The sequence below is a fragment of the Protopterus annectens genome, chromosome 1.part0, assembly GCF_019279795.1.
Source record: "Protopterus annectens isolate FY-2018-M chromosome 1.part0, PAN1.0, whole genome shotgun sequence".
In the NCBI taxonomy this organism is placed as follows: domain Eukaryota; kingdom Metazoa; phylum Chordata; order Ceratodontiformes; family Protopteridae; genus Protopterus; species Protopterus annectens.
The window spans coordinates 247,451,436-247,595,614 of record NC_056725.1 but is presented as its reverse complement, the minus strand read 5'-3'; positions in this window follow the sequence as shown (position 1 = coordinate 247,595,614).

Sequence of the window (144,179 nt, the reverse complement as noted above, 5' to 3'; positions counted from 1 at the left end):
CTTCACAGGAAGCCATGTCTTGTAGATGGGTATGGGGCATTCTGTCCACAGTCATGTGGTATCCTATACAGCACTGAGACAGTCTGTAAAACAGTAACACTAGATATTATCAGGTAAACTGTTGTCAGTGTCATTAAATAGGGTAACATCAGACAGTAGCAAGAAATTGCACCTGTAAAAACAAGCAAAATAAATAGTTAACAGTTAACTCTGCAATCAATGTCATGTTTTACAGATCCAAAAGCAGCACAGAGGAGGCAAGAGTTATGATAACGTCTACAGTGCTGGCTGGGATATCCGAATGGTAAGTAAAGCACTAAGTGTGCAATAATAAAAATAGCTTTGTACACAACTAATGGAAGTGACAGACTATATAATGCAATGGTTTTGTCAATGCATATGTGTGCATTTCAGTTATGCAACACATACCTCAGACATCTGGCACAAGTGTGTGTCCTTTTGTGCATAAATTCTTCTAATAAAATATGAAGAGTCTACAACAACAGAGGTCTTATTTTACACACAATCCTGATGTTTGCACTCTGTAGCAGTCACAATAAGCTTAGTGTTTTTGTCTACGGATGAAACAATTGGTCTGAAATGGGGAGGATTCCAAGTAAAACTGCCAACTTTGAGTATTAACAATTTACCTGATAATCTTGAACATAGATGTGTATGCATGTTAGTTAAGGTCAGAATTAATTATAGACACTGATGTTACTAAAGATCATCTCACTTTACAAAAATAAAGTGTTGGTGCAGTTTTATTCTCCAAGGCATAGGAGTTGATCGGATAAGGGGAGTGAAACGGCAAGTAAAGAAACTGCATCAAGCTAAGCTCCATGGTGCATGCAGTAACTATGTAACAATATAGTAGAAACAACTAGATAGGCAGGGGTTCTGTTCTCAGTTCTGGCAAATGTGTGTGTGTGTGTGTGTGTGTGTGTGTGTGTGTGTGTGTGTGTGTGTGTGTGTGTGTGTGTGTGTGTGTGTGTGTGTGTGTGTGTGTGTGTGTGTGTGTGTGTGTGTGTGTGTGTGTGTATTAGTGTGTGAGAAGGTTGTTGTAGGGTAATGTACTTTTGTGTCATCATCCCCTTTGGTAAAAACTCAGTTCCCACTAATTAGCACATTGATGGTAGCCCACTGAACACTGAAGACGCTAAAAGAGGTCTGGGAATGCAGGTTGACAGCAACCTCTCCTTCGACCACCACATTGCCACTGTGGTCAGAAAGTCCTTCTATGTGGCACATCTCATTACCAAGGGTTTTGCATCCAGGAAGAAAGAGGTCATCATCTCTCTCTACTCTTCCCTCATTAGACCAATAGAATTTGGAAGAATGATTGTGAAAATGAAAGTTAACCCCACAAACAGTACCTACATTACTAAGAACCTTGACACACATCCTTGTAGATTGTGTAAAGTTTTCAGTAAATTTCAGATTTTTTTTTTTTATTTTGGTGGGAGTAATGGAAAAGTATGAATTGCTCAAGGATAACTTACATGTGGATCTAAAACTGTGTGTTTTTTGTATTATGGGCTGTACATCCTGTGAGACATTTTTGTCTTGGAAAAAATTTACAAAGCTGAAGAAAGGTTTATGTATCAAAATAGCAAGTGCATGATGTTTTGTTCAAATACATTCACAGGCAAGTAGAAAGTCAGCATGTTGCTTCACAGTTGGTCAGTTAGCTTTTTCAATAGTTTTGTAAAGGTGCTCATTCCTTGTGGAGAGCATGATGAATCTCCAAATTGCATTTTAAATGGACTGAATGGAGGACACATTTCTTTTAGAAGATGTAGCCATTAGCGAGAGACAATGTTATTGCTGAGCCGGTAAGATATCTCTATTATTAGCCTAGAATCAGGGAGACTTGATTTTTTTTGTGTGTGCAGTTCATGTGGAGTTTGAAATTTAGGAAGAGGTGTTTTTTATTTATTTTGAATTTGTTGAATTGTTTAAAATGCACATCAATCCCTGGTTCCACGGTGTTGATGGATGAAACCCAGACTGTGATCAAGAAGACTCAAGATGGATTAAGAGCCTGGTCACTGCAGAAACTAGAGTTGTTGGAATGAAATGGAGCAGCATTTTGCCAGCTTTCCTCTATTGGAAGGAGGGTGGGACTTATGTCTGTGATTAGACCCTCTGCTGGTGTTGTTACAGCATGACAGATTATCATTAATGATTTAGCATTAAATAGTAGGACTAGAGCTGACTAATGTTATATTTGTTGATGTGCATGTCATCAGAAGCTCCAGCCAGTTAGTGCATTCCAAAAAATAAAAAAATCTCCCACATATACATGGCAGTGTGTCTGATACTCCTAGGGCCACCTGCCTGTGCTTCCCATCCTTTTTCAAAACTACATATGAACATGGTAGCCCCAGCCCCAGGAGATAGCAGTAGGAATACAAAAGTTAGCAGCATTTGGAGCAGAAAATAACAGGTAGTGAGTTGGATAAAAATGCAATGGGGATATATATATATATATATATATATATATATATATATATATATATATATGTGTGTGTGTGTGTGTGTGTGTGTGTGTATGTATATACATACATATATATATATATGTGTGTGTGTGTATGTGTGTATATATATATATATATATATATATATATATATATATATATATATGAAAACACTTACTTATCAGTCAGAAACATTTCATGTTCAGAAAGAAAACATTTAATGATATTTTAAAATTATGATGGTGGAAGAAGGTGGTGTTAGCTTGTTATTTCATAAAAACTGGTCAAATTCACTGCTGCTAGTTGTACTGAGCTTGCAATGTGATTGTTATTTACTATTGATATTTTATGTACTATTAATTAGATAACCTGCATTATATTACATGTACCTTTTTAAATTAGCTTTAGAGTTGCACTGAAGATGTTATACGTTTTTTACATTAAATAATGCTTTTCTATGAGCTCTCTTTTCTGCTCTACATGGCAGGATTCTTCTCTCTGAACATTTATCTTCCTTTTAAGATAGTTCTTGCAGTAGTACGTTTTTCTTTTGATTTCAAGTTCATGACTTTCTCTCTCTCCCCCTCACTAAAAGTTTTGACTATTGCAGTTGTTACAATATCTGATTTAATGCATAGTGGTTTCACACCTCTGTTTTTACTTCTACCATAGATTTCAACATACTTATGTTATACAAATGCCTGTGATTCTTCATGTACACCTTTCTACATTCCACATTCCACATGAAAAATATAGAATCTTCATTCAAGTACTTAAATAATTACTATACATTTATTCTGCATATTTACCTATTGGTGTTGTATACTTATTTAGTTTTCAGCTTGGGAATCTGACAGCCTTTAACTCCTTCTATTATAGTCTTTTTGTCTCTTTTGATTGCTAACAGTTCCTTCACTTTGTATTGCTTTCCAGCCATTAGTAATTAAACGTATAGATAATTTACCTTTCAGCTTTCTACCTACTAACAACTAAGCTGATAAGAGACTGAAACCCTGCAGTAGAGTATACCTCCATTTCAAATAATATTCCAGAAAATAGGAAATAATCCCCAGTTTTTGTTGCAATTATTTTTTGAGCAATTTCACTTTGTGGTTAGTACTTCTTACTTGTTCATTTGGTTGCATATAATAAGGAATGTTTTCTACATGCCTGAATCTGAAGTCCCACTCATCTAAAGCTCTACTGAATTCCCAACCTTCTTATTGTGGACCATAGTGTCAAATACTATGGGATCAGATTTCACATGTCCTGTGAATATAGAATTTTACACACTAGTCACACTTGTGCTTGTGTTTGTCAGGCTGCTTGTTTAGGGTACTTGGTATAGTAATATACATGTATGCGATGTATAATAAATTACTGCGAAAACACCTATAAGTGCCCAATGAAGTAGTTCAATGCATTAACCAAGCGAAAACCGACCAAAGTAAAAATAAGAATACTGTTTTTATTTTATAAACGAAAGCACGAACAAAACAAAAATTAAAATAGAGTTAAGCCCTTTCACCCAATGTCACAGGGTTTCATCAGAACTCTCTAAGCAATTACCTTCAGATGCTTAAAAACCTTTTTTGGCACCAACATGTTTTCAAATCTTTAAAGTCATACCACAATGTTGTCACATAAAACGTGACATTATAAGTGTGTCAGTCTTTGTAAAATACATATATACAATAAAAATATATGCATGTACTAAGTATAAAAAATGTTTGCAGTAAAAGATACCCTGAAAATATGAAAATAATATACAATAAAGATACCAATAGTATACAACCTACATCTCTACAGCTAACACTACCATAATACATATTACTTCCTATGTACAATTCTGTAAGTAAATGCATATGAAATGTTGACAATCAAATCATGTTGATTCCTATGAATACTAATGAATAAATAGATAATTAAATAATTAAATAAGTAAATAAATAAATAAATAAATACTGTTCTATAAAAACAAGGTGTATATAACTTAATAAACAACAATAAGTACATTAGATATAGAAACTAATTAAATTGTAACATTGGTACACTGTGTCTCTACATACACAAAATTGAATGAGAATGTAAATATGTGTAAAAGTGAAAATAAAATAAAAATAAAATATATGAAGTGTTGCGTTTAAAATGTATATGAGTATTATATTAATATTAGTCCCCATATTTAAAAATGTTAAAAAAAATTAAAAAAAATTTTGAGTCATATATAAATAGTCTATATAAAATCTTAATTAAAATCTTTGTGATGTCTGTGTAAGATCAATATAAAATCTGTATAAAATCTATATAATCTTTGTAAAATCTACATTTCAAGGGGGAGCTATGACACTAATAGGTGAACCTAATAATGTAGTGATATTACTATTGTAATGTTGTTACTAATAGTTTGTGGGATACAATAGAGGCTTAATTGATATATGGTCATTTAAACCTGGGGGGTGGTGGCATCCAAATAAATTTGCCACCATACTTCTCTGTAGCTTAACAAACTTTTAATATCTCCTCCCATAGGGCTAGGTTTTAATACTTCTAAAATAATGAATTTGAAATAATGATCTTCTCCTTCGTAAAAAATGTGCTTATATAGTGCATTGTTCATATCTTTAGTTTTAATACTATAAGTATGGTCATAAATTCTTTTTCTTAAATTTCTCTCGGTCTTACCAACATAAAAACTAGAACATTTTTGACATATACTTAAATAAATGACCCATTTACTGTTGCAATTTCCTAACTTACTGTACACACAACTTTTTAATTCATTGTTTAAATTGATTATAAGTTTATCTGACATGTGTTTACATTGTTTGCATGAACCACATTTTAAACTTCTATTTGTCACATTGTTTTTGTCCATCTTTCCTACTTTCTTATATTCCACCATATTTTTAATGTTGCTTCCCATCTTAAAAATAAAATTGGGTTTCGTACCTATTACTACACTATTTGTATCTTTATTGTATATTATTTTTGTATTTTCAGGGTATCTTTTACTGCAAACACTTTTTATACTTAGTACATGTATATATTTTTATTGTACATATGTATTTTACGAAGACTGACACACTTATAATGTCACGTTTTATGTGACAACATTGTGGTATGACTTTAAAGATTTGAAAATATGTTGGCGCCAAAAAAGGTATTTAAGCGTATGAAGGTAATTGCTTAGAGAGTTCTGATGAAGCCCTGTGACATTGGGTGAAAGCGCTTAACTCTATTTTAATTTTTGTTTTGTTCGTGCTTTCGTTTATAAAATAAAAACAGTATTCTTATTTTTACTTTGGTCGGTGTTCGCTTGGTTAATGTATTGAACTACTTCATTGGACACTTATAGGTGTTTTCGCAGTAATTTATTTTACGTAGTAATTTTTTTGCGTGTATTACAAGTTGCGACTTTGGCTGCTATGGAACACACCGGTGCATTGTCTACAAGTGATGAATTATTGGTACAATCACAACCTACGAACACTGACGAGCTGAGTAAAATACAAGATGAGATTTCTGGACTAAAAGACAAATTGAAACATCTTACATTTCTAGTGAAACAACTACTACAAAGTGGTGTAGTAGCGCAAGCTTCTGATAAAACTGTTTCAAGTAAGACAACTGTAACGCGACCCCAGCGTGCCAATATGGACAGTTTGGACACTTTTAATTCATCCATTGGGAATTTAAGAACAGTTTCCAAATGTTTAATAGACAAGGACAACAATATTCATAATGAAACATCCAGAATGGATGAACAGGCTGTCAATGTTTCATCAGACAGCTTGGACATACCTAACGGGCAAATGGGGAAAAGTATTAACGCTTTAGACATAAATGACTTGCAGAATCGCAGTAAAATTAACCTCTCTAATTTTACTTTTGACTTTTCTCTGTATGATATAAATGATGAGGTTACAAGACTAGGAACGAAACCAAAAAGAACTTTACCTACTAAAACATACTCTACAGCTGCTGGACAATCTATTCAAAATAAAGGTACTGACAAAATTGTTATTGGATCAGAAATGTTAACTGAACAAAGAAATGGACTTGACAAGGAAAATAGATTTAACAATTTTTTACAGTTTAATTATAAAATGAATGATGGTAATGAAAATGATAATGATTTTGTGTTTGAAAATTATGAGAATGACAATTTAAAGACACTGATTTATAAGCTTGGTAAAAAACTGAAAAATATTAATGATTTGAGAGTGGACAATGTTTACCTGTCTAAAAATATAGATTTGAAAATGGTTCCTAAAGGTTTGAGATTTTTTAAGTTACCTTTAGGTTCTGAATATTCTGAAAATTTAAAGAAGGAATTTAACAATTTTTTTGATGGTTGTGGATTCAAATTCATGGAGCTATTAATGAAATACAATGATGAAAAACTTAGTAAATATATATTAGAAGCTGAGACATTAAACAACAACATATTAAATGATTTATTATTCCCTCAATGGGAGAACTTATACAATAAGCAATTCAATGAAGCAAACAAACATATTAGTAACACCAACAAATGTAAAACTAATAAATTGAAAAGGGACAGTGAACATTATAACACCAACAAAGCCTATATATGGCCAAGCAATAAAGGTAGAAGTAATGACCATCAGCATACACATTACAGCACACAACTATGGGAAGAAAATAGAGATTTTGAACAAGGGGGAAATAATACTGTGTACAAATACAACAAAGGATATATCAATAGGAAGGTTTTTCAGAGAGAAAGGAAACAATCGATACAACTGTATCAGAATCGCAATCATGGTTATGTAAGAGACACAAGAAATCTACAGTATTGAATACTAACCAGGACTTGGTGTCAAGTAAGGAAGACAGTAATAAGAATAAAGTCATTAAAGTTGAAGGCAATGTATACACATTAGATAATTTCAATATTTTTGAATTATACAGATTGTGTTATCGAAAAGGAACATTTTAATCTATTCAGCAAAGGTATGAAATATATACCTAACCCGAAATTCAATTTAGTACATACTATTATTGATTTTAAAAAATATATTAGAAAAATCAATTTAGACCTGTTTTTCAACAACACACAGACCAACGAAAATAAAACAAGATCACAAGATGACAATCAAATTTCTGTTTTAAAAAAAGCGAGTGTATTTATTCCACCCACTCATCCGAAAGTTGATTTATATGATAAAATGACATCAAGGAAAATTTATCACGAATATAAGAATTTGAAAGGAATGACTAAACATAGTAACTTGAGTACAGAAGATAGCAATTTATTAAATACAGTTATGAATGACAATAATATAAGAGTGATGAAGCCTGACAAAGGGGGTGGTATAGTCTTATATGACAATTTCCGGTACATTATGAAAATGTATGACATCTTACACCATTCTGGCAATTATATTCCCATCTCTATTAATGAGCTTAATATAGCTTATTGTAGAATAGATTCATATATAGAAGAATATTACATAGAAGCAAGGATCACTAGAGATGAATATGAATTTTTGAGGGTGGAATTTCCACAACTGGCCACATTTATATGTATCCCTAAGATACACAAAGACACCTCTGACCCCCCTTTTAGACCGATTGTGTCAGGCAGTCATTCTAAAACTTTCCCAATAGGTAGATATATTGACTCAAAATTGAAATTCATTCATGAAAATGTGCCTCATATGATCAAAGATTCATGGATATTTCTAATGAACTTTCAAAAAAATATTAACCTAGACAATGTAATATTTTTAACCATTGATGTGGTAGATTTGTTTTCCTGTATTCCGAAGGATGAAGGACTCATAGCCTTCAGTAACAGTATAAGGAGACACACTAGTATAGAATGGAATAAAATATGTTTATTACAGGAAATGATGTCCATAGTTCTTGATAATAATTACATATATTTTGAGGGGGAACTTTTTAAACAGATTAGAGGTGTTGCTATGGGTGCTGCATGTGCCCCAATATATGCCAATTTGGTAATGCTCAACTGGGAAGAAAATATCTTATTCACAATTGAATTCTTTAAACATGTCAAGTATTACTCAAGGTTTTTAGATGACATTTATATATTATGGGGAGCGGATGAGACATTATTAGACACATTTATCCATTTTTTAAACTCAAGTAGTAATTATTTGAAATTTACACATTCTTACAATAATATTGGTGTACCCTATTTAGACACTTTAATAAAATATGAGACACAACAAGTATCTTCGTCTATTTACAGAAAAGACACATTTTCCAATAGTTATCTTTACTACACCAGCTGCCATCCAGAAAAATTGAAAAATAATATTTTTAAGGGTCAATGTATTCGTTCAGCACGCATGACCTCCAATGACGAAGATCTAAGAATGGAATTAGAGTATATAAAGAAATTATTCTCACAAAGAGGATACCCTAGTCATATGATGGATTCCACCATCAAATATATCTTGGAATTTAGGGAAACCAGATATCAACCTTTACTAAGTAATGATTTTAGAAGACAAGTAACAGATTCAAAAATGGGAGAAACAGATTCGACAACTAGTAATAGATACAAAAAATCATGCGTGATTCAGTACAACATGGCAGCTAGTTACATTAAAAATATTATAAGTGACTCATGGCATCTAATATTTAATGATGTTCAAATCACAAAAGTAATAAGTACGAAACCCAATTTTATTTTTAAGATGGGAAGCAACATTAAAAATATGGTGGAATATAAGAAAGTAGGAAAGATGGACAAAAACAATGTGACAAATAGAAGTTTAAAATGTGGTTCATGCAAACAATGTAAACACATGTCAGATAAACTTATAATCAATTTAAACAATGAATTAAAAAGTTGTGTGTACAGTAAGTTAGGAAATTGCAACAGTAAATTGGTAATTTATTTAAGTATATGTCAAAAATGTTCTAGTTTTTATGTTGGTAAGACCGAGAGAAATTTAAGAAAAAGAATTTATGACCATACTTATAGTATTAAAACTAAAGATATGAACAATGCACTATATAAGCACATTTTTTTATGAAGGAGAAGATCATTATTTCAAATTCATTATTTTAGAAGTATTAAAACCTAGCCCTATGGGAGGAGATATTAAAAGTTTGTTAAGCTACAGAGAAGTATGGTGGCAAATTTATTTAGATGCCACCACCCCTCCAGGTTTAAATGACCATATATCAATTAAGCCTCTATTGTATCCCACAAACTATTAGTAACAACATTACAATAGTAATATCACTACATTATTAGGTTCACCTATTAGTGTCATAGCTCCCCCTTGAAATGTAGATTTTACACAGATTATATAGATTTTATACAGATTTTATATTGATCTTACACAGACATCACAAAGATTTTAATTAAGATTTTATATAGACTATTTATATATGACTCAAAAATGTTTTTAATTTTTTTAACATTTTTGAATATGGGGACTAATATTAATATAATACTCATATACATTTTAAACGCAACACTTCATATATTTTATTTTTATTTTATTTTCACTTTTACACTTATATTTACATTCTCATTCAATTTTGTGTACGTACAGACACAGTGTACCAATGTTACAATTTAATTAGTTTCCATATCTAATGTACTTATTGTTGTTTATTAAGTTATATACACCTTGTTCTTATAGAACAGTATTTATTTATTTATTTACTTATTTAATTATTTAATTATCTATTTATTCATTAGTATTCATAGGAATCAACATGATTTGATTGTCAACATTTCATATGCATTTACTTACAGAATTGTACATAGGAAGTAATATGCATTATGGTAGTGTTAGCTGTAGAGATGTAGGTTGTATACTATTGGTATCTTTATTGTATATTATTTTCGTATTTTCAGGGTATCTTTTACTGCAAACATTTTTTATACTTAGTACATGTATATATTTTTATTGTATATATGTATTTTACGAAGACTGACACACTTATAATGTCACGTTTTATGTGACAACATTGTGGTATGACTTTAAAGATTTGAAAATATGTTGGCGCCAAAAAAGGTATTTAAGCATCTGAAGGTAATTGCTTAGAGAGTTCTGATGAAACCCTGTGACATTGGGTGAAAGCGCTTAACTCTATTTTAATTTTTGTTTTGTTCATGCTTTCGTTTATAAAATAAAAACAGTATTCTTATTTTTACTTTGGTCGGTGTTCGCTTGGTTAATGTATTGAACTACTTCATTGGGCACTTATAGGTGTTTTCGCAGTAATTTATTTTACGTAGTAATTTTTTTGCGTGTATTACATGTATGCGATGTATGGCTGTTATGAATTAAAGCATGTTTATGCAAATTTTGTTTCATAAACAAAGATTCTTTTTACACCAAGGATGACCAAAGAACATATCAGCTAACATCCCTTATTCTGATGTTTAGATATAACTGCACACAATACACATTTATACTCTGCTGGTTCTATCTGAGTCAGAATTAATTGATAATACATGATATCTCTTACTGTTTCCTTGTACTTTATTATTCTCATGTTTTATTTGTCATCCAGATGTTAGCCTGCTCACTGGGTTAAGACCTTGTATTTCACCAGTTTTGTAAACTAAGCCCTAGACACAGCTTATTTCTTTCTTGAAAGAAAATGAGGCAGAATTTGACTTTCCATACTGATGATTTTTGCTAAGTTCAGCTTCTTACTGTAACTTCCATCAGTAGGTAGATATTTTAACAGTGTCAGTACACTACTGGAATTTGTGTACCCTTTTCACTGGTAACTGTGATACTACTGAAATATGTCTAGTTCTTCTTCTTCTAACAGATCTCTAACAATTGATGCTGTTCTGACTGATATGCTCTATCTCATGTATCTGCTGTGTGTAGTTCCATGCCTATTTAGTATTTATTTTCACATCATAGCTCATTAGATTTAATAACCTCAGCAACCTCAGAGTTTATCTGTACAAAGACTTTCTGCACATGCTTTGTAAGGATCTGTGGTCCATTTCCATCTGCATTTCTTTACTTTTTGCATTTTCCCATCCCTTTTTGTTTAATACTCTGAGAGGTGTGAGACATAAGCTTTTCGTCAAAATAGGAGAAAAAATGTTTTTTATTTATATTCTGCTAAAATGCTTTATGTTTATAGGATAGTTCTAGGCCAACTGCTCTTGTGGGCCATTTTTAAGCCTCACCAGTTACCCCATGTGAGAATCAAACCCTGTAAGGTAAACATCTTAACCATTATGCCAACCTCCCACCACTTGCACTTATAGTAATCTGTATGGTGATACTTGTATGTGCTTCTCTGCTTTTTGTTAATTTTTCTGTTTGTTTGTTTTTTTTTTACTTTGTTCTGGGACCTTAATCTTGTAGATTGATTTGTAGTTGTGTGAAGATTATGTCTTATTGCAAGTTTTTAGAGCTGTTTATGAATTTCTATTTCCATAATTAGAATTACATGTAAAATGTAGCTTTTTGTAGTTTGAGTCCAGTATGGACAATCTTGTATTTTCTTTCATACTTGTGGCAGAACTGTGATCTGCTGCCAGATTTGAGCCTCATTTAGTCTTTTATTACAGTATACTAGTAAATTCCTGCATGGTCTAGTGCCTTAGTCAATGGTAGATTTGTAGTAGTGGAAGTATTGTGAATTCTTCTTCAGGGTTTGTACTTCGGTTATTTTTATAGCTGTATATATGTGCTTAAAGTTGTATTCCAGTAATCTTGTGCCTTAATCTGTAGTGGTATTGCAGTAGTGGCAGTATTGTGAATTCTGCACCATGATCTGGTCTTCAGTACATTCTATATCTGTATATACCTGCTTATACTTGCATTGCATCCCCTTCATGTTTACAGTGCTACTATTCTCCCCCTTTTTCTGAGTCTACCCCACCCCCTACTGAGGCATTAATCTAAAAGTTTCTGAAATTCTAGCCACAGGACTTGATCTCCAATTTATTTTTTTTCTCCTTCTTCCTCTCCCTTTTCTTGTGGTTTTAAAAGTTTGTGTCTCTGGCATCCACCCCTTATGGTAATCTGACTTCCACAGTCCCATTGTTATTGTCTGTTATATAACCTGTTTAAGTACTTTACTACAAATTGTTTTCCATATATCCATAATGCTAAGTACCCACCCAGAAAACCAGTACTGAACTTGAATAAATCTCCCTTACTACAAATTGTCTCCTCCTCATTATATCAGAGCTCCCATCTGCCTGGCACACTAGCCACCCTTTGAGGGGATCCTGATTTATTCATACTTCATTCTTGGCAGAAAAGAGATGTATTTTATTGTTTTGCACTTCAGTTAACTGTTTAGAGTGCTACAGCTTTATTTTTTCTTTATTTGCTGCTTCTGCCTTTTATTTATTTATTTATTTTTTATTTTACATTTGTTGACCGGGCTAGTCCAGCTGGATATATGTCCATTTTCAGTGGAGGCTCCACAAATTACAACAACATAAAAGGTCAAGACAAAGACAATAACAGTATAATTTGGTACATAAGTTTTAACAATTATAGTACAAGCCTAAGATTATATATTTTATATTTCAGTAGGAAAAAGGAAAATTTATCTAAGAATAGATGAATAAGGCTAATACAATTGTATTAGAAATGGTGTAGTACAAATCTTTATAACATATTACAAAATTAGATACACCTAGTAATTTATGATAAGAGATACTAAGGTCTCACAAAAACCTAAGAAAGAAAAACACTAGAGATCAATAGATAGAGTATAGAAGAACAGCAAACAAGGATGGATTTCTAGTGTTATTTAACACATAGGTTGTGATACTATATGAAGGTGTTTGATCATTCCACAGTATATACTTATTTACATGAGAAAAAATCCTAAGGAAGGTTAAGCTCACTAAAAATTAGTGAGACAACACAAGATCATGATAGGCTAGGAATTGTGGGAGTCTAGTTAATAGTTAGGTACTTAGTCTGGGTTAACACAGGGGCATAGCCAGTGTGATTTGAGGTAGGGTTTAAGCTTGCTTTTAAATAAGCTGACAGAGGATATTGAGGTTACCTGGCTTGGGAGGATGTTCCAGGCTTTACCTACTGTATTGGAGAACAAGGTGTCACCAACTAAGTTGTTGGATTTTGATATTTGTACAAGTAGGTTATTAGCTGAGCGTAAGGTCTTGAGGTTATTATAGGGGATGACTAGGGATGTAAGTATGGGTCTATTTTGAGGTAAATACAGGATCTTATGGGCTACTATTAATTGATTGAAAAGTATTAAATTTGGCAGCTCTAACCATCCTAACTGATTCAGATTGATACAGTGATGAGTTCTATAGGAGGACCCAGCTGCAAATCTGGCAATATTGTTGTAGGAGGATGTAAGTTTACTCAGATTACTTCTACATATTTTGGTATAGATAGGGGAGGCATAGAGCAAGTTAGAGATGAGGTGAGTACGAGCAATAGTAACCCTGGCTGGAGGTGTAAGAAAGGGTTTTATTTTATAGAGGGAACCTAGTTTCTTGTTTACTATTTTTATGGTGTTATTAATGTGAGGTTCAAAGGACAAGTTGTTATCTATTAGTATCCCGAGTAGTTTGGTGGTTGGTTCCGGAGATATTATAGTTCCATCATTTGAAGTAATAGTAAAGTTAAGTGGGAGGTTCTGGGGTAAATAGTAGCATTTTTGTTTTTTTGGGGTTAAGGATAAGACGTCTTTGTAGGAGCCAGTTTTCAACTGTACTAAAGGTCATTTGGGTTAGTGACTGAAGTTCTGATTGAGAAGCAGCAGCGCATATGAGTGTGGAGTCGTCAGCGTATTGGATACAGTCAGCTTGAGGAATTACAGAATGAAGGTCATTTGTAAAGATGGAGAAGAGTAATGGGCCTTTAAATCATTCTAACTGTTCCCAACACTTGAAATTGCAGTTCCAATATAGTTTAAGTTTTATTGTAGCATTAAACTTGCAGGCAGTCTTTCTTGGGGCATTACATTGAGGTTAGCAATGCCCTGTACAGACATAAATGCCCAGAAAGTAAATTTTATCTATAGAACTCCCCTTACAATTGAAATGTGTAACTTAGTGTGGCTAAAACAAAGCCACTGTGCAGTGACAAGCTTAGACCAGCTAGTTTGCACATTAAAAAGCAATAGAATGTCAGAGATGCACATACACAATTTCATTGGAGGCAAAAATGCTACCTGCAAACAAGGTTGTTGAGAACACATGCACTCTACATCCATCACACATAGTGTCCACCACATATACAGACCAATATATGCTGAGGCACTAAAAAGCAATCTTCCCAAACCACAAGGATCTCCTAATCCTATACAAGTTAACACATATCATCAGCAATTTGTAAGGGACTCACCAGAAGCAACACCGAACACCACACATACTCCTACACCTAGTTGAGCACCAAAGGCAAAGCCCATAAGGCAAGCTAATACATTACCCAGGATGCTTGTCATAGGGGACTCCATTGTACAACACATAGATACCCCCACTCACCAGACTGAACAAGGAGAAAATAACAGTTAGTTGCTTATCTAGGGCCAGGATCTGACAAGTTACCTATGCACTCAAGTCTCTACACCACAGGTACCAGTATGATTCTGTCATAATCCATGTGTGAGGAAATGACCTGAGACATACTTACTTGGACTATATGAAGAGAAACATTGTTGATCTCTATGAATGTGTGTCTCTGACAGGTATGTGCCTTGCATTGAGCAGCATTCTACCTTCACCAAAGATGATGCCACAGTATGAACAAAAAATGACTGACTTCAATAATTGGCTTAGTTTCTGCTGCCTTTTCAGGGATATTTAGTATTTGTTAGCATGGCAAGACATGATTAACAGACCACATTGCTTTGCAAAGGACAGTCTGAACCTGCTTCCCCTAGGCTTTCAAATTAGGCAATGCTAACTTGACAAACCTACCAACATAACAAATAAAACCCAAAGAAACTTAAAAGTGTTACTGATGAATGCTAAGAGCCTAAACAAGAAACTCCACACTTTAACATTTCTCCTCACTCTGGACAATGTAGACATCTGTGCTGTCACTGAGACAAAGTGTTTACCATGACTTAAACATAAGGCACATCTCCTAGCTTTAGACAAGGTTTGCTATGGCTGATGTTCCACAAGGCCATCTACTGGGTGATGCAGGTTATGGACTGGAACTGTGGCTCATGGCACCTTTTAGAAATGTACACACACACCACACACACACACACACACACACACACACACACACACACACACACACATGTGCATGCCCCTGCCATGGCTAAGAAGTAGAGAATAGCACACACTCACCACCTAAGAGGCAAAGGATAGCACACACACTCACCAGCTAAGGTGCAAATGACAGCAAACACACACTCACCAGTGAAGGAATAAACATAACATCCTAAGCACATACAAATATTAAAAACGATACCAGCCAATGTCCACAAAGTTTACTTCCCAATCTATGTCTTTGTATGGACACCATCAGACAGATACAGCCTTAAAGCTCAGAGATCATACCTGCAGTAATGTAAAGGTAAGTGTGGAGCCTGTAGTATATGAACAAATATGTAAGGAAATAAATGTAACTGATATACCTGCATACTATTAACCATGAATGTACTCAAGCAGAACCTGGGTGAGGTATCCATTAATGGCATTATTTGGTTTATAGTGATCATATCTGAAATATACAGCTATGCATTATACACAATCACACACATCAAGCTAGTCACCTAACCACTGTACACAAATAGTCAACAAGATGATTATATCAACAGGAATGCAATATCAGTAATATGAATGCATAACTTATACTACTGACTGAAACAAAATCCTTCTGAAATGAGCATGTACAAAAACATCCCCAATATTCTCATCTAATACATATGCATAAAATCAACATACTGAGAAAGACTCACATAGCTCGCCACTTTGAGCATTAGACATATATGCAACTCTGAGTCAAACCACTAACAGATGTATCCCAATCAACATAAAGATTTGCTTAGCTTTCATGTGTATAAGTTGGTATGGGAAGCTTTTTGTGGAATGTGTGTGTGTGTCTGTGTCAGCATAAACACTACATACTGGTGTGTTGGACAGGAGTGAGTTGTGCATGGTAGAGTTGTCAGTGCAGTGTTGCTGCTCCTGACCATGTGAACTGCCTCTGCTAAGAATTGCACTGCCACTTCAACGTCTCTAGTCCAAAGTGGGAGTGCTACATGAATGTGAGTGATGTCTGTTGGATGAGCTCTTTTTAAAACTATGTCCAGGACCACAGCCCTGTGGCTTACCACATCTGGGTGTGGATACCTCAATCACTAACAGAGCAGTGGAAGCAGTGCAGCTATGGGACTGGGATCTGCACAGACACATCAGCTAACACCAGAAGATGCTGCAGCTCTACAGACACATGGATGCCAACACTCTCCCAGTAGACATTCCATCACAGGCACTGTCTGATCCAGTGTGTCACTCATCCTAGCAAAGGACTCAGCCATATAGTTGATGCAGTCATGCACATTAGAATGTACCATGTTTAGAACTTGCACTATCTCTTCCAAGGCCCTGGTGGAACCTGCCTGTGCCTCCTTGACTGCCAGCACAGCTAGCTGGAATTTTATAATTATATGTCATTGGTGAATATCAAAATGATTTATACAAGATGTTTGTGTTACAAATGTATTAGAACTGTATATTATGTGTATATCAAACTGCTTGTACAGACAGGTCTATTGAAAAGGCATTTTCAAAGTGCTTTTTGAAATGTAACCACAGTGTGCCCTACTGGAATAGAACAGAAATGTACATGCACTATCGTAACTGTTTAAATGCATAAATTTGTACAGTGGAAACTGGAATACATAAGGATAACCTCACTCCAGCAAACTTTACAAAAATATCTGAAATTAAATTACTTTATAGGATGCAATAAAGTGGCTATCTCTCAAACCTCAAGCAGCTAGGGACACACGCCCCTGGATTTACTAATCTTCTGTGCAGGACTAGCTTAGTCCTGCACAGAAGCATCCATTTAGGAGCAGAAAGGCAGTGTGCCATGCATATTAATGAGGCATGCTGCCTGAGCTCCTAATCGTACATGGTGTGTCTAAGAGTGAAGTGGGCGTGTCTGAAAGCAGAGCTCACAGAATATACATGCCCCTGCAATGAAGAACAGCAGAAAGGCCCAAGAAATGAGCGAGACCGCTCATAGGTGTCCTCATATCCCCACCAACATTCCCCCTGTTGTACAACAGCAAGTATATGCAAATAAAATGAGCAAACTTGTATTTCTTTATTTTTTTAAAAATCCGATTAAAGCTAGCCATAGGTGCGTGGGTGTGCTCATCGCATAGCTACAGTTAATGCAGCTTACATGGCTGTAGAAGATAACAAGGAAGATGTATGCAAATGAAGCAGTATAGCAATAGTGTAGTGGGCAGAGGATTCGCCTTACTAGCAAGCATTCTCAGTTCAAGTCCCACTGCAGCACATTCCATTTTCCATGGCAAAGCACATTATGACCAATATTTTTGTTGCATAACACACTAAATAACATATATTTGTGAACTGGAGTACTGCAGTAAATGCACATGTGAGGTTTCAGTGTCATAATGAACAAAGTACTAATAAGCAGGTTTAAGCACCAGTAAGCAGTGGTAAGCATATTTAAGCACTAGTAAGCGAGTTTAAACCTGTTTGTGCTGAGGTAAGCAATGAGCACACGGGTTAAGCAATTTTGAAACTAACTATCTGTAAGCATATGTAACCAGAGGTCAGCACTGCTTACCCTCATGCAAACCTGCGCAAACCCGCTTACAAACTCTCAAAAGTGCCTTAATCACTATGTATCCAACGGCCCTTGATCTGCTCATCAACAAAAAATCAGCCTTGCAGGTCTTGAACCCAGGACCCTATAGTCACAGTAGTTAACCACCAAGCCATCACAAAGTACAGAAGGATTAGGAATCAGCAAACAAGTCTTCACTATAGTAAAATCAAACTGAACCTGTGAAAGGAATCAGTATGCAGACATATGTTCCATAACCCACTACATAACATAAATATGTGAATTGGAGTAAAGCAGTAATCCCAGAAGTCAGGTGTAATTGTAATAGAGTGTTGAAGTCCCCAATAAAACACAAGGACCCCATACAGTGCACGTACACATGACTCATGGATACTGGGCTTACATATAAGATGTAACAAATAATAAATCAATGCCAAAAAGGAAATATAATGCAAAGTCAAATGGAAACACGCTAAGTATTGCACAGGCCAGCTTAGGAGGTGTAAGCAATGTGTAGGTCAGCTAACTCAATGTGCCCAGTGTTATATCCCTTTAAGCAATGCCACCCTTAGGTAAGCAGGTTTGCTCATAGTTTAGCCTTTTCAAAACTGGTCAATCATGATAAAGTGTGGGAAATCAGCCCTACTTAAACTCAAGAGGTGGGAATACATCTCATAACTGGTTGTAGCTTTCCTTGCAGGCACTATCTCAGGAAGGGAAGAGGGTGTGAACTTTTGGGCTCAGTGCTGGTGCATCCAGGAGCCCAGAGTCATGGCAGAACTCCTTGTCAAAGATCATGAACAGAGACTGCTGCAGGGCCAGTACCAGGGTTCCCAATATAAGGCAGATGCCTTGGACCATTTAGCATGTGATCTCACCCAGTGCCACTGGCATACACCGAACTGGTGTGCAGGTCAGGCATCACTATGCTGACCTGAAGCAGCGTAAGGGGGACCTCTTGGAGCAGTGGATCCAAGAGGCTAGAATGGCAGGGAATGTTCCAGCTGTGTGTAAGTATCATCACACTAAGTGTGTAATAATTGCCAGTTCATGTATATCATAGATAGGTAAGTCTAAATATTCCTCTTATGTCCTCCACAGCTGCAGTTGAGCAGGTTACAAACCAGGAGGTTCATGGCAGTTGCCTGGAGGGGGTTGTGATGCAACGCAGGTCAGTAAAACTCTTGCATGTACTGTCATAGGAAATAAATCTAAAAGTATTAGTTCATAGGTTCATAGGTTCATAGGTTAGTACTAGGCTATCAGCCCTAAGGCGTATGCAAGCCTAGCCATAACAATTCCCTGGAAATTTCTTCCCACAATATTTACTTCTCTGGGCCCTGTCTAGCAGGGCGACTGCCATGATCCCCGGGGTGAATTTCCTATCTCCCATCCAATCATCAAGGTTCCTTTTGAAGAGGGCCAATGAGAAGCTCTGCTTGACATGTATGGGCAGTCTATTCCAGAGTATGGGGAGTCTCTGGGTCAGCAACCTATCCTCCCAGCATGTTTTGTTCATTGTGATGATAAGGTTTAGATCTCTGGAGCGTGTGGCTCTGAGGGATTGGGATTTCTTTAAGTGGAGCATGTCCAACAGCTCAGGGTTTGACATGGTCTTGTATGTTAAGCAGAGATTGCCTCTGAGTAGATGATATGCCACAGAGTATAGCTGGAGTTTTTTTAGGCAGTCAGCATATGGCATCTGCTTTAGGCCTGTGATTTTTTAGTGAGGTATTTCTGTGGCCTTTCCAGCTGTTGCAGATGTCTTCTGAGGTACATACCAAATGGGGCATTATACTCTATAATGGGTCTAATGAGGGATGAGTACAGTGGGACAATAACCTCCTTTTTTCTGGATGAAAAGCCCTTAGTGATGAGGTGTGCCACATAGAAGGATTTCCTGACAGTTGTGGTGATGTGGTTATCGAAAGTGAGACCACTGTCCACTTGTGTCCCTAAGTCTCTCATCACACTTTCGATGTTTAGTTCCTGCCACATATGTGGTAGTTCATGGGTACATGTTTTTTCCAAAGGGGATAACTATACATTTCTTGGCATTAAGCTTGAGCCCATGGCTCTGGCACCAGGCATCTATTTCTGTAAGACCCTTTTGTAGAATACCCACATCATTTGGGGATTCAATAATGGCTCCCAGTTTGCAGTCATCTGCGAACTTTGTTAGGCAGAGTCTCTTAGTGTTGGCCTGTACTTCAGAGAAGTAGATGCCAAACAAGAGTGGTCCCAGGACTGAACCCTGAGGTTCTCCACTTGTCACTTGTCTGGAGCTGGATTTGGAGTTGGCTACTTTTACAGTTTGGGTTCTGTCAGTAAGCCAGTTGGCAACCCATTGAGTGATGTAGGGATTTATGCACAGCTTAGTAAGTTTATCTATGATTCCAGAGTGAGGAATGGTGTCAAAGGCCTTGGCGAGGTCCAGATAGGCTGTGTGGACCACCATACCCTCATCCACAGATCTGGAGACCAATTCAAAGAAGTCAATCAGATTCAGGAGACAAGATCGGCCCTTCACAAACCCAAACTGGTTGGGGGTCCAGTGTTTGAAGGTTGCCAATGTCTTTGTTTATAAGTTCCATGATAATGCGTTCCACGCCCTTGCAGATCAGGCTTGTCAGAATGATTGGATGGTAGTTCCTGGGATCCAAGGAGGATCCTCCCTTGTGGAGTGGGATAACTGTAGCTGTGTGCCACTCAGTGGGCATGAAGCCTGAGGTGAGGCTATGATTAAACATGACACTTAGATGGGGAGCCAGTTCATTTTGTAGTTCATGTAGTACACAGCCTGGGATGTCATCTGGTCCCATGGATGCTGTATTCTTAGCTTTGGAGAGTGCTGTTTCTACCTGTGTGGCTGTGATTATTGGAATTTGGCAATCTTTTGGTATTGAGATGGGTCCTTTAGAAGGTAACAGGGGGGTGAAGTTGGCACTAAATCGATCTGCCAGGATACTGGCAATATCATTGGGATCAGTATATCTAATGCTATTCTGTTGTAGCTCAGAGCAGATGTGAGCATTGCCATTTAGATTCTTGACATAACTATAGAATGCCTTATGGTTGTCTTTGGAATCTTTGGCAATTTTATTTTTGTCACTAGCTTTTGAGGATTTTATGAGGGATCTCAGCTTCTTACTGAGGCTGGTGAGGTAGTTTATTGCATCCTGGGATTTTCCTCTTTTCTGCAACAGTTTCTTCCTTCTGTTGTATAGTTTGTTTATAGAAGGGGACCACCAGATTGGCTTCCTTTTTTTTGGAGAAGAGCATCTTGTTTCTATTTGGGATGGCATGATTCATGCATGAGTGGATGTGCTCGTACAGTGCCTTAGTATAGAATTCTGCAGTCGAACTTCCAGATCCCGTCTGCGTGGGTGTTGTGACGTTTGTCACTTCTGACTTCAGTAGCATGAAGTTGGCTTAGGAGAAGTTTTTTAAGGAGGTTTCCTTACTGGGGGTTGGGGTGGGATGTGGATGTCAAGGGTGATTTGCTTATGGACAGACCTGACCAATGAGGGGGTGACCACTGGTGTGGAGCAGCTATCTCACATGTTGGTAATGACCAGGTCTAGGATATTGGAGCCCCTGGTGTGACAATGGATTCGTTGATCTAGGGTGTTGGAATTTATGAATTCCAAGAACTGTTGGGAAAAAGAGTTGGTACCCGAGTAGTTTTCCCAATTAATGGCAGGGTAGTTGAAATCACCCAGTATTAGGGTGTTTGGTTGTATCTTACTATTTTCCAGTATGTTTAGGAAGGTGTAGTGAGAATCTTGGGGTATGGTGGGGGATCTGTAGCAAGCTGCAATTTGAATTGCAGTCTTGCCTAGTGTTAGTTGTACCTGGAGAATTTCAGATGCATTGTGTTGTGCAACTAGCCTGGAGGTGTGAATATCTTTGGTGAATATGGACACTCCTCCACCTTTAGTGTTTCGGTCTTGTTTTTTTGGCCGAAAAGTGTGGTAAGAATTGTAGCCTGATATTGCAGGGGTGCTCTCTGGAGCCTTGAACCAGGTCTCAGTCACTGCATAGATATCGATGTTCTCCATTTTTAGGAGTGCCTCGAGAGAGTGCATTTTCAGGTTTAGACTTCTAGCATTGAGTAGCATTACCTTCAGATTTTGCATGCTTGTATCTGTTACGGTGGTGGTTTTATCCATTGAACCTTGCCTAAAAAAGGCACTATATGGGTGGCAAGAGCTTTAGCCAGTAACCTGAATCCCAGGGGTGACAGGTGCAGACCATCTCTGGCAAAGCATCATGGTTTGTTGATCATGTCTTCCCAGGCAGACAAATACTGGATCCCCTTTGAATGACACCAGAAGCTTAGCCAATTGTTGAAGTCAATCATTTTGTCCTTATACTGTGGTATCATTCTGGGCGAAGGCAGGATGTTACTCAGGGCTATGGTCATAGCTGCCTCTGTCACATGATCCAAGAGCTCTTCCATGTCTCTTTTCATGTAGTCCAGGGAGGTACATCTCAAGTCATTCAATCCAGTATGGACAATGACAGAGTCATATTGGTACTTGTTGTGGAGTGACTTGAGTGCATGCGTTATGTGGCAGATCCTGGCACCCGACAGGCAGCTGACTGTAATTTTCTCCTTGTTCAGCCTGGTGAGTGGGACATCAGTGTGCCTCACTATAGAGTCACCTATGACTAAAGTGTTGGATACATTGTCTTGCCTTACGGGCTGTTGTTGGGTGGCACACTGATATTGTGAGCTATGTGTCACTTTGGTTGTGACTGGTCTTAGTTTGTGTTTTGGCTTCGGAGAGCCTTGTTGCTTGGGCAGGTTAATGTTAAGGGCCTCTGCATATGTGGGTTTAGTGTTGTTATGTGTGGGTGTTGATGGTGTGGGTTTTGAAGGGCTGTGAGTTGCTAGAGGTGTAATGCAGGTATTAGCCTTCTCCTCTTGACTGTCTAGCACAATCTTGACCGGAGAGAGGTTTGCTTCCAGTTTGGCTATGTAGGTGCATCTCTCGCAGGTTGTAGAGTTGGGTGGTAAGAGGAGAGGAATTTCTGTGTATATGAGGCAGTTGCCGCATTGCCCCAGTATGCCCAGATTCACCAGATGGACAAGAGAAATCACCAGAAGCTAACCCTTGGACATGCATGTTTAGGTGCTTTTTTGTAAAGTTTAAGGTACTTTGCAATTATAGGCTGTTTAGTGCCTATGATTAATTTCTCCTTATTGACAAGGAGAGTTGAGTGCTTGTATCAGTTTCACACTTCCTAGTGCTTTCCAGCAGGTTCTAGAGCAAGTGCTAGTCACAAGGGTTCAGATTTTAGTGATACTACTGAGAAACCAGCTAGTTTTAAGGGAAAATTTGAAGAGCAGACTTTCTGGCAACTAGAATAGTTTAACTGTAGCCTTGTAGTGCTGCACAATGTGAAAAATGTGCAAGCACACGCATTTTTAAGCCAGAAAGTTGAAAGGGATAGAAATCAACCCAAAAAGGCTAATAAAATTACAATTGCAGAGCTGGAAACCCCTCCTCTAGTGTTAGATAGGCAGTACAATGCTCACCAGTCCCACTGGTAGGCAGTAGGACTTCCCGCTTCCACAGCAAGGTCTGGATAGCTCTGAGCACAGAAAATAAAGTCCTGAGACAAGCAAAGCTTGGGATATGGACTGGCTAGAAAAGGTGGGAAACGAGCAAACAAGATAGTATATATTTTTTTGTTGAAACAGGCTAAACAATGTAATAATACAGTAAGTAAACACAGAAAAGGCTAACACACTTGAGTGTGTAGTCCTAAATAGTAACTGCAATTAAAACTACAAAATTAGCAATTTAAAACTTTTTAAATGAAGCAAGGCAAGTGCACAACTGAAAAATGATTTAAGAGGCAGTAACACATCAGAATAAGTAGCTAGTCTACATATACAGAGAAGTCTATATATACAGAAAAGCAGCTAAAACACACAAATACTTCAGATGCAGTGCAACCTAGAGCACTTGAGTTGTAGCAATATTAAGGCAATTACAGTTATAATAAATGCTCTAAAATATACTCTATATTTCCAAAATGTTTGAGAAGCACAGTCAGAACATAAGGAAATTCAGGCATTTTTTTTTTTTTTCTGAAAGGGAAAAAGGAGAAACATAAGGCCTTATCAAATGTTCTCTCTGTATTCGGTAGAATGAGCTAATGACACTAGACTGGGAGGAGTGTCCCAGATCAGATTTACAGTAGGGGCGGGCAACTGCAAAGCCACCAAGTATAACAGCAAGACACCAACAGGGAGAGCGGGTGGGGACACTAAATCTATTAGCCTACAAAGCACTACAGAAAGCCACAAAATGAAAGTTTTTAAACAGATAAAGATTTGTAAAGATACAGAATGCTTTTAACTGCAAACAAATCAGTTACCCGTGCAGATTACAATAAAAGTGCTATATATAAATTGCTAGAAACAATAAACTGTATAAATAATCGAAAAAAAAACAGGATACTTATATATCTCAGCTAAGAGTTGGAGTCAACACCTCTCATCCACTCTGCTCAGTGTGTACAGACAGAAACTCTCTCAAAGTTAAGGCTTAAATACCAGAAGAACAACTTTTTTTTTTTTTTTTTTTTTATACAAAAACACAAAAGAACCAGCCCCCACTAGCCTGCAGCCAATTAATACAATCTAGCCAAGGTAAAGAAAGGCTTCAGCTAATTCAAGATGGCCTGTTCATGTGCTTTGAACAATCACTGTATAAACAAACAAGCCCAGAGTCAACAATTCTGAACCAGGAAAAATACTAAAGCTATTAGCCTACAAAGCACTACAGAAAGCCACAAAATGAAAGTTTTTAAACACATAAAGATTTGTAAAGATACCTCTGGGTGGTATTTTCATGAGCTGGGTGCATGTGTGCTATGGACACTACTTGCATCTGACACACAGATATGCATTGGACATTCCAGTTATGCTTGCATGAGCATGTGCATAAGCAGTTTCCCACTACATCAGTCCTACCTCCTTTGTGATTTGTGAGTGTTTGGGCAGACAACACCGGTATCCCCTACTACAGGACCAGATAATGTGATACATACCTGTTTGTACAATTCCAAGGGTGTGCCCATTTCACAGTGACACAATATATACTGTATGTCTGGTGTACTTTCCCCTGTGTACTGCTTGTATATGTAGCTCAACAGCCATGCCATATCAGTCTTTCAGATAGTGACACATATTACCACCATACATTTGCAATGGCTTGCTGCTAGCTTGTGTTATACTGGTGGGTATTTTCTTTGCCACTGCGGTTGTGAGGACTTGTCCCTGTCATCAGCATTAGTGGGCAATGGCCACCAGGTCTTACCGCAACATGCATACATACCGACCACTCTCACACAATATGAAACAAACACCAATGTAATACACACATATCTGCATATTGTGCAGATGCTACCACCTATCTTGCTACCTTGGCCATCTCTGTGCATCTGTGCTCCACTGGTATTATACCTACACATACATGTTCCTGCATATCGACATAGGGTTGTGGGGTGGCACACCTGACTGTTACAATGTGTGTACAACGGATTGGGGGGGCATCAGACCATTAATACATTAATAGGTAGGGTTGGTGGGAGTACACCTGACTGTTTCTACATTTCTATGCAGGATGGGGGGCACACCTGACTATTTCAACATTTCTACAGAGGACTGGGGGGGCACACCTGACTGTTACTACATTTCTACACAGGATTGGGGGCACACCTGACTGTTACTACATTTCTACACAGGATTGGGGGACACACTTGACTGTTACTACATTTCTACACAGGATTTGGGGGCACACCCGACTGTTATTACATTTCTAAGTAGGATGGGGGGCACACCTGACACTTGTACATATATGACTGTACTGGTATGTTAGGTACTCCATCTCATTCTTTATTCTAACCTATCATGCTGACTTCAGGCATATCAGTGTACTACAGGTCTTAGCTTTGAGTGACCTACATATTAGTTACTGACTTTCTACCCTTCAGTACTAACATCCCACTGCCTGATCTGCTGTAGTCTGTCTGTGTAGGCCTGGGGCGTTACCCATAGACATCAGTCAGAGGCCATAGCACAGCCTTTGTTTGTGTTTGTCTACACCTGTCTAGCTGGCTGTGACTGTTGTTGGGTATGTGAACCTCCCTGACTGGCATGGGTGAGTCACTTACCTTGTGGGTGTCCCAGTATTGAGGGTGGTGCTGCAGGACTGCCTATGTTGGATGCACATAGTACACTCCCTACAAGTGGTTGAGCACAGGTAGTGTCATGTTTGGCATCCCTTTTACTGTATGTGAGAGTCAGAGAGAGGTGTTATTCCCTGGGTCCCTCCTGTGTCAGTGTATGTGCTATGCATTGCCTCTTTGCCAAGGCCAGGGCATACTGGGCATGCCTCCTTCTGCCTACTGGGGCAGGCTCAGGTTGTTCCTCCTCCGAGTCACTCTGTGCCTGTGCAGGTCTTGGCAATGGTGGGGGGCTGTGTGGCCCTGCGCCATGCTGTTCCTGCTGCAGCTGTTTCCGCAGGATCATATTGTGTTGCATGGCACATACAATGACAATTTGGGTACATGTAGCTGGTGAGTACTGCAAGGCTCCACCAGATGTGTCCAGGCACCAGAATTGTGACTTGAACATCCCAAATACATAATCTATTATAATCCTGGTCTGTGCATGAGCCTCATTATAGAGTCCTTGTTTAGGTGTGTGTGCATTTCTGATGGTTGTCATCAGCCACAGCTCCAGTGCATATCCAGCATCCCCCACTAGGTGACCATGGGGGATGTCCCCATTGGCAAATCTCTGCTACAGCTGCATCAGATGCCAGATGTGGGAATCATGATAGCTTCCAGGGCAGCCAGCGCACACTTTCATTATTATACCCTGGGCATTGCACACAACCTGGCAGATGATGGAGGGGAAGCCCTTGTGGTTGATGTAGACCATACCATGCTCACCGGGTGGTGCTTTGATGCATATGTGCATGCAATCTATAGCACCCACTACCTCAGGGTATTCTGCTATTTGGTGGAATAGTTGCATATTGCTGGCCAGCGCCTCATGGGTGGTGGGGAAATATACATGCTTACCGGCATGTACTGACATGGCATCCGAGAACTGGTGGAGTACCCTGGATGCTGATGCCTGTGAGATCCCCATCATATCCCGAGTTGGCTTCTGGAAGGTACCTGTAGCTAGTATTCTTAGGCCTACACATACCTTGGTATCCACTGGGATGGGTTCCCCTCTGTTAGTTCTGTGTGTCAGGCGTGACTGGCACAGCTCAACAATTTGCTGTAGGAGGTCCCTGTCCACCTTATAGTGCTCCACTATCTCCAGCTCATGTAGCCCCTTGTAGATTACCCTCGATCTGTACACTCTTCTCTGTCTCCTCACTGTGGGCTGGTTGGAAGCATTCACATCCTCACCACCCTAAGCCTCTTCCACAAGTTGTATGATAGCTATTGCAACCCCTATCATTTTGTTGTTTTGTCTGTTAAAAGTTCCCCGCTGGTATACACTGATGGTGTAGAGTATGGAAAAAAAAAGAGTGGAAGGTGTTTTTGCATAATTTGTAATAGTGTTCTGGGCTGGGCTGGGCTGGTCTGCTGCCTGTGTAATTTGCTGATTCTGATACATTTCATCTGTCAGCTATGCTAGTTCTCCTTGCTTAACTTCCTACTACTGCTTTCCCTTCCCATTGCCTTCCTGTTTAAGCCCAGGGACATGCCGTGCAAACCCAGTACTCAAATGTGCACAGAGCTGTTATTTCCAGGTTTACCTTTTTTATTTTCTTTTAAAACTCGGTGCACGGTGTGCACATCTGCTTAGGCAATGTAAAGAGTGCTAGGCAGACTCAGACACACCCCTTTGCTTAGCTGAGCTTAGCTAGGAGCAAACACAGGGCTCTAATCCGCTTACAGTATGCCTGACATCCCTCCATGATGTAAGCTAACTCCTACGCTTGCACCAAGCTATTCCTGCTCCTACACTGTTGGGACCTGAGTAGCATGCTGGGGAAATCTGGAATTTGCTATTATTCCCCTCATTTGCATAGGATTGCCTGCTAATCCATAGTTAGATGTCTCACACTGAGCCTCCCTCCTTAGCAACCACTACTCACTGGCCATGTTGTCTTCAGCCTGCCATTGCCTTTCATGGCAGAATATTGATTTTAGTTAGAATACTTATTTTAGGTTTATTTTCTTATTTCCTATCAATCCCGTTTGCGGGCCGCTCCCCTACGCTTAAACTGCTGAGATCGGTTAAAAAAAATAATCATTGATTTTTTTTTATTTTTTAAGCTGTTTCCAATGCCAATGGCCTTATACTTGGCCATTGGCATGCCTCTTGACTGGTATGCACCCTTTATTTGGAGCTGTCATGGCTCCATTTTGGAATTTGCAGAAGTCTATTAGTTTGCTAACCGAGTAGATTTTTACAGATTACACTAGTTCTGCATGGCTGGTTTCCAACTTCCTGGATTGCTAATTTACCTAATTTGCATGGATTTCTCCTGCAAATGGGGTAATTTGCATACAGTGGCTGAGTCCATGCAGGAACACTCGTGCAAGCCCCTGCAGGCTATTCCTGGATTGCATGTCAGACATATTGCCTGCTAGAGCTTTTGCACTGATCCTGCATGCCATGCAAGGCTTGCAGAATCCAAGGGAAGGTCTGTACTAGGAAGCTTTCTGTATCATCCTTGGAGTGAACTAATTGCTACTTTTGAAGCACAAACAAATGCAATTCTTTTATGACTTCTAGTATCTGCCAAAGATCTGAGGAAAAGCCCTTGTCTGTATATTTTTAAAGGTAGATGCTAAATGTTGCCAGCTTCTAGCAATGGTGTTTTGGCCTGGGAACTAGTAGTAATATTTTAGATATTAATTTGAGAAACCTGCTAGTGAGACAGACCATTTTGCATTCTGCATTCTGTCTTGGACCTGACAACAAGAACCATTCACCACAACATCTGCCTTGCTCTAATGAAGTATGTTTCTAGAGAATAGTATAATTCTCTTAGATTCAGTCAGGAATATAATGAAGCTTAGTTTAGATGTTTTTCTTTATTTGTGTGAGCCTGTACTGCAATGTTATTTTAAATATTTCTTGTGATTTTGAACTCTGATGTCACTGTGAGTATATACTGAGTATTTTCTTGTTCTTTTATTTTATATTATTAAATATGTTTAAACCTTCCATTGTGACTGGGAAGTGCAGAGATATTTAAGTTTTGAGAGTACCTGCATATTTATTTGTTGACACTGTGAGGGCCACTCCTAATAGCCTTGCTCTTGGTCAATCTACCATTTGTGTTAATATTAGTATTACACAGTAAGATTTGACACCCTTTGTTAAGGGCCTTAAAGTAGCTGATGAGTGACTGGTGGCAGTGGAAACTACCTTATAGTCTGGGTGGAAGGGGGTCTAGCTAGTAAACCTGTGCCAGCCTTTCCCTTTCCCAGGTGTGTGTGTGTGTGTGTGTGTGTGTGTGTGTGTGTGTGTGTGTGTGTGTGTGTGTGTGTGTGTGTGTGTGTGTGTGTGTGTGTGTGTGCACCAGCTACTTGGGCAGGACATGAAGCACCGGTTGGACAAAGAGGGTGCTGGAGGTCTTGGCTTGATCACTCAGCTGAGATCTCAACTCTATAGCTGTGCTAGTGGGGAGTCTTACTGGGGATCTGTAGTGAGAGGGAGAGACCAGCCCAGGACTGACTGTGATCTCTGCATGCTCTTAAGGGAAATTGCACTTGATGCAGAGAGCTGCATCTGGAAATAGTGTGCGAGTACCTGTTATCCTCACAGTGAATGTCTCACACTGTTGCCAGTGGTGAGGACTGAGGTGCCTCAATTACTGGTCCAGTGGAGGGTCATCACATTTGGTGAGCAGTGGTGGGATTTCCACATCACATTTACTTGGCAGTGGTAGGATCACTATATATTATATTGGAATTCAGTGGTTTAGATTTTGAACTCCTATAGCCGGTAAACAGTGGTCAGTAAAGAAGGTATTGGTACTCTCAAAAGCCTCAAGGTAGACATTCAGAGTTTCACATCACAGCAGTTTTATTTATTTTTTGTTAGCTTAGTTAGTCAGGTAGAGCAGGCAAGGATCTCAGCAGAGGAGTATGGTAAGCTGACAAGGAGCCAGTTGGCTAAGATGTGCCAAGCCAAAAGATGAATGCATGCCAATCTGACTAAAGCAGAAATGATTGCAGCCTTAGTCACAGCTGCATCACAGACTAGCAACCAGGGAGACAGCCAAACTGGTCTTGGGATGTACAACTCTCAGAAAATGAGATTGCTGCATTTAGAAGCTGAAGAAAATGAGAAACTGCAGCATTTAGAGGCTGAAGAAAATGAGAAACTGTTGTGTTTGGAGAAACAGAAACAAATGGAATTAGAATCAGCAGAGAGACTGAGATGTATGGAAGCTAAAGAAAATGAGTGGCAGAGGCAACATGAAAAGGAAATGTTGACTCTTCACCAGGGTCATGGAGGTAACTGGGAAGGAAGTAACCAAACCCCAGAAACAATCTTCTTCTTCTTTCGGCTTTTCCCGGTTAGGGTCAGTAAATTTCTTCTACAATTTACAGAAGGTGATAATTGTGATAGTTTTATTCATATATTTGAAAAGGTATGCAAACAATATAATGCTGACCAAGTGCTCTGGGTACGGTTCGTGACCCCCCCCTTACTCCATAGTAAAGCTATAACTGCTGTTTTTAAATTGTCTGATACTGATTACTTAAATTATAATACAGTTAAAATTGTTTATTAGAGTGTTTTAAGTTAATACCTGAAGCTTATAGAAAAAAAGTTTTTTTGAGCATAGACGCAAGGCAGATGATAGTGTGTGTGATTATATTGCTGAGTTACACACTTATTTTCATAGGTGGGTGAGTAGGTGTCAGGTCACCACTTTTGAAGGTCTGGCAGACCTTTTGGTGAGGGAACAAGCCCTTAGCACTTTGCTTGAGGACATGACATGAGAATCTGGTTGGCAGATAGAGAATGCAACACCACAGATGAGTTGAGGTAAAATGGAAACCTATACCTAGCAAGCAGGGCATCACTGCACAGGAAAGGGATACACAATGCAGCACATGGGTATAAGGGAACCCATGCTTGGCAGCCTAAACCACCCCAACAGAGTCTGCCAGTAATAGGGGAAGCCTCTAGTTCAGGTACATGGTCAGGATCAAGGGTTAAATGTTTTAAATGTGACTAGTGGGGCCATGTTGCATATAGATGTGCATAGAGGCAAGATGAGGAACAAAAGTTGGGTGAGCCAGTAAGTGGGAATGACAGAATGCCAGTAGTCAGTTGTCTCGAGACAACAAGGGTACCAAACTACCACAAGAGGTTATATCTTGTCTTAGTAGATGGGAAATAGGCCACTGCTAAGACAGACACAGCCTCTGACCTAACCATTGTGAAGCCTACAATGGTTGAAGACAAGCATTACTTGCTTGAGCAGTCTACTCCAGTCAGAGCATTAGGAGGGACCCAATTCCAAATACCATTGGCTAGGGTTCACCTTGACTAGCAGGGTGGAAAAGGAAACAAGCAAGTAGGTGTGTTTGAAGATATGCCTGCAGATGTCTGATAGGGAATGATTTTGATAATGCAGTACCTTATGTACATGCAGTTACATGCAGTCATGCTTGGAGAAAATCATGTCAGTCTGGCAGCCTGGGGGGGGGGGGTACCCAGACAGACTGCACACTTGAAGCCAGGACTGGTGAGGTGGCTACTTCATAGAGGGAGCTACTCTGTAGCAGTGAGACTGAAGGTGTCCCACAGCTGCTGGTGGGTACTGACATTCCCTTGGACATAATGACTGCAAGGGCAGAGGTGAGTAGTTGTACCCAGGCTGACAGTGAGGCACCACTGTCAGAGGATACCAGACTTTCTGTGGAAGGAGTGATGGGAAGGGTTACAATGAGAGAGAGTTGCAACAGGCTCAACTCTCAGACTCTACATTACAAGGCTTGATGGAAGTAGCCAGGGAGGTGCCTGATTTTCAAGGAAAAGAGGAATGTGTATACTAGGACAAAGGGTTATTGTATAGAGAGTGGACCCCTGAGGGAGGGCAAGATGGTGAGGTAATACAGCAGTCGGTAGTGCTCAGAGCCTACCATTTGGCACTTCTAGCTATAGCTCATGACATTCCTTTTGCAGATTGTATGGACATAAAGCATACCAACAGATGTATTATTCAGAGCTTTTATTGGCCTGGGATTTGTACTGCAGGATCTGTGAGCAGTGCCAAAATGTAGGCAAGGCAGGAGACAAGATCAAAGGTCCTTCATTGCCTTTGCTTGTGATTGAGGAGCCATTTCAGAGGATAGCTATGGATATTGTGGGGCCTCTGAGTACCTCGAGTTCCACATGGAAGAAATATATCTTAATGGTAGTAGATTATGCTACCAGATACCCTGAGGCTCTGTCCTCCATTGTGGCAGAAAAGGTGGCAAATGTTTTGCTAGAGATTTTCAGCAGGGTAGGTTCCCAAAATAAGTACTGACAGACAGAGGTGCCAACTTCATGTCAGAAATGCTGGCTTGTCTGTGGGTGTGCTGTGGGGTGAAGCACCTAAAGACCACCCCATACAATTCCCAGACTATTGGTCTGGTGGAGAGATTTAACTCTACACTAAAGACCATGCTACAGGCATTTTCAGACCAGTTTAAGAGGGAGTGGGACAAATATTTATCCCATCTGTTGTTTGCTTACAGAGAGGTGGCCCAGAAATCTACATGTTTCTCACCTTTTGATTTGCTGTATGGGCATAGGGTGAGAGGACCTCTAGATTTGATTTGTGAAGAGTAGGAGGGTGAGTGTGAATCCCACAATGAGTCTGTTGTGTTATATGTCCTAAACCTAAGGAAAAGGCTCAGGGAACTCATGGTCTTGGCCCAGGAGAATCTGGCAGAAGCCCAACAGCCGAAAAAGGTCTGGTATGACAGGAATGCTCAAGCCAGAGAGTATGCTGTAGGGCAGCAGATCATGATTCTTATTCCTGTCAGACACAACAAGCTGCAGGCAGCTTGGGAGGGACCCTTCAAAGTGGTAATGAAGGTCAGTGATGTTAACTACATGGTAGAACTGCAAGGCAGGAGCACAAACTGTATCATGTTAACATGATGAAGCTTTACCATGATAGGGAGGCCCTTGTGCTAAGTATTTCAAGTAGAAGATTGGAGGAGTCTGAGGTGGATCTATGGCTACAGGGAGCCAGCCAGCAAAATCCCAAGTTACTATGGTGGAACCTAGGGTTGCAGGCATGTGAGATGACAGTGCAGCATTGTACTGTGTCAACAATGCCAAGGCAGTGGAATCTATAGACAGGGAATGGAGTATTGTATTCCCAGATAGGCTCATCCCTCTCAAGCAATGTTTCTCAAGGGTTACCTGAAAAACTAGCTTGAGTCTTCGAAGTGGGAAAGAAGTGTGATAAAAGAAGATACGGCCAGCACAGCTAGCTGAAATTTTGTAAATAATTATTTGTCATAGGTGAATAATGAAATGATTTATACAGGATGCTTGTGTTACAGATGTATTAGAACTGTATGTCATGTTTATTATTATTATAATATTATATTATTATAACATTATAATATTTATTATTAGCTTGTTAGCCTTTCTATATGTGTATCCTAAACTTTGTCACCTTCATTGTCATTTATTTTATTTTATTTTATTTTATATTTTTCATACTCTGTAACAGTTTGGAGCTTTTCTCCCCTGGACTTTGCTGAAAATGGACACTAGCTGTTCAACCAGACCATCCTGGTAAATAAATGTTAAATAAATAAATAGGCAAACAAACAAATAAATAAATAATGTGTTTATCAAACTGCTTGTACAGATGTGTGTTGAAAAGGTATTTGCAAAGTGATGTTCAAAATGTAACCACAGTGTGCCCTACTAGAAGAGAACAGAAATGTACAGGCACTATTGTAACTGTTTAAATGTATATATTTTAATAGTGGAAACTGGAATACAGGAGGTTAACCTCAGTTCAGCAAACTTTAGAAAAATATCTGAAACTAAATTACTTTATAGGACGCAATAAAGAGGCTAACTCTCAAATTTTCAATGCAGCTAGAGATATAAGGTCTGTACAAGGAAGCTTTCTGTATTGTCCTTGCAATTATCTATTTTCTACTTTTGAAACATGACAGAATTCAATTGTTTTATGACTTCCAGCATCTGCCAACGATCTGAGGAAAATCCCTTGTCTGTATATTTTTTACATGTAGATGCTAAATGCCACCTGATTCTAGCAATGGGGTTTTGGCCTGGGAACTAGAAGTCAGATGACCAGGAATGATGTCATTCTGCAAGCTATCCTAACAGTAATATTTTAGATACTAACTTGAGAAGTCTGTTATTGAGACAGAGCATTCTTCATTCTGTCTTGGACCTGACAACAAAAAACATTCACCACAACATTTGCCTTGCTCTAATGAAGTAATTTTCTAGGGAATAGTATAATTCCCTTTGATTAAGTCAGGAATATAGTAAAGATCAGTTTAGATGTTTTTTTCTTTATTTGTTGAGTGTGTACTGCAAAGCTATTTTAAATATTTCTTGTGATTTTGAACTGTGATGTCACTGCGAATATATACTGAGTGTTTTCTTGTTCTTTTATTATTTATTATTAAATATGTCTAAACCTTTCATTGTGGCTGGTCTGGGTCCAGGTGTGTGTGTGTGTGTGTGTGTGTGTGTGTGTGTGTAAATCAAACCTCAAAAAGTGTGTGTATGTCATGTACTTGGGCAAGAACACAATACACTGGTTGGACAGAGAGGGTCCTGGAGGTCTTGGCTTTGTCACTCAACTCTATAGCTGTGCCAGTGAGGAGTCTTATTGAGGATCTGGAGGAAGAGGGATAAATCAGCCCCAGACTGACTGTGGTCCCTGTGTGCTCCTAAAGGAAATTACACTTGATGCAGACAGCTGCATCTGGAAATACTGTGTGTGTGTGTACCTGTTGTCCTCCCAGTGAACATCCCCCACTGTTGCCAGTGGTGAAGATTGAGGCTCCTTGATTACTGGTCCTTTGGAAGATCATCACAATATATATAGATTTAGACATAGATATATATATATATATATATATATATATAGATATAGATATAGATACATCTGGTGGCACGTAATGATACACTGGCATCAGTATAAGAGTGGACAGTAGGCCTCCACTTAGCACCTCTAGCAAACCTCCTGTGTGGTACCATGCTCTCACAATAGCTATGGGCAGAAGCAACCAGCTCTACAATTGGATTAACCACACTACCTCAATCAGGTGTGTCACCTTCATCTGATGGCTCTATGGAATGGCAATGCAAAGGCATAGTGACTGTGTCCAAAAACAATGCCAAATGATGAGTGAGTCACAACCTCAGTGTCAGACTGAAGCTCTGCACCCCCTGATTGTGCCTCTGTGTCAGCAACATTATTAACATCAGACGCTACCGATGCTCTGACATCAGGTGGTCCAAGTTCTACACTGCCACTGTCAGGATCACCTGTAATAATAAGCAATAAAAACAAAAGGAGAAAAACAGTGACTGAAAATGATCCCAAATATGTTCTAAACACTCATCTTAAGCAATTTCAGATAATAAAGTTATACAATACTTATCCTCTCCTGAGACTTACATCTAACTAATGGTTATTACTTATAAAGGAAAGTATGTGCTTACCATGTACAGGTGGTCTTTCAGATGCTAATTCTTATTTCCCTGGAAAAAGGGGAACTCAGCTGATAGAAGGCAAATAAGCATCACAATGCAAATGGGGCAAGGACAAAACAATGATAATCTACCTATCTTCCCCTTAAGGAATATCTCAGAACCAATCAGACTGACCATTTCCCCTCAACATAATCTCTGTTTGACTCTGTCTGTTCTAAGTAACATGTCTAGATCTTTCCAGATATATTAGAAATATTAACACATGTAAAGATGTCTAGAATGACAGTAAATGCCTTATATATAGCATACCTGGAAGTTGTTCTTGGAACATGCTTGGCATGTTGTTCACGTCAGGGCCAACATCAATGAGTATGTGTGAACCCACTGCTGAGCTACCTGGCTCTCTGACAGTGGACAGCAGCTTCTCAATTTCAGTGAGTGGTGGTTCTGTAGCAGGACCACCCCATAGCCATTTGTTCTTGTGCTACCACAGCTGCTCTCTTGCATGCCACTTTAATCATGCAACTGACATGATACCACACCTGATTATAGTTTTTGGAATGGCCACCCACTGTGTTTATGTTGGAACTGACAACGGGATGGGGGACCATAAACTCACTCTGAGGGTAACACCTATGTTCCTCATGGACAGGAGCAGTTGGTGCTGATCACAAAATCGGTCTGCTAAAAATGACCATCTAAACATGGTCAAGAAAGGTACTTGGGTTTTTACACAGCTAGCCTTGTAAAGGGCCTAGAGCCATTAGTCTAGTAACAGCCTACGAACCTATGAACCTAAGAAGCCAATTGCAGCCATGGGCTTTTTGTGGGAGACATATCACCTCTTCCTCTACCAATCTTCCTCTGTCAAGCAGGCAGGATCCATGGTGGCAATAGACTTCAATGATGACCTCATTCTCTGCATCATTGAATGGTGGCCTGTTTGGAACAGATGGTTGAGATGTCATAATCATTTATGACATGAAACAAAAAAGACAAAACATATTTGTAGCACATAGACAAATTATACTCCTCATGTTCATTTCAGATTGCACATAAGCTAATGGAGCTCCCTACCACCACACCCCCAAAATTATAATACCTTAGCATTAAGTTCAGTCTATTAACATTTCTGTAATGAGGATAGCAGCTGTTTATTCAGCTACTGAATGCCAGTATTATCAATTAGTAAGCAACATTTCAAAAAGGAGAAATGGCAAGAACATTTCCATTGGTCTCTCCACTCTTATGGAGATTGCCATGGGACATCTGAAAATCCTAATACCTCTGTTAGCTACACATGCACAACCCCTTGAAGTAGGTGATACACATAATACCACTGTTTGCAGTAACTGGTGAAATTCCAAGAACAAATGGAAACACAATAGTGTGATGTAACCATACCATTCATTGACAAACTTTGAAAGCACTGCAAGCAATGACATACCAATAGTGAATGCAAAAATACTCACATTTAACAAATGTTTCTATTGTATAGTGAAATACATTCAAAATATGAAAATGTAAGCAGTTTATGAAGATGACAAACATGCCTTATGAAATAATGTAGTAATTTCTAGAAAAATTTCCTCCAAGTAAATAGCAGCAGTGGTCTATCTCTATCAAGCCAGTCCCATCCTTCCACTTCCATAGCTACACCAAAACCTTTATATGTAGTGGATTTAGCTACCTGAGCACTTTGATGATGCAAATGAGGTGTGAAATCATTAACATTCCTGAATATTAAAAAAAAATTGGTGTAGTGGATGTAAGCATCGTGTAGGTAGCTAAATAATTGCATGCACATGTCCTAACATTGCAGGGAGGAGCAATGCCAATTGTAGCTGTTAATTCCTTGCACGTGTTAATGATTACTCTGACTATAACAATAAGCAATATTCAAGAGATTATTTTCTCAGAAGTGTGTATATTATGCAGAAGAGACTTAAGAATAAAAAGCGGAAGCACCTTGAGCTATCAGAACAACCTTAACAACATTGATATTCTTTTAATGATAGCACACTCACCATCCTCTGCTTAAAAATTGTGCTGCAATGCCAATCAGCTAAATTATAGATTGAAACAAAGATGTAAGGAAATGACCATAACATTGCATTTCTATTAGTTAAGCTGAGAGAAGGGGAATATGCTCAGAAAATAAAAAAAGAATAGCTGGCAGTGTTACCAATATGGTGTGGGCTATTATTAGCCTAAATTAGTTGTCATTATCACATTCATCTAGACATGTTTAAGCAAAGAAGGAAGTAACATTTTTCTGATCTTTCTTTTACAGTACCTGTTATTTGATGGTCTTACATGTCAGCTCTCTATGGTATGCACATTTCCTGATTACTACTGTAAACTTGTGTTCGTGGCAAAGTGGGATAGCTGACTGAGCATTGTAATTGTACTGAACTGAGGGTTCAAATCCAGATAGTATGATGTTTGAAAGAGTTAACACATTTTTCTTGAGCACATAATCCATTTGTAACAAACACAGAGTAAGAAAACCTCACAATCCCACATTTTTATTATTATTCCCTGATATTTACTACTTCTAACATTTGTTTTATTGAGTTCCTCATTTGCACGCATTTTGGAAAAGCTCTCTTTGGAGTGACAGCATTTCATAGCAATGAATGAGAGTCCACTACCTAAAGTACAGACCGAGAAATTTAATTTGTCATGCCAGCTGTAGTGCATTTCACAGTGGAACAGGGGCACTTTGTAACACACAGTGTAAATGAAATTAATTTAAGGAAACAGGACAGATAATGCAGTGTTTGAATCCGGCTTGAAGATATTTTAATTTTTAACTGGAAATACAACAATACAGAAGAATAATATGTTGTGCATATATCTGATAAATATTCCATATCTTACCTGTAGTTCATGTGACATGAAGTTGCAAAAGTGTTGCTGTTACTGTTGTTTAGTCTGCTGTTGTCCTCATTAATGATTTTGTTGACAAGGGATGTTGTATTATATGACAGGTTTTGGAGTATTATAACACAAAAGGATTAACATGAGTACTGGGGACAGATGAGTGACATGCTGTACAAACTCTCACAATCATACGTGATTGAGTAGGAAGTACATCTTCATATCAGACTTTGCATCTTGACTAATTGTATTGTCTGACAAGCATGACTTGTTGTCATTGTCTGAATGTCTCCTTTCTGAGCCATTGACACTACATGACATACTGCTGATGTATAGGCCACATGAACATTGTAATGTTTGCAGAATATGTGAAAATGCAGCATGTGCCTTTTTAATGAGAAAACTTTTGATGAGTGGAAATGCAAGTCATGTTTGTTCTTGTGTTTTGTGGTATGGAATATAAATTGTTATGTACATTTTTGCCTTTGCAATTTGCCCTGTGGTTAGCAGAGTGCAAACAGGGCTCACAGGTGAAGGAAGAAGGTGAAATATATAATTTATGTAGTCTCAATTAGCACAAATACTCCCAGCACCACTATGCAGTATTTGTAATGAGTGAATGATGTGCACATGCTATGTACCTCTCTCTGTGGCACCGGCTGTAAATGCAGTGACTTTGAACTGATAACAGAGTTGCCCTGGAGCTCAAATCCATACTGTATGAAGGGAATTTATTATTCAAGATTTATGAGTTACTTTCATCAGAACTTCATATGATGACTTTTTTTCTGTATCTTGTCTCCTGTACTTGCTTACTGCTGAGTAACACACAATCAAGCTTACTTGCTTCAGGAAAAAAGTGAAAACTTTTATTTTGGCAGCATTCTATTGCACAAACAAGCTTAGTGGAGATCTGTGAATGTCAGCTCTCTGAACATTACTGAATAGGGAACGTCCACCTGCTGTGGAACTGTCTCTGTGGCACAAGATTAAGTGCAGTGTCTTTGGAGGCAGACATGGATGATCCAAGGTTCTAGTTCAGATAACACTTATTTTTGCAAAGGATGTCAGAATATAATTTCTAACAACAATCTCATTGCGGAGGCAACACTATATACAAATGGTTACCATAAGTAGGTTGTTTGCAAAACAATTATGATTGCTGAAAAATCCACTTGTACATCTATGATGGGCATAGTAGTTTTTATTACAATCATCTTGACTCCTCACATAGACTAACTGTGTGTTTCGGATACAATGTGCTGTGAAGTATGTATGTACCATACCCCAACCTATATTCTTCAGCTCATGAAAGTCTGTCCATTTGAAATATATTTACAAAATACCATGTCTTGAATGGGAATGCAGTTCTCAGGAGTTCTGAAAGTCACATACATACATGCATACAGGCCTATCTGAAGTATAACTCCAACATAGTGAATGCATTATGTATCTGTGACCATGGTTGAAAAATAAATCTCCTGTAGCACTGAGAATTAATAACCTGGATTTAAATGTTTGCATTCTTTATTCCCTATGTTTGATTCACACCTTGTAAAATTAACTTTTTTCATTGTGCAACTACCAACAATTTATGCCCCAAGCCATCCTATTTAACCTTCTGAACACCAAGACTTACAATGCAAGGCATTACGCTTGTCAGTGTTGACCACTGGAAAAAGTGTGAATAGGCTGAACATCACAAATGGCAATTAACATTGGCATGTTTCACATCTTCTTTGCTATTTGTTGAAATTCCTGCCTTATTGTCTGGCATTATATCTCTCTGTTTTCCATTGTGCAAATGCAGTTGGCATGGTTGCATGTCTTTGTGCACTGGTGGTTAAATGCGAGACTGAATTTAGTGCCACTTCAGACAGAGACTTTCTGCTTGACTTCTGCAGACATAGCTGGTGAAGAAGATGAAGGTGTTAAATTTAGAGTACAGAGGAATGGTGTTGAGGAGTCCAGAATTTTATGGCACTCCTCATAAAGCACTACAGCCATAGGTTGCTGCAGGGGGTCTCAGTATAATACTGCAGCTTGTAGCAGCTTAGCCAAGGCTGTCTGCTGTGAAACTAGCATCCCAAGCACTGGATAGAATTGTTGTCACCACTATAAGGACCTAAAACAGCAAAAGAAGGACCTCCCTAGCTAATGGGAAAATGAGTCTAGAACTGCTGACACCCTTCAGTTGCATAAATATACTGAGCTATCATCATTGAGTTATGCTGGATGCAGTAGACAGCCCAGGCTGGTATTCATAATGCTTTTATGCTTCATCTTCTTCTCTTCTGTATTATGCAGCTGCTGAAGACATCACAGTGAACAGGGAGGCATACCAAGGGAGGTTAAATCCCCTCAGAGATGCACAGAATGCATATGCATCAGGTCTTACTGTAAGCTTAATAACTATAGTGATTATATGCAATATGAAAATACTGAAATAAATAGCTGTATTTATCATATCATAGAAGTGCAATTAATTAATGGCACAACAGAGTAAGACCTTCCCATCATACCTGGATGTGGCAATGGTGCATAGAATGGATAATCTTAAATGTGAATGTAGTGAAATTATATAGTCATGTGACATGTCATGGATGTAGATTTCTGTTTCTAGCTCTCTTTTTGTTTCAGTCCACTCCTTTTTTTTTCAATTTTATTTTTTAATTTTTTAAATATTTTATTTGGCTAAAAAATGTTCTGTTGATATACATTTTTGCTTACAAAAAAGACATGCAGCACACAGAGGTAGGCTAAGCACTGTGGATTGGCCTGCAATCCCTCCACATGCTGCAGCGCCAACATTCAGCACTTCATGTCCCAGCTCATCAGCGTTGTCTGTACAAACCCTGTCCTACTGGCTCCATCCATGTTAGATAGCTCTGCCCTGGCTCTTGGTGCACTGGTACCCATTGGGTGAAGTAGTAGTGGAGATGGTGATTTTATTACATGGCAAGAGCTGACAGGGCTGGTGGGTGGCATCATGGAAAGGGGCTTCCATGCCCAAATCAGCTATGTAGAAAAGGTGCTTCAACATATTGCCAAGACAATCCCATATTAAGCACTAACACAGGAAACTGAGATGGAAGACAGTGATGACAGTTATAAGGGTGAGGACAAGATTCTCACTGTTCTCAGGCTTGAAGTGGGTGTGCCACCTCTGTCCCTTATCTATTCCCAGTCATTGTGTCCTCCAACCTTTTTTCCTTTTGTGTCCATCATCATCCCTGTCTGCCTTGTATGTCCTGTATGTCTGCACCAACTTTGTCACATACCATACCTACCTGACCCTCACATTCCTAAGCTCCTGCCTAACATTCATCTCTCTTTGAAAGTTAAAAAAAAAGAATGGGCATCTATTCCATTCAAAACAAACTCAACCCAAATACAGCTCTCCACTTCACCTATGTGTCTTCTTGACACACCTGATTTGGTACAATTGGCCCTACAATATTTTTCCATTGTTGTCACCTACTCTTTTTGTTGTGTCAATCCAAATTCAACAAATTCTGTCTACAGTTCTACAATAAGTTGTGAAGAAGTGTACAGCTAGGCTTCTCTCCCACTGCCTTCCTGCAAATTCCTTTCTTCTTTCCTCAGTGTCCTCCCCTCTGCTTGTCCCCTATTTCACCACTTTCCTATCAACCCCTTTTCACACATTTAATCTGATCAAAAAATAGAATCACACACTACACACATGACCAGAAATGGCTCTTAAGAAAGCCTTCATTTTTTGTGCTCAGCATTTGCTCGGAGTTTCTCATCAAGCACCAGTGCTGAGTCACAGTGAATGGCCATTCATGTCCTATGGCAAAACCTGGTCAATTGTTCCATTACCCACAGTAGTCCTGTTATACTCATGCAAAGGTGCTTAGATATGCCGCACTTTTGAAACACAGAGTAAAGGCATAATAAAGGCAAATATTTAGTAACAGTGACTCTAACAGTTCTTTGACCACTGGATGCAATAATGTGTAACTTTCTCTCTGCAGTGTTGATATAAAACACTTGTCTGAAGATTGATTTTTTTGTCATAGCATCAAGGGTTCAATTCCAGATGTATGCTACATTATTTCTTATTGAGATATTATACTTCTATTATATGTTTCGTAACACAGTAACACGCGTCTTAGTTTTGAATATTGTTGCAAAAAAAGCATTTTCAAACACATCCATGCCCATAATGAAGATTTAATAAACCACCCTTATTCTACTCATGTGTTAATCAGGTTTTACTTTTCCTACAGCTTCTTGATCCCCAGAGCTATTGGTTAATGATACAGAGATGACAAACAAATGAGGACATACCATAAAGATGTGCATTAATGACACATAACATCAACCTTTGACATGAGAATATTCATCTGTCTCTGTCTTCACCCCTGCTCTCTCACCCCTTTTAATATTGACTATTAGGCTGAAGGATGTAAATTTCATCTTATGACATGTTCAGGATGTGATAGGGCTGCCCAACTGGTGGTGTAAACCTTGGCACTAAATGATTGCCACTGTTGGAGTGACACCCTCACCCCATGTGCAAAAATGGGAAAAAAGGGTTGTGGGTGGGTGGATGGAAGGATAGATAGATAGATAGATAGATAGATAGATAGATAGATAGATAGATAGATAGATAGATAGATAGATAGATGGAGGGCTGCATGGATGGATGGATGCATGGATGGATGCATGGATGGATGGATGGATGGATGGCTGGCTCGATGGATTCCTTTGCTGAATACTGACACATAAATCTTCAGCTGGCTGAATAGGTTATCATTGTCCCTTCAATGGTGTGATTTTGAGATGGATGAAGTAGGATTCTCTTTGTGGTGTGTTAACAATAAAGTCTATAAACTTAATTTTTCATTTTGACAACAGGACAAATCCAGCATTAGCTGAAACTCTTACTCCTGTTTTATGTCTCTTTCATGTGTAGGTGTTGTTTATGTATCTGATTTCCCCCTACTGTTTTATCACCTCTTTCATGTGTAAGTGTTGTTTATGTATCTAACTTCCCCCTTCTGTTTTATCAGTTGTTGTTCTCAGCATTTGCACAAGGTCTGTCAACAAACAAGTGTACTATGTGATGCTAAATTGCATTTCAGATGTTACTGCAAAATGTGATGAGTTTTTGCCTCAGACCACATTGCCATGGTTAGCTTAGGGCAAATAGTTATACATCAGCTGCGCTACAGTAAAACAGAGTTCAGGTAATAAACTGTGATACACTTACTCTCCCATGTGTACCATACTGCTGGATATCATGTAAAGTGTAAGGGAGGTGACAATTGTTATAAGTGTAATGAATGGTGCTGCCTAGCTAATGCTTTAATTGAACATGTTGTAAGTGTCTCTCACAACATGTGATTGACAGATAGTACAACATGAACTTCTCTGTAGTGAGCTAAGATCATCAATCTGTCTTTAAAGTTTTTTCTACTGCCAAAGGTTCAAATCCTGACATATGTTATACAGTAATGTACATTTTCTCCATATTAATACTACTTCTGTAAGTGTGTGCTACATTTGTTTTCAACAAAACACCATCCTCATGTCAACATCATGTTTCCAATATCCTACATCTTCTTTTACCAGGTCTATATTGAATTCTTGAAAGCCGACAATGTCGAATCTGACATTGTCAGCACAAGAATAACGAAACTGCAGAATGTCGAAGAAGTAAACGGAAATCTCCATAAGGGGAGATTTCCATTTACTTCAATGTAGTGCGGCCTCAGAGTTGGTATATTTAAGTAGTGGGGTGTGGGAGGCACAGCTTCCCATGTGGGGGGTGCAGGGGGACTTGCCCCCCTGCTTACACCATTTTTTTGTTTGTTTTAATTTTTTTTTTTGAATGTTCAATGTTTTAACAGTTCGATCACTAAGGGTTGACCTTTAAAGATTCTAACTGTTAAACATTCGATGTTCCAATATAGACCCCTTTAACGAGCTGTATGTGGATGTTTTGGTTGTTGTCACTCCTGTACCTTCTCTACCCCTATCACTATATAAATCACTTAATGGTACAGAGCAAAACAGATTTTGAATGAAGAAACAAGTAATACAAACACACCATCCAGGTGTCAATAAATGTATCATAACACAAACTCTTAATGTGTCTGTCCATCTCTGTGTCCCTCATCGCCTCTTCTGTCTCATTACATTATAATGTAACATATTTAGTAGGCTGTTGGATGAAGTGTTTATGTTATACCGTGTGGCTCCTGTCCTTACTGTGAGGAAGCATAATGTAGACACTTCACAAGACATCCTACACACATAGTTAGGATATGTGCTGAGGCATAATAATTATTTCAAAATACATATCTTGGCATGTTTAACAAACTGTACACCTGATAAACTTATTACTTCCATTGAAAAATTGCTGATACATATTAGGTATAAAAGTTTATTTCAGCAGGCATTACTGACATAATTTGGACAGTCAACATATTGAGGATAATCATTCCTATGTAGTCTTACAGTCATGGTCAAAATTACTTATGATAATCAGATTCTGACACCCTTTATAAAATGATCTGCATACTGGACTCAACGCTTGCATCATCTCTGCCTTTTCATTCGCTCACTCAGCTTGCACCTTGTGCCATAGAGAAAGTTTAGTGACAGTTGGATTTTCTCTACTCAGTATTGTCCAGAGTGCTGACTGGTGTGCATCACCCCTAAGCCCGTTTGCACTACAGAAGGCTAACTGCATTAAAGTTTTCACTTTTTCCTTCAGCAGTGAACCCTGTTCACTCCCCATCTAACATTTCACAAATGGGGAAGGCAAGCACAACAATTAATTTTTGAATTGAGCTTTGACCCTCATATGTCAGAGGTAGATCCCATCATTCAAAGTGTATATCTGCAACATAAAATACTGTGCCCATTAGTTTGTTGTGCCTCTGTCCAGCTATGTGGAACACAGTTAACATAAAAGAAATCTGTTCTACATTTAATCACAATCACAACATTTTCTCTCTGCTCCTTATTTACACAAAATTTGGTAAGGAGTACAACTGAACAACACTGAACACTGTTACTTCACATTCCAAGTTCAGCATCTCAAAGTATAATCATGCATCCGCTGATACTTTGCTAACATCCATGCACATAACTTTCTGAGCATTGTGCTTTAGGAACACATTTTGAACAAAAAGGTAATGAAAATATTTAGATTTCCACATAGCTGTAGAAGTCATTTTTGCACAGACATCTCCTTTGCATGACACAGTTGATGTTATCCCTTCAAAATGAGTGTGGCTCACATGCAGTTGGATTTATCCTGTGGTGTATGCCTATAGTACACTTGCATATAGATTGTGTCAGTAGAGAGTGGGCATAAATACAGGAATGACTGTGACTGTGTGTGTGTGTGTGTGTGTGTGTGTGTGTGTGTGTGTGTGTGTGTGTGTGTGTTTCTTCTTCTTACTGTGAAGAACACGCTGTAAATCCATATGTGATGGATATCTATAAAGTGTGCTTGTGCTGTAGAGCCACTTTTTAGTGCAAACAATGCATCAAGGTAACACAGAATGGTGATGTCATCCATTGAAATGCACATTGTCACAGTTGTAAAATAAATATCAATCATTAACTGGCATCTCCTTTATTTTGTTTTTAAATATCAATTTGCCCTTGTGTTTCTGCAAACCTTCATTAGCTTGTGATTATAGGTATATAATTCATATCCTGAAGTCACTGTTTGCACTCAGTATAGATGTCATTAACAGTGATGTCATCCACATGTGCCATGTTCATGTGTAGATGTTGTTTTTTCTGCCCGTCTGTACCAGTTGTAGTGAGATGCCTCATCAGGACTGAGGGCATGAGACAATGTAATGTATGTTTTTGCCTTAGTAAGGCATGTGTTCCAGTACATGATGATATCTACATTGTACAAACTGCTGTCGTACCATACCAGTGATAACAGCAGGGGGCTACAGGTGTGTTTGGGTATGCCTAGCATCAGGCAATGTTGTTTGATTTATAGCTGGATTATTTCTCAGTAATTACAGGGGACACATATCCTTGATTCATATACATATGTAATACTTTCGAATAACCAAACATATGACAACTGACAATGAACTTATACCATGGCACATTCACTGATCCCACTACATTTGATTTTCTCAAAACTTTGACAAGCATTCCTCACTATCACTGTGTAACTATAAGCATTTGTGTTCCTAAATGGTCTGCAGGAATGACATCCACCCAGTTCTAGTGTATACATATGAAGTGACAGAAGCCTCCCCCATCCATTTTAGTAGATAAATATTAGGGACAAATAATAAAAAGCTGGTTTCATGACTTCACATAGCTGCAGTTCAACAGTTGTGACAACAATTCCACTCTGGCGCATGTAATTAATAGCCATGTTGCTGGCTGGAGGAGTTGTACAGGCATGTGTTCAATCCTAACATTCTAGTGTAGGAAATCATTTGTGTGAACATACTGATGTCACACAACAAACATTACATTACGTTAGTCTTGTCCCTTGATATGTTGCACAAACACATATGAACATAGCTTTGGATTTCATGGCAGTAAGCATTTGTTCTGCTAATGACATAGTGAGAGTGCTACTGTGGAACATGAATTGAGGACTGTGGTGTACACAAGTGTGCTACAGTTCTTGGGTATTATACATACAAAAATATAGAGAAGCCTTCCTTGACCAAGGAACATTGATATATGGCTGATTACAGTTGTGTGCACATGACCATACTCAATTAATTGTCATCAATCCTACATGGTGATATGACATTCGTTATTAGGGATCGACTCTTAATTCACACACTAATTTTGGTTGTTCGTGGAAATATCCATTGCTACCTCTGTGACAGATGAAAGCAATACACAGCTCTGTGGAGAACATCACACCAGAATGTGGTGACTGCATTTGTTCTCATCTGTCAGCACAGTAACTGTGTCAGGCAGGAGTGGATTCCGCAAAGGTATTATGTATGTCGCACTTTGCTCCCACATTTGTAACACCCACACTCCTACACATGGGATACATATCCATTAGAATATTAAAGTGCATAATTCCCTTCAAGGGTGATCTGCTCCTGCAGGTGTCATGTCTATTTCTGTGGTGTACACAGTTAATACTCAGCTTAGTGGTAACATTGATGAGATGGGTTAAATTATTGTAAAAGATTCTAAGCCACCCGTATTTCCCAGCAAAGCAAGAAAAAATGCAACTGACATTAAATTCTTTGCAAAAAGATAGCAATTGATTGAAGAGAAGTAATCTGAGATGGTGGCATTCATTCATGGTGAAATTCACAGAGAGAAACATGGAAAAGACAAGAGAAATGAATATTGAACAGATCTCTAATGGCATTCCTTATGACTAAAACTACAGGAAATCTAAGCAAAAAGAAGAACAAAAGGAGGAAGAGTTCATGGAACAGATTCGTAAAGAAAGTGAACAAGAACAATCAGATTAAGAAAAGACTGTGAACAAGACAATTTAGAGAAAGGAGACATTACATCAGTAAGTAAACAATAATCGTATGAGCTTCCATTTCTAAGAGAAGCTGGTATCCCAGTGTCTGTGATGGTAGAGGAGGTAATCAGTGCCTGTATCTCAATGACGGTTAACCACGAAGAAACTTCAGAGCTAAGTGAGCATCAGGTGACACTGCAAAGTTTCCAGAAAGAATAATGGTAAGATGACACTGAGCACAAAGCTCGACAAAATATTCCTAATTCTTACCCGTACTTTGAGGTACAAGTTGGTTTTGTGCATTGAGTAAATACACCTGCAGTAACAGATCACTGCATGGTTACAAACTAACTTATGTGCTTTAGCTAAAATACAAAAAAGACAGATTGCTTGTGCAGTAAGGGTGATAAAGACTGAAAAGCAACAATTCAGAATCAGAAGGACGGTGTTAATAGTAAGAAAAATGAGGACTTCAAAATGAGTAAAAGCCTTTGGTTAAGAGCAGAGACACCACCTGAAAATTCTAAGACACAAGAACTCTACTATTACAATATACCTGTGATAAAGCATAACAATTAACAACATCAGATTAACATGAAGGGTAGAGAAAGTTTAGACAGTAGATGCATTACTTGTGCAGAGCATCTGTGGGGTCAAAGAAGAAAGTGCAAAGGTTAGCTGTTACTATATGTATCAGTAATAAAACAATGGATGGCCAGCAAGACACACAAGTTTTAACGCTTGCAAATAAAACCCAAACTGGTAGTGAAGTAAGGGTAATAAAAAGTAGTTGCAAAGGGCAAGATAAAATAATTTTACAGGCAACAATTTATCTTGCTGAATAATACAGAGCATTAAATTCAGTTAACAAAAGTACACAGTGTGAGAAAGTCTAAAATGTGAAACTTATGAGTGTTCAGAGGACAACAGTAGTTCATGAAATTATAAGAATGCTAAAATATGGGCACAAAATTATCTGTGGGTGAAGCAGTTTGTAGTGCTAGCAAAGAAACTTGCTATTTTTGTTCACTTGTAGACATTAAATAAACAGCAGAGAGATTTCTACTGTCAAGATTGTATTTTTCATTCCAAAGGACTACAGATTACCTCAGTTTTTGTGGTGGTAGAGTAGTCTATCATCTGAAGTTAAAGGTAATTTAAGTAAGCAACAGGTTGTGTATTATAGAAATACAAGGATCTGGGGAAGTAAAACTGGATACAAAATGTTAGTTTTGGATCCCTCTGCTGAAAATGACTTTTTAACTAAAGGACAAAATGCAAATGAGGTAATTTACAGAGTTAGCCAGAATGGCAGGAGAACCCCAGATCAGATACATAATATTGCTTCTCTCATACAAAGTGAAGAAGCATAAATCCCTGTATTCATATTTGCAGCAGAGATAAATGAATTTTGTGACTAATGAAACCTGACTTTTATGCCTACTGTTCAGGTAAATGATACCATATCTAAGCCTTAGAAACAAAATGGGGAATTCTCTATAAGGGAGCAGGGAAATGTTTTCAGAACTGCTTGGTGAAATAAATCTGATTCAAAGCCATTTTGAGACTATTCTAGAGGGGAAAGGTTACCTTTATACCCTACATAATATCAAAGCCATGAAGAAAGGCTATACAGGAGCTATTGAGGTCATACATGAAAGTAAACATAATGGGGGAGTCACAAAATGACTGCTGCAATACCTACAACGTCAGTCCCAAAACTTGAGGGAAAAACTGCAATGGGAAGAAGAGCAGCATTGCAATACAGTAGAATGGTTGGGGGGAGCAAGAGTCGTACCTACACAGAAACTGCTAGAATCATTCAAAGGGTAAAGTACTGCACTGGCCTGGCAAAACCCACCACAGACTGGCCTGTTTTTGCACATACACCATACAGTAGGCAAGAACCTGATGGGTTCACATTGGAAGAAATTAGCTCTGGCATAATGTAATGCTTCTCACCTCCTGGAAGAGTACAAGTGACCCAGATAATGAATAAAAGTTGTATAAATAATGTCGATTTGCAGTACTATAATGTGATCATTGTAAATAAATAAATAATGTTCACAGCAGTATTATAAAGAAGGATTGTAAACATGAACGGTATTTCTGTTAATCTGTGCTTGTTTATTTAAGAGCAGAATGACACCTGACTGTATCAATGCTAAATATTTTTATGAGCTAGTGAATGCCATATAAGATAATGGTTGAAACAGGCCAGACCACAGAACATTTTCCTTTTATGGAAAATGATTAGATGACTGAAACGGTGGCTCTGGGAAACAAGATACAGTGAAGGAAGAAGACCTTGCAGAAAAACATCAGAAATTGTTCCTGCCAGAGGAATTCAGAATAAGAACTACCAAAAGAAACTGTTTCCCAGCAGTACAACACTGAATTAAATCTTCTTGCTGTGACCACAAGACTCTGTATTGCTTTGAAAAACCTTTTTTCATTTGTATATAATTACTCTGACAAAATATACAGTTAAATACATCTCAACATCTTAGTCAAGAAATCTGGAAAAAGCCTGACAAAATAGGGAGACAAAGGCCCAAAAATAGGGACACATTTTAAATATTGCTGTTAGCAAGTTAGAAAGTTGTTAGAATAACAGGATTTATATTATCATACATTTTCTGAGGAATATCATATCTGAAACTCAAATGCATGTCATTATTTTGTGACTTTAATCTTTAGATCATCCCAGTGGTTTGTCAAAAAAAATACAGTTTTAATGTGGAACACACCAAAAATATCAGGCTAAAATCTGGACATTCAGCAAAAATCTGCACAGGTGAGAGGTATACGACACACACATATACACACACACACAGACACACATGTGCGCACACACACACACACAGACACACACACACACACACACACACACACACACACACACACACACGTACATATATCTCTGTCTCTCTCTTTCTCTCTCTCTCTCTCTCTCTCTCTCTCTCTATATATATATATATATATATATACATATGGATCTATGGAATTTTGTTGACAGACCCATGTTGATCTCCACAGTGTCAACAAGTCAACAATAAAACACTGCCAATTTGAATGCCGGCATGCTACTATGCATGCAACAAGAAATAATCTTGGTACATAAAAAAAAAAAGATTAAAACATAATGTTTTGGAACAGGACAAGTCCCCTTTCACCCCTATACTGCCTGCCAATTAAATATTCTAACTCTCAGATCAAACAATTTTGGGGAAAGCAAATTTTTCCCAGCCCCTTGAATTATATGATCTTGCACAACTGTTGACCATCTGTGTAGTCGACCAAATTTTGTTGATTAAATACATGTTGACCATACATAGCTAGATAGAAAGATAGATAGATAGATAGATAGATAGATAGATAGATAGATAGATAGATAGATAGATAGATAGATAGATAGATAGATAGATAGATAGATAGATAGATAGATAGATAGAGCCATGCATATATATATATATATATATATATATATATATATATATATATATATATATATGTGTGTGTGTGTGTGTCTGCTTATCGAATCCAACTTTATCGAACTCTCTTCATCGAATCTTCATTAGACTGAAGTCCTGGAACAATGGAAATGTACCCCAGAAAAAGAACCACTTGACCACCAGGACAAAACAACAAACAGCAAAACAAAAAAATATATATAAATCTATTTTATTATTCAAATAATTGTTTGCCGTATTTCAACAAAGTTTAAGTCCCTTTCACGGCTTTAATGAAAAAATATATGTAAAATGTGTTTTAATAAATGTATGCATTTTTAGTAAAGTCTGTACACAGCATTTAACCATCAACCCTGGGATTCAGACAAATACCTACTAATCATGCGAATTGCATACTGTAGGTGTTTCAGTTCACATGATTGATGAAAAACAATGTAGATACAACTTTGGCTGAAATAAAGAACAACTCATTTTTGACTCATTGGGATAATTCAGAATCACGTTTTTTACTTGTGCTGTCAGATCTGTGAAGATGGTAGTATTTGCAATGGAAATCCATGCATATGTTTGACATAGACACCACCATATACTCTCACAAACACTCTCACAAGCACACATACATACGCAGATAGAATAACTCCCAGAACCACCCTACACTCATCACCAAACAACCCCTTGCTACTCTGAATGAGATTCATGGATATTCTCACCCATGCACCTACACACACACACACACACACACACACACACACACACACACACACACACACACACACACACACACACACACACACACATCCTCAAGCTCATTTCCCTGTCTAACCCCCTCCACTGCAACCACCCATCCAGACAAACTCTCTCTCTCAAACACACACACACACACACACACACACACACACACACACTCACACACACACACACACACACACACACACACACACACACACACACACACACACACACACACACACACACACACACACACACACACACATTCATCTGATTGTGTTTATGTTCCTACAGGCACACACATACACATGAGCACACAAGAACACACCTCTACCCCCACACCTCTAATGAACATCATTGACTTTACCTGCACTTTGACTTCTTCCATTGAAGTCAATAGGTGACCGCTGTCTTTTGGTGGTGGTAAATTTTTCTGCCAATAGTGGTAATTTATGCAGCTAAGAGATTATCAGAATTGCTTTGCAGTTTAAATCAGTAACTGCTGGCATTTCTGGGGGAGATCACATAGCTAGTTAGCATTTGCTTTTCCCCTGGATTGACTTTTAGCATACACCATGGTTAGTGGGGCCACCCTCCATGGTGATGCTCCCTCTAATGGGAAACCACAGCATGGGGTGGTCTATGAATTGGAAAGGTTTACAGGGGGGGGGCACATTGCTTGTAATGCTTAGCAGTTGTAGTAATCTTATAGGAATTCCAGCCTACGAGTTTACCAATTGTATTATAATTTTGATTTGCAATTTCAAAGGTGATAATTTTATTCTATTCCCTTATTTAATTACATTATGCACAAGTGATTAACTATACAATTTTACTTCATTTTAATTTTATATAAAATTCTAGTATTCATTTTCACTTACATAAGATGGTGAACTGGCACCTATGGTTACTAGGGATACTGATAGCCATATATGAAACAGTATAATTAATCAGTGTAATAAACAATGCAGAATTAATTGTATTGCCTGTTTGTCTGAAAATTAATCAGTGTGATTTCCATTTCAGTCATATTAATATGAAAAAATATTGTGCCATTTGATTTCCATGCTGCTTAAATAGCAGAACATTTTTCTTTTTCAGCAGCTGCCTGGAAATGATATCTGCCCTTTTCATGTATTGAAAGGATTTTCTTTTTTTCAGTGCCATATAGTGCATAATGAAAGGGCACCCTTGAGGCTTTGGATGATCTTCAGATAAATAATTTCTGCTGGTCACAGTACCATTTATCTCAGCTGGCTGCTTGCTGATGTATTATTTTATACTGAGTGTCCCTCTGTCAGAAGAGAGGCACTGGAAAAAGTGGGACATGGGATTATTTGCTTCAGATATTTATAATTTAGTAAGCAGCAGTGCTTTAATGAAGCTAATATGCTACCTAAACTTATTTCAATATTTTGTCTGTTTTTTTGGTCCCACAAAAATCTGTTTTAATTTTCCTTTCTTTATTTTATGATTATATTGTCCCAGTACTGCCACTGGAGAACAAACATGCATTATAGCTGTATTTTTTATAAATCCTACCAAAGAATGTTGATGATGGTTGATATAATAGAAGGAAATAGAACCATTTTGCATTTCACTGATCGTTTATGACAGATTGATGACGATTATGCTGCCTGCTAGAATAAATCTAAGGTCTTTGTGATACTACAGTGATAATTTTATTAAAATATAACATAATGCTCTTCCTTAGTTTAGACATTAAACATTTTATCATTGCATATTGCTGCTTTTTATTTCCAAGTTAATAATAGCAATACAAATATGCATTTAATACATGCTAATGCTAATAAACATAAACGTATTCTGTGAATATTGAAAATGAAATCGGAATTTGATTACTCACCCTCACTGAATTATATAGTACACACTATTCTAATAAGTTATTGCAGTTTTACTTAACCTGAAATAAACTGCATTTTTGCTCCTCCTCTCTTTGTTTCCCTCTTAAATTCATAAACAATAGGATAAACTATATGATGCCTACTTTTGTGGACCGATCAGACTTTTAAAATGGTAACAAAATGCTGAATATGCTTTCACTCTATAGTTTAATTCAGAGAATATCTACCAAATGTCTTGGTAGGTTGACATATTAACTAAATGCAAAGATTTTAATGGGATGTGACATGTGATGATTAATTACATATGACAACTTACTTTTTAAATTCTCATTAATAGTGCTAAATTCCTTTTATCTTAGAAAGTTATCCAGAAGAAAAGATAAAAGAGTATTTCACACACAGTAGTCATGCTGCTGATGTTTACTTCCATTCTGTTAGAAGGATGCTACTTTAATGACTGCAGATAAAAGCACAACATGAAACAGATGTAGTACATCTAATGACTGAAGTTTGTGTATGGTATTTGGACTAAAAGATACAGGTAATCAGATAAGTGGTGTAAATTCATACTCTCCTTATAATGACAGGTTTTGAAATAATGATGATAGTTGAAAAAAATAAGGTTGTTAACAAGCTGCTTCCTGTGGTCCAGGGTTTGATTCCATCAGCTTCCATTTGCCTACTCTGTGACCCTGAACAAATCACTTGAGCAGCGAGCACTCCGGGCTGAGTCTGAAAAATGTCATTGTGGAGTAGTGATCTACTCTGGTTAACACAGTAGCTAGACATACAGATAGATAGATAGATGGATATATAGACAGATGGATGAAGGAGTGTGGGAGCTGTTGCTGAAAAGATCGACATCATACAAAATAATTCTCTAGACTTTATTGTTCTGCAGATGGCATAATCCCCCAATGTACCTCAATGGAAATATTTTAATCAGGAAGAATTGTTCTTAAGTGTCTAACTAGAGATATGAAACAGAGAGAAATATACTAGTAAAAGAATGGCTACCAATGGTGTGGTTATATTCAGAAAACATGGAGGCAATATAAACAAGAACAGATTCAGCAAAATAGATTTTTGTGGGGAATTCTGTGATGCTATGTTCAGCAAATCCTAAGTCTACGAACAGAACTCACTGAAGTGTGCACAGACTTTTGATTTATTTTTTAACATGATCAGTAGTAACTCTTTTCAATACATATAGTTTCTTTATGTTGGTGAGTCTGCCTTGTCAATATATATGTTTATGACAAATGTGCCACTGTGTACTTTCAGTGAAATATAGCTAAGTGTACACCTTGCTAACTATTTGCTATAAACATGTGAAAAACATGTAAGATTTTATGTCTGGACAAAATTAACACATAGATTCTGAAACACAATATTTGAAGTTCAAATTCTGTTCATCATAGTAGCCAAATGCACCAGAACCACTTTGTAGGAGTTGTGCTGCCTTCTACTTGCTGCTATTGTATTCTCATAAGTCACACAACACTGGAAATAAAAAAATACATTTTTTCACCAAAAGGTGATGTTTCCCGCACTGTTAGCTCGAGTTTATAGTTAGAATATTTAATTGCCATTGACATGGAGGCAACATCATTGCTAAAACAGAAATTCATCTGCAGGGATTTTTAATACTGCTTGTACTGCCATTAGTCTAAGGTAATATGCAAACTCACTTGACTAAACTTGACTAGATGTCACTCAGTATGCTAAGGTTTGGTAAAAGACATGCTTCTGTTCCTATGCAGACGAAAATGGAAAAAAGATATTGAATATGCATTGGACAGCTAGAGTTTAAAACGCATGTAGTGACTAAGGACATGTTTGTGTTTACCACTGCAAATACAAAACTATTCTTTTCATGTACATTGTATTTAAACCAAAACACATAGTTGTTTATATAACAGCCATGGTACAATGCAAAGATGTATTGTTCATCTATCAAATTATATATGGCTGATTATCCAGCCTGCCTATCCAAGGTGTGAGCACAGCTTTTTTGTGTTATCTAATTCCCTGAGGCACTTAAGTTTTCCTTTATACTACTGGCATAAAGAGTTACATCTTTGTGAGACTGTATCAGTATCTTAGTTGCTCCTTGTGGCCTGTCTGTGACTGATTTGATAGCCATCTGGATACAGAAAGTTTCTATAAGTATATTTTTTGCACTTAATCTGTTTCAGTGATAATTAACAAAACTGTAATGCATTTATTTATTTGCCTGATATTTCTGGTCACTGTCTGGATTCTGTTCAGCTGGTTTCATAGTGGGGGGTTGGTTTACTTTCTGTTGAAGTCAGCCTATCCAAGGTGTGAGCACAGATATTTGTGTTAGATCTGATTCCCTGAGGCTCTTAAGTTTTCCTTTATACTACTGGTATAAGGAGTTATATTTTGTTTATCCCCTACCATCCCGCCCAAGTGTTGTTTAATTCTTCAGTTTGGAGGCTTTGGAGTTGCCCACCCCTGCTGTAAATTTTATTTAGGACACTCCTCCCAGCCCCATCTCATTTGCTTACTGCACTGAGTACAGTGTGATCATTTGGGAAGGACTACCCCCTTGCTTCTTTGATTTTGGACACTCCTCACAGTCCCATATCATCAGCTCATTCTACTTTGTACATTGAGAACATTTGGGAAGGCCAACCCCCATGGTTTCTTAATCTTGAATTATCTTCTGTTACTTCCCTCTCCACAAAAAAAAAAAAACAAAAAAACAAAACACTTTTTATTCAACTGCTTTTAATGTAATTGTGTTCTTCTTACTTTATTACCTTGTTCGTTATGACCATTCCCTGCTAGACAATGGTCCAGGGAAGTAAATATTGTGGGAAGAAATAGCCAGGGAATTGTTATGGCTAGACTTGTATAGGCCCTAGGGCCGCTAGCCTAGTACCAACCTAAGAACCTATGAACCTATTTTGGCTTGCTGCTTGCTCTTAAGTGTTAAAGTGCTTTTATTCTGCTGTATTTATTACTACTTGTTAGTAGCCTGATTAAATTTGTCTGTTATTCTAACACCCTTAGTTTTGGTTTTAGCACTTAGGCTTCAGGCCAGATATTTTGCATTTAAGAAGGTTTTTGTGGTCTACACTCTTGTGGAAAAACCCTTATCAAAACCCTCTCTCCATAAGTCCATCCAAATTTCAGAACAATATGCCTAGACAATTCCCATCAATTTCTCCTGCCAGCTTGGTTGACATGGGCATCCTGAGACAGTATAGTAACTGCCTCATGTTCACTGACAACCCCCTTCTCTTAGCACATAATTCTTCTACTCGCAGGAAATGCATCTATATCAGTAACCTGGTATCCATGCTCTCTCATGCCACAGTTAGTACTCCTGACAAAGAGGAGATTGCTAGCATAAACACCACACCACCCACATCACATAGCCAAGCACAACACACACACACACACACACACACACACACACACACACACACACACACACACACACACACACACACACACACACACACACACACACACACACACACACACACACACACATTTATACAGAGGTCATCAATAAAAAAATTACCTAAACAGCAGAGACCTCCAAAACACACTCACAAACATTCTACATACAACACCAAACACATCACAGACAACAGACAACACACCAGTGTCTCATAAACACAGTCCATAAGGCATAACAATAAACTCACACCACCCATAAGGCACAACAATAAACCAAACATACTAGTCATTGACGGCTCAGTTGTGAGACACACCTATGTCCCCCTCACCAGGCTCGACAAGAAGAAGATCACAGTCAGTTGTCTGTCAGGTGCCAGAATCTACCACATCATGCACTCATTTAAGTCTCTCCACAACAGGTACAAGTATGACTGTCATTGTTCATGTTGGTGTGAATGACTTGAGATGCACCTCCCTGGACTATATGAAGAGAGACATGAGTATGTGTCCCAGGCAGGTATGACACTAGCCCTAATCAGCAACCTACCTTCACTAAGAATGATACCACAATACCAACAAAATATAACTGATTTCACCAATTGGCTTAGTTTCTGGCATCATTTCAAGGGGAGCCAGTATCTGTCTGCCTGGGATGACACAGTTGACAGGGCTCAATGCTTTTCCAGAGATGACCTCCACTTGTCACCCCTGGGATTCAGGATTCTGGCCAAGGCTCTTGCCTCCCCCATTGTGCCTTTTTCAGTCAATTTCCCAAAGCCAAATCTTCCAAAATAAAAGATCTGTCAAAAAGCAAATTGAAGGTCATGCTGCTTAACATTAGCAGTTTTAACCAGAAAATGCACTCACTGGAGGCCCTACTCATTCTGGAAGATCCTGATATCTGTGCAGTCATAGAAACTTGGTTCAAGGCTATGGAGAGCACCCCTGCCTTACCAGGCTATACCTCATTCCACACATTCCAACCCCAAAATGAGGTTGGGAAGACTGAGGATGGTGGTGTTTCTATTTTCAATAAAGACTAGCACACCTCCAGACTGGTTTGCCAGCATGATGCACTGGAACTACTCCAGGTGTAACTGACAATTGGCAAGACACCCATCCAAGTTACAGCCAGCTATAGACCCCCCCCATGACTACGGGCACCGACTCCTCCTACCCGGACCTGCTTGAATCCATCCAGGTACCCCCTAACATCCTGATCCTTAGTGATTTCAACTACCCCACCATAGACTGGGTGAACTATTCCTGCTGTAATGCACTCACCTAACAATTCCTTGACCTCATCAGTTCTAATGCACTAGACCACCTTGTCTCATTACCCACAAGGGGAGATGACATTTTAGACTTGGTTCTTATCAACATGGGCAACTGCCGAACCACCCCCATAGTAAGTTCTTCCCTGGTGAGATCAGACCATTGATCTGTCTTATTTGAAGTGTCTATCCCATTCAACCTCCCCCCAGCTGTAACCAGGCTAAAAAACCCTCACAGGCTGACTACAACCTTCTAAGGGAGGGTGTCAGTAGCTTCACAACACCGACTCCTCAGAGAATACAGAAAAATATGCTGAACAGTATGCCAGTGCAGTTTACAAGCACCTGTACAACTGCATGGACTCAGCCATACCCAACAACAGAACTAAAACCTGCTCCTCAAGGAAACAAAAACCTATCTGGTGGACATCCTCTATCAACAAGCTTTACAACAAAAGGAAGAAACTGCTGTCCAACGGTAAAAAGGCACAGATTCCCAAATGGAAAAACTCCCTCCTTAGCCTCAACAAGCAAATTAGATCACTAGTGAAAACCTCCAAAGCCAATTATGAATCGAAATTCACCTCCAAAACAAAGGCTAACCACAAAACCTTTTACAGTTACGTCAGGAACCTCCATGGCAAAGCCCAGGTTTGTTCTGAATTAGTTTATTATGGTACCACATACACTGATCCTGTTGATGTAGCTGACCTGCTAGCAGATAAGTTCAGTGCAAAATTCAACCCTGCCCCCCAAAGGGCCATTTGACATCCCCGATACTTGTCCTGCACCTCACATCTCCATAGATCAAGTGGTAAAGGCCCTATTCAAGGCAAAGAACACAGCTTCCATGGGAGCTGATAGTATATCAGGCTGTATTCTGCACTATTTCAGGCTAGAACTAGCCTCGCCATTGAGCACACTATTCAACCACAGCCTAAGTACAAGCTTTGTTCCAGCAGAATGGAGAACTGCCATTATCATCCCTTTGCACAAAGGTGGTGCCACTACTGACCCTGGAAACTATCACCCCATCAGCTTGACATGTCTGATCTGTAAGGCAATGGAGCGTATTATTATGGACCTCATAAACAAGGATATAGGCAATTTACAAGCACTTGTCCCCTCCCAGTTCAGATTTGTCAAGGGAAGATCTTGCCTATTGAACCTGGCTAACTTTTTTGAGACTGTCACCAAGGCACTGGATGAGGAAAAGTCAGTACATACAGCTTACCTTGACTTTGCCAAAGCCTTTGACACAATCCCCCACTCAGGCATCATTGAAAAGCTAATACAGCTTGTTGTAAATCTCTATCACATCAGGTGGGTGGCTAACTGGCTCACCAATAGGACCCACAAGGTCAAAATAGGTGCCTCCACCTCTGACAGCAGACCTGTCACTAGTGGTGTTCCCCAGGGATCTGTTCTGGGACCCCTACCATTTGGCATCTACTTCTCAGAGGTCTAGGCAAAGAAAAAAGGCCTGTGGCTGACCAAGTTTGCGGATTACTGTAAGTTGGGTGTTGTCATTAACTCCCCAAATTATGTTAACATGCTAAAAGAGGTTCTCACAGCAACAAATGACTGGTGCCAAAGTCTTGGCCTTAAGTTAAATGCAAAAAAAATGTATTATCATACCATTCAGCAAAAACACAGCCCCTACTGATTATCACGTCAACGACAACCCCCTAAGCAAAGCACACAACCAGTGGTGAGAGACCTGGGTTGACAAGTTGACAACAATCTTACATTTGACTATCATGTAGTGGCAGTGGTCAGAAAAGCCTTTTACTTGGTTTATCTCATAAGTAAATGGATTGCATGGATGTTATTACCTATCTGTACTCCTTCCTTATTAGGCCAATAATTGCGTATAATGCCCCATTTGGTCTGTACCTCTTCAAACAACTGTACCAAATGGAAAGACCACAGAAATACCTCACAAAGAAAATTCATGGCCTCCAACACCTGTCCTATGTGGACAGGCTCAAATCACTATCATTCTGCTCGGTATTGTACAGATTGCTCAGAGGTGATCTGTGTCTCGCCTAAAAGGCAGTCTCAGACCCTGCTCTACTGGAGATGCTCCATATCTGTAAGTCTAACTCCTCATACATTACCTGATTGAAAGGCCTAAATCTAAGATGTGACATTAACAAAACCTGCTGGAGAGACATGTTTGTCTCCTAGAGGTGGTCCCATCCTGGAATAAACTCCCCATACACATTAAACAAAGTATGTCACTGACCTTCTTCGAGCTCAGCCTTGATGAGTGGATGGGAAACCTCAAATTTTTCCCAGGGGTTCCACCTGTGTCCCTCATTGACAAGAGTAACAAGTGCTGACTGAGGTTTCTTTTTTGGGGATAAACTCTTGGCTAGGCTTGTAAGAGCCCCAGGGTGATTAGCCTAGTAATCTCCTATGATCCTATCAATAAGAACATGAGATAAATCTGCAGGTTCATTCTTGAAGGTATTTAATTTATCCAAGAGAATTTCAAATGCATTAACACATATCCGTATCACTTAATTATATTGTATAAGGTTATATGCCACATTTTAAAAGGGAAGGTGAGGGAAGATAAGATTAAAAGAGTATTTTAATGCAGTTATTAAAAAACAGAGAGTAGCAATAATATGTCAACCTTTCATGACAATCAAAAGAAGTGATATAAATTATAATAAAACTAATAAACAGTTTCAAACTTACAAAATGTTTAATCCATTCCATTATTTCATTTTCTTTCAGAAATATTTCTTTACTTTTCATATCCTTTCACAATCACACACAATTAACCCTCACACATGGCATGCTTTATTTCATACCAGTAGTTCACTGCTGCTCATTGCTGTTATAGTTACTTTCGCCCTTCCATCCTCCTTTTGACTTGTAGTAACTCATCAAGTCCTCAAGTCCTTCAATTCTCCCATCCTTCTGAGCTTCTCCTGCTTTATACTTCTTACAACATCTAGAAATTTCTTGACCATCTCCCCTTTATCGCACATTCCTCCTTGGTTTCCAATTGCTGGCTACTTTTAGCTGCATCTAATACTTAGAGTCTTCATTCCTTGAAAAAGTTGTTATTATTTTATCAGTGATCTTCTCAGCATTCTCCAACACATGATGTCATTCACCTGCAACATCAGAAGCCACGCCTGAACTCCTGTTCTTCCCTGCAGTAGTGCTAAGTCTTTCCTCTCATAGTATCATAATATGCTACCAGGCTAACAGCTCTGGGGCATTTACAAGCTTAGCCAAGAGTTTATCCCCAAAAAAGAAACCTCAGTCTGCACCTATCACCCTTGCAGTGAGGGACACAGATGGAACCCCTTGGACAAATTTGTGGTTTCCCACCCACTCGTCAAGGTTGTGCTTGAAGAGGGTCAGCAACGTACTCTGTTTGACATGTATGAGAAGTCTATTCCAGAGACGGGGCAGCATCTGGGAGACAAACCTGCCACTCCAGTAGGTTTTGTTAACATTACATATTAAATTTAAGCCTCTCAATCGGGTAATGTACAATCTCTTTAAATGCTAGCTCTTCTACTGTTAGTGTGAACAGCTCTGGAGGGAGAGGGTACCTCTATCTTGTCCCCCAGCTTACTTTTATTTCCTCAGAAACTCCTCAATTTACTAGTACCTCTATTTCTGATTCATTGTAAATTTATTTATTAACCTTTAAAATTTCTACACTTTTTTTTTTCCTGTTATCAATCAGAAGAATTTCCATTTTGTAAAATGGCAAAGGCCTTTTGCTGGTCAGAAATAAAACACCCTGCTTGTGTTCCCACTTTGGTCTTCTCTTTCTTTAAACTCTGTTAGGGCACTCCTATTCATTTCTGCCTTTCATCCTTTCATAAAATCATCCTGCTCCTGTTGGATTATTCTCAGGAGAATCACATCCACACCCTTTGCTTTCACTTTTGCCAACACCATGATGTCTGTGCTTATTAAAATGACTGATCTGTAATCCCCTGCTTCTATCCTGTCTCCCCCTATCTTGGTATCACTACCACACTGGTTCTTTTCACAGTGTCTTTTATCTCCTCTGTTTTACTTTCTCACTCATCCTCCATCGTAACTGTCCATACTGCCTTTTGACCACATTTGTAGAACTCTACTGGGTATCCATCTGGGCCCAATACTTTTCCGTCTTTCATTGCCATCACTGCCTATTTGATCTCCTTTCTTTGATCTCCTTTCTCATGACTTTTGCATTCAGCTTTTCCTTCTGTATTTCTTCTGCTTAGTATTCTTCTCTTCTATCTGCAACCTCCAAATGGTCTTCTTTTTTCTTCTCTTGCTACTAGAATTTTTGTTGGTATTATTCCCTAAAGGTTTGTCTAACCCTGCTGTCCATTTCTAAGATATATCCCTCTTTTGCTTTAGTGCTTGGTAGCTGTCTCTCACCTCTTCCTTTGTCTATACTTTCTTGTTAGATGTTTCCCCTGTTCTTCTCCAATTATCCCTCCAGTAGTTTCCCTAGTACCTTTCCTCTAATTCCACTGCATCTGTTACCTTTGCTTCTAGTTCAGTTTTTATTGCTGCTTCATCTTTCATTAATGCTTCTCCATTTATATCATTTTTTTCACATTTCCCTCTGTATCTTGTTCAGTTCTCCTACCACTTATGTTTCCTACACCTTATCTTGCCTCCTGTTCCAGCCATCCTCTCTCATGATTTTTCCTATGACTTCTGTCTTGTTTACAACTCACCAGTGTTTCCCTATTTCTGTCTTGCCTGTAGTGTTCTCTTCTGCTGCCTCTTCTATCAGTTTTTGTAATAGCTTCCTTTCCTGATATTTTCACTTGTATCTCACCCATTTTCAACTCAACCCACACGTTTGTTCCTTCTCTGTCCTTATTGTTACTGCTACTGCATGGTGTGATATGTGTATCTGCTGTATTTCCATCTCCTCCATAACTTTTAGATTTTCTCTTTCTCTGGTATCCTGTCCAGTCTACTCTTTTGAATCAAGCTATTTCCAGTAAATGTGTACACCCTCTTTTCAGGATATATTTCTCTACATATATATGTCTAATCTCCTTTTCCATGCTCCTTTATAAGTGACTTTTCAACTTTATGCAGTACTCTTGTTTGAGAGACGGACTCTCTTTCTTGGGATCTAGTGAGACATTGAAGTCCCTGATAATGATTTCCTCTCAATCCTTTATTGTTGTGCTCCATTATTCAACAATCTTGCTCTAAAACTCTCTGTATCCTTGTTTTAGGCATGCAGGTACCCTGCTGTCACCTCCTTCCATGTATTCCTCCTTGCCAAATGGCCCGTCATTCCCACTTTTCTGTATCCTTTTAGTCACTATATGAAATTTCTGAAAAGGGTGGCTATTTCCCTGTTATCAGACCCATTTGATTGGATGTGTTTCCTTGGGGTGCTGTGGGCTCATGATCTTCCCTCCCAGTTTTTTCATTAATTTGGTTTCCTAGAACAATAACACATCCCTTTACATCCTACTCATTGTGCTATATACTTTTTTTCTTTTGACTAAATGCAACCCTCCATCCTCCCAATGCACTGGGTCACTACTTCCACTATGTTCATCTCTTTCTTTTCTGTTTGGTTTTGCACCTTCCCTCCTCCCCTCAACACTGCCTTTGAATGGCCCTTCTCTCCTGGATTTCTTTGCTGAACTGGACCTTCTGTCCTTTGACCTTCACCTAATGCTCAGTCTCCTCTATTCCCCTATAGAGTTAGATGTGTCATGCTCCAGCATGTGATTTGAGTGCCTCTGGACTTGCATCATTCACTTTTTTCCCATTTATGTTCTGGTCCTGTTCTTCTTGTTTTTACTTCTCCTTGATTGCCTCCTAAATGTGTGCACCTGTTTATCACTCCCCTTTCCCACAGTCACTACTTGTTTTCTTTGCATTTGATCCTACTTTTGTGAAAGTTTTATGCTTTCCATTTCACTCTGCTCTAATACATTGTAGTCAAATGTAAAACTGGTGTTTTGCTAATTATGTCTTTCTCTGCTCCCCATTTTTTATCCAGTTTTATACTACAACACTTTGACCCACTGCATCAAAGAGAATATTCATTATTATATGAAAATACACACATTATAAAATACAATGTATCAATGGAAAGACCATGTAACAGCAATCTGCGTATTTGGGCTGATTCCCTTTAAACAACATTTATTATCTTTGAATAGGGTGCCATATTCACAGATCTAATTAGTGCTTTTCATGCTCATTTACCCCATTTGTCCTGTCACTTACATGACATTATAGGCTCAGTTCTTTTGACAGGCAGTCATGCCTGTATAAAATGGAATGGAATGTGTGCATCCACTGCATTTTATTTATTCTCTCATCTCTCCTCATATGACCAGACTGTTCAGTTCTTGATGGCTTCCCTCCTCTAGTCTGATGCTCCTGACAATCTTTCATCATGCTTTTCTTCCCTCAGCACTGGTTCTCTGAATCCTCTGAACTTTCAGGTTTAGAGTCTCCTTTTTGACAGGATGTTCTTCTTTTTCTGTTTCTGTTATGATCACTGTTGTACACTCTGCATCGAGTTTTCAGCTTTGAGCAGCTTCTTATTCTTCTTACTGTATCACTTTTGTACACTCCTCTCATATTTGCTCCTTTATACGTTCTGTGATGCCCATGCCCTGGCCCAGCAATCAAGGAGCCTCAGTCCTCACCACTAACACCAGAGAGGGCGTCTCATATATGAGGAAAGGATAACAAATACACACAGTAAAGTGCAATTTACCTTAAGAGCACACAGAGATCACAGTCAGTTTGGGGCTGGTCACTCACTTGCTCCCCAGGTCCCCAGTAAGACTCCCCACTTGCACAGCTATAGGGTCCAGATGTCAGCCTAGCTGGGCAAGCTACAATCTCCAGCACCCTCTCTGTCCAACTAGTTCTTCGTGTCCCTGCCACTCACACACACACATGCACTTTGAAAAGAGGTTATACAACCACACAGACACTCCTGGGGAAGGCTGGCACAGATTCTCCAGCTGTGCCCCTTTCTCCCAGACTATACGGTAGTAATTACTGCCACCACCCAGCTAATATTTATTAGCTACTTAAAGGCCCTTAAAAGGATGTCCAGTTATTACTGTGCAATATTAATATCCAATTTTTAGTATAGCCCAGGGCTAAAGCTATTCGAGGGGCCTTGTACAGTTTTATCAAAGGCATGCAAGTACTGTTAGGAGCTTATCTCTACACAAACCAGCCACAATTAAAAGGTTTTAAAATATTTAATAATAAATATTTAAAACTACAAGACAATACTTTCTACTATATAGTGCTAGTCAAAAGTTCAGAGATCACACAGAAATACTTAAAATAAATCAGTAGTACAGCTCTGACATCACAGAAAAACACAGTCTAATCTTTCTCTAGTTTCTAGCTATCTCTAAAAGAAAACACAAGTCTAAGATAACTTACATAAGACAACAGGCAGAGTGCTGAGTTGGATAGTCAGACAAAAATGTTTAATAATCTCTGGTTCTCACTGTTTAAATTGAAACTGCAGTCCTGCTAAATATTACATCATCTTTTACACTTTCCTGGTGTTCCCAGGCTGACAGAAACTGCATTTACATTCTTTTACACTTAGAGCAATAAAGGACATTCCACATGTAAATTCTGGTCATTAACTTTAGCCTTAAAAACAATAGGCAAGAAGCCTTCATCTAGCCGGACTGGAACCGACTTGTTAAACATCATAGGCACTGATGAAAAAATTTTAATTTCAAAGGACCAACAAGAAATGCTTGACTTAGCTTTCTTTACAGCAGATGGCAATGTTGCCACATTATTTTAAGTTTGACATTCATATTTACAAATGATAGAATTATCTGCACAATTCTATCTCGCTAGGCTGGCAGCCTTCACCCATCTCTACCAGTCTTCACACGTTCTTTCCTCCATTTATGTTATCTGCTCTGCCCAAGACTTTATCTTCCCCTCTTATCTTGTCAACATAATTCTATGTGCCTTTGTTTTACTTCCTCTTTAGTTCCCACAGGTGCATTCTATACCAGATGTGTTCCATGATGCTTATAATTCTTGCTCCTCTCTGGCCCTGCACAAGTTTATTTGCCAGTCCATTTTCTGGAGGGGAGATATTTGAAATTATTTCTTTGTGTCTGTTGCTCCAGCTGTGCAGAGTCTCAATATCAAAAGTCCAGGTTTCCTTTGTGTGGAGCCTGTGTCTGTTTCCTCTTTTTTTTTTTTTTTTACTTCAATAAGTCTGTATAGTTTGTAATACCTTGACAGGAAAGGACCCCATTCCTATGTTGGGGTATGATTAAAGTTTATGAAATTAGTATTGTTTTAGTCTTTGATGTTAGCCAAAAATGTTCTTTGCAACACCTGCAATGTACCCAGAACTGAATTCTACAGTTAAGTTGGAGTTACATGAGTCAGCAGCATATCTATATATGATTGTAAATTATTTTTTATGAGACACATTGCTCCTACTACTATTGGAACTGTCTGAGTATGTTTCTTCCACATTGCTCTAATTTTTGCCTGCAAGTACTGGTATTTTATGACTTTGTGTCTCTCTGTAGGTAAGACAATGGGATCACTAAGTACAGCAATTTCCATTATCAATGCTACTTTTGTCTTCTTTTCGTGGACTACTATATTCCACATCTATTTTTTGATTTTCCTGCATCTGTTTTCTGAACTGTTGGTAATGACTGATCTCATGTGACACAAACTTCATCATTCTCTGTAATAACTCTCTATAATGCTTTATGGCTCTGGTTTCCAATGCTTCACAGATACTTCAATATTGAAGGGTTTGCACAATCCCCAATGCAATAGCCATTAGTGTGTCACACCCAGCAACAAGATGTGTGACTGTTTCCCATTCTGTTTTACAAAAACTGCATTTGTCTGTTTCTCCCACATGTTCAACAGGCTGTTGAGTAAAGATCTATGCCTGGCATACAGGACATTGTCAGACAACACTCTGAGGACCTCCTGCATATCCACAAAACAAACAGCACCAGAATTACATGTGCTAAAGACTTAAACCTTGCCTGCAATATAAATAGGACCTACTGGAAAAACAGGTATATATCCCAGAGACTACCCCATCCATGGAACAGGCTCCCCATCCATGTGAAGCAGAGTTCCTCTAACCCAGTTCAACTGTAACTTGGACAACTGGATGGAGAACAGGAAATTCATCCCTCGCCTGGCACCTGTGTCTCTAATGGACACAGGCAACCTGTAAATGGTTCATCTCCTAGGCCTCTGTCTGTAAATGTTTCATCTCCCAAACCCTTCTTACACTTATCAAAGTTACCAAAACTTGTTAGAGATTTGGGATGCATGGCTAGGCTTAAAAATGCCCTGTGGTCATTAGCCTAGTAAACACCTGAACCTATGAACCTAATGGACTTTGTAAACATTAAGCTTTCATTTTTAGGTTTAAATTCACTATTCCTGCATCAAATCCTGATTGACATGAGGTTGTTCCTGGAGTTTTTGATAATTGGCTCTATATGTATGGCTTTTCCACATTTCTTTCCTTACCATATGATTTGTCTTCTTATATTCTTTCTTTTGTTTTTTGGCACATTCATCCACTGTCTGTTTTTTTGTCTTATTTTTGTTTGATTTCCATTCCTACTTGACACCTAAATGCTTCTGCTAAACTAATCAGAGAGGTCTTCTTAGACTTTTTCTCCTCATGTTTTAAAGCTTTCACTATGTTTGGATCTGACGAGGTCAGAAAATATGTATGTAGTCCCATGATCACAGAGCTATACACGTAATCAGTTTCAAGGAGGCCGATGCGTCCTTCAGAGCAAGAGATATATAATCTTGGTATACATTGATTTTTATATATCTTTTGATAAGCATGAAGTATTTTTTTTGTTTTACTGTCCAGCTGATCCACTACCCTTTGGGGCCAGTCAATCACCCAAAAACTATCTGTTAAAACAGGAAGAACAAATCAGTTTATAGTGTCAACTTTATTCATAGATGTCAGGGCATTTTTCAATATTACTTGTAATCTTATGAAGCATTGCTTATTGAGTTTTATTTGCCTTTGTTCATGTTCTGTTGTTGATCTTTCATCAAGTCCCAAATATTTATACACTTCTTCCTGCTCAAGTTCCTTTATATCACAGTCCTGACCCGGATTAATATTTTCTTGGTGCTGCAACTTTCCTGGTTTATACATTGCTTTTCCCCATTTACTAAGACCAAATGACATTGTTATATCATCTGAGAAAGTTTTAACTACTTGTAGTTGTGCTTTCAACTCCTCTTCTGATGAACTATACAGTTTTAATCATCCACAAAAAGCAGATGAGAAATCTTTAAGCAAATCTGCACTAAGTGTCTACTAAGTGTATACTATTTGTATATAAAAACATATCTGCCACATTTTTTGTGATTTCTAGTCACTCAAAAACTTTGCACTAAGTGAACATGTAGGCAACACTTTGTGGTAACCTTTTTAAATCCTCCACAATTTTTAAGACTGCAAGAAACTCAGTAAGAAAACTAAAGTTAGGAAGAAGAAGGTGTGAGTCATGCTTTTGTTGTCTGTTCACTCAGAATAGTGAACACTTATTTCACACAGTGTAGGCAATAATAAATCCCACTACTAACTATTACATAAATGGCTTAATGGTTTAGGGCAAGACAAAATAACAGGGGTGACAAAGAATCACAGTGGAATATTCCCCTTTGAATTTTTATTTTTGAAATGTTATCCCTGGGATACTAACTTGCCCTTTTTTCATGACTTAATTGCAAAGTGGCTTACCACTATTTCATAGTCACTGCAATGTAATTCATCAATATAGGATGTATCTTATATATCTGTATGCCCTCCTTTATCCATAAATGTGGGATACTGTCAAATGCTTTTTTGTAGTCTATCCATGCCATACTTAAATTCTTCCCCTTCTCACAATTCTCCATTATAATTTTTTTTTTGCAAGAAAATGATCCTTTGTTACATTACTTTCTTTTGTTACTGTTCTTTCTTTCTATTGCCATGAGTGAGTTTTCTTCTAAACAGCTATAAACTCTGTCAATATCAATTCTAGTATACAGTTTAAATATCATCGGAAGGAAAGTGATCATTCTGTAATTATTAGGATGGCTTACAGGTTCGCTGTTTAGGAGGAGTATTATTTTTCCTGCTGTTAACCAGATCGGTGTCTGTTCAGAATGTGCATATAAATAGTTCCTACTTATGGCTAAATCTTAATTTAAAGATGGTAATATTTTTAGCCATATGTTAGGTACTGCATCTGGGCCTGTATTTTTCCATTTAGGAGCTTTTCTTAATTTTTTTCCTTTTCTCTGGCCATTACTTCATTCCATTTCATATCCTGTGCATTTGAACTTCTTACTGTTTCTTTTACTTCTTCTGTCCATTCAGAATCTTTGTTATGTTCCACAGGATCATAAATATTCTCCAAAATGTATCTATTTCATCTTTTTTAGTGGTGTTTCTATTGGTGTTTCTATTCTTTTTGCTTTGTTTCCCAATTTTCTATAAACTTGTCTGTGTCATCAGTGAGCTGCTTATTGTGTACTTTTCTTTATGTTTATCTGCATTTCTTCTAAGTTTTTCTGCTTGTGCTAAAATCTTTAGTTTATTATTTGCAATAGTGTATGATAGATCCTGTTCTTTTCTGATACTGCACATTGCTTTTTCCCCTTCCCTTCAATATTACTTTTAAGATAGATAATCCATACAGAAATTCCATGAGATGTCATTAACCCCAAATCAGCCACCCCTTTCCTTAGTTTATGCAGTGATTCAAAATGATTCTCCACCAGTTTTATAAACATACCATTAAAATGTATCAGTGTAAAAGTTCTGGCCTGCCTCAGAATTTCTTCTTTAGGTTTATAGCTGTGCAGGCATGCTAACATTTATCTCATATGTCCTCTTCTTACATCTCCGACTGTACAAACTCTGTTTCAAGCAATTTGAGCTGCATTCTTTCCAATTTTTCGGCCATTTCTTTTGTATCTGCCTTCTTGGTCATCCAGTTTTCCTGTTTAGCACTGTAACTTTTTTCTATTTCTGTCAGCATTCTACTGTGTTTCTTTACTTCTGATCTCAGTGCTGCTTGTCCTCTTCCAAGTTCAGGGTTATTTATTTCAGCTTAATCACTTTTTTGTTGATAGCCAATTGTTTCCTTCTTTAGGCCTATACCATCAGTGACTGCCATCAGCTTTTGTAACCGTTTACAAAACTTTAATGTATGCTAGCTGTTGCTCCCTTTTCTCTTTATCCTCCATTCTGTGATTTTTCTTCTTTTTTTACCTAGAACTAGTTGAATATTTCCTGAGCCATTGTGCAGAGCCTTAGCCTAAGCATTCATCTTGCTTGTGTTCTATCAGATTACTAGAGTATTTTGCACCATGTTTGGTGGTTGCAGAGTAATAAGACATGATTCTGCTAATTTAGCTTAGTTGTTACTTTCAGGTCATTTTCAGTTCAGCTTGACCACTTTGAATTATTTAATAACCCATAAGATTCTTGCCAAAAACATCTGGTCAATTATATTTTATAAATCAGAGACTTTTTGCAACATAATTTTGATTTAGTGTTGGCATGGCAATTCTACAATATCATTATGTGACCTAGAAAAGAATCAGTTATTGGATGACCCAGCACTATGGCCGTTAACTAATGTAAGGTATGAACAATAATCAACTAATGGATGCACTGTTGTACACATGTAGCATTACAATGCTGTGATGCTCATTCTATGCAGCGATGCTAAAAAGAATGTGTGGGCCAGCCAGTCAATCTTTTATTCAAGACTCTGAGATGTGGAAAACCCTGAACTCTGAGAAACAAGCTTTTCATCAATAATTGAAGAAAAAAGCTTTTATTTGAATTCTGCTTAAATATTTTAGGTTGCTCTTATAATGACTGGAGTGCTGATAATGTTTTTGTACTTTTCTACTTTTTTCCATGTTTTAGCCAAAACATTATCTGTTTGCATTTTCATTTTGTTCTGGTACTTTAGTCTTGTAGCATTATTTGCAATTCTGGGAAGACAGTGAATTACTGCAACATCATAGCTTCATTGCTGTATTAAACTGCACTTCTATCTCCATAAGTACAATTAGTTGTAAAAGTTAGCTTGTATTTTGAACCCTGACTGGGGCCTTAGTCTTGAAGCTTCATTTGCAGTTATTGCAGAACTGTGAAGTACTGACATATTTGAGCATCATTTAGGCATTTATTCCTGCATTTTTCCATAAACAGTATTACTAGTAAATTTCTGCATAGTCTAGTGCCTTAGACTAAGGTAAAATTGCAATAGTGACAGTATTGTAAATTCTTCTCAAAGACTAGTGCTTCGATGCTTTTACAGCTGTTTATATTCCAGTTTTGTTGCTAGTTTTATAGTCTGCTTATCATTTACCCGCTTAAAGTTGCATTCCAATGCCTTTCTGTTTACTTTACTACTGTTTTCCACAGTTCTTTGTGTTTGCCCCAACCACTATGCTAACATTTCCAAAATTCGAAACTACCTGGGGTCACTGAGCTGTAACTCAGAGCGATAGCACTATAGTGCTTGAATTTTTCCCCAGCATTCCCACCCTTTTCCTGTTGTGGTTTGAAATGGTTATGTCTCTGGCTTCCTTCCCTTACGGTAGTCTGACTTCCAAAGTCCCTCTCTTCCCTCTTTCATTGCTATTGTCTGTTGTGTAAGATATTTACATACTTTTCTTACCCATTGCTTTCCACAGAGCTATAAAACTAAGTGCCTATGCAGCAAGCCAGTATTGCTCTTGAGTAAACCTCCCTTACTAGAAATTATCTCCTGCTCATTTCCCCACAGCTCCCATCTGCTTGGTGCTCTCACCGCACTCTGAGAGGGTCCTGAATTAATTCTGCTCCATCCATAGCAGATAAGAGATTTATTTTTTGCTATGCACTTTGGTTAACCATTTTAGAGTGATGTTACTTTATTTTTGATTTATTTCTTAAGTTTGCAGTTTAAATCTTTTTTATAGGACCCTAATACTTGAAACTGCCTTGGTCCAGGTAGCTTATTTAATTCGTTTTGTAGTGGCATTATGCTCTCAATCTTTTTTTTGTGCTTTTACATAGAGAGGACTGGGGTGGTCCATAGAGTGGCAGTAGATGGTGGCCTGGTATGTCTGATTTGGGGAAAATATAAGAAAGCTATAGTCATTGTATTGGCCAGATGGCTTTTAAGCCATTTTCCTCTGTTTTAAGTGCTGTTGTAAATTTGACACATTTGCTTGTAAATTTGGCACATTTGCTTGTCACTGCCCATCATTCAGTCATGCTTAGTTGTGTTCTGTATAGATGCAGACACCTATAAGCCAAAATTTCCCTATAAAACCACCTCTGAAACTGTACCAGTGATCTTGTGAATGTGGAGTAACTACTTTGCGTGATGAGTAGCACTGCCCTTTGAATTTAATATTATATAGCCAGTCTAGTCTCTAGCCACTAAAGTACCTTTAGTCAGCTCATTATTAACCCCTCATACACTGCACCCTTGTAGCTCACCCATAAAGGACCTGCCATCATGGATATCCACTTTCCAAATTTCTCTGCAGCTAGTTTGGTGAATATGTGTATATTGAGACAATTTAACACTTGTCTAATGACCACAAAGAAACATTTAATCATCAAAGAAACAAATACAGTATGCAAGACATATATGTATACTTATTGTGTATGGAGACGAAACTCTCACATACAAACACTCATAATAATAATCAGATTGTCAGACACACACATGCTACACCCACTGACCATAGTATGCACTCCACATATAGGCTTACTTATGTTGAGGCATTTAACTGTAATCTTCCCAAACCACAAAGACCTCCCAGACATTCCACCTGCAAAACTTTTTCTCAGCAAACCCTAAAGCACTCAACAGAAGCAGCACCTAACACTGCATACACAACCACACCCAGCAGACCCTCAACCATTAAGCTCATAAGGCAAGCCAATACACTTCACAGGATGGTTGTCATAGGGGACTCCAATGTATGGCATACTGATGCTCTACTCACCAGACCAAGGAGAAAATAACAGTCAGTTGTCTTTCAGGAGCTAGGAGCTACAAAGTTATGCATGTACTCAAGTCACTTCACCAGAGGTACAAGTATGATTCAGTCATAGTCCATGCAGGTGTAAATAACATAAGATGTATCTCACTAGACTACATGAAAAGAGACATTATGGAGCTGCTGCACTGTGTGTCACAGGTAGGTATGTGCCTAGAACTGAGCAGCATTCCACCTTCACCAAGGATGATGCCAAAATATGAACAGAAGATGACTGACTTTAATAACGGGCTTAGTTTTTGGTGTCATTCTAAAGGGATACGATATTTGTCAGCATTAGAGGACATGGCTAACAAACTACATTGCTTTACCAAGTATGGTCTGTACATGACTCTAGGCTTTCAAATATTGGCTAAAACATTACCCTCCTCCACAGAGCCTTTGTTAAGCAATATTGCATTGACAAACCTTCCAACATAGGAAAGTCTGCCCAAGGAAATCTAAAGGTGTTACTGCTCAATGCCAGGAATCTAAACAAGAAGCTCCACTGCCTCTTACATCTCCTCACCATGGACAATCCAAACATCTGTAGCTACTGAGACATTGCTTAAAGTTGCAAGGAGTACCCCAGCAGTGCAAGGCTTCCCTGCCTTTTACACATTTATACCAGTAACTGCACACACATGGAGGTGTCTCAATCTACATCAGTACCTCTGGGTTGGTTAAACAGGATGATGCACTGGAATTCCTCTACATCCAGATCACCATAGACAAACTCCCATAATATGTCACATGAAACTCATAGCTCCTATTTAGATCTATTGGAGACTCTCATTTTCAACCAAATTCCATACTCATGGGTGGACTTTAATTATCCCTCATTGAACTGGGAATCCTACATGACCCCAAACTTGCATTCACAGAGATTCCTAGAGTTTGTAAACACATCATCCTGGACCAGTTAGTGCATACACTTACTATAGGTACAAACATATTGGACCTGGTACTCACAAATATGGAAGAATGCTGCACCCCCATCCCTATTGTGTGTCCTGTTTGGCATGATCAAACCACTAAACAGTCTTCTTTGAAATAAGAATCAATTCTCTAACCCCATCAAACCCTGTAACAGTTAGAAACTACCGAAGTCAAACTATCTTTTTTTAAGTGATAACCTATCAAAATATCAAGCACCTCCAAACACAGATCACACAGCAGCCTATGCAGAATTCATAGGTTCATAGTAAATACTAGACTAGCTGCCCTTGCATGCCATTTTAAATATAGCCACTTTCTCTTTAACACAAGAATCAAGCCATGTACTTTGTATTTGTAAGGGAAACACCTTAACAATTATGTGAATGTCCCAACCCCCAATTACTCAGCGAAGCTCTTTACACCCCTGTCAATTACTACATAGAGGTTGCTGTGCCTATCAGTAGTAAGCCCAAGACTTACTCAAAATATCAACCCCCTCTGGTGGGATCCAAAATTAAACATGTTATAAAACAAAACTAAAACATCATAGCAAACTTTGGAAGTGTAACACCAAAAAAAAAAAAAAAAAAGAATAAAAACTCTCTTACCTAACTGAATAGACAACTAATAAGACTAGTGAAGTCAATCAAAGCAAATTTTGAGGTAAAGAAAGTATCCAAGGCCAAAGACAACCATAAGACCTTCTTTTTCTGTTTCCCAAACCTCAAAGATAGCATATAACAATGTGCCAAACTATTGGTAAATGGAGGTATGTTCACAGAATTGGGAGACCTAGCACATATTTTAGCTGACAAATTCAGCCCCAGTTTTACTTGCTTCTCACCACCAACTGCTCCCAGGAAATTCCATCTTACATAACTCCTCCAAGTATCAGAAGGGAGGAGGTCTTAGATATGCTTTCTAAGGCCAAGAATACATCTTCAATGGGCCCCAATGATATCCCAGTATGCCTCCTAAATAGCCTGAAATATGACTTATTAGGGACACTGGAGTCACTATTCTACCATAGACTCTGCATAGACTTCATGCCATGTGAATTTAAGACTGCAATGTTCATGTCTCTGCAGAAGGGCTGACCATCCATGTTTCCTGGGAACTACAGAGCCATCAGACTGACTACTCTCATATACAAAATCTTGGAAAGAATTATCATGGAAAAGATTAACAATGACATATGCAACCTTTAGACAGTAAGCCTAACCAAGTTTGATTTCATCAAAGGTAAATCATGCCAACTGAACCTGGAAGACTTCTTTGAGAAAGTCACTGAGGCAATGGTTGAGGGTAAAATGGGGCATACTGCCTACCTTGATAGATCTAAGGCATTTGATATAATACCTCACTTGGGCATTGTAAACAAACTCATTGAATTAGGCATGAATCTCTATGTAACTTGCTGGACAGCCTACTGGCTCACAGATGGTATCCAGAAAATTAGGAACAAAGTGACCACTTCCACAAAGAGATCAGTCACCAGTGGAGTACCCTAGGGCTCTATGCTGACTCCACTCCTCTTTGGCATCTATGTTTTGGAAGTTAATACCAATGTCAAGGCCCTCTGGCTTACCAAGTTTGCAGACAATTGTAAGCTGGCAGCAATCACAGAAACCTCCCCACTCCAAAATACTAACATCTAACAGGAAAGTGTAACACAGAAAAATGAGCGGTACCATACCCACAGCTTAAAACTCAAGGCCAAGAAATGCAGAATCATGCCTTTTGGGTGGTCATTCACCCAGCAAAACTATGTCATTGATAAAACACCTCTAAAAGTAGACAGAGTAGTCAGTGATTTGGGGACTCGTGTCAATAATAAACTGGTTTTCCACAAGCATGTATTTAAGTTAGTAAGAAAATCATTCTATGTCACTCAACGTGTAAGCAAGGGCATGACATCTATGTCTGGGAAATCATCATGCCATTGTACTCAGCCATCATAAGACCCATCATTGAGTATAATGCCCCCTCCTGTTTGCACCTGACCAGGCACATGCAACAACTGGAACATCCATAGACATTCATTACAAAAAGAATACAGGGCATAAACATGCTATCCTGTATAGATCACCTCAATGCCCTATGTCTATACTCGGTTTCTTACAGACTGCTGAGATGCAATTTATGCCTGGCATACAAGGCATCTCCAGATCCTACTCTGATGTACCTTTTGCATATCCACAAAATGAACAATACCAGAACTACTAGATGTAAATATTTTAAACTATGATTGTGACTTAAATTGTCCAGCTAATAAGTACAAGTATGTATCTCTGAGAATCTCCATTCTCTTGAACAGGCTTCTCATCCATGTGAAGCAGATCGCTTCACTAAATCTATTCAAGTGCAACCTGAACCAGTGGGTGGGAAATCAGTAAAACACCTATGGTCTGACACCTATGTCTCTGATGAACACAGGCAGGAGCTAAATCATGCCCTAACTTACATACAACTTTAAAATAACCCCTAAATAGAGTAACTCATGGGATACATTCATTTTGCATGTCTAGGCTTATAAAGGCCCCAGTGGTCATAATCTTAGTATACCCACATGAACCTATAAGAAAGGCATAAATGCGACTTTCACTGGTCCAGTACTAGAAGAGAGAGATGTAAAATCATGTTTTCCTTTACTCAGATATTACCATCATTTGCACATAATACAAAATGGTGCGTCCTACAAGTGTTCAACTGTTGGTAGGCATGCAAATATAGAGCTAACAAAGGAACAGCTGGCATTTTGCAAATGTGTTTCTTACTAACATGAGATACATCATGTATATAGATTATAACAATGAAGCCCATCTCTGATGGACTCAGCCACTGTTTGGATTGTACAATAGAGAAAATTAACACATATTATGAAGTTACCAAGTGTTAGCAACAAAACACCATATTTGAAACATACTTTACTTAAATGTAGCTCCATATCATGAAACTAAAATATACATGACATTCACTCATTATGAAGCCATCTAGAATTGGACAAGATAATTAGAACATGATCCAAGTGGGATTCCAAGAAGGACAGAAAACAGTGCAAGCAATTACTCATCACACATTCAGATTACTGTAAAGACTGCAGTAACTTTGGAGGTCTTCTCCAGGTAAGGAAACAAATCAATGCCTGTACATAAGATCCTAGTTATATAATAATTCCAGACAGCTGGCAATTGTGCATTCATCATTAATGTGCTCATTAACCCTGACATATTCAACATCAGAAAGAACATCTGGCAAACCTCTCTGAGGCATATGTGCTTTATGATGAAAGGTAAAATGTGCAAATTAACTTGTGCAAACTGACTATGTCCAGGCAGAATTACTGATTATTTACATTAAAGTAGAATAATAAGGTACACTGAACATAACCTAAGACGTTTTGAAGTTTGCACAAATAAGGAGCCAACAAACTGCAGGAGGATACATTTTCATAAGATCAAGAGCTGGGCCTCTCAAAACTCTTCTGTATGTCTTAGTTTCAGTATGTAAGACATAGGTATTAATAAGCTTCTGGGAGAGGTCCATTCACTGTGTGTACTTCACCCAAATTTTAATCAGTTACAATGGAAGGCCCCTGAAGCATAGTGCTAAATCTGTACCAAATGCTATTCTCAACAGATGGGTGTTAGGTGTTTCTGCCTGAGTCTGTCATCAGTGTGTTAATATAGCAATATAGTAACAGCCCCTCCCATTCTATGGATTTATCCATTTGCAACATCAGTTAGAGAAGATGGAAAGGTCTGAAAATGAAAATAGAAAAAGAATTATGTGAGTGAAGGTTTGAGGAAGTCCCTCAATTTAGACAGGGAAGGCTTTATAGCAATTTTTAAAGCAGACAGGAAAGGCTATCGAGTGTATAATGAATAGCATCTGTTTCAAAGTCTCAGTTTCCCAAAGAAGAGAAGTGTAATATGTTTTATATCTATACCATTTTCAGGCTACAATTTTGGACCATTTAAAAGCTGATCAATCTATATACTTGCTTTTGTCTATTCCTGTTATTATTTAAAGTGATTCTGGAGGACTTACACTAATACAGCTCTATAACACAGGGAAATTTTGAAAAAAATATTCCATTCTTAGTATATTTGTCTAGACATCATTTGGGCAGCACAATGGTGCAGTAGTTAACACTGTTGTCTCACAGCAAAAGGTTCTCTGGTTGATTCTTGGCTGGGGTGCCTTCTGTGTGGAATCTGCAAGTCCTACGTGTATTCATGTGGGTTCTGGAGCATTTCTACATGGGCCTCTAGTGACAATAGGTTCTGTACTAGTCGGACTTCCCCCTGTCAACAAATGTTAAATAAATAAAAATCATTCCAAGGGAATGGGCTGAACATCAGGGTGGCAGTAATGTGTGCGCTGCATTGAAATCTGTAGCCATATTGGTACCATTGTGTACTGCATGGATGTAACACCATTGATGGATGAAATGTGGTGCAGACCTAAACCTTATACTATAATCAGTAAGATATACACAGATATATTGTTCAGTGTCTACCTAAATGACAGAAAGAAAGCCTGACCATCTATTTAACCTTTAGAGACTAGTTGTATAATTAACCTGTAAATGTGCTAGGTGACATTTATCAAAAGGACAAAAAATGTTTCTTTAATATCAGTGAAGAATTCAGTGTCATTTTGCAATGACATTAATGACTTATAAAATAACAAACTGCAGACTAATCTCCTCAGTAACTTAAAACAAGAGGCACTGTGATTTTTTTAACTCAAAGAAAATAAAGAAAATGCATTAAGAGCAAGTTCTGCAGATGTTCTTTACTATAACTAACTAAATCAAAACTGATTTCTACTTCCTGCATTGTCTATGTGCACCACAAGGCAGTAAATCAGAATAAAACAAACTACTGACCCATTGTTTCTGAGCTCGAATGTCCTGATTGACACTGACATTTTCTTTAAACTAGCTGAATCACTGAGAAGGGATTTACAAATGTTCATGGTGGGGCAGTATAGTCCTGTAGTATTATTCACTAAGTTTTGCGATATACGTCTGTCAGACACATTTGCTTCTTTGTTTGATAACATGAAAAAATAATAAAAGTACATGAAATGGAAAGAAATACTGTCACCATATTGCATTTTTAAAAATTGTAGGTACGAGCACTGGAATCACAAAAAAGTCCTAAAACACAGGACAACTGAGAATGTCAAAGAATACTAGTTCTCCTTTAAGTTACTCTTTGCAAGGAACAAGCCCCCCTGCATTTTCCATTATGGGTAGTAAGGACCACCCCCTGGAACTTATAAATGCCACCTTCATGGTTGCCATACATCAGAGAAAGGGGAATACTCAGAGAAATGGCATTGTAAGGCAAAGTATATGTAAGTTTCAATTTTTGATCACAATCTCTCTGTTCTGGAACTTGATCTAACGAGCTTAGAGTATCAAACTATCATTCTAACCTACAGTATGAAAATAATACAGACAGGACTATAGCTTCATAGTGTGCCAACTTGCTCTTCAACTAGAAAATACTCAATTTATTTACATTCCGTGAGTCTGCATGCTAAAATGGACAGCAAAGTAACAAGCAGAATAAAGCATGAAATATCTTATTTACTGTGATTATACTAACAAATAAGGTAGTATAGTCTTTCAATTTAAGTTGCATTAAGAGAGTATGTGCATGTGTGTGTGTGCATGTTGTGTGTGTGACATATATACATATATATCTATAGCTATATATTTGTATATCTAGCTGTATGAGCAGAAATATGTGTTTGCATATCTATGATCATATTCTAAAGACAGCCACAAAGCATTGTATAGCTATGTCAAAAATCTCAATGGCAACACTCAGATCTGCTCTGAGTTACAGCACAATGACACTAAATATACAGAACCAACTGATATTGCCAACATCCTGGCAGATAGGTTCAGTGCTAACTTTACCCCCCTCTCACCCCCTAAACGGCCCATCTTTATACCGGAAGAATGCAAAGTTCCTGTAATCACGGCTGCACAGGTAAAAACCTCACTCTCCAAAGCCAAGAATACAGCATCCATGGGACCTGACAATATCCCAGGCTGCCTTCTACATGAACTACAGAATGAACTGGCACCCCACCTAAGTACCATGTTCAATCATAGCCTCACCTCAGGCTTTGTGCCCATTGAATGGCACACCGTGACAGTTATCTCACTCCACAAAGGGGGGACCACAACAGACCCTGAGAACTACCGCCCCATTAGCCTGATGAGCCTCGTCTGCAAGGCCATGGAACGTATCATCATGGAACTCATAAACAAAGACAATGGAGATCTCCAAACTCTGGACCCCACACAGTCTGGGTTTTTAAAAGGCAGATCATGTCTCCTAAACCTGATAGACTTATTTGAAGTAGTCAGCAAAGCCATAGATGAAGGTAAGGTGGTTCACACAGCCTATCTAGATCTCGCCAATGTGTTCAACACCATCCCCCACTCTGGAATTACAGATAAACTCACTAAACTAGGTATAAATCGCTATGTCACAAGATGGGTTGCCAACTGGCTTACTGACAGAACCCACACTGTGAAAGTAGCAAACTCCAAATCAGACCATACCAGTGACAAGTGGAGTACCACAGGGTTCAGTCCTGGGTCCTCTCCTGTTTGGTATCTACTTCTCTGAAGTACAGGCTAACACAGAAGGTCTTTGGCTAACTAAATTCACAGATGACTGCAAACTAGGAGCCATAATCAAAACTCCTAACGATGTGGACATCCTACAAAAGGGCCTCACTGAGACAGATGCCTGGTGTCAAAGACATGGTCTCAAGCTCAATGCCAAAAAGTGCATTGTCATCCCCTTTGGTAAAAACTCTGTACCCATGAACTACCATATAGGAGGTAGTCTACTTAACACTGAAAGTGTGATAAGAGACCTTGGGACACAGGTGGATAGTAGTTTCTCCTTTGATAATCACATCGCCACAGTAGTCAGGAAATCCTTCTACGTGGCACACCTCATCACAAAAGGTTTCTCATCCAGAAAAAAGAGGTCATTGTTCCGCTCTACTCATCACTCATTAGACCCATTATAGAGTACAACGCTCCTTTTGGTATGTACCTCACAAGACATCTACAGCAACTGGAAAGGCCACAAAAATACATCACAAAGAGGATTACTGGCCTAAAACAGATGCCATACGCAGAACGTCTCAAAAAACTCCAGCTTTACTCCGTCGCATATCGCCTACTCAGAGGTGATCTCTGCCTAACATACAAAGCTATGTCAAAGCCAGAGCTGGTGGACATGCTCCACTTAAAGAAATCCCAATCCCTACGAGCTACACGCACTAGGGACCTAAACCTTGTCACCACAATAAACAGAACATGCTGGAGGGATAGATTCCTATCCCAGAGACTTCCCATATTCTGGAACAGACTACCTATCTATGTCAAACACAGCTCCTCATTAGCACTCTTCAAGAAAAATCTTGATGAAATTCACCCCGGGGATCACTTCTGTGGTTCTGCTTGACAGGGGCAAAGGAAAATAATTTTCTTGGGTGGCGAAAGCCAGGGTACCTTTTTGGCTAGCCTTGTATAGGCCCTAGGCCCAATAGTCTAGTACCTACCTATGAACCTATATCTATCTATCTATATATATATATATATATATATATATATATATATATATACATATATATATATATATATATATATATATATATATATATATATATATATATATATATATATATATACATATACATATATATACAATTATATCATGAACTATGTACATTCATAAAAGAGAATCACAAAATCACAAATGGTAAAAAACAAAGAGAGAGAGAGAGAGAGAGAGAAATGACAAAAACACTGAGAGTCATAAGACTGAATCACGAAACACTGAAGACATCTCTCCCACTGGAAAAAAACCCTATGTCAGTAAATATGTATACATCTATATATATATATATATATATATATATATATATATATATATATATATATATATAGTGTGTGTGTGTGTGTGTGTGTATGTGTGTGTGTGTGTGTATATAAAACTGTTATTTATATATATATATATATATATATATATATATATATATATATATATATATATATATATATATATATATATATATATATATATGTGTGTGTGTGTGTGTGTATCTATAGATATATATATATATATATATACATATATATATGTATGGGTCTACTGCTTTTCATCGAATACCACGTATTCAAAAAAGAGCAGTAGACCGCTCAGTTACACGAAAGTGCACTTATTCAAAAGTGCACTTTCGCAAACTCAGCTTCAATGAACGGATCGCACCACAGTGGAGAACAGCAGGAAAACATGCTATGTCCTCCACTGTGGTGCGGTAGTTACGGACCTTAGGGTTAGGGCGTGGGTCATGGTAAGGGGATAGCCCTACTAGCTATCCCCTTAGCATGACCCATGCCCTAACTCTAAGGTCCGTAACTACTGCATTAAAGTCAGTAGTAGCCCATTCAATGAAGCGGGTTTCGCGAAGGTGCACTTTCGATTAAGTGCACTTTTGCATAACCCAGGGTCTACTGTGTGAGTTTGAATAAGTATATTTTCGAACTTATACAGTAGACCCATATATATATATATATATATATATATAATATATATATATATATATATAAAGATATAGATTAGATTTAGATATATATATTTATATGGGGGTACTTCTGTTGAATCATCAGTTCATCAACAGAGTAAATTTCTTGGGAAAGTCATCAAAATCACTTTTTCTTGAGTGCAGACTTCAAAATGAAGAAGACTGAATACAATTAGGCTAGATAGGTGAGAGTTTCATATTATAGTGCTGTTAATGGATATACATGAAGATGTGGTAATTGGAATTGGAATCTTTTTACTAGTTTCTTTGTCTTATGGATAAAAAAAGGACTAGGAAGGGGATAGATTGTTGTGCATGTGTGCTGCTGTATACTATGTGTGTCTGAGTGTCTTTCATAATGTAAATGTTATGAAGAAGGTGTAGGTTTATGGTTAGGGGCTGGGCAGAAAATGCTCATTAAAAAATAAAAATATTTCATGTGTGTGTGCATGTGTGTGCATGTGTGTGCGTGTGTGTGTGTGTTTATTTGTTCTGTTTTTTTTTTCTGGACCTGCATCCTCACACCCCATACTATATAGTTACACCAGCTGTGAGACCACACAATGCTGGGATAAAAAGAAAATTTCCTAAAGTATAAGTGAAAGCTTATGTACATATGCTTTATTCTTTAAGTATTCACATCTGATTTATAGTTTACTTCAAAATGACTTAAACAGACCAAGGAAAATTATATATCTTTTTTAAGAACCTTCAAATTACTGAATTACTATCATTGCATACATTCAGCTTAGTGCAATCTTTAGATTTTAAGTTGTATTTAACTAGCATGTATGTCTAGACATGTGTGTGTGTGCGTGTGTGTGTGTGTGTGTGTGTGTGTGTGTGTGTGTGTGTGTGTGTGTGTGTGTGTGTGTGTGTGTGTGTGTGTGTGTGTGTGTGTGTGTGTGTGTGTGTATGTGTGCTTGTGCATGTGTTAACTTTTTCTCTTTATATCCATCTGTTCTTTTGAATGTAGTGATAAAAGATATACATGAATGATATGACACCATATTTATATAAACTTTATGCACGCAGGTCTGACTAGCAGTGCATTTCAAAATGCATAGCAAAGTGACTCCAAGGAAAGATAATCCCTGGGATTCAATAAACTCCATGCAGGAATAGTGTTATTCCTGCACGGAGTGAACCATGTCCATTTCTGCACAGCCCTAACAGCAGTGCACCTTGCATATTCATGAAGGCGTGCTACAGATAAGGGTTGTATGGACATGATCAGTGAACGAGTGCAGGGGGCATGTCCCAGTACTTCTCGCATGGTTAACATGGCCCCTGCACTCAGAAAGTGCTGTACGGCACTTTCTAAAAGTAGTTTGGCATAATATTAGAGAACTTCTCTAATATTATGCTAGTATTTCAGTGTCCACGGACACTGAAATAAAATAAATGAGTATTTCAGTGTCTGCAGACACTGAAATACATAGCAGAGCAAGAAAGCAATGCAGGAGGTGTGTGACAGTTTCTGTCACACACACCCTGCATTGTAAAAGTACCATACAGCTATATCCCTATATCTCACAACCTGTCAAAGCAAGAAATCTGGACAAAGGGACAAATAATGGGGGGACAAAGCCTTAAAAATAGGGACACATTGAATATAGCTGTTACAGACTTTGAAAGTTGATAGAAAACAGTTTATGCATTAGCATGAACCTTCTGGAGGCTAGACGTCTGAAACTGAAATGTATGCCATTATTTTTTGACTGCAGTCCTCAATGACTTGCTAGAAAACTACAAGTCACTCAGAAACAGGCCAAAAATATGACACAACAATCTAGACATTCTGCCAAAATCTGTAAAGTTGAGTGTTAAGCATAGCCCTCAACTGTACAGGTTTCCACAGAATGCCAAGATCCTTGCCTCACAAACCTCTTAACCTCTTAGAGCAAGAACACTGTAGAAAGCCATAAATAATGGGGGGGGGGGGGGCAAAGGCACATAAATAAGGACATTTTTAAAAAATGCACTGACAAACCTGGAAGTTGACAGAATAAAAGGTTTGCAGTAGAACAGACTTCCTGCAGGTATGAAGACTGAAACACAAATGTCTGCCATGTGAAAATGCTGTAGGGCAAAGCTCTCAACTATACAGGTGTCTGCAGAATGCCCAGATGCCTGCCTCACATATCTGTCAACCTCCTAGAGTAACAAAGCTGTACAAGGCCATAAATAATTAAAAATATTTTTCCATACTAAGGTATGTTTAAGCATAGCTGAGCAGGTGTGCACGTTATGGCCCTCTGCCCAGCATTGGTTAAACACCCCAGAGGAGATAAAAATATACAGCTCAAACTTTTACGCCAGATGGCGTAGTGGTTAGAGTCCTGACTTTGTATGTAGGCATTCACAGTTCCAGTACCATGACAGGCAATTCATATTTAGACAGGAAAGCAGTTTAAAATGTTTTTTTTTTTTTCAAATGATGTAGCAATTGATATTTGTCAACCAGGGTAGTGTAGATGGTCTAAAATGTAAGTGTGATTGCCTATAACATGTGAAATCACCTATGTACAAGGTGTCCCATGCAGTTTAGTCACTCCCCATGGTAATGTAATGAAAGCACATAGAGGGATGTCATGTAAAGTAACTCATATACCCTTACTAATAAGTTAGTAATGATTAAGTTATTATCCTGATATTTCAATTAAATGAAAAGTGAGAAACGGTTAGCAGTGCTCAGCTATGTTTAGCTGGTGTAAGTATTGCTTAAATGTGAATGCTAAGCAGCAGTCAGCCCAGCTAAATGGATTTGCGCACTTTTAAGCAATGCTCAGCAATTACCTCTTTAAGCACTGTTCAACCCAGCTTAGCGGGTTTGCACACTGCTAAGCTGTGCTCAGCAGTTTTGAAATCAACCAATTATGGCAAAGGGTGGAAATATGGCCTTATTTAAACCACACAGGCAGGAACACAGCCAGTACCTCTTATAGTTCAACCTGTGCAGGAACCATGGCTGGTGTAGGTGACAGTTCCCACTTCAGGCCACAGGAACCATTGCTGATGTAGGTGAGGGTTCATGCTTTAGGACACAGTGCTGGGGCATCGTGGAGTCCAAGGTCATGGCTGGACTCCTTGTAAGTAACCATGATGAGAGACTGCTGCAGGGCCAGTAACAGGGCTCCCAGTATAAAGCAGAGGCCTGGGACCATCTTGCCCATGATCTCACCACTGCTATTGGCATCCTTCCAACTGGTGAGCAGATATAGCACCACTATGCCAACTTAAAGCAGAGGAAGGGGGCACTCTTGGACTAATGGATCCAAAATGCCAGGGACAACTGTGCTCCAGCAGTTTGTATGTATCACAGATATATGTGTACCAAACTCTAGCGTAAGGATGTGATGGACAGGTATGCATAATGTTTGTTTTTCTCCCCTACAGCTGCAGCAGAGATGGTTAGTAACATCAAAGTCCATGCCAACAGACTGCTGAGGCTGCACTGACAGGCTGGTGAGAAAAATATATTTTTCAGTATATTGTGCAAATAACTAAGAAAGAGTACATTGTGTAGTGCTAGTAGGTATACTGTTACTGTGTCAACTGAATAACTAAAGTATGTCTGACTAAGATTGATCTGAAATAAGCAACCATAACAGAAACTGTTGTGTTTATTCTGGTATGTTGTAGACATATAGAATGTATACAGGTTCCTCACAGCAAATATAGCTGTGACAGAATACATTAGCCGGGGTTGTTCTGTGAACCAACTGTTAAGAAAAACTGCAGATGGTGGAGCTGTAAAACAAGATATAAATGAAATGTGAAATATATACTGCAATAAGCTCTGAACCCTGAAGAGTAATGTGCAAGGTATCAAAGTGTGTTCCATGCAGCATTGCCTTGTGTTAACCTTTGCTTTTCAGATTGCAGTAATCCAAAGGATTAATGCACAGTACACTATCTGTCATGCATGCATCACAGGATTACAAGTTCAGACTGTAGCCAAGAGACTATTATGCAGAAACCAGTGAAATAAGAAGCAGCAGTTCCCTAGTAGCTCAGTGTAATGAGAAATAGCTTAGTTGTTAATTTTGCACACCCAGACAAGGTTTGAATCTAGAGAGTGGTACTAAGATGTGTGCATATCTACACACAAGGAATCAGGAATAAATGTAAAAACAGTCAGATAGTGTTAACAGATATTTTCTCCACAGGTTTTACAGGTAAGGAAATGTTGGTAGTAGCTGTATGAAGGGTATACTAATAAACTATGTACAACTGTTCAACTGTCCCACCACATGCCTGCAAATAACAGCAGGATAGGTACATACAACATGCAGTCTTCCCGATACATGTTTCTCAAGTGTCTTGCTGTCACGGTTAGTGGTCACTGCTGCCAATAACCCTGGACACAGATAGGAAACCAGTTGAAGTATGCCAGTAGCACACTCACATAACAGCAGTTCAGGGTACCCCTCCTATGCCGGATATGTAACCCTGACATGTACGAGTCCCCTCTAGTCATGTACCCAGAGTTGTCATGGTTTGCCCCATACCAATCCAGGCTGACAGTTTAATAGATATGTTTGTGCTACAGAAGCTATGGGCCATAGGTAGATGTAAAGTGAGGGCATACCCATGGAGTATTGAGCAGTACTGTTGTGGAAAATAGAAGCATAAACAATTGTTAATGGACTTTTTGTCTCTCCCCCCACCCCTCATTTGCATCAATAATTATTATTCATATACTACGGGTATGTTGTTATCCAAAACAAATGGTGGGACTTGTGTTCTATTATTGTTCATATATTTGATTGGTTGCATGTTAGCATACCTTGTTCAAATACCATTGTTGGTGGCCTGTTGTCGTCAATGTTACTGGCATGCTGTTATGATGCATACTGTTGTTCTACTTATGCCTGTGTTCTGCTTGCTTTGCAACTGTTTCAAATCCATTTTATGGGGTTAATTGGAACACCCATGCATGCTGTTATAACTAATTGTAAAATGTGTTGTGCATGACTAACCAACATATTCTGTAAAACCTCAACACCATAACAAGTTTGGGAAGGCAGATCCCATCAGATCTGCCTTTACCACCTCATCTGGTCATGGCATCTGGCCCCAGCACATCAGGGACCCAACCTGGGACTTCCTCGTCCACTGGTCCTGCACCACCTTTCGGGTTGAACCACCTCAGGGAATGGGGCTTGTCCCCCCCTTGGATGGGGCATGGACAAGAGCCTGTCACCTGTAGTCAGTTCTGGGGTTTGGTGAGCAGCACCATCTGAGCAGAGTTGGGTGGGCAGCTACACCACATTGAGGGACACCTGGCACACCTCAAGAGGAAGGCCAACCCTCCTGTCCACCCCCCAGCACAGCCACCTTTGGGACGTGAAGGAGCAGTGTTGACTGCCCATCGGTGGGGACCTCACTCCCACTGTATCCATTTGAGGCTTTGGATTCCCAATCACCCTCCCTGCAAAGGTGTTTATCCCACTCATGTGTCATATACTGCCCCTGTCTGCTGTCTTGTCTGTCTTGACTGTCTGCAAATGCAACCTATACTTCCCAACCTACCTCCTCAAACATACCTACAGCCCTTCCCCAACATCCCACTCTCACCTTAAAAAAAGCAGGCATCTGTCCTGAAAAAAAAAACATTGCCCAATACATAGCTCTATATTTCACCCCCATGTACAATGAAACTAATCAATCATCCCAGAGATTATTCTGCAAATCTTTGTTGCCAACACCCCTCCCTGTGGGGTGTGAGGCTATAAATTCCAAATTCTGCACATTATTCACTGTTGTTGCTGCAGAAGATATATAGAGCTATGGTTTTTCCCTGCACCCATACTGCACATCCCTAGCTGGTTTTCCTAATGTTTTCCACCCTGCTTGCCCCCATTTCACCAGTTTCCTATCACCCTTTATTCTTTTCTTTAATGAAAATTAGTGCGAGTGTAAGCATGATTAAGCAGTGCTAAGCGAAGCTAACAGGCCTTAACCGTCTGTCAGCAGCACTTACCTCCGCGCAAAACTGCTCAAACCCTCTTACAACTGCTGAAAATTGCCTTAACCACTCTGTCTTCATCAGCCCTTGCTCTGCCCAGTAACAAAGTAATCAGCCCTGCCAAGTCTTGAACCCAGGATGCAGCATACTATAATAACAGCAATGTACCACTACACCATCTGAGCTGTGGGAAAGGGTAATGTTTTTACAACTGTATCATTTATTCTGGTCATTTAACATGAATGAAAAAGGTCATGACTTCTAAATCTGGAACCCAGGACCCTGTGCGCTACAATCACAGCAACAAACCTCTACATCATCTGAGCTGTAGGAATTTATAATGTTTTTACAAATATATCATGCAAAACACTCATTCAACATAAGGGGGAATTATATATCCGTAGTACTCTTATATACATATATATATATATATATATATGTCTATATAGATACCAATATATATTTCTATATAGATATAGATATATATATATATATATATATATATATATATATATATATATATATATATATATATATTTATATATGTGTGTGCACATATATCCATATATATATATATATATATATATATATATATATATATATATATATATATATATATATATGTATAGAGTGAGAGAGAGAGAGAGAGAGAGAGATAACCAACCTCTTACTGCAAGACATCTGTGAAAAGCCCGACAAAGTAAAGGGATAAAGGGCAAACAATAGTGACATCTTTGAAATATGGCTATCATATACGTAGAAGTCTGCTAGAGTGACATGGTATGCTTTACCATACAATTCTAGATAGATTTCAAGTCTGAAACATGAATGTAATTATTTACTGATGTCAATGCTCACATCATCCCAGTGATTTCTTAGAAACCCACAACTGTTATGAGCAACAGACGAAACATATGAGCCATGCATCTGGACAGTGTCTAGACATCTGGACAGTGGAGAGGTATGGCCACAGTCATGTAACAGAATTGAAAAACTTGTGACAGCTGCCAACCATGTCACCCAGCACCTTCTGAACCACAGTAAGATAAACATAACACTATCCCAAATCAGCACTGGGAAATTGCCCATATATATCCAAATATATCATGCACTATATTGATGGAACTGTAGGGAAAAGCAGATAGTGATGCAAAAATGTCCCCCCACAATCATTTGCTCCACAGTTACAGCAACATACCAGAACCCCAAATAAACTCTAGAGTAGAACGACTGTTTGAACAAACATATCCTGATTGCCAGATACACACTACATTGACATATACTGGCCCAACCCACACTGTACTGGGAATTCTGAGGTATTACAGGATATTTCTCAGTCTGCCCCTACAAACATACACACCTGATAGACCACCAACAGCCATAGCAGCATGCACAGTCAGATAGAAAAAATGATCTATGACACTCACATCTGCTACTCTCCCTACTGAGCCCAACAGACATCTACACAAATCACTGCTACACAATCTTGGCAATCTGTTCTACAATGGCCAAACATACATAACTCTCATATGTACAGATTTCCACAGAATGTCCAGGGTGTGTGACCATATCCATGGCCACTGCTGCATACCACTTCCAGGAGTCTGCTAAGTCAATGGGATGATACCTGAAGTGCAGTCACTAAATAAAGATATCACATACCTCTGAACCTCAAAAGCCACTGTGGTGCAGTGGTAGCTTTGTTGCCTCACAGCAAGAGGTTCTCCCGTTTGATTTTCGGCTGGAGCACCTCCTGTGTGGAGTCTGCATGTCCTCCTCGTGGTCGAGTGGAGTTTGAAAGACATGCATAGAATGGGCATGCCTTTGCTGAAGGTTGGGTGTCGAGCTGGCACCTTGGCACCCATAAAAAATCTACTGCCAATAATTAGCAGACCGGAGTTCCGCTGTGGTGACCCCTAACTGGGAAAAGCCGAAAGAAGAAGAGGAACATACCTCTGAACCTCTTACTGCAAGACATCTGGTCAGCACTCCTACAACAGGTGGAAATATCCTGTACCTGGTCCTAACCAACATGAGTAGACACTGTAGCACTCCTACAGGGCCATCATCCTTGGTAATATCTGACCACATAGCCATCACTGTTGAGGTCACCATCTCCCCTGATCCCTTTACACTTTGTGGCTGTGTCAGTGCAGTAGTGACTGCCTGTGGATGGGGTGTCAGTCCCACTTATCCATATGGGGGCTCATGGGCCTCTGATTCCCAGCCACCCTCCCGACCCAAGGTGTTTACCCAACGAATGTGTCATTACACCACCCCTGTCTGCTGTCTTGTCTGTCTTGTCTGTCTCCCTACCAAAACTACATCCCAGAAGTACCTACAACCCTTCCCCAACATCCCACTCTCACCTTAAAAAAAAGGGCATCTGTCCCAAAAAAAAATATCACTCCATACATAGCAGTCCATTTTGCACATGTGTCCAATGGACACATGTAATCCGGTCCGACTGGCTTGGCAACACATTTCTGTTGTCCTCACCCCTCTCTTTTTGGTTTGAGTGTCCACATTCATCTCCAAATTCTGTACGAATGCACAGCTATTGCTGCATTAGGAAAGGACAGCTATGGGCCTTCCTTTCCAGTCTTGCACATCCCTAGCTACCATTCATATTGTTTTCCCCTGTGCGTGCCCCTTTTTCACCCTTTCCTATAACATATTTTTCTTTTCTTTTAAAGAAATTAGTGCAGGTGTAAGCAGGAGTAAGTGAGTTTGAGCGATGCTAAGTGAAGCCAAAATGGATTAAGCATCTCTACGGCTACCCATATCTTGGCATCATTAGCGACATGCAAATCCATGCAAACCCACTTAAAGCCGCTTAAAGCCACTTAAAACTGCTTTAATTTCTCTGTCTCCATCAGTCACTGTTCTGCCTAGCAACAAAATAATCAGCACTCACAAGTCTGAAACACAGGACCCTGTACACTATAGTCAGGGCAATGTACACGACACCATTTGAGTTGCAGGAATTTTTGATGATTTTTCAAATATATCATGGAGTAGAGTCATTCAACAGTAGGGAAAATGCTCTGTGGAATCACTCAGGTTTTGTATATATACATCTACAGATATATATATATATATATATATATATATATATATATATATATATATATATACACACACATATAGATTCACTTTATAATTTCGAAATACTGAAATACCGAATTTCAGTTTTTCTAAATCATAAAGTCGAACGTCCATAATCCTGACAGCACACAATTGCGAAACACACAATCACGAACACATACAAAGCATACACTACACAACACATACATCATCCAACCCACATTACAGCAAACAGAACACACAAACACAAAAACACAAACAAACAAACTTATTCATGTAAGCAGGGGGGGGGGAGCCGCCCTGCACACCCCCCCACTTATATATACTATCTCTGAGATCGCAAAAACAGACACAAAAAGGAAACACACACCCACACATTTCACAATCCCTCACATGCACACAAGCATCACACATATACATACATCCACACATTCAGACACACTCAAACTCCCACACAAAACCCTTAGAAAACACTGACTTACCTTCAATTGCACCTACATCCATACACGATACACTTCCAACACCGCACTCCACGTACCGTAAGCCATAACCGCGAATTCAAGATATTCAGATTCGCGATTATGCACTTTCTCGATTTTCAGTTTTCGACTTCATGATTTCAAAATACTGAAATTTGGTATTTCAGTATTTCGAGATTATAAAGTTAACCTATATATATATATATTTCAGTATTTTGAGACTATAAAGTCGAAGTGTTGAAATAGCAAAAGTGCATAATCTCAAACTCGAATATCTCAAATTTAGGTGTAATGTCAGTTAAGTAAGTGTTTGTAAGGGTTTTGGTGGGAGGAGAGGTGTATGTGTGTGTGTGTGTGTGTGTGTGTGTGTGTGTGTGTGTGTGTGTGTGTGTGTGTGTGTGTGTGTGTTTGTGAGGGACTGTAGAATGCGTGTGTGAGTTTGCTTTTGTTTTCTGTTTATGTGATCTCGGAGTTAGTATATATAAGTAGGGGGGGTTTGGGGGCTTGCCCCCCTGCTTATGTGATGTAGGTTTGTGGATGTGTGTTGTTTTGTTTATTTAGTGGTGTGTGTTGTGGTATATGTGTGGTCTGGTGTTTGCTGTGTTTTCTGTGTTTTACATTTTGTGGTTTTGGGCTTCACAGTTTTGGGCTTTCGGTGTTGTGTGGATTCAATTTCATGGCCTCAAAAAACTGAAATTTGAGATGTCAGCCTTCGAGATTATGAAGTGAATCCATATATATATATATATATATATATATATATATATATATATATATATATAATATGGAAATGCATATATGTGAAAAAATATATTCATATGTGTATATATATATATATATATATATATATATATATATATATATATGTATACACATAACAGATAGTACAGTCATACTTCAGAACCATACCTCTCAACCTCTTAGTGCAAGACATCTGGGCAAAGGCTGTCAAAATGGGGGGACAATGGGTCAAAACTAGGGACATATGTTTACTATTGTTATTATAAACATAGGAACTTGCTACAGTAACAGGGTTTGTTTCAGCATACATTTTCTGAACGATATGAGGTCTGACACTGAAATGTATGTCATCATTTACTGACAAAATTCCTCAGATCATCACAGTGATTTACCAGAGAAATGCAAATAATTTGTGGAACAGAATAAAAATATGAGCTATAAACTTGGACATTCAGAAACAATCCAGCCAGTTGACAGGTATCCTCAGAACCCTTTAGTGCAACTAATCTGGACCAAGCCTGACAAAGTGAGGGAAGAAAGTCATGAAAATAGAGGCATATCTGAAATGCTTGAGTAGATAAGCTGAGACAGTTGCTGCAGTAACAACATCTGGTTTAATATATATTGACTGAAATAGCAAAAGTGCAAGACTCAGTTGCTTCTCATTAGTTAGTGACTTTTATCCTCAAATCATCCCACTGATTTGTCAGAAATACACACTTATGGGGACCAGACCAAAGATATGAGCCAGACAACTGTACATCTATGCATATTTGGACATAACATGACTTTAGGGAAACTACACTGAGCTGCAAAGCATGTCACCAAGCACTGTCCAAACTAAAGTCAGACTGACAGAACACTGCAGAGATCTGATATGGGGAATTATACATGCATTTGCAAATATATCAGGCACTATAGGGATGTAACAGTAGTGAGAAACAGACACCGGTGTGACAGTACATACCCACAACCAATTTCACCACAATCACAGTGACATACTGTTAAGCCGAATGAACACTAGAGTATAATGACTGTGTGAACAAAAATATCCTGTTTGCCACTCACACACTACCCTACATATAGTGCCCCAAGTCACAGTGTAATAGGAATCCTGAGGTGATATGTGACGTCTCATTCTGCCCCTCTTCACATATACAGCTGATAGACCACCAGAAACTGGAGCAGCATGGACAGTTGGATAGAACAGGAGCCATGACACTTACATCTACCCCCTTCCTACACAGCCCAATTAACATTTACACACTACACTGCTACATAACCCTGACAGTCTGATACAATCTCCAGACATACACAAACCTCTCAACTGTACAGATTCCCACAGAATGTCCAGGCTTTGTCCATATATATATATATATATATATATATATATAAATATGGCCTCTTCCTCATAACATGTCTGGCATTCTGCTACATCACTGGGATGATATCAGGAATGAAGGCACTAAATAATGATATACCATAACTATCAACCTCGTACTGCATGACATCTGGACAAATCCTGACATACTTGGGGGACAGATGCCCAAAAACAGGGGCATAATTGAAATATTGCTGTTATAAACTGAAAAAGTTGCTAATGTTACAGGGTTTGTTGTCACATATCTTTTCTGAAGGATATGAAGTCAGAAACACAAATGGATGCTTGCATTTACTGACTGCAATCCCCAGAGTATGCTACTGATGTGCCAAGGACATAAACTCTCTGAGGAACAGACCAAACATAAGAGTCAAACCTCTGGCCATTCTGCGGATAGCCCTAGAGTTGAGAGTTATGTCAACCACATAACAATGTCAGACTTAAAATCACACAGAAAATCTATATCCACATTAACCCTGTTAAACTAGCATTAATCCAGCTGTATAACAGCAATACTTACATTCTATCCCTAAGTCTGGAACCTTCTCCCCCATTTTGTTGGGCTGTCTCCACATTTTTTTGTTGTAAGAGGTATTTCCAACTATACTCATGATGCTATTGTCCACACACCTCCGTGATTTCCACCTCACAGCCAAGAAAAGGGGCAATGCCCACATGAAGTACTCAGTTATAGGTGTGTGTTGCCATGCCATTGGCTATAGGAATAACAACACAGCTGTTCTGCATGCCATTAGTAAGTGGGGGAGACCAGTTGGTGCACAGACCATCATCTGCTCATGAGCATTACCTACAAAAGGCAAGCTGCTACCTATGCAAAACAGGTGTACACCTCTACATCTGTAGAGAAAGACAGGGACAGAGAGACAGAAACCCAAATCAAAAGCAAAATCAACAATACTTTGAAAAAAAAGGTATGTCAAACAAGAAAGCATGTAATGGAATGCAGTAGGAGGTATGTAATAATGGAAAATAGGAAGTTGAACAAATATGTCTCAACAAGACTTGCTGTACTGATATATTGCTGATCAGAACCTATGGCCATATCATCTGAGTCTGTCTATAGTGACCTAGATCACAGTTCAGGCCCCTGAGTTACCCCAGGAAAGGATGGCTCGCATATGACTACTACTGGAGTGTCTATTGAACAATACAGACTGTGACACTGCTAGCCCAGCTAGTGGGATGTCGTAAATATCCATATGTTACTTGTGAATACAACTATGATACACATGTTTGTCTCACAAATCTAAGAGACCTATACAGGGTATGTGCATAGTAACTACTGTCAAGACATGTCTGTTAAACTGCATGTGACTTACTGAGCTCATACCATTCAACTGTCCCAGTGTTATGCACACTAACCATATGTCTGCCTCATATCTGTCGTCATTTACTCATAGAGTTGTGTTATGTCTGGCAAATCAGTGGAAAATCTTTAAAGACTGACATTAGAACATAATAGCATACATATGAGTCTCGGACATCTTCCAGGGTATTTCTGTGAATGCAAAGCCTACCATGCTATCAACTGGCTCAAGTGTGTTACAGTAATATTAATAAAGTCTCACTAATTTTGGGCCATTGCCCCCCATTTATGTGTGTTGTCCTCCAGATCTCCTGCTCTAACAGGTTGAGAGGTATGACTGAGCAGAAAGAGTATAAATACAGTGTGCCATACTGACATAGAACATAAATGTATATCAGGTATTACCTGTGCACATGTATGTATGAGTAGGTGTAGCTGGAAGCCTGAAAACAACAGACATGAGATGCAAAACGTCAGGTAAATAAGCTGTACATGTTGTACATGTGTGTAATTTTAGTTGCTGTGCATCCAACAGACAAAACCTTCTACAGCTACTGGTCAATGCATTTCACTGACACAGACATGGGTACTAGAATAAGCATGATTATCAGGTTGAAATGGAGAGTTGTCCAACTGTGTTATGACCTTGTATCCATGCCCACTACAAATAGCTATATGAGCACCTACATAGCTGTATGGACTTAGCAATACCTGACTCATAAAACCTGCCTCCACCAAGGTAGAGTAATCCCCTATGCTGGACAGCAGCAATACACAAACAACATAATCGGTCATTGCATTAGCTGTATGGGTCCAAGTAGGAGCAGACACCAACTTGGAAGCAAGTCAACCTGTGTCTGAATAAGCATATGAGGTCACAGGTGAAATTACTGTAAGGCTAACTATGAGTACAAATTGGACACACTCACCATCATTGGGGGGAACATGACACATCAGGACCAGGAGTGCAATGCAAGCTCAAACTGTGCTGATAGATGACAGGGGTATGATGTGGTTGTAAGTGGTGGCTAATGCTAGTCAGTGTTGATGCATAGGTTATGTAAATAATGTTAACAATGTACAAGGTCCTATGATGTGTTTCCCTGCTTATGTCTTCCAGGTGAAATGCAGCATGCAAGTCAGCCAATGTACACTGTAGCTGAAACTGTGGCCATCACTGAGATGACAATCAACCACCATGAGGTGATGTTTGGCCATGGCCAACAGAATCTACAGGAGGGGACCACCCTGTGGGACAAGCTTGTCCACAGAATAAATAACATAGGCCACTATGGACGCACATATGATCAGGTCAGGCATCAGGCAACTGACCTGATATGCCATGCCCGGCAAAGGGCTGGTGCCATGGCCAGGGACCATTCCACCAGAGGTGGGGTCCTGCTATGCAGGCCCCACTTACACCAAGGGAAGATCTCCTTGCCAACCTTGAGGCAGCCACCACATGCCAGCAAAGTCAGTACACACAAGTTGTGGAGGTGGATGGCACGCAGCCCACAAGCAAGGAGCGTCCAGATAAGGCCCCAGTGCACATCAATTGAATACTGTAGCAGTCATATTGGCTTCTGTAGAGTATCTAGATGAATATGTCAGGTCAAACTGCATTTGTGGGTTGGTTTTGTAATGCACACAAGTGCACATCTATGGTTAAGGACAGCAAATTATGTAGTATCAGAGCTTGTACTGTACATGTGCAGAAATGTAGCATTCATCTTGTACCAATGCCACATGTGAGTCTGCTGACAATACCTCTCCCCCACAACTACATAGATACCTCAGGCCTGGATGTGAGACAGCATCCTGAAGCCGTTGAGTATGGTATTGTCCTGCTGTGGCTCACCAATACCCCAGGCATGTTAAGGCCATGCATTTTACAATGCACACAACTGTTACTCTTAGCCATATTGTGATATGTGCATGTTCACTTGTGGTGGGGTTAACTGCATTGCATCAGAGTGGTCATCACAGTGGCCTATTTGCAGGAGGTGTAACATATCTGTAGCATACCTCACAACCTGTCAGTGCAAGAAATCTGGACAAAGACTGACAAAATGGGGGGACAAAGGGACAAAACTAGGGACATATTTGAAAAGTACTCTTATACAGTGCATATAAAAAGTGTACACACCCCTGTTAAAATGCCAGATATTTGTGACATACAAGAATTAGACCACAATAAAACATTTCACAACTCTTCCCACCTTTAATGTGACCTATAACCTGTACAATTCATTTGATAAACAAACAAATCTGTTAGAGAAGAAGTATGAAAAATAAAACATGTACAATGAGATAGATGCATAAGTGTGCACAGCCTGAAGTGAATACTTTGTTGAAGTAGCTTTTGATTTAATTATGACATTATGTCTTCTTGGGTACACACCTGCCATCAATTACAGAGACTCTTTGATTAACTGAATAATGGTCAGTTGTCCTACCAGGCTTTTCCAGACATGTACTCAGTTGCCTGCTACAGCAACAGCCTTGGTTCACAGAGAACTTACAAAGCTTCAAAGGATCTCATTGTGGAAAGGTATCAGCCCAGAGAAGGGTAAAAAAGATTTCCACAGCATTGCATATACAATGGAACACAGTGAAGACAGCCATCAAAAGGTGGAGAAAATATGGGACAACAGTGACATTGCAAAAAAGTGGATGTCCCTCCACATTTGATGAGAAGACAAAACCAAAACAGGTCAGGAAAGCTACCAGGAGACCCACAGCAACACTAAAGGAGTTGGAGGAATCTCTGGCAAGTACTGGTTGTGTACTACATGTGACAACCATCTCCCGTATTCTCCATATGTCTTGCCTATGGGGTAGGGTTGCATTTTCTCACACTGAACAACATCCAGGCCTCACTAAATTCTGAAAAACAATACATCAAGTCTTCCCAAAAGTATGTGGGAAAATGTGATATGATCTAATGAGACAAAGGTTGAACTTTTTGGCCACAATTCCGAAAGTTTTGTTCACTGCAATAACAACACTGCACATCATGAAAAAAACACATGGTGAAGCATGGTGATGGCGGTGTTTTGCTTTGGGGTTGCTGTTCATAAGCTGGAACTGGGAGTTTCACCAAGTTGGAGTGGATTATAAACAGTTCCAATTACCAGTCCCTTTTGACTCAAATTCTTCAGGTGTCTGCTAGATAGCTGTAGATGGAGAGGAATTCTACCTTTCCACATGACAATGACCCAAACCATACATCCAAATCAATAAAAGAATGGCTTTACCAGAAGACCAACATTCTGGACTGGCTGAGCCAAAGCCCACACCTACATCCAATAAAAAATCTGTGGGGTGACCTGAAGAGGGCTGTGCACAAGATATGCCCTTGCAATCTGACAGAGTTGGAGGGCTTTTGCAAAGGAGAGTGTGCAAATATTGCCAAGTCAAGATGTGCTATGCTGATAGACACCTTTCTAAGAGGACTGAATGCTGTAATTAAATTAAAAGGTGTTTTAACAAAGTATTAGTTTAAGGTTGTGTGCACTCATGCGACCAGCCTATTGTACATATTTCATTTACTATATGTTACCCGCAACCAATGTGTATGTTCTTCAGTGGGGTTGCACAGGTTATAGGTTACATTAAAGGTGAGAAAAGTTATGACATGATTTCTATGGTCTTATGTTATATATCACAAAAAACTGACATGTTAATGGGTGTGTAGATTTATTATATCCACTGTAAGCTTAGAAAGTTGTTTTTGTTTTAACATACAGTTACTGCAGGTTTTGAAGTCTGCAACTCAAATTATGTAATTAATTAGTGGCACCAATCCACAGATCATCCCAGTTATGTATCAGACAAACACAGGATTTATGAGGAACAGACCAAAAATATGAGCCACACATCTAGACATTCAGCAAAACTCTGTACAGTTGAGAAGTATGTTCTGTAGGAGTTACCACTGTGCTATGCAGGCGAACAGCAATAATGTGTACATGGGTGCAGTGTGTGCTAGGTGAAGGCCCATCACCTGCTAACACTACTCACATATCCCAGAGGTGTTTATTAGTGGTAACATTAAGTGGAAAGGGCTGCACTGCATGATGTTGAGGGCCAGTCCAGAGTGTGTATGTTGTGGTCTGTGTGTTGTGAATGTCACCAGTTGGCTGTTGTGAGGTCTGTGTAATGCCTTTGTGCCACCTCAGCTGTATGTGTCTGTGTGTGTGTGCATGTATGTGTGTGTGTGTGTGTGTGTGTGTGTGTGTGTGTGTGTGTGTGTGTGTGTGTGTGTGTATATATATATATATATATATATATATATATATATATATATATATCAGCAAACATTATAGTGCAGGTATTTATTTATATATGTTGTCTTCCCCTCACAGGTGGGCATGATGGTCGTGGTCCCTTCCACTCAGAATCTGATGTCAGTGTCTCTGCAGACTCTGACCATGATGGTGGTCCTAGTGAGGCACAGGTTGGGTTGTCAGGGGCTGAATCTGTGACATCAGTTGGCATCCAACAGTCATCCACAATGTCCCCACACACAATCACAATGCCACAAATAACCCATCCCCAGCAGCCACAGATAATGGACAGTTGACTGGTGGTGGCATAAAGCAGGCTACTGCGGTGAATATGGCAAGTGTGAGTGTATACACTAGCCATAGCCAGAGTGCAGGCGAGGTCCCACACAGGTGGAGGGACAGGGGTGCTTGAAGGAGGACTGCTGCCCATTGAGCCACTGTCACAAGTGGCACAGCAGGTGTCACCAGATGCATGTTTAAGGCTGTCATGGATGCAAATGCACATAGTGAATAAAACACTAGACAAATACTCAGGGTCTTGGATGCAACTCTTCCTGGCTTACGTGACAACATAAATGACCTTGTTGAGACCACACGTCAAAATACTGAGGTAATGAATAGATGGTGGGGGTGAGACCTTGGCAATCCTCAACCATGGAATGTCTGTGCTGCAGCGTGTGGTGGAAGATGGGCATTAGCCATGTGGGTGTAGGTCAGCACCAACATCAGCTGAGAGTCTACATGGCCATGGACCTTCACACTCCCGTAGAGGCAGTCCCACCAGCAGTACCAAAGGGTGGGTGCTGTCCACACTGCAATAGAGCAAGCCATGGGCCCATGGTCCTGGCTGGTCCCATCAGGGACATGGATCTAGCAGACAGCAGTCACCATTGGGGAGCAGTACTGCATCTGACCTTGGGCCTGGTGGTGCCAGTGAGACCCCTGGCAAGACCAGTTCATGTGTCTGTGGCCTGAGATGGTGAACTGTACACCCTGCCATGTATGGTACACAGCTGTCCAACATACTCATGTGTAGGGCAGCCACATGGCGTGTCTGTGTGCATACAAACACACACACACATCACCATCATAGCCAGGTCACCTCCAGACACATACACACCACCTCTGCACAGCCCATTCATAGAACACCACTCCAAACACACACACATGATGTCAACCATATGGCCCAGCCTAGGCCTCTGGCAAACCCACACAACACCCTGTGCATATGATGATACCTGTACCACATCCCTCTCATTCATTCCACTGATGTAGGGACATGCTAATATGGTTCTGATGTACAGGGTGAATTAAATACAGTTTAGCTATGTAATGCTTTGTAAGGTGCTGTCAACTGGCATTTGTAATGGGTACACTTCAGAATGTGTGTACCTTTTCAGCCATTATGCATTACTGGTGTTAGTAATGCTGACTGAATGTAGTCTCACATGCTGCATTCTGTTTGTGTTCTAGGTGTCTGTGCATCAGCAGGATGTGGCCCTGCAGACATTCCCAGCAAAGGGTATGGCAGTGTGGTAAAACATCGACCATGTCATAGCCGAGGTACATCTGTAAATGTACACATTTACCAGGTATATGTAACAGTTATTGCATGTGCCACAGAGCTTATAGGGCTGAGAGGTGTATACAGGTAAGTCTATGGGGGTTGGCATCAGCAGCCCTTGTAAAATGGACAATGGTAAGTGTAGTGGGTGGAACACATCTCAGATTGGTAAAACCACAGCCCCAGAGGATATTTGTGTAGACCAAACACACAGAGAATACTGTTCCCATACACACAGTCACACACAAACACACACACACACACACACACACACACACACACACACACACACACACACACACGATCACAGTTGCCAGTGTCGGGTTTGGAACCCCTACCTATCTAGTTAGTGGTACTACAGTGTTATGCGGTTATCACAAGTGTCATGGAACTAATGTGTGATGACTGTTCCAAGGTACCTGTAAAGTGAATAACATGATGTGCTCTTGTGAGGTATGGCAATGGGGGTATACTCGGTGTGGAAGGACTCATTATACTGTCACCTATGAGTGTACACACTCACAAACATTGCTATACACACCAATCCACATATACACACACACACACACACACACACACACACACATTTGACAGTACTGACATTAGCAGCCCTGCCTTTCATGTTATTCATTCCATACTGTCACAGTTGCACTGTCAGGTTTGGAACCTCTACCATCTAGTTAGTGGTACTACAGTGTTATGTGGTTATCGCAGGTGGCATGGAACTAATAGTGTGATGACTGTCCCAAGGTACCTGTAAAGTGAATAACATCACATGCCCATGTGAGGTATGGCAATGGGGGGTGTACTGGGTATGGAAGGACTTAGTAGACTTTCACCTAGGAGTCTACACACTCACAAACACTGCTATACACACCAATGCACACACACGCAATTGCCAGTACTGACATTAGCAGCTCTGCCTATCATGTTATTCATTCCATACTGTTACATAGCTGTTGCATGCAGCATGGGGCTTATACAGCTGAGGAGTGTCTACAAATACCTCTACAATAGATGTGAACAGTGGCCTTTGTAAACTGGATCTTTGGGACGTGTACTGGGAGTACCATGGCCTAAAATTGTAAACCACAACTACCCAATGAATAGTTCTCACTCAAACACACACACATTTGCTGAACCTCTACTTATCTAGTCATTGCTACTACAGTGTTACACATTTAAAGCATGCGCCACAAAGTTCACAGGGTGAAGAGTGTCCAAAGGTAATTCTAAGGTGAACAACATCACCAGGCCTTGTAAAGTATGGCAGTAGGTGATGTACTAGGTAAGAATGGACACAAAATTCTTGTACCTACAGTTATACACACAAGCACAAATACTTTCATACATATTTGTCAGGACTGAGATTGGCAGTCCTGTCTATCATTTTTGTCCATACTGTTACATAGTTCCTGCACATGGCATGGGGCTTATTGGGCTGAAGAGTGTCAACAGATACCTCTATGGTTGATGAAGACAGTGGGCCTTGTAAAGTGGACCTTGGGATGGGTACTGGGAGTACAATGGCCTAAAAATATAAAAAACACTCCTCCAATGGATATAGTTCTTACTCAAACACATACACAGTATATAGTTCTTGCATACGCATACACACACACCTTTGTCAGGACTGAGATTAGGACCCCTACCTATCTAGTTATTGATAATACAGTCTTATGCATTTATTGCACAGGCCACAGAGCTTATAGTGTGAAGAGTATCCCATGGTTCTTCTAAGGTGAGCAAGATCACCAGCCCTTGTAAAGTATGACATAGGCAGTGTACTGGGAGAGTGAGGCCTCAAAATGCTATATCCTACAAATATGCACTCTTAGAAACACTTATTTTTGCCAAGACTCAAGTTAAAACCCTTACCTATTTAATCATTGGTACTATAGCGTTATGCAGTTACAGCAGACACCACAGAGCTTATTGGATGAAGAGTGTCCCAAGGTACCTATAAAGTGAATACAATCACCAGCCTTTGTAAAGTATGGCAATAGGAGGTGCACTGGGGAGAAGGGCCTCAAACTACTTTCACCTACATGTTTACACACTCACAAACACTTTAATATACACTAATGCACACACACAGGTTTCTGAGATCCATAGATTCATATGTTCATAGGTGTGTACTAGGTGAATGACCATGAAGCCTTTACAAACCTAGTCCAAAGGATTACCCTGGTACTGTGCCACCTGTTAGTCCCCAGTGTGTCTAATGAGTATAGCCACTGGACTGGTCCCTGATGTGGAATTTCCATTATTCTTACACTCATCCAAATTTCTCTTAAAGAGTGCCAGTGAGATTCTCTGCTTGACATGTACATCTATCCCATAGAATGGGCAGTCTCTAGGTTATGAAACTGTCCCTCCAGCATGTTCTTTTGATTGTGGAAATGGGGATGAGGTCTCTGGGGCATGTGGTGTGGAAAGATTGAGTTCTTTAGATGTAGCATTCTTGACAGAACTGTATCAGACATGGCTTTGTAAGTTAAGCAGAGATCGCCTCTAAGTAGCCAATATGAGACAGAAAATAGTTGGAGTTATTGGAGTCTGTCCATATAGGACAAGTGTTAAAGGCCTAGGATCCTCTTTATGAGGCACTTTTGCAGCCTCTACAGTTGTTGCAGGTGTCCAGTGAGGTACATGCCAAATGGGCCATTGTACTTATTGATTGGACTAATGAGGGGAGAGTAGGGGGGACATTAACCTCTTACTTCCTGGATGAAACACCCTTTGTAATGAGATGTGCCACATAGAAGGGCTTTCAGAACACAGTGGCACTGTGGTAGTCAACAGAGAGCTCGCTGTCAACCTGTGTTCCCAGTTCTCTTATAACAACTTCAGTGTTCAGTGGACTAACATTGATGTGATGATTCATGGGAACCAAGTTGTTCCCAAAGGGGATGGCAGCACTTTTTCTGGCATTGAGCTTAAGTGCAGGGTTATGACACAAGTTGTAGGCCTCAGTGAGGCCTTTATGCAGGATGTCAACATCACGTGGGGAGGAAATAATAGCACCCACCTTACAGTCATCTGCGACATTGTCAGCCAGAGTTTCTTTGTATTGGGCTGGACTTCAGATGCATAGATATCGAACACAAGGAGAAACAGGACCAAACCCTGTGGGACTACACTCATGACTGCTTGGCAGTCTGACATTGAGTCCACTGCTTTCACACCATGGGTTCCATCTGTGAGTCACTTTGCAAGCCACCTAGTGATATGGAGGTTGATGCGTTGATGAGTGTGTTTGTCTATTATTCCTGAGTGGGGAATGTTATCCAAGGATTAGAAGGCCTGCCTATCTTGTTATTTATTCCTTACTTTTACATAGTTATTGCACATGGCACAGAGCATATGAGGCAGCAGAGTGTCTACAGCCACCTCTACGGTGCATGACAACAGTGGACCTTGTAAAGTAGACATAGGGACATTTAATGGATATGGTTCACACACACACACACACACACACACACACACACACACACACACACACACACACACACACACACATTTTCTAGGACTGAGATTAGAGCCCCTACCTATCTAGCTATTGCTAATATAGTGCTATGCATTTCTCACAAGCACCACGAAGCTTAGAGGGTGAAGGGTGTCCCAAGGTACTTCTAAGGTGAGGAATATCACCAGCCCTTGTAAAGTATGGCAATGGGTGATGTACTGGGTGAGAGAGGCCACAAAATACTTTAATCCACACATATACACACACAAATTTGCCAGGACTAAGATTAGTACCCCTGCCTAGCTAGTTATTTGTACTACAGTGTTATGCAATTATCACATTCACCACAGAGCTTGTAGGGCTTTAGGCTGCCCAAAGGTACTTCTAAGGTGACTGACATCAACAGGATAGATAAAGTAGGGCAATGAGAAGTGTACTGGGTGTGAATGGGCTCAGAATCATTAAACTACATACACACATACACTTTTACATTTGCTAGGACTGAGATTAGAACCCCTCCCTATCTATTTATACTACAGTGTTATGCAATTATCACATGTGCCACAGAGCTTGTAGAGCTGTGCGTTGCCCAAAGGTACTTCTAAGGTGACTGACATCAGCAGGACTGCTAAAGTAGGGCAACGCAAAGTGCACTGGGTATAAATGGGCTCAAAATCTTTAACCTACAAACACACACACATTTACATTTGCCAGGACTGAGATTAGAACCCCTACCTAACTAGTTATTTGTACTACAGTGTTAAGCAATTATCGTACGGGCACAGGACTTGTAGGGCTACTGGTTACCCAATGGTACTTCTAAGGTTACTGGACATCAACAGGACTGCTAAAGTAGGACAATGGGAAGTGTACTGGGTGTGAATGGGCTCAATTTCTTTTAACCTACACACACACACACACACACACACACACACACACACACACACACACACACACAAACACACACACACACACACAAATGTTTACAATTGCTAGGACTAAGATTAGAATGCCTACCTAACTAGTTATTTGTACTACAGTGTTACACAATTATCACATGCACCACAGAGATTGTAGGGCTGGGGCTGCCCAAAGGTACTTCTAAGGTGACTGTCATCATCAGGACTGCTAAAGTAGGGCAATCGGAAGTGTGCTGGGTGTGAATAGGCTCAAATGTTTCACCTACAAACACACAAATCTTTATATTTTCCAGGACTGAAATTAAAATCCCTAACTTTGAACTACAAACACATAAACACACACACTTTTACATTTGCCAGGACTGAGATTAGAATCCCTACCTAGCTAGTTATTTGTACTACAGTAGTATCCAACTATTGCACATGCCACAGAGCTTGTAAAGCTGTGGGCTGCCCAAAGGCACGTCTAAGGTGACTGACATCAGAAGGACTGCTAAAGTAAGCAATGGGAAGTGCACTGGGTGGGAATGGGCTCAAAATCTTTAACCTACAAGCACACAGATTTATGTTTACCAGGACTCAGATTAAAACTCCTACTTAACTAGTTATCTGTACTATAGTGTTATGCAATTATCACACAGGCCACTGAGCTTGTAGAAATGTGGGCTGCCCAAAAGTATTTTTAAGGTGACTTGACATCAGCAGGACTGTTAAAGTAGGGCAATGCCAAGTGTACTGGGTGTGAATGGGCTCAAAATCTTTAACCTACAAATACACACACTTTTACATTTGCCTGGACTGAGATTAGAACCCCATACCTAAATAGTTATTTGTACTATAATGTTATACAGTTATCGCATGCACAACAAAGCTTATGAGGCAGAGGCCAATCCAACAGCACTTCTTTAGTGAATGACATCAGCAGATCTTGTGAAGTAGGGCAATGGGAGGTTTGCTGGATGGGAATGGACTAAAACACTTATTCCGACACATACACCCCCAACACACACACACACACACACACACACACACACACACACACACACACACACACACACACACACACACACACACACACACACACACACACACACACACACACACACACACAGTTGCATATGCTGGAACTGTGATTAGAACCCCTGCCTATCTAGTTATTTGTATGATAGTGTTACACAGTTATCACATGTGCTGTAGCGCTTAAAAGACTGAAGTCACTCCAAAGGTACTTCTAAGGTGAATGACATTAGCATATCTTGTAAAGTAGGAAAATGTGAAGTGTACTGGATGGGTAAGGCATCATAATACTTAGACCTACAGACACACACACATGCACACACACACGCACACACATGCACACACACACACACACACACACACACACACACACACACACACACACACACACACACACACACACACACACACACACACAAAGGTAGGTGATGTGATATTCCAGCCCCCACCTCAGTATTATCAGACAATGAATCTCCTCTTCATGTTGGATTTGCCAGTGGTTACAACTGATATGCAACTGTCTGCAGCAGGACATCACTATATGCCCTGTGTATGACTCCCTGTGTGTCTCAGTCTATCCCTGTCTGCCCCTCTCTTCCCCATGTCTATGTGTGTGTATGCTTGACATATTGTAATATGTTGCCCACATATATGTGTGTGCATCACACATATCAGATGCAGATATACCACATATGTGCCACCTAAATCTGGCTATGGGTAATCCTGTCTGATGGGTGTGTGTGGAGACATGTTTATATAGGAGTGTGTATGCAAAGATATTTGCACAATAGTGATATATATAGTCCAATGTGGTTTCAGACATGGGCTTCATTTCTCTAATTGTAGTAGTAAGTGTGGGAATCCATTCCAGGGATAGTTGTACTCCAGTGCAGAGTGTTGAATGCTACAGCCATACCTTGCAACCTGGTTGTGCAAGATATCTGAAGATAGACTGACAACATGGGGAAACAATGGGCCAAACATAGGGTGATACTGTCACAATTGCTCTTAATGTATGAGTTGCTTGAGTTACAGGATTTATTTTAGCACACATATTCTGACATATGTAATGTTTGACACTGTACTGTATCGTGTCATTACCTACTGACAGATATAATTGGATATCAGATCATCACAGTTATTTACCACAGAAATACATGATGGATAATGCACAGATGCATATTATGAAGCAAAGGCTAGACATTCTTGCACAATCCAGCCAGCTGGTAGGTATGGCTACAGCTGTTTGACTGATGAAGCTGTGTAAAGGGACCTGCAACTTGGTGATATACTGACTGGGGATCTCCTGGTTGTGTGGTATTCTTACCTGAAAGGTCATATCCTGGTGTGGCCATACCTATCAACTGTACAGATTGTCACAGATTATCCAGATTCATGCCTCATATATCTGGTCGGTTTCCCTTAACATTGTGGTTTTCTAACATGTTTGTTGCAAATCACTCAGGGTTGCATTCAGGGAAAATGACAGAACATTAGAGTTTCAGACTTCACACCCTTCACGACATCCATGCTACTACACAACCCCCGTCTGTTATTCTATCAACTTTCTAACATTATGAGAGAGCAATATTTCAAATGTTTCCCTATAGTTGGGTCTTTATCCCACCTGCCACCAAACTTGCCTCCCTCATACAGTATGCAGATGATTCATCTGTTCAGCCCCTACTCTAACAGAACTCCATCAGATCACCCAAAAATCTTTCTCTTCAGTTGAAAGCTGGCTATCTAATGCCCAACTTCTCCTCAATCCAAATAAATCCAAACTCCTCATCTGCCAATCATCCAAATCTACCCCAAACACCCTATACTTCACTATTCAAGCCAAGGATAATACCTTCATTTCACCGACAGTTCACACAAAACTACTTTGCAGACAGATTGACAGTAATCTCAAATTTGACACCCACATATCACTAACAATAAAAAAGTTCACAAAAAACTGGGTGCCTTATATAGAAACCGCCAATACCTCATCAAAAAAAAGAATCTCTATCGCCAATTCCCAACTAATCTCCACCCTACTCTACGCATCACCTATACTTACAAATCTTAGACAGTCAGACCTACAGAAACTCGAAGCCTGCTACAATAAAATCTCAAAATTTGCCACTGGTGCCTCTTACCGCAGCCACCTCTGTGTCTCCCTTAGAGACCTTGACTGGCTTGAACTCCCACAACTCCTACACCAAACTCAACTCACCTTTGCTCATAAATGAGTAAACCACCCTCTCCGAATCACATCCCTCCATATAATTCTCCAAACCTACCACTCTTCCAGACCACTATGCTCCTGAAGAAAAATCTACTCCAGGTCACCAAAGCCAAAAACTCAGCAGATGCACTATTTTCCTGCACTATATCCAAGTGCTGGTACAACCTTCCCACTACCATAACTATCCTACTTTCCTGCAGTCTTTTCAAGACTGCACTTAAATCTCACCTAAATTCTCACTGGCTTTGTCCTTGTCCAAACCCAGTCTAATAACCCCCCCCCTTCAACCCTTCTCTCCTTTCCCAGATTTAGGTAGAGTATCCCCTCTATCACTATAAAACTGAACTGAAGATTACTCACTGCTTGTTAATCCTTCCAGGATTTATTTATCATTTTGTCTATTATTATTGTTATCTAGTTACTGTTTACAAAATTTGTAGCACTGTGTTTTACTTCTTATTTCTCAGTGTTGTAATTAGAGCTTACTACTCAATTGTACCTAATTTGCTCCTGTATTTCTCCATGTCATGATCACCTCTACTGTATACATTCCTTGATTGTTATTGTTTGCCATCTACCAAGTCTTTTGGCGGAGCTTTTTCCCCCGGGCCTCCACTGAAAAAGGACCTATGTCTAGTTAGAATTTCCCGGTAAACAAATGTAAATAAATAATAAATAAATAAACATTATTTATGGCTTTGTCCAGATTTCTTCCTCTATGAGGTTGAGAGGTTTGCTACTAGCATTTAGCGGCATGGCCTTACATTTGCATTTTGTTTATTGTGTTATGTTGGTAGTATGGACCCCATGACATTCCCTACAAAGGCACTATGGGTGAGGCATGGACATTTGTCAGAGGCCTGTAGGCCATGTGATGGATGCAGGCCATCTGTAGCAAGGCAATGCATTCTGTCACTCATATGTTCCCAGGATGCCAGGCAGTGGACCCCCCTGAGGTGACAATGGTAAGTGACAGAATGCACTGCTGTGCTACTAGGCACCATACCTCTCTACGTATGTGAGCCAGACATCTGGACAAAGCTATGAGTAATTGGGTGACAAAGGCTTAACTATAGGGACCATTGTAACTATTGGCCTTACAAACCTAGAAGGGTGATACATTAACAGATTTTGCATTAGCATGCATTTTTCTATAGGATATGAAATCCAAGACACTACAATCCATTATTTTCTGACTTTAGACTTTCGTGGTTTGCCAGTGATTTGCCAGACAGCCAGTTTTTCAGAATAAAGACACCACAAATATGATGCAAACCTCTGCACATTCTGCAAAAGGTCTGTACGGTTGAGAGGTATGGTACGCACTGTGTAGGTTACTCCAACCTTTGTACTGTTCACATGTGTGGCCCCCTGTACATGACCTGCCCCAGCTTTCCAGCAGTAATGGATATTGACATCTGGACAGTGTGTACAACTCCCACCATAGGTGTAGCTGACATACAAAATAGTTTGTACTGCAGTTTGTGGAACATGGCCCTGTTTACTACAGTACTGTACCTAGGCCACTAGGACACAACAGCCATGAGAATATGCTGGCCATATCCTGACAGTATTCCCCACACATATGCATAGCTCGTTAACCCTTCCATATTGTGGGCATGCAGTAAGTTATCATGTTGATTGGGACAACCCTGGCGATGTGTGCTCTCCTTCTATTACCTTACAAACTCACAGGTTACTGCATTTCTATGGGAATATTGGTGGGGGGGGCACACCTGTCAACGTTACACATTTGCACAGACTGTGCTGATATTCGCTTTACATTTTGGTTCCATTTAGTATAGCATTGTGCCCTCTCTTGGAAAATAGAGGCATATCACTAGAGACCACAGGTTAGATTGTAATGGTGTACAATTGAGTTTCAGACTTCTTACCCTTCAGAGCCTTACTGCAACTGCAAGGCTTGCTGTGATATCACTGTGTAAGTCTGTAGGGGAGTAGTCCATCATTGTTGCCATTTTTGGGCCTTTGCCAGAAATTCCTTTGTGGTTTTCTATGAATGACTTGCCGGGTGAGTCTGAGGGATGAGTATGGGATCCCCGCATTGACATCCATGCATGTGACCTATGAGCCCCCCCTTAGTTGCCCCCCCACATATACTGCAATGAGATTTATCACCTTGGATAATACTGCATAGTGTGGGGAAGCCAGTATTGTGCAGATATTTTCTTCTGTCCCACATAGCTGTCAGTTGTCTGCTGCTATCCCAGTAGGTCACCCCATTCCCTTGTGTGCATGCAGCAATACCATAGATATGCTACCAAAATGTACTAATCCATTCATTTATTGTTAAGAAGACTAACTTACCTCGTGCCTGCGACAGTTGTGAGGACGGTGCTTGAGATGTTGGAAGCACACAGTACACTGCCTATACATGGTAAGTTACAGGTAATGTGATGTGTGTGTCATCAATTTTACTGTGTCTGTGAGTGAGAGAGAGGTGTCAGTTCCTGGGTCCATACAGTGTCAGTGTGTGTGCTATGCATTGCCTCTTTCCCAAGGCCTGGGCATACTTGGCATGCCTCCATCTGCCTACAGGAGCAGGCACAGGGGTTTCCTCCTCCAAGTTCCTCTGTGCCTGTGGGGACCTTAGCAATGGTAGGGGGCTGTGTTTCCCTTCCCCATGCTGTTTCTGCTGCAGCTGTTTCTACAGGATCATATTGTGTAGCATGGCACATACTATGAACATGTGTGCAAATCTGGCTGGAGAGTACTGCAAGTCTCCACCAGATATGATAAGGCAGTGGATCTGTGACTTGAGCATCCCAAACACATGCTCTATAATGATCCTGGTTTATGCATGTAACTCATTATAGCATTCTTGAGTGGGTGTGTGTACATTTTTGATGGGTGTCATCTTCCATGGCTCCAGTGCATAGCCAGCATCCCCCACCAGATGGCCATATGGGATGTCCCCACTGCCAAATGCCTGGTACAGCTGTGACGAATGCCAGATGTGGGAGTCATGATAGCTTCCAGTGCTACCAGCACACACATTCATGATAATGCCCTGGGCATTGCACATGACCTGGCAGTTGATGGAGAGGAGGCCCTTGTGGTTTATGTAGACCCTACTCTATTCACCGGGTGGTGCTTTGATGTGGATGTGCATGCAGTCTATCACACCCAGTACCTCTGGGTATTCTGCTACATGGTGGAAGAGATGCATATTGCTGGTCCTCTCCACGCAGGTGTTAGAGAAGTAAATATGCTAACCAGCATGTGGTAGCATGACATCCAGGAACTGGATGTCCCCAGTAGGTCTTTGGAAAGTACCTGTAGCTAGTATTCTTATGGCCACACATATCTTGGTATCCACTGGGATGGCTTCCCCTCTATTGGCTCTGGGGCTGAGTTGAGGCTGGCACAGCTCAATGATTTTCTGAAGTATGTCTCTGTCCACCCTGTAGTGCTCTACTATCTCCAGATCATGTAGCTCCTGGTAAGTTGCTCTGTGTCTGAACACTCTTCTCTTCCTCCTCAGTCTGGGGTGGTTGTCAGCATTATCCCCCTCACCGCCTTCAGCCTCTAGCACATACTGATGGATCAAAGCAATGGCAGCCCCTAACATTTTTTCAGTTAAAATTCCCCCACATGTGTACACCAGTGGTGCAGAGGTTATGGGAAAACCCAGACTGAAAGGTGCTTGCACAGTTTATACTGTTGTGCTGCAGATGCTGCCTGTATGATTGGCTGGGTATAATATTTCCACCTGCTTGCTATTTTATTTGTATGTGATTGCTTTTATTCTGCTATATGCCTTTTTTTCTTTTTTCCCTTCCCATTTCCACCCCTTTTAAGCCCAGAGGTGTGCCACACAAACCCATGCCCAAATGTAAACAGTCCTGCTATTTCCATTTTTTTTTTGTTTGTTTTGTTTTAGACCCTGGGCACACCGCTCAAACCCATTTCACTAAAGTAAATACTTTGCAGCAGAAATGGCCCTACCCTGGACATGAACACGCTCTTCATTTCATGGAATAAGTCAATACAGCCTGAGACACACCTCCTTGCTTAGCTGTGCTTAGCTAAGCTCAACTAGGAGCCATGGAGCTCCAATGTTCTTACACCAAGCAGAAACACACCCTGTTTTTATGTCAGCTGTTTCTTCTACTTACACCACAGCCTTATAGCTACTACATGGTTAGGTGCAGTTTGGCACTTGTCACCTATTTGTGATTCAGTTAATTTCCCTCATTAGCATACCCCATTGCCTTAGTCCCTAGTCAAAGCACTACACCAGAGCCTTTCACCTTAGTAACTACTGTTCCCTGCTATTGTTTTGATTCTGCATGTCATAGACTATAATGGCAAAATGCAGATTTCACTTAAAATTGCCTTTTTGCATTTTTTAAAAATGTTGTGGCACGTTCCTGTTTGTGCACTGTTGCTCTATGCTTAAATGACCGAGATTGGCCAAAAAAATAAACTTTGATTTTTATAATTTTGCAATACTTTTCCATGCTAGTGGCCATTGGCATGTCTAAGCATTATAATACATGCTTTACTTGGAGCTGTCATGCCTCCGTTTTGACTTTTGCAGAAATGCATTCTGCTAGTAGCCGAATACATTTATGTAAGCTACACTATTCTGACATGGATGCCTGCCTGCTTACTGGATCACTGATTGACCTCATTTGCATGGTTTTCACCAGCAAAAGAGGTCATTAGCATAATCCAGTCATGTCTGTGGCAGAATAGTGTTAGCAGGCTCGTTCACGTCCCCAGGCTTGTTTACTGGATCGCTCGGTGGCTATATTCCGTGCAAGAGCTCCTACACTATTCCTGCACAGAAAAAAACTTTATTGAATCCTGGGGAGTATATCTCTATTAAAGCAGTGAAAATAAGTTACAGTAAACATATATTTCCATCAAAGGCACATTATGTATTCATTTCTTGCTTGGAAATGATTAAAAAGTGTGGAAGTTAAGAGAACTTTCCTTTAAATAATGTATTGAAAGATATTACCTGCCTTAGGAAGTCATGAGCATTGTTCTTATGAGAGATCTACAAATTTAAACCAAGACATTATTTCAAATATTTATTTTAAATTAGCCTAAAACAATTATCATTGTTTACAGAAAAGGTATACAAATCAAGTTTGGTAACATAATAAAAATAATGCTATAAAGTATATACCTAAATTAAGCACATTTGAAGCTTGCATTGTAGAAAGACAGAATGAATGCAGGATATGTGGGTGCTGTATAATTTCATTGCCAAGACAACTTAAATCAAAGTGTTTGCTAAGAAAAGAATGCAAAGGTACTCATACTGTCTGAGAGATTTTCATCTTGCAAAGTGAATATTCTACTTATAATTCCCACAGCTCTAGAAGAAGGTTCTTTACGCTGTGAAATAAAAAAACTCATGCTCTTTATTGACAGCCATTTTTTACATGTACACCAGCTAGCATGAGTCACAGCATGATCGAATGAACAACGTTTGTGTAAAAGTCAAAGAATATTAAATGAAAACACTGTTGCATGGTAGGGTTGTTTGCTCACATATTCAAAATCTTTACATTTACATTTCTACATTTATTTGCGTTTTGAGGAAATATTAAAACTTCTATTGTAATGATGCTGCAAGCTCATAATAATTCACAGCACCTTTGAAATCTAAATATGCTATATTCTGATAAAAGTTATGAGATGATTAGAAATGTCATTACTAATGTTTATTCAGGACTTGTCCACATTTCATAATATCAGTTTATAGCATAGATAACACAAAATCCACTTTCAGTTTATAGCATAGCTTTGATCACTAATTTATATCTTGGTTGTTACTTAGTCAAATGCAAAATTTTGGCTATGCATTTTTGAGCACTTTTTTCCTCCATCCACATGTTGATGACTTCAGGCTCTTCTATGGTAAGGTACCTCATTCTTCCATCCTCAAGGTTTCCCATGGGGCAGCAGTGATCTAATTAGATCCACACCATGGGGGGGGGCGGGTCACTTCTGGGAAAGCTCTATTCACAGGGAGACCTGGGTTCTCTTCACCCAGCACCTCTGAGTGGAATAAAGCCAGAGAAAGAGCTTTATATTGCAGCTTATGCAGTGTTTTTTGTTCATAACACCCAACTCCCTCTGATATATGTTGGGCTATGCCACTTAGACGGGTGTGCAATAGAAGCCTGAGGGTAGCAAAACTATGTAGTGATGTGTCATGGGCATCTTATCAGCATCACAACTTGTGAACACTATATCCCAGCATGCCTCTGCACCTTCCCTTCCTCGAAGAGGCAAACAGGAAATGCCTTGTCATTCCTTTTCTATCCCTTCAGATCCAGCAGGTACCTAAGCTACTAATCAATCTCAGGTCACCTGGGTCATAGTCAGAACTTCAATGATATATGCTGGCTGCACAGACTTTTATTGGTGGTATTGGTTATTGCCTCAGAACTCTCAAAGATTTCAGGCTGGTCTTTCATTTGTTTAGCTAATATACCTATAATTGGTGGTATATATATATATATATATATATATTTTATGACTATAGACTTCTTACTTATTGATGCATTGTAATTATGCTTCTCACATCACATCCATCTAAAATGTCCTTTAAAGTTGAACAAAATTTCCAGGTATACTTTGCATTCACCTGTTCCCTTCCATCACCTTGCACTAATCATCATGAGAGAGATTGTTGCCTTTTTCTTTTTTGTTTTTTACTGCATGATGAAATATGACTGCCCTGCACCATTGCTTGACCTACAAGATTCATTAATATTCTTTCTGTTGTGATATGAATGCACCTTTTATACAATGATAATATGCTATGTTGATTACCAGCTGTCAGGAATAATGAATAGGTAATCAGTATCTGCATTTCCTAAGAAATTAATATAAAACATTCATTCCCATGTACTGTTTTGTAGACATTCATGAGATATAGTCTCTGTATTTATATAACTATATGGATATGCATTGGAATTCTTTTATCCCAGACCTTCACTGAAAATAGATTTTGTATAGTGCACTACCTAATCATAAAAAAGAAAATAATAAATAAATAGTATTAATAGGTTTGATTGTCAAATGAATTATCTACTGGGCTATTGTACATGGGGCCAGGGTGTTACATCAACAGTGACCATCACCTGGAACACTGCTCAGTCTGCCAGATAGCTAGCCCTATATGCTGTAACCCTGTGTTATTTTTTTTCCATACACATATCTATTTTATTTGCTAAGGAAGTTAGCAACTTACCTTATGATTTTATGGGGGAGCTTACTCCATTATTCTGGAAACTGTTGTGTGGTATAGTATATCTATCGTGTCTTTGTTTTCTTTTATTGATATATATTTTTTTTACATTAAATTCCTGAATCTGATGCTAGCTCCAGCAATGATGTTTGTTGATCGGGAAAGTCCACTGGGTAAGGAACCCATTTTCAGTGGAGGCCCAGCAATTAAAGTTCCTCTACTAAATGATATACATAGTTAAGGCATTAGAATAACTTTAACAAAAGTAAGTTGATAAAACTGACAAGAGTTATTACATACATATACATATGTCAATAACTGATGGAGCTGCTATATACATGTTATACAAATACTAGGCATAAGGTGTCAAAATTATATGATTTAACAAGGTATGTTGAAAAAGGTTTTGAATTGATAGTGTAGATAGTAGCAGTTGAATTGTAAAGGTTTGAGAGGAGGATGGAGGCAGAACTGCAGCAGTAAATAGGAAAAGAAAATTAAGGGGATATTAAGCTATAAAGGTATTACGTAGTAAAGGTAATAGAAGGTCAAGTATAAAAAGGAAAATGATGTGGAAAAAAGAAGTTATATTAGCATAGTGGTTGAAGAGTGAAAAGAGAAAGAGAGGAAGTATATTTAGTGATGAGGTTGGTGAGAGGACAGAGTAAAAGAAAAATAGGGGGAATAGGAAGAAAAAGAAACATATATGATAATTTATGGAGATCTATAGATTTGGGCACAGGAACAAATCTGATTGCTGAGGAAATATTTCTTCATAAATAGTTTGAATGCTTTGAATGAGCCTAGGAGGGTGATATCTGTGGGAAGGGCATTCTATTTCCTAGCAGTTGTATAGGAGTAAAGGTTCTGACCTGCTCTTTTGTTGGGTTTGATATTGGTTAAAAGTTGTTTATTAGTGGAGAGCAGATTACAGGATGGAGAATATTGTTGCAGAATGTGCTGTAGGGCAGGACAGCTATCTGGTTTGTAAGTTATTTTATGAGCTAGTGTTAGTTGTGTGGAGTCGGGGTAGTGTTAGAATTCAATCCAATTTAATTTTTTAAGGGCTTGACAGTGGTGTGATCAGTAAGGTAATCCAGTTACAAATTTGGAAATTTTATGAGTAGCATGATTGGAGTTTACTTTTAAGAGACTGGTGGAGGTTGGTGAAAAAGGAAAATGGGGGTCCCATATAAGAGGGATGGGAGACCAAGGGCATTAGCAAGTGTCTTTTTGGTGGGTTTATCCATGAAAAGTTTGTGTCCACAGAGTCTGCCAAGTTTAACATGTTTTTTTTTTTATTGTACTTAATATGTGTTCTTCAATCACAGGATCATGGGAAGTTACTAGGCTATTGGCCCTGAGACCCTTATAAGCCTAGCCAAGAGTTTAGCCCATGCATCGACAAATCAGCACCCAAGCCTAGTAGGGTGATATCTGGGTGAAGGGCTTTCCATTTCCTAGCAATGGTATTAGAGTAAAGGTAAGTTTGTTGTCTATAGTAATACCAAATAGTTTGGCATGTGTTACTATATCCATTTCTGTGTTGTCTTGTGAGTATATGTTGAGGTCTTGTAAGACTGGTTTAGTAGAGAATAGCAATAGCTGAGACTTTTTATGATTAAGCAGAAGTTGTGCTTCATTTAATCACATTTCTATGGATGTAAAGGCATTTTGTGTTACACTTAGTAGATTGTGAAGATTATTAGAGTAGGAGATGGTGGAGTTGTCTGAATACTGGATGACTGTACTTTGAAGGGAGGCAGTATGTTGATTGTTTATGAAAATATTAAAAAGGAGAGGCCCGAGAATCAACCCTTGAAGAAATTCTGTTTTATCAACCAGATATTCAGATCGACTACCTTGCCATCTGATTCTGACACACTGTTGCCTATCGGCCAAGTACTCGGAGAACCATTTGAGGGTGGACTGAGATCATTCTACTATTTATAATTGCTGAAGTAATTTGGGATGTGACACTGTGTCAAAAGCCTTAGATAGGTCTAGTAGGATTACTGATGTTAGCAGGCCAGAGTCCAAGGCTTTGTTCACAGTGTCTGTGAATGAGAGAATAGCAGTGGTGGTACTATGTGCCGGATGAAAACCATGTTGTGCCAGTGAAAGTAAGTTGTTTTCAGTGAGATATTTTTTTGGTTGAGTGTGACTACATTTCTCCAATAGTTTGGATAGAGGAGCGTGGATAGAGATGGGTCAATAGTTGGTTAGGTCATTTGTTTTGCCACCTTTATGTAATGGAGTTATGTTGGATTTTCTCCAGAGTTTGGGAATATTGAATTCTATGATGGAGCTATTAATGCGAATGCTGACAGTGTCGACTATTGCATCAGTGGCAAGTTTGAGATATTCTGAGAGATGGTTGTCGACAGATAGGTAGCAAAGTTTTAATTTATTTTTTAAGAAGTTTATGCACTAGTGAGGTGGGTACTGCATGTAGAGAGAAAGAAGAGTCTGTAGAGTTGTTTATTGAGGTTACTATAAGAGGGGGGATATTTGTATGGAGGTTTGCCTGAGCTACATCTATAAGGTGTAGATTATCTGTGATGTTGGAGAGGATATTAGGTGGAAAGTGATTTTTGAGATTTAGAATATTGTTGATAAAGAGGGAGTTGAACCTCTGAGCTATTTTGTGAGGTTTGTCTTGGGCTGATGATGGGTTTTCAGTACAATACTAGTTTCTGAAGCCTTTCTGAATAGTCCACAATTATGATCATGCACAGAATTCTGGTCAGGCTGATGGTTCTAAATTGTTTCCAGTGTGATATGACTTAATTTATCCAATGGTATTGCTATACTTTGTCATCACACACCAGGGACTTGTCAACACCCTAACATTTTGTCTTACATGGTTTATATGGATTTAGTCAAGTTTTCATTGATTCTGTCGATGAAACTATCAGGGATGCTGTCTTGTGTTGTGGAATGTATGTTTGTATTTTTATCTGTGGTAGTAATTATCATGTCTGAAGTTATGTAAGGTCAAGTAAAAAAATGAAGTATATTTAAAACTGAATTATTGGCACAGATCTAACACTTCTGAAATGGAGATAACACAGATTTAACTGTGCAATACACTGCAGCATTAACAGTAGCAATTATAAATGTAGCATTAGGAAAGCATCACCAAACTGTTGCAATTATCATATCCATTGCTGTGTAGTTCAGTCAGGTAGAAATGCACAAACAGAAAAAATGATTATTTTCTTGCTAATACAGATAGAGATGCCAGACCTTACTACATACTTACAATCCAATCACCTGCAATAATTGTGAAACATGACATACTAACTCAAACAATTTGTCATATAGCATTCGTTAGCATAATTGTAGAAATGTAGACATGGTTATGGCAAAAGGAAGGGATAAAAGAAAAGAAATGTGAGATAATAAAACCGCATTTCAGTGGTCACTGCAATTCATCTTTTAATGTTAAATTAAAAACATTATTTAAGAAATAGCAACATACCTTGACAATACAACACCATAGAAAATACATTAATCTCCTAATGTCTTGTGTTTCTACAAGACTCAAACTCTGTGTTTCAAAACGGTCTTCCCAGTACAATACAAGGGCATTAGTTACATGATTACCTTTATATAGTTCACGGTCAGTCCTGTGAATACTGTTAGTAAAAATGAGGAGTGAAATCATTAGTATTCCTGAATAACAAAAGCTGCATTAAGTGTGGGGATTGCAAACATGGTGTAAGGACCTAAATGATTACATGCACATGCCCCATCGATGCAAGGAAGAACATTGAGAAGCGTTACCTGTTAATGGCTTTCAGCTGTCTATGATTACTCTGACTATAGGAGCAATCAGCTTTCACAGTCTCCCCTCTTTGATATACACCTACTGAGGGTGTGTCAGAGAGAAGAGACTTAACAAAAAGTCTTAAAGTACACTAGGTGATTTAGGAGATCAAAAGTCCAAACAATCATATGTTGGCTTTAATGGCCACAGTTACTGCCTCATAGTAAGAAATTTTGTTCGTATTAAAGGGAGTACATTAAGGAATGGTAAAGATAAGACATGGCAATAACACAGAGATTGACTTGCTATTATGAAAGCTTAGGAAATGAAACAAGGCACCAAGCAGACAGAAAGGGATACACCTGCAGTGTTTACAGTCTTTGTTGAATATTTTGTGAGTACATGTGTATGCTGTTTGCAATATCCCAGTCATCCAGAGATTCATTGTCAAATGTAAAAGGGCAACTTTCATAACTTGTTTCTTTTACACTTTCAATGTGACTTGATAGAATGTCATACTATCATTGCATTTAAACTCTTTTTCACCTTGATAATATGTATTTTTGTGGCAACTCTAGGAAATAGCATGACATGATTGCTTTTAATGTCTTTATCTGAGGGCTCATATCAATACAGGTCCCTGAAGCAACACACAAACATTTGGCTAAACATGTAACAAGTACATATTAGTTATTTGATCTACAATATTTTTTTCTTTTTTTTCTTGTATTATTTGCCCACAATTTGACATTGCCCACCATTGACTAGCAGCATTCGATAGCATTTAAAACTTCATTTCACTGCCCAAGGTGAAACTGACAAATTTTATTTAGAATACAATCAACGGCATTGTTGCACATTACTCATCAGTCTGAACAGTATGGAGTGAATAAACTAAAGCTGTTACAATACTATCTCGTTTTAGCTTAGAGAATCATTAAAGGTGATGCAGGGATCAAAACCTATACCCAGATCATTTGACTGAGGGATTTCATAATAATTCTTGACCCTCAATTTGCTGTATGAATGTGCTGATTTTGGAAATTCAAGTAAGGTCAATATTGACTAAAATTGACAGACAGCAAGTCATTTGAAATGATGCAAATATGAATTGTGTGTGCTGTGTGAAAATTAAAAGCTTTTCTGTTGTTCCCTGCACACCTCTCCACTACCATGGCATTAGCTAAAGTCCTGGTATTGTCAGACATACATGATAGTACTGATGTTGCAATGAAATGTGAGTCAGCTGACTGTATCACTGTAATGGGTTACAAGCTATGTTCATTGCTACATTTATTTATTTTATTTATTTATTATTTATTTGCAGTTGGTTTACCAGGATAGTCCATTGGGCCAAAAGAACCTGTTTTCAAAGGAGTCCTGGGGAGAAAAGCTCCAATACAGACAAAATTAGGTGCATACAAAAAATTACAAAAAGATTGTACAGAGTAAAACATAAAACATTTAAGCTCACAATTCAAAAGCATTCAAATCAATACAGTATGATGAGGATAAATGAGAGGTAAGAAAAAAAGAAAGAGTAATGTGATATTCATCTAGAGGAGTTATTCAAGCAGACATCAAATACATATATATTGTGATTCAGTTAATGTGTTTTCAAGTTGATATTCACCAAAAGCTGTTTGAATGCTTCTTCTAAATATTGCATTCTTTATTTGTGCACTGCTTGGCAGTACAAAAGTCACTTTCATGGCTTAAGAAAAATAGTGAAAAATTTAGTTTAGGCAGCCTTAGCGTAAACCAGCCTGGCAGCATTGTGTGTCCATCAGCACTCTGGATAGTACTCAGGAAAGAAAATGCACCTGAAAGAAAACTTTCTGTGTAGCACAAGGTGTTAAGTAGAGTGAGCTTAGAGGTAAAGGACATCTGAACTCACTTAAATGATTCTTTCTTACAGGGTTGTCTTAATACATATTTAATCACATGTTGTGATACCATTCTGTATTTTTTTACCTAATTGTTGTCACTCTTGCTAACAACATGTGATCATTGGTCTGTCCAGTTTCACATTATTTGTCATAAACTACAAGTGTGGAAATGAGTTACAGAAAGCAGGTCAGATGTTGCATGGAGGTGTGAGAAGGAAGACTTTTTCACTTGAATGCACTTCTTGCTCTGGGCATTGCTACATGTACCCATGAATTGCATTTAATTTACTTTCTGTATTTTTCCTTATCATATATTCATTTTCTAATGTTTTTTTTTTCCCTTTTGCTGTCCTTTCATCAGTGCACAAACAGGGTTCACCACCTAAGGAAAAAAGTGAACAATTTAGTTTAGGCTGCCTTAGGTAGAGCAAATATGCCTGGCATCATTGTGTGGCACTCAGCAACAGGGATCGTACTTACTTCATACAATTCACCTGACAAGTGTTAAATTCATTGGTACAAGGTGTAACTGAAGTGAGTTGAAAGAAATAAGGCCCATGAAGCATTATTCAAATCTTGTGTAGAGATCACATTGTGATTATGAACAACATGTTCTCTTTTCCTTCTTTTTGAGGTTCATTTGCTTTCATCTTGGCAGCATGCAAACAGGGTTCACTAAATGAGGAAAAAAGTGAACAATGTAGTTTAGACTGTCTTCGGTATAGCAAACACACCTTACAATGTGCACGTTCCTCAGTACTCTGGACAGAACTGACAGGAGAAATCTAGCTTTTATCGCAGTATCTCTGTGGCACAACATGTAAGTGTTGAAACTTTCGATAGACAGTATGACTGCTGAAGGGTTGGAATCCAGTGATAAGATGCTTTTTATAAAGGGTATAACAAGCCCATTTCTCACAACATTTTGAATATAACTGTAACAGTAACACAATGATAATGTTAAACCTGTTTCTTGCAAGCAATTTATCAGTAAACCTTGCGTAATAAAACTTTCTGTTTAGCGTATAGAATTAATGCTTCTCATATAACCTCAAGCTAATGTATGCTAAGCTTCCTAGACATGACAATGATTGTATTTAATACAAAATTCTCTTGCATATGTACGATGGACACTGTACTTTTGTTATGATCATCATGACTCATCACATATCACAGCTGGGTATTTAGGACATTTATGTCTTCTGAATTATGTATGTATTATGAACCAACCTGCATTAATTAGCACATTCAGCTGCATCCATCTGAATCATATTTACTAAGAGAAATTATGGCTTTTGCATAGGAATGCATTCCAAGAAAATAAATAATTACAGCCACCCACATATAAGCTTCAGTGAACTGTATGTCCGTTCATTCAGAATTTACTATATGTCTAATTTCTATAACCAGGAAGGACATCTGCTGTGGCAATGTCAGTTAATACACTAGGTTTCAATTTGTGCATCTTTTATTCTATGGGTTCAATACCCAGCTGCTACAACAACATTTTATTATTGTGTAAGCCCTGGTATTACAATATGTCAAAATTAATGATCATTCACCTACCAAACTGCAATTTTTAAAAGCCATGAAATTAAGCATTCTGCTATTGAACACTGAAACTTGTGTTAATGGACTGAGCATCACACATGGCAAAACTCAATGCCATGTTTTACAGCTTTATTGTTATGTGATGTAAATAGTGCCACTGTGTCTGCCATGGAGTCCATCTGTTTTCAGTTACACAAATGCAATTAGTAAGGTTGTGTGTCTTTTTGCAATACCAGTAACACATGATATCAATTGGGCACCAATTCAGACATATTTTGTTAGCTTGACTTTTGCAGACATGGTTGGCGATAGAGAGAATGGTGCTAAATTTAGAGCACAAAGGTGGAATGTTGAGGAGTCCAGGTCTTTTGTAGAATTTCTCATGAAGTGTTGCAGCTGTAAGCTGCTGCAGGGTGATTATACTGTGTCTCAGGATAAGGATGAGGCTTGGAATAGCTTAGTCACTTGTCTCCAAATCAACAGGCATTCCATTCAATGGAAGACAATATCAACACCACTATATAGATCTTAAGAAGCATAAGAAGGACCTCCTAAGACAAAACAAGGCTGACTTTAGGACTGGAAACACCCCCTCAGTTGTGTAAGTATACTGACCTATCACCTGTCTATGATATGGCATTACTTATCTAGCCAGCCAATGCAGTTACTCATTATGTTTGATATATATTTCTTTTCTTTTTGTACTATACAGCTGCAGAGGAAATAGCTATAAACTGTGAGGTACACCAGGAGAGATAAACTCATTTCAGAGAAGCATGGAGTAAGTATGTCATATAAAAATTTAAGCCATCATGTGGTTTTCACCTTCATGCTGTGTACACTATTCTTGAAAGGCACATATGATGTGTACCACAGACTTAGTATTCCCTTTGAGTACTTTTTAGCTTAAATATTAGTCATACCTCTCAGTCTCTTAACACAAGAAATATGGACATAGCCTAAAATAACGAGGGAGGGACAAAGGCCCAAAATAGGGACAGATTTTAAATATTGCTCTTAAAAACTTAGAAAGTTGCAAGGATAGCAAGATTTTTGCTAGCACACATTTTCTTAAGGATATTAACCTGAGACACAAATGAGTAATGACATCTGGTGTCATTATATAGTGACTTCAATCCTCTGTGATTAGCCAGAAAACAACAAATTCTATGAGGGATAAATCAAAAATATAGGTAAAAATCTGGACATTTTGTGAAAATCTGGACAATTGAGAGCTACACATCCAGCTAATAAATAGTTGTGATGTCATCTATTTAACTGTGCACTGCCCCAGTTGTACCTCAACACGGTTGTGTGGTTCTGGTGATTCAGGCACTAATGTTTAACTTGCGATCTTGGGTAGTTATTTAAAGTCCATGCATTACTGTTCAGATTACAGCGTGTCAGTACTACTGTGACTATACAAGTTACTAACACTGTTGTCAAGTGCATTTATTTTGTACACATATAGATGTTGATCCCTCTTACTAAAAGCTATGACAATTTGTCATATAGCAATGTTTTTATTCAGAGTAATGATGACATGTGATTACATTTTCCTTACATAACATATGCAGGAAGCGTTATCCACTGGCATGAGAGAATGACACAAAATGCTGTCTTTTGTTGACTTACTACAGCAACTACAAAGCACACAGATCACTTGCAGCAATATCATGATGTAATGACATCATATAATGACATATCTCATAATTGTAGTGACATTTCTACCATGCAGCATTCATCATGTAAAATATTATGTATTGTCTGCTGCCAAATGTTCATGTGTTCAATATCCACAATCAGTGTCTGTTATCATTGTTGGGCCTTATATTGTAATAAATGAATAGCATCCACCACAGTTACAACGTGTCCATTTACAGTGTGAGAGTCTTAAACCATTTGTTTCATGTCAGAGAAGGTTTACCACACATACATCTGATGTAATAAGTTATCATAGCTGGATTGTCATAGCAGTGTTAACATTTCCATTATGGCACTTGTGGTCCATCCGGATGTCATTAGTCAGTAAAGTCACATGACCTGATGTTCAATTCCTGACAAGAGCAACATTCTATGAATGTACTGATGTTACATAAACACTATTGTATCCAGTTATTCATATTAAATTTTATGTTGGACAATGATGTGTCATCATAAATTGTAATTGCATGGCAGTGAAATGTTTATTTGGGGGATATTCTGCTGGCACTATGGCATGCACATTAAGTACTGGCTTGTATAGCATACTTAGACAGAGTGTGGTTCAATTCTGAGATAGTGTGTGTCCCACAAGATGGAAACAGCTTCCTTGTCAAAGAGCTAATCATATTGCAATGCTCACTGTTAAGTGAATAGTAACATGTGCAGCTCCTTGCCAGCATTGCCAGTAAATCTGATAGTTAATATTATATTCATACCTCATGTCTTAACAAACACATTAAGTTCAGTTAAGTGTGACAGTCTCCATTGCTATCTCATGTGGAACATGCAATGAATATAGAGGTCTGGAGAGATCCTAGTATAATAGGCAGGGGTTTGAATCAGGTAACATCTGTCTATCAGACAACTGTGTCAGACAACATTGGCTTACACACAAACAATATGTAAGGCACACTTAAAGGACCAACTTTTTCAGGCATTTCCTACCAGGTAGGTCATCCATATATCTTATATGGTAGGAAAATGCCGTAAGCCCTTCAAGGGTGTTCTTCATAACCTGACCAAAGCACTTATTTATGTGGCAGCCATGATTGCTATGCATCTCTCTGATATCTCTCCTGGCATATGTTCAAAAATGACATGCTTCAAATGTTTCTTATGTCATTCTTTGCTCATATACATTACCTATTCACAAGATAATTATGCTCTGTATTGCATGTCTTTATTACTGCAAATGTTTTCATCACACTATGCAGCTTAATGACAGATGAATGATTCCATAAACATTTCTTACTGTATGGCACACTGCTATACCATCAGGAACTGTGATTGGTCCTCTTTTGTAACACTTTCTATTGTGTTGTTGCAGTTGAATTGCTATTATGCTACTGTTTCATGTAATTCCATGTGAGCATGCCCAGTATTATTATATCAGACAAGTTTGCCAATCAGCAGTGGCAGAAATGGACACTTGAGATGTCATCTGCTCTGTCTTGTCATTTTTCACTTATGTAACTTGTTTGTTATTAGATAGCATTTATATAACTATACAACACTTGCTTGTTTATTACTTGCTTATAGGTGATGAACCCCTATCCTGTTTGTGCCACTGTCATTTCTTTGCAAAAACATGTTCATTTTTGATTTTCCTAACATAAAGCTGTAAGGTCCTTTTTTTCTTGTGTAAACATGCTAAGATGGAGAATACAGCAGTGGTATCAGCTTGTATACATAAATTCCCTGTATATACCTCTGATATGCAATAACTGCATTCTATGCATTCATCCCATAAAGCGTATTGTCTCCTTGTTGATTGTTATCTCAAATCAGCATTTAACTCATGTATATCACATTTTTGCTCCCTGTTTTGAAATCACAGGTCATGTCCTTATCACATCCTTTATTAGTATGTCCATTTTTATTTATGTGCACAATTGCAGGGTTGTTATTGGCATTATTGATACATCATTTTTCCTGGATTGATGTCAGAAATGCTTCTTATACATTTTTGTCACATTTGCCAGCAGGGATATGAGTGCACTTTAACATTTCCTGTTCAATATTAATTATTCATTAAAACAGGATTTAATGTACCAACTCCCTTATTTCACTTCCTTTTGTTCTATATTCTTTCCTTGTACTTGCCCTTACTATGTCTGAGCTACAACACATGTTCATGTCTGAGCATTACCTATATGTTAGACATTTTTGTTTACATTCTGTGCTTTTGCTTTCAAGCACCTGTCCATGAGTGTGAACACTATTGCTGGCCACAAAAAGATGCTTGCAAATGTGTATGCATGATGAGCAGCATGCATATTCGATTACTGCTGCTGCTTATCACTCTAACATTCTTACGTTGTGTAGGTGTAGTGCATCATCTACACAATTGTTAATGAATCTCAGGGTCTGTATTTTTTTGTGTCTTATTTTGACAGAATTTATCTTCCTACACTTAAAACATGCAAGCTTTAAACCTATAGCTACCAAGTATAGATACATTTTTACAATTCTTAGTGAACCTAAAACTGTGCAATCCCAAGAGTTTAACTGGGCTGAAACAAGGTTGTCAATATTGTTAGGGAGGAAATATTGATCTAAGTGCTGTCAAGTCAAGAAGGCATCACCTTTTTATGTCTTTAATACAGATCGACTGGTCTATGTTCTATCAGAGTTAAGGAAATACTACCCCTTTATATCATCAGCAAAGAGTAAATTCGTGAGTAGATATTTTCACAGCAATCATTATTTGCAGTTATTCTACTGAGTGACCTTACCCAAGATAGACGGATGTAATTTAGTCACAAGCATAGAAGAAATAAAACACACTTCATTTGATAAAAAAAAAAAAAAAAAAACTTTATTCAAGGCTGTCCAAAATAAGAGCACCTATTTGGCCACCAGGCTGATGAAGGATAAAGTGATAGTTAGGTGTCTCTCAGGTGACAAGATTATTGATGTTTCTAGGACCCTTAGATCCTGACACCCAAAATATAAGTACAGCTTAGTATTTGCTAAAGTAGGAGTGAACAAACTTAGATGCTCCATCCTAGAGAAGATGAAGACAGATACTCAGTTCACCAAGAAAGATGCCACAGTTCAACAAATGTGTTGGTATGAGAGATGATGGTCAATTGTACTGCTGCTTTGTCAGAGATGGCTGCAGTTTTCAAGACATTTCAACTTAAATTGTAATCAAAACTGTATAATTGTGGCAATTCTCAATAGTAGGTGTCTTAATAAGAAAATGCCTGCATGTGATGCCTTCCTGATCCTTGAATACATGCACATTTGCATAATTACTAAAATTTGTTTTGAGTGTACACACTCACAAACACATAGACATCAAAGTATTAATGAACAAGTAGCTTTCATATTATTGTGACTGACAGAACCACTTTTCCATCTCTCACTAACCGACACATCTCAACCAGCTGAAATTCCTACCTATTATCATAATGCAATCATCCAAGTTGATTTTAACTACCCATTCTTTAGCTATGGTTTTATAAGCCATTGGATAAGAAAATTAGATCTCTGACAAAACACACACAAAAGTTTTAAACAAACAACATTTTTTAAAATATTGATATATGCATCTTTCATGTTCAGGTATATGTCAAGGGTCTATGGCTGAGAAAGCTTATTGATGACTAATACAAATATCCTGCACAAGCATGGACTCAGGCTCCATGCTAAAGATGTAGTAAAGTACTCTGGGATATAAGAACACTTCTGCACTTACCCCATAAGTGATAACCTCCAAACCTCATGCTGTTATTAGCGACCTAGGCACCTTCAAGCCATATTCCTGAATAGTCAGCTCTTGTTTGCATACCATAATGACTATAATAGAATATGATGCCCTGTTTGTCATTTATCTATTCAAAAATATTGCCCAACTAGAAGATCCCAAGGCTTCCAAATGAAGAAGAAGAAGAAGATCATCATCTCAGGCATGAGCATGCAAATCACTTATCCAGGCAATGTTTTGGGGGCATTTAGGAAATGTGGGATAGGTTCTTTAATTGTCTTCTGGACTGCATGTTTAGCAACTGCCTATGAACCTGTAACATTTGTGTTATCCAGACAGCTAGCAAGAAGCAATCATTTTCTCTTTTTGCAGATGGTCCCAGAGTTGACTGCGTTACCATTCAGTGGTACTGTTTTTTTCAGTTCTCTATTAGTATGATCTTTATCTCTAAGCAAGTACTGTCTTGTGGTATTACCTAAGCTTACTAAACTCTAGCTTCCATTTATTAAATGACATACTGACGTAAGACAGACAATGTTAAATAAGAAGGAATCAGGATTACTGTGTTGGAAAAAAAGGGCAGCTATTACTGTACTCTCTAAAGCTATGAATATTATTTGACCCAATCATGTTGGTATTTAGGTTCGTTATTCATGGATAGAAGGAACTCAGGAAGGTGCACTGTAATTGGTTGTGCAGTGGTCCATAGGTTTGCAATTCAGTGGCTAATACTGATACACAGATTTTGTAGGCAAATGTTGTTCTATAAATATTTATGTTTGTTGGGCATCTTGGCTTGAAACAGTGCTGGATATTCAATTATACAACTGATAACATTTTTTAGATATTTTACTAAAATGCAGGTCCACATAAGAGTGGCATTATATGACCTAGTCGTACATGCCAAATGTAGAACTCAGGCCTTTATAGTTATAGGAAACTAATAATAGGATTTGCTTTGACTAGGATTGTAATGGTCAACGGGTCCAGGGCTAACCTATGAACCTATAAGGCTATTTTCAACAGTAAGAATGAGAAATGAAGTTATGACACATATGCTACATTCTGTAATATTCTACTGATGGAGTAGGCACAAGCAGATTTAGGAAGGCTGTTCCATTAATAAGTACGTTAATTTGGAAGACAATATAGTTTAGAGATGTATAGCGACATTGTGATGATAATTGCGATCCAGATTATACAAAATAGATGTGCTCTAGTCATTTGTGAAAATTATTCATAAAAACGTCACTTGATCATTTAGACACAAGAACATGAAACTTGTAAGCTAATGTTTCATTGATATCAGCAAAATTAAATTACTGCAGTCTAGACATTCTAAAGATTTTGCAAATTATTTGTATGAAGTGAATCTGGAGTTCACAATTATGTTCAGCTCAGCTGAAGCTTGCAAAATGTAGTTATGCTTTAGTTATAGATGAAACTATAATAATTTCCAAAGAAGTAGAAGAAAGTAAGGATCCAGGATAATACATAAATACTCACAAACTAGAAAGTAAGGATCCAGGATAATACATAAATACTCACAAACTAGAAAGTAAGGATCCAGGATAATACATAAATACTCACAAACTAGAAAGTAAGGATCCAGGATAATACATAAATACTCACAAACTAGAAAGTAAGGATCCAGGATAATACATAAATACTCACAAACTAGAAAGTAAGGATCCAGGATAATACATAAATACTCACAAACTTTAATAAATTGATAAGTACCTTGTTTCTTTACATAATAATCAACAGAGTGATTTTCAAACAGTTACACTCCACATTATATAACATTTAAAAATCACATGAACATATACTAAAATCATATGATGGCAATATAAAACCAAATTGTGCTTAAAGGGAAAATTACACTAAAATTGGTTTCCTTTTTTGTAAATAATCTTTTAAAAATTGCCATCACTATTAAGACCAGGGAACATTCAAGATGTTAAAATGACCTCAGATTTATACTCTTTAGTGTAACTCTCCTTCTGAACTTCCAAGTCTTTCATTCTCTGCAGTATGATCTAATACGTAAAAATAGATCTCTTAATAAACTGCTACACATATTCCAGTATCTGTAGAATACATTAACATAGCTCTGTTGATCACTGGCATAGCTGTATTTAGATGTTTTGTTTTCTGTTTCTTGCCTTTATTTCAATCATGGTTATGTGAAATTACTCTTGTATTAAACACTGTGCTGAATAAACCACTTATGCTGTAACAAAGGTGAACTACTGGAAGTTTCTAAGTCTTTTTTAGCAGAGCAAAATGGTCTCAATGGAAATATCCCTATACATGTTGCAGATAAAACATTTTTATGTGCCATTCATGCATTAGCTTGTTCTCTGGTACCTCTGTCTCTTTAAAGTTACTGGCGTTTATATTACTAAAATTGGATTTCTCCCTCTTCTCCTCCCAAATAGATTCCTTTAACTCTTTATCAATTATCTTCCACAACTGCTTCTCTGTTTAATAAAAATATGCCTGACCCATACACTGTTTTTATCTTACGATCCATATTCATATTCAAGAGCTTCTAGTTTCTCAGTTTTGTGTTATCTTTTGATTGTTCTCTTTCCACATATCCTTAGCTGCCATAACAGAATCTTTTTTAATCCACATACATTTCATTACACTCCATTGTCTAGTATTAAGATAAAATAATGTCTTGCAGGCTTATTTTTAATATTCCCCTTACTTCTGTTTCAAACATGCACACATATCTCATTGTAGCAGGATAAAATAGAGGATTAAAGCTATTAGGCTTACTTATTTTATAATAAATCACCACACCCCACTATTAGCTAATTGTTATTATTCTTTAATATAAGCTTTAATTCAGTTTTCTGGTAAAGTCTTTAGTTAATTAATAATGATTGCTACTAGGATCATAGGATCATAGATTACTAGGCCATTGACTCGGAAGTCATTTTAAGCCTAGCCCGTTCATCTCAATGTAATACCATAGAAATGCTAGTCAATACCCAAGATTGCATTTATTGATGACGGCCTATGTCCAGGAGGGTTGTGGGCTCTATCACCAGTAAGAATTTATGGTGCACCATCCACTTGTCCATGTTCCACTTGAACAGTGTCATAGAGGTGCTCTGGTTCACATGAATTGGTAGCCTATTCCAAAGACACAACAGTCACTGGGAGATAATCTGTCCCTCCAGCATGCCCTATTTAAGTCACAGGCCATATTTAGGTTCCTGGAATGGGTATCCCTAGTCCCATTTGCTTTATGGATATGCAGCAAGTTCATTAGGTTTGGATACTGGATTGCTCTGTAAGTCAGGCATAAGTCTGCTCTAAGAAGTTTATACAATATGGAGTATAGTGACAAGAACTTTAGTCTGTCTGTACAAGGCAAATGCTGGAGTCCCTTGATCTTCTTTGTTAGAAATATCTGAGGCCACTCTAATTGCTGCAGGTGCTTAATACGGTACCTGCCAAATGGGGCATTATACTCAATTATGGGCTGGATAAGTGCCAAGTATAGGGAACTTATAACTTCTTTTGTTCTTGAAGTGATGTCTTTACTAATCATGTGTGCTATATAGAAACATTTCCTTACTAAAGCAGACACAAGGTGGTCAAAGTTAAGGTCACAGTCAACTTGTGATCCCAGGTCCCTTACCACTTCATGGGTACTTAGGGTATTGTTATTGATTTGATAGTGTGAGGGGACATTGTTTGTGCTGAAGGGAATGATGATGCATTTCTTTGTATTCAGTTTGAGACTGTGACTAATACACCAGTTGTTGGTCTACATTAGACCCTCTTGGACTAAACTGACATCATTGGGGATTCACTAATTGCACCTAGTTTGCAGTCATCTGCAAACTTGGTCAGCCACAAACCCTTAATTTTGACCTGAACTTCTGAAAAGTGTATTGGGGCACTGACCCCTGTGGCACCCCACTGGTAACAGGTCTACTGGTTGATGTGGAGTCACCCACTTTGATAGTGTGTGCCTGGTTTGTGAGCCAGTTGGCAAGCCATCTTACAACAAAGGGGTTTACATTCAGTTTGTTAGTTTATTGGGAATGCCTGAATGTTTGATTGTGGCAATATCCTTTGCCAGGTTGAGATATGCTGTGTGCACATATTTGGTGCAGAAATGGCCTTGGTCACATTTTCAAAGAAATCCACTAAATTTAACAGGTAGGATCTGCCGTTCACAAAGCTGAATTGGGTAGTATTTAGGGTTTGGAGGTCACCTATGTCTTTATTTATGAGGTCCATAATGATATGTTCCATGGCCTTACAGATGCGGCTGGTCAGGCTTATGGGTCTGTAATTCCCAGGTCTGTTGCTAGGCCACCTTTATGGAGGGGGAATAATTGTTGCTATTCTCCATGCTGAATGATTGAAAACAGTACTTAGAGGTGATGCTAGTTCATGGATCTGCCATTAGGAACAAAGAAAAATCCCTTTTTGCAGAACTGTAGTTTCATATCTAGTTTAAGATAGTTGACTCAAAAAGTTATGTTTTAAATTCCACATGAATCACCTCCTTTTTGAAAGTCCCTTTTGCCTCTGATCCTCTGGGGGAGATGACACCAACTGCACTGTTGTTCCTGCTGTTGCTGTAGCTGTTGATGTTTCCAGTGTGTATATTTTGTTTAAATTGCTGTAGCTACTTGTGTCCTTCTGAGACTCTAACCTCTGCCAACCTAACTCTGCTAGGTTTGCACAGGATTAGATATTTGTCTTTATCTGGAGTTCTTCCTATTCCTTATCAGTCTTTACATCTGATCTCTTTTTTCTTTTTCGCTTTTTTCTTTTCTCTACTGATTCCCTCTGGACACTAAATGTTGTGATCTACTCTGTGGGGGCATGCATCTTGAGATGGTTCCTATTCTAAAAAAAAAATGCCTTTACGTGTAGATGGACACCATCTGACACATGCCCATGCAAATCAGCTGCGTGCCTACATCTGCTGTGACAGGCAGTATCAATGTGCTGTGGGGAACTGTCAACATCAGCGGCAGTCTCAACATAGGTCTGTTGTCCACAGACCTCATCATGTACACCATGCAATGTCCCTCATTGTCAGAATGGATTGATATGTTTTCCACAACATCTGAGGCTACAGCCACATCCACATGACTGTCACCATCTGGGATGGACTGCATCACCATGTCTGTATCTTCTTTTTAATTTTTCCAAGTCTTTTGGGTTTCTAATACCATGATGTGAATGGACCCTATTCCTATGTAAAAGTATGATTAAAGTTCAGGAAATTAATATTGCTTCAGTCTTTGATGTCAGACAGAAGTGCTCTTTGTAGCACCCGCAATGTGCCCAGTAGTGACTCCTTCTGCAATTTGTATGGAGTCACATGTATCAGTAACATATTGATACTGTCTTGGAATCTTTCTTCCACATTGCCCTCATTTCTGCCTGCAAATTCTGGCATTTTATGACTTTGTCTCTCTCTGTACATAAGACATGGTAGTCACCGAGTATAGCAATTTCAATGAACATTGCTACTTTTGTCTTCTTTTCATGGACTACTATATCTGGTTTTCTGTACATAAGACATGGTAATCACTGGGTATAGCAATTTCAATGAACATTGCTACTTTTGTCTTCTTTTCATGGACTACTATATCTGGTTTTCTGTACACAAGACATGGTAGTCACTGGGTATAGCAATTTCAATGAACATTGCTACTTTTGTCTACTTTCCATGGACTACTATATCTGGTTTTCTCACATCTATTTCTTTAACAGTTGGTAATGGGTGATCCATGTGATATAAAGTTCATCATTTTCTATAATGCTTTGTGGCTTATGTTTCCAATGTTTTTCAGTTACTTCAGTATTATAATGTTTGCACAATCCCCAATGCAACAGCTTTGCCACATTATTATGCCTTTCAGTATACAGTCCTTCTCCCATTAGTATATCACAACCAGCAATAAGATGTCCCACTGTTTCCAATTCTATTTTACAAAACCTACATTTGTCTATTTCTCCCACATGTTCAATGGACTTTGTAAACTAATGTGTATGTAGTCCACTATCCTAGGCGAACAATATTAACCTCTCATCTTTTGGCTTTAAGCTCACCTCTCCTTCACCATTCCTGCATTCGATCCTGATCAACATGATGTGATTCCAAGAGTTTTATGTACTTTCAGCTATATTTATGCATTTTCCACATTTCTTGTCTTCTCATCTGATCCTTCACCTTATTTTCTTTCTTTTCTTTTTTGCACATGCAGTTGCTGCCTGATTTTTATCTACTTGTAGTTAGATTTTCATTCCCCTTTGATAGCAATATGTTTCTGCTAAACTATGCAGGGAAGTCATCTTAGACTTACCCTACTCATGTTTTAAAACCTTCACTATGTTTGGGTCTTGTGAAATCAGCAGATAGGTATGCAGTCCTACAATTGCAGATCTATACATGCAATCAATTTCAAGGAGGCCCATACCTCCTTCAGAATGGGGAATATATAATCCTGGTATACAATGATTTTTATAAATCATTTGATAAGCACGAATCATCCCTCTTGTTTTCCTGTCCAACCAATCCAACACCTTTTGGGGTCAGTCAATTTCTCCAAAATTGTAACTTAGGACAGGAAGAGCAATTTGGTTTATAGCTTGGACTTTGTTTTTAGATGTCAGTGTTGCTTTCAGTATCAATTTTAGTCTTCTAAAACATTCCTTACTAAATTTATTCACATTTGTTCATGTTTTATTATTGATTCTTCATCAATTCCCAAATATCTATACACTCCCTCTTAGTTAAGTTATTTTATATCACATTTCTGTCCCAGGCTGATGTTTTCTTGGTGCTGCAACTTTTCTGCTTTAAAGGTTGGTTTTGCACATTTATCAAGGCCAAATGACATTCTGAAAAAGTTTTGACCACTTGCAGTTGTGCCTTCAGTTCCTCATCTGATGAACTATGCAATTTTAAATCATCCACAAAATGAAGATGTGAAGTCTTTATACTTTGTTGTATTCTGGGAGCCAAATTGTAGACATGACCTAATCTGGTAAGAAGACAACTTAATGGGTTAAGGACAAGACAAAAAAGCAGTGGTGACAAGTCACACACTGGAATTTCCCACTTTTAATTTTTATCCCTGAAATAATAATTTGTCCTTTAGCATGCCTTAACTGCAGAGTGGTTTGCCACTGTTTTGTGGTTGCTGTTATAAAATGGATCAGTGTAGGGTATATTTTATGCATTTTTAAGAACTCTTTATCCATAAATGTTGGATACTGTAAAATGCATTTTTGTAGTCTATGCATGCCATACATAGATTTTTACCCTTTTTACAGTTCTCTATTCTAACTTAAACAACAAATGATCCTTTGTTCCATATGACTTTCTTTTGTTACCCATTTGTTCTATTGCCATGACTGAGTGCTCGTCAAAATAACTATTAGCTCTGTCGACATCAGTTCCAATGTATAGTTTATATGTTGTTGGAAGGCAAGTTATCGGTCTATGTTTTTTAGGATATTTGCAGGTGTGCCCTAAGAAGGAGTATTTTTTTTCCTGTTGTTAACCAGTTTGGTGTCTGTTTGGGGGTGCACATATAAATAGTTCTTACTCATGGCTAAATTGTGATGTAAAGATGTTAATACTTTTAGCCAGAAGTTAGGTACTGCATTTGGGTCTGGGGGTTTTCCAAATAGGAGCCTTTCTTAACTTTGTTTCAATTTTTCTAGCTGTCCTGTCATCCTATTTCATATTCTTTACATTTGAACTTCTTTTTTCTTTCTTTTACTTCTTCTGTCCATTCAGCATCTTTGTAATGTTCCACAGGATCTTCATAGATATTTCTCCAAGATGTGCATATTTCTTCTTTTTTTTGGTGATATTTCAATTCCTTTTGCCTTGTTTTCCAATTCTCTAAAACCTTTTTGAGTCATCAATAAATTGCTTATTTTGCACTTGTCCGTTATATTTTTTGGATATCTTCTAAGTTTTTTCTGCCTGTGCTGATATTAGTTTATGTTTATTATTTGTGATAATGCATGACAGATCCTGATCTATTCCAGTACTGCATATTGCTTTTATCACATCTATCTTTCTGAGTATTTTTGTTGATCTGTTCTCTCTTCTGTACTTGTCTTAATTGCTTTATAGTTTTCTCTATTCAATACTTCAATGATAGCATTTGAGTTCTCCCCTTTCTTTCCCTAACTGCCCTGTGTTTTTGTGGTAAGAAATTATTTGTTATTAATTTAGCTGCACGGTAATATATCCCGTTTACTTCTGTTATATTGCATGAATTTCTGTCAACAGTCTTAATTACTGCATTCATTTGATTTAGCAAATTCCTAACTTTTTGAGTTTTATTGACTTTCTGTAGTCTATTTGTTTCATAGATCTCAATATGTTTGTCCATCAAACATACTGAGATCATTAAATCATGAAATCATTAAATCAAGCAACTTTTCTCTTAGATCATTTTCTTCTAAACTGAGGGCACATTCTTTGTTCTCCATTTCCTGCAGGCATCCTACAGTAAGTTCCAGAGCATCACCCTGTGCCACATTCTCTTCAGTTTTATCCTATCACAAATGTTGCTATGTCACATGGGAACTCAATGGCCTATCAATTCACAGCACTGACTGCATCAGGGTCACTACAGTTTCCTTTTCCTTCTCTTGCTGTGCAACTCCAACTAAACTTTTTTACCGGTTTCCAGTGGAAGGTTCCAAAGTATTTTCATGTGGCAACTGATCAGATATTTCTCACTCCACTGATTTCTCCTTAGTTTGGGGATCCATTTCTCAATCCTGCTGTGGTGTTATCAGTCAGATGTTTTACAGTAAATCCTTCACTTTGCAAATAATCCATAGCCTCAGTTTCTATTTCTTTAACTTCTCCATTACTAATCTTCTTTAGTACTTTTCCTGTTTGTTTTCTTATTTTTTGCAATGCAAAATTTTACATATCCAGATGCCTTTGCCTGCATTTATCTTTAAATATCTTTTTTTGCTGCTTTTTTGTAACAAATAGTGTACCATACTAAGTCTCTTTTTCTTTCTCATGTCCATATTTCTTATTCATATGCCTCCTGCTCCTCCTGTTTCACTTTACTTCGGGGACTCATTGTTCTATCACGCTATGATATAACCTGTGTTAGACTTTCTACACTAAATCCTTCACTCCACATGTATTCTATAACTTCAGCTTCTATATTTTTAACTTCTACTTTACTAATCTTCTGCTCTATGTTCCCTTTGTGTGATCTAATTTTTGTATAGTGAAATGTTGCATATCTGGATGACTTTGCCTGTATTTCATTTAAATATCTTTGGGGCTGCTTTCTTGTATTGATTAATCTGACTTTCTCCTTTGCATAAGTATTGTACCATATCAGATGTTTCTTTCTTTCCCAAGTCAATATTGATTTGTTATACTTTTCAAAAATCTCTAGATTTGGTTCTTTATATTTTAGCACTTCCTGAGTCACTTCTTCTAAATGGCCCAAGGTTTCTTGGTATGTATGTTTTTCTTACATGTGTTGTATTAATGAACACAGATTTGCATTTGAAGCTTTTGACAGTTTTTCTTATTCAAGTATTTTTCTTTCCAATAATTTCTCTTTATCTATTCTGTATATCTTCTGTCCAGAAATTCTGGGCTTCTTGCATAATAGTAACAATACATAATGGCTTTCTTATCCTCAGTAGTTTATGCTGTCATCTTTATGACTCTTTTTGGCCTATCAGTTTCTATGATTTTTGTAGACTACTACTTCTTTCTACAATGGGGGTGGGATGGGGGGCATCCTCCCCCTGAGCCTAGTGTAGGAATGTTTCTGTGTCTTGAGGATTCTACACTGTCATTCTTCCAGTCCTGGCATCAGTACCTAGCAGGATTAGACACTATTTTATCGTGGAACTTGTGCACCCAGCTATCTTATACTTTTTAACCTACTTCTGTCAATTATATTTGCTATATAAAATACATTCTATATATCAGTGTCATTTTGCTGTGATTTTGTGAAAAACAGGGTCCACTGGATGAAGGTACTCACCAAGACTGAGGATGAATTCAGTTCCAGCAATACTTCTCTAATTTGCCTGATGATTTAATATCTCTCCATTTGGACCCCTCAGTGTCCTGTGTGCCAGGAGCCCTCTACCATACTAAGAAACATCAGATCCCACTCTGAAATCAGTGGATGGGCTAATGGTGGATGATGCTTGTCTTATGTATTCAAAGAGACGATGAAGTGGTGTATGGGTTCAAGATATTTATTGTGCATAAACATTGCCGGAAACTGTAATTCAGACTTGTATATTCAAGTTAATTGATTCACACATTACTTCAAACACACTTGCATGTGCATCTTCATTCATGCCTGCACTCACTCTGGCTAACTCTAAAAAAATAAGATGGTTCTCACATGTGCTCAGTACTTATATGCACAGGTTATCTAGCTACAGTGGCTTAACAGGAACATTACACAATGATCTACATCCTCCCTCTTTGATTTGTTTGACATGCAATAGGAGAGTAAGACAATAAATAATGCTAGATAACATTTCAATATTAATAACAAATCAACTCAAGTCCAAGGCACTGTGCATTTTCATAGGTTCATAGTTTAGTACTAAGCTAACTGCCCTTGCGAGCCACTTTAAGCCTAGCTAATTATCCCTTGTGAGATTCAAACCATGCAACTTGTGTTTGTAAGGCAAACACCTTAGCCATTAAGCCACCCTCCCAACCCCAATTAAATTATGAACCTATAAACCTATGAAACTGTAGCAACTCTGATGCAGTCAGGGTCTGGAAATTCTACCCAATCTGGTTACATAAAAGTTTGACTCGGTTTAGCAACAGAGACAGTCTCTGTGGAATTCTTTGCAACAGAAACCTTAGGGATAACATCAGGATTATTTGAGGAAACTACACTGTTCCGCGAAATGGGAACAAATGCAAGGTCGCTGTGCTGCACCACTAGTTCAGAAATTGGAAGTATATGTCTTCATTTTCTTCTAAATTCCATCCCCTCTGATTGAATAATATAGGAGTTTGGTTCCTCACAGACATTTTTGATAATACCCACTCAGTGTTTCCTTTGGTTGTTTGTATCCTCACGATTTCTCCTTGTCTTAGTGGTCTAAGAGGTTTGCTAGATTTATCAAAATACAACTTTTGTGACTGATGTTTCTTCAAAAGTCAGGTTTTGATAACTTTGTTGTTCTTTGCACTTGGAATAAATAGTTGTTTACTGATTGGTATGGCTGTTCTCAGTAAATTATCTTGGGGAATGTTTCTGAGATTGAGAAGGTTAAGGAAAATGTCAGTAATATCTCTGTTAGATTTCTTTAACGAACATTTCACACTATAGACTGCATGCTCAACTAATTCATTTGACTGTGGGTACTCAGGACTACTAGTAACACAAATAAAAGTCCCAAGCCTCAGCAAATTTCTTGAACTGCTGACTGATAAACTGCTCATCATTCTCAGATACAACTTTGTGGATACTACCATGCTCAGAAAAATGTCTCTTCAATTTTGTAATAACAGTGCTGGATGTTAGATTAGGAAGAAGGTCGATTTCAAACTAATTAGAGTAAGAGTCTACTAACATTAGGTAATGTTGACCAGTCCATTCGAAAATATCATTAGCAACCGTTGACCATGGTAGTTCAGGAATCTGGTTTACCTGAAGTGGTTCCTTATGTTAATGCAATTTAGAACTTTTGCAACTAGAACATGCAAAGTTTCCTTCTCTGTATCTTTTGACACAGAAGGCCAAAATGCTATGCCTCTTGCCCTTCTTTTGGTAGAATCGGTACCCTGGTCACCACAGTGTAAGATCTTGATATATTCCTGTTGTAATGCTGTATGAATAATTACATTTGGACCTTTCATGATGAAACCATCTTCCATCATAAGCTTGTCTCAGTAAGGAAAATATTTCTGGACATCAAGTGGTAGATTGGTTTGTCACACTGGCCATCCTTGACAGGCAGCATGTGTCAGCTGCTGAAGAACTGGGTCTAAATCTGTGTGTTGCCTAAGTTCATCAAGCTGTAATGAGGAAAATGTTTGACTTCCATGACTCCCTAGTCTGATTCCTTATTGTCATGCTGTTCTGTTGTTTGTCTGGGTGCTCTTGACAAAGCATCTGCAAGGTATAAGTATTTGCCTTTGGTGTAAACAATATTGAAATTGCACTTTTGCATTTTTAACATCATGCATTGCAGGCATCCTGGGTCTGAATGTATTGACTTTTTTAGTATTGTCATTAGAGGTTGGTGATCTATGTTTGTTTGAACAGGTTTGCCATAAATATGATCACCGAACTTCAAAGATGCAAACACTATTGCCGACAAAGTTCTTTTTCAATTTGCACATACTGCATCACAGTTGGGGTTAAAGTTCTGGATGCATGGGCTACTGGCATACCTTCTTGAAGACATGCTGCACCAAGACAATACTTTGAAGCATTGCATGAAAGAGTTATTGGTTTGCGAATATCATAATATCGCAAAGTGGTTGGTCAAGCAATTTTCTGTTTCAGAACTTCAAATTCTCTTTGGTGTTGTTCTATATTTTTGCATGTCAACTCATAACAATGCTGAAAGTTCACTCAAGTCTGAGATGAACTTTCCTAAATAGTTAACCATACCAAGAAAACATTGCAAAGATGTGACATTTACTAGAACTGGCATCTCAATAATTGCTGCTTGCTTAGACGGATCTAGTTGTAAGCCAGAACTAGTAAACAAATGACCTGCATAAGTAACTTCAGTCAGCTTGAATTTCTGAGGATTCAAGTTTAAGATTGATTTCACGTGCATGGTATAGAACTTTCTTAATGTTTTTATCATGTTCGGCTTCACCATTGCCCCCTACAGTAATGTAATCTACTATGATAGCACATGCATAACCTGAAAAAAAATTTACTCCATCGCACGCTGAAAGACTTCACTGACAGGAGTTATCCTAAATGACTTTCTCAAAAATCTGTACCTTCCAAATGGCGTACTGAAAGTAGTTAACGATGAAGATTTGTGATTCAGCAAAATTTGCCAATATGAACTTTTTGCATCTAAAACTGAAAATATAGTGGCAATTGCATGAGAGCTGCTACTTCTACTGTGCACTTCAGATGATGATGACATTTAAACACTTTGTTTAAATCTCCTGGATGAATGCATATTTGAATATCATCTGAGCTTTTCTTATCAGCTACGACCATGGAGGATACCTTTTCAGTCGCTTCTTTTACTGGAGTTATCACAACTGAATTCACCATTTTGTCTAGGCTGTTTTAAATTTGCTCTGCATTGCTACTGGACTCTTCTTGCTTGTCGGACAACTGGACTTACTTCATGGTTTAACCTCATGGAATATGTGACTGGTAGCTTGCCAAGCTTGTCTTTGAAAATATCAGCATATTCCCCAAAAAAATTCTTTGTACAACTATCATGGTTGTTCAGACTTATATGGTGAACCTCTTTATTGAATGACATCAGACCCAGTCTCAAAATATTTTTGAGGCCTAACAATGACTACACATTTCTTTTGACTATGTAAAACTGCAAGTCATAGCTGTTCCCAGCAGAATGACATGTGGGCACAACTGTACCATCAGTATGAATCTCTTCACCACCAAAAGCAACTAGTTTTGCACACTTTGCTGAATCAAGCTTTTCACCAGCTTTCACTTTGGCAAACATTTCTGCCAATATAACATTGCACTTGGATCCAGTATCTACTTTAAGTTCTGCAGGTTTTCCATTAATCCAAACAGTACAAAATATTTCACTCCTTGCTGGCAACTGATAGACTACTGCATTAGCTGTTTCATCGCTCACAGAGACACCATCAACATAAAAAGTTGGGTCATGGCTTTCTAACTGATCTACTTGTTTCTTTTGATACTCTATTTTATTAAAAGTATGTGCCACTTCAGACTTATAAAGCCTTTTGAAATTATTCCACTTTGTACATTTATGACATTGCTGACCAAAAGCTAAGCACTTTTCTCATTTAGGTTCATGGTTGTTTCCACGATTATGACAGTT